This window comes from Aulonocara sp. 'chitande type north' Nkhata Bay, linkage group LG15 (assembly GCF_057382095.1).
Source record: "Aulonocara sp. 'chitande type north' Nkhata Bay isolate Kocher_YH1m ecotype deep benthic linkage group LG15, A_spYH_male_GT1.1, whole genome shotgun sequence".
NCBI lineage: Eukaryota > Metazoa > Chordata > Actinopteri > Cichliformes > Cichlidae > Aulonocara > Aulonocara sp. 'chitande type north' Nkhata Bay.
Genome location: NC_141358.1, coordinates 4,692,761 through 4,827,912, shown reverse-complemented (window position 1 = coordinate 4,827,912; position 135,152 = coordinate 4,692,761). Strand labels below are relative to the sequence as shown.

Here is a 135,152-nt window from a genome sequence, read left to right as displayed (position 1 = left end):
ACTATATATGAATATATTTATGTCTACATAAGGTTGGGAAAAATAAATATTTTAATCAAAGGAATATTCCTTTACTGGTTTTGAAAATGTATTTCCGATGTACATTTTGAAATGGGTGCAATACCACATGAAGTATAATGCTCAGATTTCTATTTTGTATTTATTTCTATTATAACCACTTTATTTGTAAATAAATAATGTGTATTTATCGTGAAAAAAACATCCCGTGGTCACTCCAGTGTTGCACGATCGGCTTCTGACAGAAATTACCTGCGAAAACGTAACACGTGACAAGAAGCTTATATTTCACTGATTGCAAACCAAGCACTGAACTATTTTGCTAAAAGTAATCGGAGACCAACAACAATGGAGGTTTTGAAGGCAAAGCGATAGGATCACTGGCGTAATGAATTGTAGCACGTTGTAGGGTCACAGACAATTTAAATGCCCACGGGAGGCTCATAAAAACAGAGCGTGTTTTTAATGCCTTACATGTCACTGCATGGATCCCTGGGAAGATTCTCTTAACGTCTATGTTTATTCTGCTCCCGACCAATATTATCAGATGGAGGGGGAAAAAAGTGAAACTGCAGCCCTTCTGTGGAAGGTCTGACAGGGCACGAGGTTTATTTACAGTGAGATTTGAGACTATGGCAGACAGACACACTAACAGACCTTCACCAAGAAAAAAAAGGAAAGATTCTGTTGGCACTTTAATTAACGAAGACAAACAAACACACACCTGCACCTGTTCACATACTGCACATGCTCAGACAGATTCTTCCCACTTCTGAGTTTGGCTGCCTTCCTTTGTCATCTCTGAGTCAGAAGGCTCTAATGTGTTTCAGCACTGAATCAAAGAAAATTAATGTTTCACAAAACAGCAGCAGCAGCAGCAGCAAAGGACACAAACACTGACCCGAAAAAGAGCGCAAGAGACATGGTCTCCTCACAAAGACAATGAGCGCGGCTGGCTCTTTATACTGCAACGTTAGTATAAAAGAAACAATGCTCCATCTAGATTAAAGCAAACGGACTAAAACTGCTCCATAAAGAATAGATGAGAATTTATAGTGTAGCCACAATAACAGATCAGATAATGAAAAAGTGAAAGAGTTTGACTGACTGCGTTTTCTGCTGTGTTTGCATTAGAAAGGGTTTGGAGGGATCACAAGGCAGCTCAAAATGCTCTAAATAGACTGTTTTTATGTGAGCGCACATTGGGACCGTGGAATGTTGGTTTTCAATCTCAGACACATGCTTACGCTCGCATGGAAAACCAACGCGGTTGTTTTTTCAATCATCTATTCAAGGGTTTCCTGGTGGGCTTTTTTCTCTTCAAAAACAAATGTGCGTCAAACAAAGATACGCTTGTTACTTATATAGGAGATGTAAATCAAAACATTTAAGAAGCAGGCGTGAGATTTTATTTAAGGGTTGTAAAAAACACAGAAATGTCACTTTCTTTTTCCCTTTTTTTTTTCCACGAGCCGCAGATCGTGTCCGTTCACCTATTCTTATCCTCTAAGGGTGTCCATCTGCTCGAGATGATGCAACCGTTTAATTGGATTATACCCTCCCAAACATGCACTCGTAACCGCACGCACACGCAAACACACCCGACAGCATTTCAGATTTAATCTTCTGCACGTGTTATTGGATTCTACCTTGCATCTCCACCCTTTCTGCTCCCATCTGATATCCATTTCTCCTCCGTGGATTCCACCACACCACAACCCTCCACATGAACCGCACGTACCTCTGCCAGCAGCAGCAGCACGACACTAATGGACCTTTAGAAGGAAGTCACTTAGCTAGCCCACTTATACACGATTGATAAATCTAAACACTGAAAACCTCCGAAAAGTTTCTTTCTTGAGCTCCAGGAGTAACGTCTAGGTAGGATGTGAAAAATATTTGCTTTTTGAAAAGAAAAAAAGTGTTAGATTTAGTGCCCTTATAGTTAGAGTTCATAAACCTTTCATTGGGTTGGGTGGAAATACTGCTCCCAGTGTGGGTGACACATGGGCAGCATGCCTGTAACTCCCCTACTGCACCCCATCCCAGCTGAACTAGAAGTATGAGCTGGCCACCTTCTGAGGCGGACGAGGGGGGGGGAGGATCTCATTTTAGAGTCATGTTAGTATCAGACAGCTCCTAAGGGACCACTTCTAAATGAGAGGTCAGGGGTCAAAGCAATAAAGGTCTATTATCTCCACCCTTACTGACTAACTTCCAGGCTCATCACGTCATCACAGGCCAGTGGCTTCAAGTGTGGTCAGCCACTGGTTGCAACCAAGTACGAGTTTGTGTTTCAGAATCCATTTTTGTATTTTATTGATGCACATTCAAGATCCATCCATTTGTTTGTGTGATCGTGCTGATAATGAGCTAAAATTTGGGTCTGTGTGTGACTGCGAATTTCATGATTAAGTTATAAAAAGCACAACTGTGAAATATGTGATTTTGGCAGAATTCTCTTCACCTGCTACACAGACCTCTGCAAAGTCACTCTCAGAGAACAGATTTTCCCTTTTCCTTCTCCATGAACATCTGGCAAATCAGTTTAAGGTGTCCTTTGCAGACTTTGTTTATGCACAAACACACAACAGAGCAGCCACACAACTGATGAGCATAAAACTGGGAGCTGGAACCTACTTGCATGGCAGGGATCATTCATTTTGTTTGGTGCTCAGCAAACCAAACCAAAACTATCTGCAACTCCAAACAACCAAAATTGTAAGGGCTATAAAATCAGTTTTCCAGATTTCTGTCTGGCCCAGAATTGGAAAGTATGCGGTGTGCCGTGTATCTTTGATGAAACAGAGGGCTCATGAGATCTCGACTGGCTCCGCGCCAAGGTGGGACGCAAAAATTTAGAGAAGTGAAGAGAGACAGCGGCCACTTCAGAGTCTTTTCTAAGTTTGGATCTTTTCTTCTTCATGTGCTGCGCACACTAATTTTAGAGGTGGTGCACATGGTGTTTTTTCTGTGTTCCGAGAACAGCCAGTGAAATGACGTCCAGCATAGCGAAGACTTTGGCATCTGTGCAGCAGCTCTGAACACATCAAACGGACGGCCGTCCACAGATTCAGGAGCAGAGCAAATATGGAAATGACTTTTCCAGAGCGACTGCACGGATGATGCTGCTTTTACATACATGCATTTTCTATATCCGCATGTAAATTAGAGATTATCTGCCAATATGAGCCACTACTTTTGCTTTAAATACGGGTCCTTCACGTTTTAAAAGTCATGCAATATGAATGAACCTCACTCAAAACTACTTGCTTGCTTGCTCCTAACCATGTGCTGCTACTACCATTACTGTAAGAGCTAATCATCCATGCAATTACAATGGAGCTGGCCTTGAGTGACATGCTGAAATCATTATCTTTGGCAAGGACTCAGTGGAGTAGACCATTACATCGCCCAATTCTCACAGCAGAATAATTTTATGCTAAGCTAAAGTAGAGTTAGAAGTCTGCACTGTATACTATTATGATACTCTGGAGAACATACTTACTGAAATAACAAAACCTTTTATCGTGCGATGATGGGCTTCAGCATCAGAAAAAAATGACCTCATAACATCAGAATTGCTTTTCTTTCAGCGAATATCATGCTCTCTATCTCTGCTTTTAACTGATATTTAAAACAGTGAGAAGCGGTCGCAGTTATTGATGACATTGTTCATTTTCCTGACATTTAGGGCTGTTCTTTTATAACACTGTAATCAAACAGGAATGGAGTTCAAGATGTGTACCTTGCACTTTGTGGGCACATCTCCACAGAGGATACAGGAAGAAGTTCCATATGGGAGACATATGAGCTAACAGGCTCAAGGATGGATTTGCCTCCAGACACTGATCTAAGGTCAGAGCTGTGCTTATTCCTCTGATGGTTACAGTTAGGTTTGGGCTAAAGGGTGAACCCGGCTGATCCTGGAACCTTGCCGAAGGGCGTTGCCTACACGCCGAGCTTGAAAGCGGCTGTGCGGCTACCGAGAGCAGCCTCCATCTTTGTAACAGGAAGTGAAGAGATCAAGCAAAGGGGAGATACATGACATCCCCCAGCATGTCCGTAAAATAAATGTCAATCTCAGATACAGTAAATCTCATCCATAACCACGCACACGACTTCAAACCAGTGAGGTTCACGTTCAGAGCTGGCAATTAATTTAAAACTCCGAACTTAACTGTCTTGTCCGAAAGCAGAAAAGTAGATCAAAGCCCATAACACACAGCGAATAATGACAAACATCTACAGCATTAAACAGAACATAACAGAAAGCACACTAAAAAGAAAAAAACCCAGCTGACAGTTTGGCCATCGTCTGCCTTTAAACACCAACCGTTTCTCTTTTGGAGCTATATAAGGTTGACATCTTTAGTACATGTCTTCACATTTCAGGACCACAAAATCCTAACAACACAAACCTCGGGGTTTTAGGGTTTCGATGCAGCACCTTGAGGACTTCTGGGCCTGGAACCCAGTCCACTGAGCAACAAGTTGACCCGCTGCAATAAGAGGAGACCTGTTAAGGAGCTCAGGGCCTCACTTGGTGGTCTTTGAAAACACGCTGGTGCTGAACTTTTTGTACTCAGAGCAGATTACCAGGAGGCTGCTTCCAGATGCAGTGCACCGGGGGAAACAGACTCTCCTTTGCTGGGTGGTATGGGACAAACCAATTCCCCCACACTTTTCTCATTAGAGTAATAAGCTTTGTATAAACCACTGTGCTGCTATTGTCAGGGACACACACACACACACCATTTCCTCCATCCACCCATCTGTCTGTCCATACGCTACATCTGACACTCATATCTTTGCTGGAATGATGCACGTTAGAAAATGCTCAGGGAGGCTCTTATGATTGTGAGCACTGTGCATGCGTGGTATATTAATTATATCAACCATAAAAACAGCATTCTTATTCAAAATAACACTCTGCTGGTCAGATGAACATCCTTAACACAGACCTGACAAATGCACTACCAGCACAGCGGTAGATAGGGAAAAAAATTATAGCATTTATTTTGAAAGTATCTTGATTAATGCGATTGTAGAGGGAGGGGAAGAGATGCCCGTTCATGTAAACAGCATGTCAGCAAGCTGTGGGCCCTGGACAGTTCAAGAGCGAGGTGTAACTCACAGTCCTTTGCCCTGCTCTCCCACAGCCTGTCACTGGCATGGCAAACTCTGCCTCACCAAGCTTCCTGTGACTCACTTCCTGTCCCAGCCCTGCACCTGCACTCCTCTGGGTGATGTCATGGCAGGTTTTCCTCTTGGAGTCGCGCTCTCCACATCTGGTGCAATGTGCGTATGTACGCATGTGTGTTTATGTGTGTACATCCATCAGCATGCCTGGCTCAGACATCAGTCAGAGGACCTGTGGTGAATGTGGCCCTTCATAGCTTTCCTGATGACCTCCTCCATGAGGCAAAAGCTTTTGGAAGAGAACGGCACATCAAACAGGCAGGGGAGGAAGAGAACAGTCGGAACATGGATTCAGTCCCAAAGCTGGATTATTGTGATATTTTTCCCATTTGCTTTCTCTCGCTCTCTCTTTTTTTTTTCTACGATACAAATATGTCATTTGGTTGCCTCCTTGCATCCTCCTTGTGTATTCACTACAGCCTTCTGTGAATACTTACTGAGCTCGAGTAGTTCTGTTTTCCAGTGAGGAGAAACAACCTCTAGATGTCCTCAATATCTGTAGGAATAATTACAGTAGGCTTTTCTACCATCGGTGACCACAGTGAAAATGATAGATTGAGGGGAACACACTACTTGGACAGGCCTATGAGTAAATGGAAATATTGTATGAGAATGAGTGAATACTTTTTTCCTTTTTCCTGGGCTGAAAGAAGGTTTTTTTTGCTCTTTTCTCCCTCAGATTGAATGTGTACGTATGTGAATGGGCAGGAAATGCCTTACAGCTCCCGTAAGCAGTGGAGAAACCCGTTTGAGGTCAAGGGTTGCAAGAGGAAGGCAGCAGGCATATATCAATATTCATTTCCTTTTCGGGTACATTCCCAGACCTCTTGCTAGTTTCACTCCTTTATAGAGTGTGTTCTGGATCATTAGTTCTTGCTAGCTGCCTGTTGACAACATTAGCTATTCTAATGTTCGTCTGTGGGAAACTGAGTGCCGTGTCCTCCCTTTTGGTGTGTTCATATGCATCACATCGCCTGGCTCTGATCCTGACAGATGGTACTGACCAGAAAGAAGCGAGTGTAAGAGAAAAGGAGGTCACCTCCATTTTTCTTTGGCGTCTGGTTATTTCCCCATGATGTTAAAAACATAAAGTGTACCATGAAAAGTGTTGAAGGAAGGAGTCTTGGTGACAATGCAGTTGTGATGCACTATCCACAGCCGTGACATGAGGGATCGATACCATTACCATGCTGAGTATACTGTAAGCATACTTAGAAACTTCTTTTCCTCATTAGAATGGGCAGCATTTAGAAGGCCAGAGTTTACCAACATTCAAGGGTTGACATTAGACTAAATCTCCATACTGTCACTGTGCAAACAGCGGGCGTTCTGTTGACTGGGATATAAAATAGTGCTGTTGGGTTTTGGGTTTCCAGAGCGGGATCAGGGCTGCAGTATATTGAGTCCATGTGGGGAGTGCGTTTTTAATCTGAGCCTTACCCGCAGTCCTTCCTGTTTCTAATTTGGCGCTGCAGCGGTTTTGTCCCGAGGCCAAGAGCCTCTCTTCCACAGAGTGTCTATTTCCTCTGAAGTGAATAGTAGCAGGTGTGCTGGCCTGAGATCCCTTGGAGAAGTCTGCTTATGAATGGCCCACATCTCGCTCTTTTTTTCGCTTGTCTTTGTTTTCTTTTTTCTTCCTTTCATTCTTATTTTTTCGTCTGTCCAGCATTCTTTCTCGCTTTTTCAAATACTTTCTTTCTTTGCTGTTATGTCTTCACCGCTCTGTAGACACTCTTTTGTCTCCATCTCTTTCTTTCATTTGTCCCTTTTGTTGTCTTTCCTTTCCTCGAGATCAAGGTGTATACCCCGATAAGTCATAAAGAGGCAGCTTATGCAAATGAAAACAACAAAAGACAAGAGCAAGAACGAGGGAAGCACAATCACATATCAAATCTTTCAAGACATCAGATATGATAGATCACATAAAAACCTCTCAAAACAAAAAAAAATTGGGATGCTGAAATAGACTTTGTCAAAAAAACACAAATCTTTACACACACAAACTTCTTTAATTTATAAGCACAATTTCTACTTTATAGTGTTTGTTATAGGAAGAGGAAAAAAGTGCATCTATGAGCAAAAGACGCTGAATCTTGCACAATCTGTGTATGAGCCAGCCTGATAGCGAAGAACTCATCCAATCTTTGAGCAGAGGAGACATGCTGTCATGCTGCTTCACAGAGGCACTGCGATTGGAATTAACCTCTTGTGACCTTCACTTCTCCTCCCTTCCCCAAAACACACGCTTTAATGACTTGGTCTTGAAGGGGTGCAGCCTTCGCTGTAAGGCAAATAAATCCTATCACGGCTAAGTCATATTCTTACTTATCTCTGATGAAAACAAGGCAAAAGAAACCATGTTGGTTGCCAATGATTTGTGACTTAACGCAAGAGTGAAATACAGCTGCAAAGCCATTAAGGAAATGAGAGTCTAACCAAAGGGCTGTTTAACTGGAACACATGAACTCTTAATGATGTTTGTGTTTATTCAATTTTGCTTCCACATCATTTGGCCAAGTAGAATTTGGTGTAAAGGTTATGATGAGAGGTTGCAGATTCTGTTCCCAGAGGTTCTGAGTGTGTAGGGCTTACTGGAAATATCTTATTTAATGACAGTAATAAATAAGCAAGTCTGTACTTTGCAGGCTATTGCTATTCTGCAGCCTTCTATTAATCCTTGCCACCATGTCCCGCATAATCAATCTATACAATTTCGATCTACTCATGACCCTCTCGTAACAATGGAAGTTCTCTAGCCTCTGTTCGGGCCCCTTTCCCCCTTCTGCTCTTCTGATTCTCTGCCAAAGTCAACCATAGGCATTTACGTTTCCAGCCGTGGCGCTTCCGGCATCTGCACACGCTTATGTTTACACAGGATGTTCAAACTTGATGCAGATTAAACAAATCCAATTTGGAGGCTAAGTTCAATCACCTCTTTTATTTCAACATTAACTAGATGAAGCTGGGGGCCAGATTACCACTGCCATTTCCAAGAGGATTGGGTAAGGGGGAATGAACTGTACACAAATAAGTCCAAAAAGTATTTTGAGAGTGCTTATATGCAGATGGATGTCATCCGCTAGTTCCCACAGGCTTGCATGTGGTTGGATTTGCTCAGTGTGCGTAGAGTAGTGTTTTCAACAAAAAATCTCCAGCTCTCCCTGGCAGAGTGTCGTGAGCCTTCTCAGGGCCCATGGGTAGTTCAGCATTTGTGTGGTTCCCACACTTATGGTGTAAATGGAGGCCTGGCTTTGTGCACACAGGCCCAGACCAAACACACGTAGAGCAATTCAGTGTTATGAACATTTAATTTTGCCAGGACATTTTTTTTTATCTAGCATCAGATAGTCGCTGATTGCTTAAATTCAGGAAACACAGTATAGGTCAGACGCCAATCGTGCCAAGTTCACTTTCTCATATTGTAGAGCAGACACTTTCAGAGCTTTGCTGCTGTTTGGGCCAAGCTACTGGTTCAGGACTGGGATGGGAAATTTGGCGGAATGGTCTCTGACCTTTTCACAAGTACAAAGGGACTTTCTTTGTGTCCAGAAGAGCAGTCATTTGTTCAACAGGATTTTTAATTGCTGCTCGCTTCAAAAAAAGTGCCGAGTTTGGCTGCTGTTTGTGTCCTCACCTGGCTCCTCTTACGCATTTCAGAGGGGTTCTGACCTTCCAAGACACCTGTTTGGCTAGCGTACGACTGCCCATCTGCTCCCAGCTTACGCAGCCACCCCACTTCTACGAAGCAACTCTATTCAGGATGGCTAGCTGTCCGCCTAATTGTATCACATTCTACATGCTTTGTCCTGGCATTCCCTTGCTAGCAAAAGGTTGCCAAAATCTCATCCGCCACATCAGAGGGCCCTATTAACCCCTGACCCCTGGTTGGTGTGTGTGGACAAGGTCGCTCCTCACACCCAACGCCGGGCCCATTAACACGTCGCCCCACAGTAGAAAAACTATTTTGACGGGCTGTAATTGGCGCTAAGTGATGGTGGACAAAGGCCCCCTCTGTGCTGCCCGCTGGACTGAACAGTACTGACCACTCTTGGAGCTTCACGCTTGACATTTCCTTTCTGAGTCCAATGTGAGAAGAGAGGACCCGGGGAAGCCCCTTCCTGCACCACCACCTCCTCCATTTCTCCACCCCTTCAGCCCTTTCCATATGCCACGGTGCTCCTTTGAAAACGTGAGATAATGAGGGTCTCAGGAGAGAACAGGCCAGAGCAGGATTGCCTGGTCTAGATCTGTGGACGCTGATTAATCCAATGGTAGGCCGTTCCTTTCAGAGTCACCCTAATTAGTTTATGTTAGCTGGAGAAGGTCAGGGGGGCGTGTTCGACTGAGGCCTTTTCTTTAAATGCCACAATAGTGTGATGATCTGTGGATGCAGGTGCAGCATTCGGCTGCTTTTATGTTGCTGAGCCGCTTTGGGTCTCGGTTGTACGGTTCAGTTGCAACCTGGCAAAGACAATGAGGTCTTTTACTTGTGAGTATATGACATTTTTGAAAACAACCCTCCAGCCATCTAGTTTTCCTTTCTCAGGCTTTCCAAGTTCATTAGTCATAAACTCAAATATTATAACGTTCTACAAATAGCACAGGGAAAACCCTCAGCATTGTATGTGGTATAGTGGTTGAAAAACTGAAAAGGCTGCAAGCCAGGACTTCCGAACAACTAAAGACTATGGAGAATAATTTACTGGTAGTCTTGGCCTGTGTGATTGTATTTCTAACCCAGAGCAGACCCAGTATATTTAAACCACTTTGAATTAGTTACTATGCGAATAAGAAGTTTCCTTGAAACTTATCACCATTTACGTTGACTGACTTCATATTTATGGCAAATGCAAATCCTTTTAATGATTGACTGTGATCCCAAATTCCCCCTAGCTGTGTACATCATGAGTCCTTAGTAACAGCCCAAGGCAACCCAGCCAGGCTTCTCTCACACAAAGCTCTATACTTAAGACAGGTCTAACTCCCTTCCCCATAGGCCATGCCATGCTCTCATCCCCGTATTTAACATTCTGACGTCAGAAAGAAGCAGAGGAGGCAGCAGAGGAGACTTTAATACTAAATCTCTCCCCCTGTCATTATCGGCCCCTGTGACCGCCTATCAGAGGCCCTTGAGTGATGTGGGAAAGCCTGTGCCCTGTCCTCCCAACTCCTGTAGGCCAGGCTGCCTGTTCTGTCCAAACCAAACTAAAAACTACAGGACAGGAACAGCTAGGGTTGACATCAATGAGGCGCCGAGCTCTTTATGCCCACTCTGTGGTCAGGAGGAGAGAAGCCTGGATATTAATCTCTTTTACTCACGTCTTTCCTCGCGTGTTTCCTTCCTCTTTCCCCTCCTCACCATGAAAGCTATATATCTGGGCTCTCAATCACATTACAGCTTAATCAAATAAAGGCAGGGAGTGTTTCTTTTGGTAGCTGCTGCAATTACAGTCGCAGCTGGAGGAAGCATCCTCTCCAACACCGATACTGTGTTTGGAAGGTAGAAAGAAATTAACGTTGTGTCCTCAGCCCAGCTCGGAGTGATGTATAGTGCCAGCCACTCTTTGCCTGTTTTGCTTTAACCTGTAAAACATTAGATGGACTGATAAGTAACTGCTTTAAACAGATGGTATTCCACATAAAATGACACAATAGAGATCCAAAAACATCAAGATTATGTCTAATAAGTAGTAACTAGTTAAATGCTGACTGTGAGAAACCTCATTATTATTGTGGCTTTTCAAACACCTGTGGTGAAGTGAAAAAGCCCAAACGTGCCAACTCAGTCAGTCAGTCCACCAGCCCATGTGATGTGGGCCTTTATGAGAGGACACCTGCAGCACCCAGCGTCCTCAGTCAGCTTTGTGAAAGCCTCGGAAATGGGTGGGGGACAGAGGGGAGAGCTAGAGGGCCAGACCCAGGTTTGTGCCCCGAAGGCCTTAACTATCACCCCAGTCCATGGGTTGCCTTTGGCCTTGCTAACTGTTCCATGAAATGGGCCCCAGGAACAGTGCAAACCTCCCAGAAACAGGCTGCTCACTGTTAGCCAACAGTGCTCTCTTTGTGTGAAAATTGTCAGAGCTGGCCCTTTTCTGCACCGGTCCTGCCTTTCTTTTGAGCCTCAGCTGTGAGCAAACAAAGCTGGCTTAAAGGTCTGCGTGGTGGTTAGCTAGGTAGCTGGCTAGCAGCATTAGTGTTTGTGTGAGTGAGAGCAATGTAGTTTCCCGTGTGAGCAGGTGGGCTTTCATTGACTAATTAGAGAAGATGACAATTACTCGCATTGTAACATGGTTACAAAATACACGCTTTCAAATCTAAGATTTTACACATGATGACATAATAAAAATGATTTAGTCATTCCCAGATCTGAAAATGAGGGAAACACAGCCTCAGATAAACAACAACACATGAGACAAAATGCAGAAGTAGTGTGTGTAAAACTAAGTACACCCCATGTGTAGGTAGTAAAACTACATTTAGCAACAATAACTTGATTTGTTTCCTGTATGATTATCATTTCATTCTGTCATATTTTAGAGGACTTTTGACCCACTCTTCTTTACGATGCACTTTTAGTTCTGTGGATTTTTTTTTTTTGCACATCTCTATCCCACCACAGCATTTCAGTCAGGTTAAAGTGTGAATTCAACCAATGAAGCACCTTGATTCTTTTCTTTTTTTAGCCATTCTGTTGCTTATTTGCGATCATTGTCCCATTGAAAGACCCAGTTTCAGCCAAAAGACACTCTTCCAGTCTTCCTGTGGTTTGTGCAAACCTAAGTTGGGCTGCTATGTTTTGTTTTTGTTTTTGAGAGAAGAGGCTTGTTCAGTCTTTTTCTAATTGTACTGTCATGAATTTTAACAATTAATATGTAGAGTCTAAGATGTAGCTCTTGGGTATTTTGCAGTTTCTCTGGCTACGTTCACACTGCAGGTCTTAATGCTCAATTCCGATTTTTTGATCAAATTTGATTTTTTTGTCTGCTCGTTCACACGCCAAATAAAATGTGACAGCAAACGCGCTCTAGTGTGGACCCTCAAACCGGCCCGCATGCGCAAAAGAAGACGTCACACACAACGCGTTCTGTTTAGACCCAGAGAAAACAGTATTGTTTGACTGATGGCCCTTAATATAAAGACTCGTTTCGGACTTTACGTTTCCCAATTTTGCTTTAAGTTATAAAGTTATTTTGTTATTTACATATGGCTTAATAATTATCCTTATTGCTGTTTAGAGAGGAGCGGTGCTTCAAAGGATAGTTGCAGATTTCTGTCAGAATCTGCAGATTATACAGTACAAATAAAATGTTCACGTTTCTCCAACGCTGTCTTCCCAACAGTTTCACTAACATCTACACTGGATGGACAGGAAGCGTTCACGATGTCTTCTCCGGCGCTGATAATTGGCGTCTGTCTTGTGTCAGTGACGTAAAAGATGGATTTAATGCGACACGACCGTTCAAACAGCAGTCGCTTTCTAAAACATCGGATATGTATCGGATTCAGCACCACAAACGAAAGTGACCCAGATCGGATTTGAAAATATCGGATTTGTGTCGTTCACACTGTCATACCATGATCGGATATGGGTCGCATAGGGTCAAAAAAGTCGGATTCGATGCGCTTTCGCCTGCAGTGTGAATGTAGCCTCTGAGTAGTGTACAATCTGACCTTGGGGTGAATCTGACAGCCACTCTTGGGAAGTCAACTGTCTTGAATGTTTTCCACTTGTGAATAATATTTCTCACTGTAGAATGACGTCAACTTCAACTTCGAATTGATTGTTTTGCAACATTACAGTGACTTTAAGGGTAAAACAAATGATTTTACACATGCATAAATCATCCAAGCAGAGTTGATTTATGCATGTTTATTTCAAATAATGTTGATTGTGTTGTCACGGCATAAAATGTTTTGAGGAAACAGAAGAAACATTTATTAAATGCTATCTGTTATGGGGTTTCATCTGCGGTTGAAATGGACCATCAAGTCACCACAGCTTTTGGTTCACATGAGTGAACTCCCTACAAGATTTCTTCATTTTCAAAGCTGTGTGTAACACAGAGAAGCTATACAGCACTACAAAAATGAGCAATAACTACAAGTGCCATGGCAATGATAAATGCTTCACCATATTTACTGAGGTGGATAAACTCTGCTACAGCAGCTTTTTCCTTTTTTCCTCCGCTTTTGGATGGAATGGAAAACCAGTAGCACTTGGTTTAACCGCATTTAACTTTGCATAATTGTTCCCAAGGTTGCTGTTTTTTATTTCTAGGCTTTCTGTGCCAATATAATTCAATCTCTGTGGCCAAGCCAAATATTTGCAGCATGGCTTATGCTTCTAAACTGAGCTGTAGTGGGCAAAAGTGGTTTTGCCTCGCCACCAGCACTGCACAGACAAGGCAATAAACAGATTCGCTGCTCATCAACAACAAATCTGCTTCTAATCACTGATTGTCAGTGTCATTCCGTCCTCTGTTTTACAATAAAATTTGCGCGATTAGATCAACACGCAGTCATCCAGAGCACTGAAGTTTTATTATGCTTCAATCCACACCTTGCTCGGCACTGAACCTCATGCTGGATGGCTTGATGCAGCTGTTTACTACTCCGCTGGAACAGATGACACAAACTAGAGGGAGTCAAAGTCATTTACAGTTAGTTAAATTCCCTGCTGAGAGGCCTTGTTAAATGTTTCTTCCACAGACTTTGCTGGGAAATATTTGCAATGGTTTCCATCCAGATCTGGGTCATTCGGTTCCACATTCACTGCACAGGTGAGCTGGAGCAGGTTTGTTTGGCATTGGTCACTGGCTGTCCTTTCCTTTCCACAGGGCTGGGAAAGCAGTACCACAAGCAGCTTGCAACAACAAGAGATGCTTTTGTCCAGGTTACCGCAGCGAAATGACACCGCTAAGCTACCTGCTGCCAATGTTGTCCAGGTCTCCCAGGACAGTCCCTGGGGGCTACCAGACCTGCTGCAGGCCAGACAAATAGATTCAGAAGGAGAGTGAGAGCCATCGGGAGAATAGGTAACACTGTCAGCCGGTTGTTCAGCTGCAGCATACAGATGAAAACAACCTCTTTCACATGGAGTGTATTTTGGCTTTCAGAGCTATAATCATAGATGATTAGCCTAAGAACTCAATTCCGAGCGGGGACTATTTCTTATTCCTGTCACACTGTCAGAAATTATATTTACCTACCACTTTTCCCAACTGTCTCAAGACATAAAGGGCAACTTCACTGATCAGTGGAAATCAGGCAGGGGTGTTATATTTATTTTAAATATTAAAAGGGTTCACTTCATTTCACAGTGTATGTACAGGTTCACACGTATGACTGCAAGACAGCAGGGATGCTGTGGTGTTCCAAATGGCACATTCAGGCCAGAAAAGAGAGAGCCTCAAATCACAATTTTTAAAAACAAATTAAACTAACAGTTTATAAGGGATCACTTAAAAGAACCCAAATGCAATACAGCTATGTGCTAACCTAATGCGACATATGCTTTAAATGTTGAATAAACTTGCAACAATCAAACAAAAGCCAATGAAACCTATTTTGGTGTCTTTTAAGCACAAGAGAGACGTCTCGAGAGGAAAACAATACCATCCGATCAGCAGCCGTATCCTGCAGTGGGAAATGGAAATGGATCTGTTGCGATTGAAAAAAAAAAAAACTGTTCAATGCGGCATCATTTCCTTCTATAAAAAACCACACAAAAAAACTTTTGTATGACATTAACATGGCAAATTAGTTCAAAAACCTGAAAAAGTAATAAGTAACTTATTAGACTGCGTTGTGTATACTTGATAGAAAGGCTAGGGATATGATATTAGGGCTACAAAGTCAAGTTCTCCTGGCAATCCCAGTACATCATCTTGTTGCCAGACCACATCAGCTGGTGGCTGAAGTGATGCCATTCTTCATCCATCTTCATTTGCTAATTCAGTTCATAAGTGGCTGGAGCCTATCCCAGCTGTCGTGGGGCAAAGGGCGAAGTACACCCTAGAGAGGTCGCCAGTCTATTGCAGAGCTAACACACAGAGACACACAACCAGTGACACTGAAATTCAAACCTATGCCAATTAACCTAAGTCATGCATGTCTTTGGAAGCTGGAGTACTTGGGGAGAACCCATGCAACCACAGGAGGACCCAAGACCTTCTTGCTGTCAGGTGAGAGTGCTAATCACTGCACAACCTTGGTTTCAATCTGCATTTTGTAAAATCAAATCTCCTGTCCATAATTGCTACTGTCTTGGCAAGCCGCACTGCAACCCATACGCACCTCAGAGTCCCCTTTTCATGCTGTGTCTGACTTAATCAATGATCAAAATCATCTCCTGTCACTAATAGCCAGTATATGTGTGTGCGCACACGTGCATGCATGTGTGTGTGTGTGTGTGTGTGCATGTGTGGTTTTGCATGAGGTTTGGCTTTTCATTTATGTACATGGAATAAAAGGGAGATCCCCGCACAAAGCCATACTGCCAAATATAAATTACTGCAGATGGAAACAACAGTTCCCCTTTGGCAATAATCCTTCACAGTACAGTGGTCCCTCGCTATAAGGCAGCTCACCCTTCGCGGCATCGTTGTTTCGCGGATTTTCTTCGTGCAAGCTCGTCAAATTTACATAAATCTTCGATCGCTAGCAGTGCTGTACTGTATGTTTGTACGTTTTCTCCCCAACTAACTCAACAATCACCGTCAAAGGCAACCCCGGATGCATTTGGCTTCATTCTATAATACTGAACTTATTTTTCTACGAAGGTTTAAACTTCGAGAGCGTTTAAACAAGAGAGAAAAGTGTGAAAATGTTCATGCCTGTCTGAGAAAAGTATATAAAGTGTGTAGTGATGCGTTTTACAGCCTTAAAACATTTGTAATAATTGTAAAAAATAAAGTTGGCTACTTCGTGGATTTCACCTGTCGCGGGTTATTTTTAGAACGTAACTACCACGATAAACGAGGGACCGCTGTAGCTGAATAATTTGGTTAATGCAAAATCACAATAATTCAAATGGGTCTTTAACTGCATATTTTATATAAACAATGACAGTTATTTTTTAGTTTTGCATGTTTTTTGTTTTTGTTTTATATGTTTTATCCTCTTAGTAATATTTTCATAATTCTTTTCATTTATATTTAATCAAAGAAATATTATTCTGAAATATCTAAACGAAGGCTTCACTGGTTTGCTGTTTGTTAAAGACTAAAGGACATGTTAAGGACTGATGTCACCCCACAACAGGTGCAGCCCTCTCTTTGGTCTTCTAATACTTATCTCCCTTCTACAGATCAGCATAGGTGGTCCCTCTTTTCTATAGGACCCCTATGTTTCTTTTACCACTCCCCTCAATTTATCCCCAGCTCTATTTCCCAGTCTCACTGAGGTGTCAGTGCCAGAAGAAATGGGATGCGTATTTCTGGGCGCAAGCTGCGAGTTTACCATAGCATATTTTTATCATGAAAAGCCAACACGGAATAGGACGGCCATGCACAGCTGCTGGTCTAATTTGCTCTAAGCATGTACAAATAGGACGGCCCACACAGACCATAAAAGTGGAGTGGAGGTTTTGCTCAACGCGGCACTTTTGTCTGACCAGAGGCAATGGGACGCCTTCCAAAGAACAAACAGATCACAAAAGAAAAGAGAAGCGAAAACACACAAAGGCACTCTCACATGAGAGTTAGGAATACAGTAGAAGAACTCAAGAAGATGGACTACTGCTGCTGAGCTATTTGAAGCAATGTTTGCTAAAGCGAATTCCCTTTTATGCTGAATAGATGAGGTTGTGTCCGCATTAAATTCTTAAGAGTGGCTTCTGATGAATATAACAATGGGATATAAAAATAGCTTTTTTTTAAATTAATCAAGTCAATGTTGATGAACATCAGAATGTAAACATATAAATCCCTTTTTTCTGCTAACAAACTCTCAGCGCTGCTTTTCACCTTCAGACCAATGCACCTCCTGTTCATTCTCCATACATTTTATTGCACCACAGAAACTTTTATTTTCTCTCGAGCCAATTGCTCTGGAAAGCCCCTGTAGATCCTACAAGTCTTGAACGTTGGTGAAAGTATATACTACATGCCTGCGCATGAATTCACACACATGTACAAGCACACACATACACACCAAACGGGCGTGCTTACATATGTCTGAACGGGGTTCCCCTTTAGACACCAGATAAATAACTAACTTCAAACAGTAAACTAGGTGCTAATGAACTGGATCCTGACAGGGTTTGCTTTCTGCAAGCAAGGACCCACCCCACAATGGATTCATTCACGGGATCTCAGCCATGGAAAGTGTTGGTAAAGTAATCCCACTAGAGTTTATGTGACCTTTTCTAACTCTCAGTACGTCTTTCTCCTGTCGTGCCTTTAAGGCTTGGCCAAAGAAAACACTGACCTGCATCAGCTGATACAGGCAGAGGCGACCCATATTTGCATCTTTCAAAATGGCACCCATTCACAACCGGTTGGCAAATGTGGTGAGGAAAGGAACACAACGCCCAGCTTCCTCTTACGCTGTACCTGTGAGATCAGTCATGGTCACTTCAAGGTCAGTGTCAGTGGTTGTTTCTTCTCTCTGGGTCTGCAGCACTGGACGTGGCTGAATGGCATCTGAATGCTTCAGTGCAGTCCTCAACATGCGTGACCTGCAAGAAAATATGTTATTTAATCTTCAAAAGCATATGGGCAATGTTTCCACCGTGTGTCTGTGTGAACTGACAGACCTAATAAAAAAATCACACCATTGCTTGTGGCTTTATTCAACGTATTTGAGCTATTTCTGCAGGAACAGCAACGTCAGCCACTTCAAACTTTCATGCGCACCTGCTGAAACCGACAAAGTATCGTTTTCAACAGCTAAGGACTATGAACTCATCGGGTTTAATATCTGAAAATGTCATCCATGTGTTTTAATTTTGCACAAGCGGGAGTATCTGTCCTAGGCGAGCGATCACTGTCTATCCACATGTCTGTGCTCATTCATATCTTTTATGCTTATGGGCAGCAAAGCGATGAAATACTGGCCCTGACAGGTAAAGCGATATGCTATGCGATGGAAGTTCTTTTACAGTAGCCCATTTTCAGAAAGGAGCTCGATATTTAAACATATGATATCCTGTTCCAAACCACAGTTCAGAGCAGCCTCTCTTCTAAATGTGAGGGTCACACTGCACTGACAACCTGTATTTATGGCTATCTGACCTGACACCATGAAGTTTTATTTCCATCAGATGTTTCCATGCAAGAAGAAGTGAACAGGGAAAAAAGGGAATATCAGTGTTGGCTATTGCGCGCGGAAAATTCTAGTTTAATTGAAAATCCATGAATTTGTATGTTTTAGCTTTACTTTCAAATTTCCCCCCTTTTTTTAAGTATTTAGAATTTTTATGGGATTGGCCTTAGCTTGGTAACATTTTTCAATTTTTACTGTAAGATCCTTTTACTAAAGCACCTTTAGCTCCACCTGTATAAACAAACAATTATTTTAAAAATAAAAGAGCTTTTCTGCAGGGCTTTCAGTGCAGTTTAAGGGTTACATAATCTATCAGAGGTGGCGTTGGAGCTACTTAGATGAATACAGGCACTTTTCATCAACTCATAGACTGTTTAGTCACTGTGTGTTACACTGTACATCAGTATATATATTCTCTATTGATGATCACACCTCGCCCGCTTCAACTCTCTTGACTGAATTCAAAATGATGCTGACATTTACAGAACAAATACCCCGCATGTTCTTCTTTGTTGAGTTTTTTTTCCCCACTTTGTTTTTACTTAAATAAATAACGGTATGAAATTTCATGAGAGCTATGGGAATCCATGGCTTAAAAATAAATCAGTTCACAAGAAGCAGACATGATTTTAACAGCTTAAAAAAAAAACTATAACACTCTGCAGGCCACAAGGATGTTTAGCCTTTGTTCCCCAGAGTCCTGCACTGTCAAGAGCCTCTCTTGTGCTGTTTCTCAGGGTTTCTGACCCCCTCAGCACCTAGTCCCACAGGACAAAACATGTGGTTTTGTTGGATTGGAGAAAATGGAGAGTTCAGCAGGATGCAGAGGCATAGGTGCAGGGGATATAACCTTTTAAAAACAACACCTTCGAACAGTGTTTGAATCAGTATTAAGCCATGAATGAGGCCTCCGCTGACACGTCAAAGAAGACGGTGAGGTAAGTCAGTTCCTTGTTGCATTCGTTACTCCCTCTCACCTATCCCACCTCCCCATCACATGCCTCAAAGAACACCCCTTCACCCTCCCCGAGCCCACCTCACCCCCAAAGCATAGGGCTCGACAGCATGAATGGAGCATTGTGATGCGTCTCCGTCACGGCAGTGAATGTTTTCACTTCCATTTGATCCGTCGGCGAGGCTGCTAATTGGGTAAGCGTGTTCCCAGGTCACCGGGAGGTTTCTCTTTCCATAAATACAGAGCACCGGCGAAGGCTTCTACAGATGTTGTTTCCCACCCGCTTCCAAGTAGGTTCAGACCAGCTTCAGGGAGTAGATGTAATTTATTGTGTCTAAAACCACAGTCCAAAAGCCTTCCTTCTCTTTCTCTTCATTGCTCTAAAGACTACATTTTATCATTCTCCCAGGCACCGTAGCATAGGTGATGTTTGTCCTTTCCTCCAGCTCGGACTGTGTGTACCAAGTTGCTCTTAGAACCACAGGTGTCATGATGACATGGGCACGGTGTCCAGCCTTGACAGGTCCAAATTATGTTATTTTCCATTTATCCTTAAACCAATGACACGGTTTATGAGGGTCAGGGTTTATTTGTTTGTTTTTGTCATGGAATTTACATTTCCTCTCTTACATAAGGCCTCAACACAACCTCGTGTGCCAGCACTAAACACTCACAGCAAAAACAGAGAGCTTTGACAAACTCACATGCATGTTTGCTACACCTAGTCTTTGGTGTGTGTGATAAAAAAAATTGAATAAAATGGCCAGGGGGCCAGAGAAAGTGTCCTTCAACCTGAGTGCCAAGGTTTTTGCCCGCATTGGCACTCATCCTGCTATGCTGAGTGGTCCATGAGTACTTTCCAGTTCCTAGGCTGTTCTTCTGCACTAGAGTCGGACACCAGACTCGGATGGGACAAGTAACAGTAGGCTCTCAGTTAATCTAAAAATATAATTTTTATTCTAAAAAAGCAAAACAAAACAAGTTTTTGTGAACCAAGAGATGGCTTGCACAATTAGAAAGCAACATTAGTCTCCTTTTGAGATATTACAAACAACTTTATTTGCATTATCTCAATTGATTTAACTCCATCTAATGTTGTGGTAACTTTAGTGGCCACTGTCAGGTCTTTCTTTCTGTCTCCAGAGCAAAAATAAAAAAAAAATCAATTAATAAAAATTTAAAAAAGAAAAGAAAAATACTGAAGTGACATAATTTTAACTACTTTAAATGCTCACTCAGAATTATATTTGTCCATTATATAACATGAATTCAAATGTTAAAAACGCTATTTAGTTTACTGTTTCATTTAGTCATTTAAATAAAGAAATGCCTCCAAGCCTTCTCTCTTCCAACACTGGTGTGGTCAAATGGCGCCACCATGTGGTAGCAGAGGTGTTATCAGGTTTTGAAGGGCCATCATTTCCTTCAACAAGACTGACAATGATTTCAAATTGCATTTGTCTCTCTGCAAATACGTGCAGTCATTAACAGTATTTCAACCAATGCATATGTGTAAAAAGAGATATAATTGATACAGTTCGGGAGTATAAAATTTCTGATAGAAAAAGCTGTTGCTAGGTGTGATTTTGCCAGTAGAAGGCTGACAAGATCTAATAGGTCAAAGTTCACAGTGTTGATGATGAGTTATTACGTCCTTTTCCATGAAGGAGATGCTCTTTCACTCAATTTAAAGACATTTATCTTAAAATATAACAGTTTGAATTTCATAAATCTGACTTATACGAAAGCAGCTGTATAGGAAAGTTAGCACATTCATCTTTCCTATGGTGGCGACATGAGGTTGATGTCCCTGCCCAGTTTTAGAATCCATTTCACTCTGAGGCGAAAGTATAGATAGAAACCAGGGGGTGGCAGGCTACACACATGGGCTCACTTCATGCCTAAATGACTAACAAAAAAACCACGAAACACACCTACATATTAAAAGCTACAAAGCTGGCTGTAATTCAGCGTGGCTGGGTGGTTGTCAGTAGAACACCATCTGTACAAATGGTAAAAAAAATGCTAACCATCTTTCTTACTGATGTGTTTCATTAGCTGGCAGTACGACTATGTGGAAAAGGCAAACTCAAATGATTCATCTTGATTCACTCATTGAGGAGGATGTGGGAATTATTGAAGGTGGGCTGATCACTTTGAGGTATATAACTGTTCGTGCTGTTTGAGGTCTGTAACTTTAAAAGCCATTTAAACAAAAATAATAATCCTGTTAGGATTACACCATCCGTTGAAAACATTACAACTTACAAATCGACCCTTACGCAAGGATGCATTTATAAATGCAACTTTAAATGTAAATACAATAAAGTAATAGTAAAAACAATAGAAAAAACGACAGTCTATCTCTCCATTAATCAGTGGTTAGCAATTTAAATGCAGTAAATGAAGACTAGGGGCAATGCTCACTTCTTCAAAGAAGAAACAGGTTACACTTTATGGATACACTTACCTGTACTTGCTCATTTAGACTGTCTTTCTACCTGTGGAACAACTGCAGAGTTACTTCACTTGTGCAGAAATTATCAAGGACAAAACTGGCAGGAGGAAGTCTCTTTTTGGATCTACAATATTATCTGTAAATTTAAGCTAATGTCAATTTTATCCCATGGTTATCTGAACAAAATGACAATGAACAACCCGTGCTAATGTAGTTGCTGCTAGCTAAAATACAAGACTGTAATATGGGTGCCATACCGAGGGCAACTGTGACGGCTACAATCACAGGCACCTTGTTTGCTTGAATGATGACACAGACATATTTCACTTTTAAAATGAAAATACATGCTTCTTTGTATAAAATGCTGACTTTTATATGTGTTAAAGCAATATTACCCTACATATTAGTTAAGCCACAGCTGCCCTAAATTAAAAGTATTGGTAATTACCAAAATTATTTTTTATGTTTCTGTAATGGTTAATTTACATGTATGTACACCTGTAACATCTTTTTTTAATTCTTTTTTTTACTATTGTTAAACCAATTATTGTTGTTATCCATGAATTTTTAAAAATTTCTGTTTAGAAAAAAACAGCAGAAAAAGGCAAATTATTGATTTTTGATTAAAACGCCAAGTTACAGTTATTTACTTGCATTTGTGAACAGAAAGAATTCATTTTATTTCTAGTACTTCATTTATTTTGGTCTCCTCAAAGAAGTTCCAATGTGCCGGCTGAAATTTGGGTATAAAAACATGAATTCAATCCAGTGAATTCCATGATTTCTAGTTTTAAATATGTTTTTGACAGATTTCTAAAATATATTTTTTCTTGTTTTCATGAGAGGTAGTCTAATAGACAAATAAACAAAAACAAACAAATATACACAGTATGCGTTTTTAAATAAATATATAAAATGCTCTTCACCTTTTTTGTGTTATTTTGCAAAGCTCTGTTCTGTCATTTGGTCGTATATTACATGAGTAATAATATTTGAGTAAAATAATATCTAATTATCACTGGAACAATGGCCAGGTCTCTTGGAAAAATAGAAAGAATATTTTTGCCTTGAATATACAACCTAAAATACCCAACATCTAAACAAATCTGAAAGTGCATAGGCCATTATTTTGAAGACTTCTTCAGTTTGAGACACAGTGGGTTAGCATGATGTATTTTTAGTGATACAATTTCCCGCATCTACTATCACAATTGCATCCAAAATGGGCAACTGTAACAATCTGACGTTTTTGTACGATAGTCTTCCTGGTCCTTATTAGTAAAAAGATATTAACAGTACCATGGTGAAAATTTTTGTTTCTCAGAAAGATGATTAGCATTTCAAGTAGTCTGTAAATTATGAAGGTACATTTTAAAACAACAACAAACAAACCTCTCTTAGTATAATGTCAAACCAAATTAAATTTAATAACCTCGTGTTGCAGTGTTGGTTCTACTGACATCTCTATTTGAGCCAACTAAGAGCTGCCGTTTTCTTGTTATTTCCACAATAACAAAGTGGTAACAAAGTGACAGTATTAGCTGAGCGGCTGAGTATGTTCACTGAAATATTTTTGTTAGCATTGATAAACTTGCTAGCTTTAGCTGGTCTGTACCTTTTAACCACTGAGACGGACAGTATGGTAGTTTATTCATTTTATTTCTCATATTTTGCTGAAAACAGTTAAACAGCCGTCCGTATACTGAGGCTGAGAACAAACTCACCTCTGTGGGATATTATGCTACGTGCACCTCGGCCACTTCCTCCTACGTTCCCACCTCCGTTCTCTACCTGTGTGAATGAACTGGGCGTGTTTTACTCCCAAAGGAGCCTCATTCTCGGGGTCAGTCCACTTCCCACGAAAATATCCAGGAATTGCTCACTGGCAGGAAACTTTAATTTAAGGTAAGAATGGGTTTCTTATTCTCGGTTGGGAAATTTGTATATACTTGATAGGGGGAGAGGTTACCATTATTTTACTACGGAATTTGATCTCTGACGAAGAAAAAAAAATCATAACACATGATTGCGATGACCCTGTTGGGATTTACCCGTAGGCCTATATAGGGCTCAGCGATAAATGCACCCCAAGACTCTTCTGGGAATCATGAATTCTTGGAAAGTTTCTGTTTATGAAAGTTTCTAAAGAAAGTTTGCTATCATTTTTCATAATTTTTGAATGATTTAAGGATTGTTTCGGAGCTTAGTGACTATTTACAGTGAATAAGGAATCGCTGAGGCCTTTTTTTACGTGGTGTGGGTGTCCTGTATGAGGAGTTCCAATATGAGATCTCATTGAATTGTATATTTTGCATGAATATATTTGCTTTTCTCTTATTAGAGCTTCTGCATTAAAACAAATTTGCTGTCTCCATCAGTTTTTTTGCAGCTAGTGTAATACTATGCCAGTGAATTCATCATACTCCGACACATCTCAACAAGCTTTCCCTCAGCAGGCATGCAAGCTCCAACTTTTTACTGCACCCTACAGCAGCGCATAGTGCAGGAAGGGAGCAGAACAAAGAAAGCAGAGTGTGTGTATATAAAAAAATCCACCATCACAACAACGCAGTATCAAAAAGTCACTGATATACAGTGTTGCGGTGAATAGTTCAGATTAGTTTGTGTCAGAGTTTTCATGTCTTTATTTCCCACATTTCAGAGCTCAGATGTGATATAAATGTAGGCTGGTGCAGTGTGTGGAGATTGTTGTTTTGTATGATCTCTCCTGCACCAGATTCGTGTCCCTGCTCGTAACACATTCCACAGCTGTGCTGCTCCTCCTCCTCCCCCTTTCCTTTCTTATCTGCCTTGTGTCTTTCATCCATCACTCTACCTTATTAACATCAACCAATCAATCCCCCAGATGTGTGCTGTTATACTAGGTTGTGTCGCGTTAGTTAGCGCATGCTGCGTGCTCTGCAGTCTGATCTGTTTTCTTCCGCCCGTCGGTGTGTTCGCTGGTGTCTTATTTATAAATGGTATTGAGTGAGGGGAGTAGATCGGGGGCTGCAGTATCATTGCAGAGACACTGCAGCAGAAGCAGAGTTCGAATCTACTCCATACGCGGCCACTCAGAGACAGAAACAGTAAGGGATGTGTGGTGGTGAAATCTTTGCCAAGTAAATCAGAATGTTGAGAAACACTCAATCCTCTGACTCAATCCCAGACATTTCCTTAATATCCGAACAAACGGGATCAGCAAAATAATCCACATATTTTAGAGTAATTCCCCTCACTAAGTGCTTAATTAGAGATAGTAGTTTCCTTCTAAGATCCCCTGTGCTGCCCCTGTGGTCGCGTTCACTAAACCTGTAAGCACCCCCACCTTTTTTTTTAATAATCTCTTCATTGTCTTTTTAGAACAGGACCATGGCTACACCTGCAAAATATGGAGAAACATCGTGGCAGCTATCTGTGCAGGTGGATCAAAAGGAAGGTGACGAGTCCATGAAATTTAAGATGAGGGTGATGGGAGACTTGCACATCGGTGGCCTCATGCTTAAGCTGGTGGAGAAAATCAGTAAGTGTGCTTAGCACGGATGTGTTTCTGCATAGTGGCTGGAAGGAATTTTAAAAGTGTGTAACTACAAAGGCTAACAAACAACCTCAACCTACATGTGGTGCTACAACAGCTCTGCTGGCCAAGCCGCACCCTTGTTTGAGCTGCATTCTTCTACACTACAGTGCCATTGTGTTGTCACAGTGCGCCAACTTGTGTAGCCCCAGGGGCCAAAGTTCAGCCAGTCTCTGATCTGATATCAATTTACGCTCCTCTATAAACACAGAGGAGCTAATGTGGCTAACTTAAAGGCAACTTTATGGAGGTGATTCAAAGAGCATGGGACATAATAAATGACTAAGCGGCTTGTCATCAACAGATGGACTTCAGCCCAGCACCATAAGATGATGTCAGGTAGACTCATTAAACCACACCACCTACACAACCGTGGGAGCGGAAAATATTTGTGACGCTAGCAGATGTAGTTGTTGGTGAAGTATGTTACCTATGGAGCCAGAACCTCCCCCTGAAGGCTCTTTAAACCCGACATGTAAATTAGTGCAATAACTTTATGTGTGAACTACCCCTTAAACCTGACATGTGTTAATAATATGCAGGTGATAAAATGTCTTACTTAATACGTCTGCCTTGCAGAGGCTCCTCAGGATTGGTCGGACCATGCTTTGTGGTGGGAACAGAGGAAATGCTGGCTGCTCAAGACCCACTGGACCTTGGACAAGTATGGGATCCAGGTAAGATGAATTCTTACACCCAAAGGAATGTGGAATATCCCTTAAAATATCCAATGGGAAGGTGTTCTCCAGTCAAATCTGGCTAAATAAATTACGTGTGTTCTTGCAGCTCTTAAAGGTTTTATATAACACGTTGGAAGCTATTAAATAAAATTATATCCTCCCACTTAGAGAAACTCTTATTGACCTATTCACTGTAGCCAAAACCATATAGGTACATAATAATGTTTGATATCTTATCCAGTCAAGTAATGTTTAAGCCCAAGTACAAACCCTGATTCCAGTAATGGTGTAAAAAATGTGGACAAAAACACCAAAGTATAAATTAGACAAAAACGCTTTAATATTTATTTTAAATCTCGATTAGTTCTACTGCAATGGCAGACATTTTTTACTACATGCACACCAACATGATATTGATAATACTGGGTTTCCAACACAAAGTAAATATACAGGATATACACTGGCTTGACACCTGAAGTGTCATGGCTACTGGACAGACTCACGCGCAGACAGTTCTTTCTTTGAGAACAAAAGGGGATTATTTATTTATTTTATTTATAATATATATATACACGTACTCCTCTTCAGCCGTACTCGCTCCGAAACTCCACACACGCTGCCACACCCGGGCAGGTCCCGTGATTTGGTCGAGAAGAGGGATATCTACACAGAGAATTCAATGTTAGTTCCACAGCAAAATACACACAAGGGATTAGTTTGATAATGCCGAGAGCACGAACTCAGGAGGTTCAACGTTCCAGCGGCGAGCTGTTCTGTGCCACTGCCTTAAATAGCAGCTGGGGAAATCAGCCAGATCAGCAGCAGGTGGACACAATCACACAGGTGGTGGGCCAAGAGCGAGAGCCCGTAACGAGCTCCACCCAGGCAGAAAGGAGGAGGAGAGACAGAAAACAAAAACAAAAAACAACAACACGTGTAGCCAGCGTGAGCCAGCCAGAGAGACACGGGGACCGTGACATGAATTCAATTCAATTCAATTTTATTTATATAGCGCCAGATCACAACAAAAGTCGCCTCAAGGCGCTTCATAGATACAGAGAAAAACCCAACAATCATATGACCCCCTATGAGCAGCACTTTGGAGACAGTGGGAAGGAAAAACTCCCTTTTAACAGGAAAAAACCTCCAGCAGAACCAGGCTCAGGGAGGGGCGGGGCCATCTGCTGCGACCGGTTGGGGTGAGAGAAGGAAGATGGGATAAAAGACATGCTGTGGAAGAGAGACAGAGGTTAATAACAGATATGATTCAATGCAGAGAGGTCTATTAACTCGTAGTGAGTGAGAAAGGTGACTGGAAAGGAAAAACTCAATGCATCATGGGAATCCCCCAGCAGCCTACGTCTATTGCAGCATAACTAAGGGAGGATTCAGGGTCACCTGGTCCAGCCCTAACTATATGCTTTAGCAAAAAGGAAAGTTTGAAGCCTAATCTTGAAAGTAGAGATAGTGTCTGTCTCCCGAATCCAAACTGGAAGCTGGTTCCACAGAAGAGGGGCCTGAAAACTGAAGGCTCTCCCTCCCATTCTACTCTTAAATACTCTAGGAACAACAAGTAGGCCTGCAGAGCGAGAGCGAAGTGCTCTAATAGGGTGATATGGTACTACAAGGTCATTAGGATAAGATGGGGCCTGATTATTTAAGACCTTGTATGTGAGGAGCAGGATTTTGAATTCAATTCTGGATTTAACAGGAAGCCAATGAAGGGAAGCCAAAACAGGAGAAATCTGCTCTCTCTTTCTAGTCCCTGTCAGGACTCTTGCTGCAGCATTTTGGATTAGCTGAAGGCTTTTCAGCGAGTTCTTTGGACATCCTGATAATAATGAATTACAGTAGTCCAGCCTGGAAGTAATAAATGCATGAACTAGTTTTTCAGCGTCACTCTGAGACAGGATATTTCTCATTTTAGAGATGTTGCTCAAATGGAAGAAAGCAGTCTTACATATTTGTTTAATATGTGCATTAAAGGACATGTCCTGGTCAAAAATGACTCCAAGGTTCCTCACAGCGTTACTGGAGGCCAAGGTAATGCCATCCAGAGTAAGAATCTGGTTAGATACCATATTTCTAAGATTTTCAGGGCCGAGTACAATAACCTCAGTTTGATCTGAATTAAGAAGCAGAAAGTTAGCGGCCATCCAGGTCTTTATGTCTTTAAGTCATTCCTGCAGTTTAACTAATTGTTGTGTGTTATCTGGCTTCATAGATAGATAAAGCTGGGTGTCATCTGCATAGCAGTGAAAATTTATGCTATGTCTTCTAATGATGCTGCCTAAGGGAAGCATGTATAGTGTAAACAGAAGTGTAAACATGAAGCTAATATAAATACAATTCATTTTGCTACACAGGCCGATGCTGAGCTGCGCTACACACCCCAGCATAAACCCCTGCTACTGCAGCTTCCCAATATGAAAACCATCCAAATGACCGTCAGCTTCTCCAATGTGGTCTTCAAGACGGTGACAGACATCTGCAGAATACTCAGTAAGCGTCTGTTTCTTCTGATTGCTCTCTCCTGCATTATTATAGCTCTAATTTTGAATGCCTCATTCACTGTTCTAAGTTCAAGGTTCAAGTTCCTTCCCATATTCTTCCTATCTGCTCCTGCTTTGCACCATTTCAGACATTAGAAGACCAGAAGAACTGTCACTGCTGAAGCCTCCGGATGATGCCTCCAAAAAGAAGAAGAAGAAAGATAAGGACTCAGAGCAGGAGGAGATTTGGGACATAGATTTACTCAGTGGCGGACCAAGTGGAACAGGTACTCTGAAAGAAAAAGATGTGCAATAGGAATAGATGGTCTTTCATGTGCCTTGAAAGACTCTGTAAGCCTATCTAAGGGAATTGGTGCTGTTTACAACGATATGTGCATTTGATTCATTACTTTCTGTGTGCTGCATTTTGCATGAAGTTCATTTAACCTAAAGAAAAATGGTATATAAACATACATATTTTCAAGGTATATGAATGGAGCATCCCCACTGTAGTTTTAAGTTTTGCATGGTATGTAGTGCATCTGTGATCTGACAGGGCACATTTCTCAACAGTGAGATCTGACAGAATTGTTCAATATGCTGCCGTGTTCTCCAGGAACACCCACTCTCGCACTCTTCCTCTGAGTCCAAGTTCATACTCTGCACCATCCTAAAAATCGCTCCGCCTTCAGTCTGTAGCTCAGTTTATTTTGTTTTTCTCTCACCTTTTTTTCGAAGTTATATTCTAACTTTGGCTTCTTGGAATTTGGATTTTAAATGCAGTACCTTTATATTTAGTATAAATATGAAGATATGTTGAATCTTAGCTAATCATTAGCCCTTTATTTCCCTCAAACTAGGCCCCATGTATAGTAAGACCATGAAAGCAACCTATGACCCTGAGAATGGGATGCCAATGTCTGCCACCAGCGTTTGGTTTGGAGAAAATCCTCTTGCAGAATCTCAGACAAACTTGCCACCTGCCGAGCTGGCCAAGATGTATCAGCCGTTGTCAGTGGTGGACAAAGCAGTCAACAATGCAGGGTAGAAACCGACCGGATTTCCTATCTCAAGCTGATTATTATACATTGAGAGATATTTCTTTCCCTAGATAAACATTTGATTTTGTTGTTGTTATAATAAACAGGTGGTTGGACTCATCCCGTTCACTTATGGAGCAAGACATTCAAGACTATGACAAGCTACTACTGCGCTTCAAGTACAATGTCTTCTTTGATATCAATCCTAAGGTAAGAGATCCAAGGTGAACACAAAAAAAGGAAAATGTTGACCTAAAACCGCATGTTTCTGTGTTTTAGTATGATGGCGTCAGGATAACCCAGCTATATGAGCAGGCCCGCTGGTCTATCCTGTTGGAAGAGATAGACTGCACTGAAGAGGAAATGCTGATGTTTGCATCTTTACAGGTGAGAAAAACTTGCCATTGCAGATAGCAAGCAAATGATTTTTTACAGTTGAAGTTGTTTAAATGTTGTGCAATCATTATTGTTTGCTTGCATATACTACGTGTGGAAGATTATTAAATGTAACCCTTGTTACCCTTCGCAAGAGGATGGTTTGGTTGATGAGTGTCAGGGTTAATGAGAAAACTGTTGTGTGGCCCAATAAAATAACTTTAATAACAAGAAGCACTTGGAGAGCACAAACCTCCAACTCAGCTCACTTTCTTTTTAGGGGAATAGTTTTATATTTAGTATATTTACATTTTGTTTCTTTGTTCTTTTTAAATGTACTTTTAGAGCTTTGCAGCCAAACCAAGAGCCAAACCAAGAGCAGGCTTTTGTTATTTGCTCTGCTGAAATCAATTTTAGTAAATTTGACAGTTTTTGGATATAATTATTTTTTATTTATGTGGATTTAGTAGGTGTGTAATATTAATTTCACTGTTTAAATGTTAAGTAATAAATATAATTTTTTACCTCCAAAAAACATTAAAAAAATGTTTGCATGTATTCAGCTTTTTATGTATTTAAATGGTTATAACCCGTTACTATAACAAAGTTATAATAAATAATGAGATATTTAGAATATATGTCATTCATACTCACAGGATCAGTAGGAAACATAGTTTTAAATAGCTCAGTATAGCACTATTATCACACTTTCTGATCACTTTATATGGCACTTTCTATATGCTGATAATAAGTTATAAGGCTTTTTGTCAATTTTCAATTAAGAGTTTTAATGGCTTGTTAACATGACCTCACACCACACACATACTAAGTTTTACCAGGATTCATTCAAAATGTTTGTTGTGTTGACAGACAGAATGCTATGCCAACTGTCCCAAAAACACAACTTTCTTGGCAGAAGTAATAATGAACTATATTTCAAATTTCAAGATGCTTCACATAACAAATTACTCCTTATTCATTTGACTGGCTGTTTTTGGATAAATGCTCAGATTTGGATCCTGAGGACTATAAAGCTATAGATTGTATGTCATTATACATTACACTTCTCATAAAACAAGGCATACTAGTGTAAACTTTCCTTTGGTAAAGCTTTGAAATGAAGATCATGGCATGCAATTCTTCAGGGCCACAGTAATGCAGCTTTTTTAGTCTTTGATACAGTTTATGTTTTTCTTAACGCTCATAGTACAGCAGAGTGATGTGGGTGCCTAAATCCATCTGAGGACATGTCAGGACATGAGGAAAATCCCAGTGGAAGAGGAGGAAAGGAGGGGGAGGCAGGGAAACGAGTCATACAATTAAAGACAGAGTAGCAGAAAAGCTAGTACGGTAATAATTAGAATGCCCCAACAGACACAATAGGAGGAAGCTGATTATTACCTGCAACATGATGAGTGTCCTGATTTCATCCCATCTTTGGTGACTTCAGCTATTATTTTGCAACGACTGGGACAGTGATTCAGAAATCACAGATTCAAAAGGAATGCTGCACTCACCTACACATTGGTGCAAAGGCTGGCACGCTGGGCTGTGCTCAAACCTCCCTCTGACTCATGCCAGCCTTGCATAACCTCCTAAGTCATGTCGGAGAACTTCATTACCACTTGTAGTTGTTAAGCCCAGTGCAGAATCTTAGCTTTTTGAGATTCCTAACCAGAAGTCTTTGTCCCAACAGTATCGCATTTGTAAACTGACCGTGTCCACTGAACCTCTGAACAACTCTAATGAACCAGAAATTGACGAAATAGAGGCAGCCCTATCCAACCTGGAGGTGACACTCGAGGCCGGACACACAGACAAAATTCTGGTAAACATATTTTTAAAAACCAAATGTTTTCACCTCTGTTGCAGTAGAATACCTGCTCTGAAGCTGAGGTTGATAGACAAGCCTTAGCTAATTGCATGCATGGGATAATTGACAGTTGTTTGTCTTGCCCCCAGGAAGACATTACAGACGTCCCAGAGCTGGCAAATTCCCTCCGACTGTTTAGGTAAACCCAACTTTAAATATATTACATTTATATTGCACAAAGATGCTAAATAATTATTGAAGTGTAATCATTCATCATCATAGTAATGTGTGTGCATGCTGCCCTTAAATAACCAAATTTAAGGTTTATAAGATCAACATTTGTTAGAGATCAAAGGCGTACTGGATAAACATAAAATATTCTGTTTTAAAATTCATTTTGTGTGTTTTTGTCTCTGATTCATGCTTCTGTTTTATAATGTCCCTGAGGATATCTGATAATTAATGAAAGGCTCTCAGAATTGCTGCTCTGAACGAGCAGCCTCCGTTATTAAAAAATAAGACTTTATGCACATTTTAAAACATTTATGCAGTTTTGCTTAAACAAATGTACTTTTTCAATGCTAAATCAGGCCAAAAAGACTGACGCTGCGCTCATACAAAGAGTACTGGTTTGTATTTAAGGACACCACCATCTCTTACTACAAGAACAAGGAGGCCTCCAGTGGAGAACCAATAGAGCAGTTTCACCTCCGAGGTCAGTAAAAAAGAATTATGTGAAAAAATTATTAATAAGTTTGAATTTAAATGGGCCCTATTATGCTTTTCTTTAGTTCATAACTTTATTTCACATTATCAAACATGGCGATTGTTTCAAATAAAGAGCTCTGCATATATATATAAGGATATATGTATGCAATCCTGTGTACCAAAAGTTCAGGACTCACACAACATACCTCCCTGTAGCTTCTCTCCTCCTGTCATCCCCCCAAAACCTCATCCTAATGGAGACTGTATCTACTCACAAACCACCAAAAGGAATCAGCAACAAATTATTTAAGCATAAAAAGACAAAGTAAAAGTGTTAAATGTGGATTATTTACCTTTAGATATCTCTCCTCTAAGTCCCTGTTAGTAGATAATGTAATGATAATAATCAACATGTTGATTTTTTCGGCCTTACAGAAACCTGGTTACAGCAGGATGAATATGGTAGTTTAAATGACAACACCGCCAAGTCATACTAATTGTCAGAATCCTTAAAGCACAGGCCAAGGAGGAGAACTGGCAGCAATCTGCCAATCCGGCTTGTTAATCAACAAAAGAACCAGTCAGTTTTAATTAATTTGAAAGCCTGACTCTTAGCTTTGTAAATCATAATTAGAAAACAAAAAATAACACACACAGAAAAACTGTTTTATTTGTCATAACTACAGTCCTCCTGGCCCTTATACAGTTTCTTTCTAAATTCTTTGAGTTTTTATCTGATTTTGTGCTCTGCTTTCATAAAATAACATAGTGGGGGATTTTAACATTTATGTAGCTGCTGAGAACAACACGATCTACGTGACATCATAAACACTGCATTTAATCTGTTATTAGAATCAATGGCTTCTGTCAAAATGTAGATAAGCCCACCCACCATTTTTATAACACTCTGGACTTTATTCTGGCATGTGGCATACAAAATTAACAGTTAACAGGATTCCCCAAAACCTTCTTTACTCTAGGGGCTTTATCTTACAATACAAAGCACCTTGGGGGGACTGTTTTTTTGTAATTTAGTGCTATATAAATAAATTTGAGATGAAATTTAATTGAAATTGCTGTTGGTAATGATTTCAGTAAGAGCAGGTGTTAGTTTATTATGGTCACAGAGGTACATAGCTAGCACATGGCTGTTCAAATCTTCTGTTTACAAGGAGCAGCCAGTCAGTAGAAGAAAAGGAGGGAATGAGAGGAGCTAAAACCAGTTGTGGATGAACTGAAGAGCTGCAAAGACCCAGTATAAGATGAGAAAGAATTATGTTAAAGTATGAATATGCAAAGCTACATTAATAGAGACAAGCACTAAAAATACATAGCTGGGGGAAAAAAAGGTTAGTCTCCCACTGAGAACCAAATGAGAATGATCATTTCCCCTCAAAGGCTAGAAAAACAGAGAACCAAAGTATTCTGATCATTTCATATATGATGTGAAATTCCATCCATCCATCCATCTTCATCCGCTTTGTCCGGGGCCGGGTCGCGGGGGCAGCAGCCTAAGCTGAAATTGAGATTTAAAATGTAATTCTTTAATATACATTTTTAAGCTGCCACAAAGACAGCAGTTATATTCTGTGACAATATTCTGTTAGAGATCTGCTGTATCTATCCATTCTTATATTACCATCTCCTCTTCTTGATTCCCAGGCTGTGAGGTGGTCCCTGATGTCAATGTAACTGAAAAGAAGTTCGGCATCAAGCTTCTGCTGCCAGTGGCTGATGGAATGAATGAGGTGTACATCCGATGTGACAATGTAAGCCCCACCTTATCATTCATATAAGTAAAGAGAATGTTTTCAAAGCAAAATCTTTACTTTTTGAGATTTTGTGCTTTTTTTCTGTCAATACCAGTAAGTCTTCTTTATTTTAAAACGAATGCCTTGTGTATATTTGTGTATATAAACATGAGAAATTTGAAGCAAACTTTACACCTTGTTATTCTATTCCTTCCCTTTGGACCAGGAAACCCAGTATGCTAAGTGGAAAGCTGCATGTGTCCTCGCTTCCAAAGGCAAGACAATGGCGTACAGCTCTTACAAAACAGAAGTGAAGCACATTCAATCTTTTCTGCAAATGAAGAACCTGGCGCCCCCTCCTGGTCAATCAGCTCCTGACGTCGAAGCGATGGATATGAACGCCGAGTGTTTTGTTTCGCCACGATACGCAAAGAAACACAAGACCAAACAGGTTTGTCTTAGGTTCGTCATATTTTACTTTGCCGACAGCTATCTTTTTTTTTAAGTATTATTATTTAATTTGCCTTTGATTTCTGCATCAAGCTGACCGCACGTATCCTCGAGGCACACCAAAACATAGCACAGCTGTCCCTGGTGGAGGCCAAGATGCGCTTCATCCAAGCATGGCAATCACTCCCAGAGTTTGGTATCAAATACTACATTGTCAGGTACGGTGAAAGGACTGATATAATAGACGTTCAATGTCATTTATGAATGATAATCCAAGAGATTTTCCTTTTGCTTATTTTTCAATCATTCAGATTCAAAGGGAGTAAGAAGGATGAAATTCTTGGGATTTCATATAACCGCATGATTCGTATTGACATGTCCACTGGGCTGCCTGTCACCACATGGAGATTCGCCAACATGAAGCAGTGGAATGTCAACTGGGAGATAAGACAGGTGAGGGATTGTTTTTTTTTCTTCCTTCATTCAGGACATTTCTGGTGTATTATCTACAGACAGCATTACTTTAAATCCTGAATCTCTTGTATGTAATTACAGGTGGCCATAGAATTTGATCAACATGTGTCAATAGCCTTCTCCTGTGTGAGCTGTGACTGCAAGGTAGTCCACGAGTTCATCGGTGGTTACATCTTCCTCTCCACGCGATCTAAAGACCAGAATGAAACACAGAATGAAGAACTGTTCCATAAACTTACCGGAGGCCAAGAATGAGCAAAGATGTATTAGTCTATGCTTTTTTTTAAAGAGCATTGATCACTTATTTACATTTATGTTACAGTGTGAAAATAGAGCACTCATCAGCTAGCTGCAGTGGTCCATAAACACTGACCACATCAGTGACAGAAGAAATGTGATACCAAATCACATGAGATAAAGTGATATATTTTTACCCAGAAAAGAATGCTATGATCATTTTTCATCATATATCTTGTTTTAATCAGTTACGCCAATGTTCCCCGCACTAGGAAAATAACGCTGTTGATGTAAATATGTCAAGACTATGTCAAAAGTCTGGATGAACTGATGTTTTCAAGAAGTACACATTTGTTTCCAGCTGCACAAATGTACTCATTTCAAAAAGTAAAAAGTAATTAAAGGATTTTTTTATTTTATTTTGCAACTTGTTTCACTTTTTTTTTTTTTTTTGGCTTACAGTTTTTATAATTGGTCCTTTTTTTCTGAGAGTTTAATGAACTCTGTTGGACTGATACTTATATATATATCATAGTCCCTTGCTGATTAGTCTGATCCTTTAAAGCACTACAAGTCTCATTAATCCAAATCGCTTGCACATTTTTGATTGCATGTTTCAGTCGCTCCCAGTAGGGCTCGCTACAGCGAATTATCCGCCTCCATCCCTCCCTTTCTTGCATTTCTTGCATCCTTTCTCTAAAACAAGGGTGGGCAATTCCAGTGTCCTGCAGGTTTTAGATCTCACCTTGGGTCAACACACCTGAATCACGTGATTGGTAAATGGCCTGTATTTGTATAGCGCTTTACTAGTCCATAAAGACCCCAAAGCGCTTTACACATCCAGTCATCCACCCATTCACACACACATTCACACACTGGTGATGGCAAGCTACATTGTAGCCACAGCCACCTTGGGGCGCACTGGCATAGGTGAGGCTGCCGGACACTGGCGCCACCGGGCCCTCTGACCACCACCAGTAGGCAACGGGTAAAGTGTCTTGCCCAAGGACACAACGACCGAGACCGGCAACCTTCCGATTACAAGGCGAACACCAAACTCTTGAGCCAAGATCGCCCCACATTAGTGATTAGTTCATTACCAGGCCTCTGGATAACTTCAGGACATGTTGAGGAGCTAATTTAACCATTTAAATCAGCCGTGTTGGTTCAAGGACACATCTAAAACCTGCAGGGACACTGGCCCTCGAGACCTGGAGTTGCCCACCCCTGCTCTAAAACCAACTCTCTGCTTGTCCTCCTTAACTACATCCATCATATCAGAAAGTCTTAGTCCCTACATTCAAAATCCCTACTCTCAGCTCCACAATCCTTCTTTCTCGCCACCTCCGAACATGCCTTCCCCTTCTTCTCCTCCTCGTCCGTCTGCAGCCAACAGTAGTACTAGCACAATGCTGGTCAACAATCACCCCAAATCTTCTCTTGCCTTCAAGCCAGGCCTTTACAGCCACTTCAATATGTTAACCTCAAAACATTTTGCCACAGTTTTAGAAGTACGTTTGGGATTATGTTTATTGGGAAAACCCATTTTTGATTTTTTTTTTTTTTTTTTTTTTTAAATCCTGTAGCCAAAACATATCACTGACTTGATGCTGCGTCCACTCTGCTTTACGGTTAAGGTAGTGTCTGTTTGTTTTAAATAAACACCTGAAGGAAGCATCTTAAGCCTTGCAGAGGAATAGATTTGCACAGATCTGGAAAAATCTTTCTACAAGTTTCTACATGCTATTATTAGAACAACAATCAAGTCCTCCACTAATGTGAACAACCACATGGTTGCGTTGGACTGGAAACTGAAATGGGCCTTTAAGTTTGTGGGACGGGGGATTCATGACTTCAGTAAATGTCAAATGTCAGCATATTATTAAAGCAAAAAATTACAATAGTTTTCAGTGTATTTCAGTGATATTTGATTTCTCCCGACTTTATACTGTAATGCTCTAAGCTGATAGTATACAAAAACAGACAGATATTTTGCCAGATTTAACTGGAATTGGCAACAGCTTTATGCAGCATATGTCATTCTGTGTAAACTCAATGTGCTTAACACAAAAGACAAAAATACCTATGTAGTTTTACAACGCATTAAGGCAGTGACAGCAAAATATAACATTTTTTTAAAAAGATGTTGAGTCTATTTTTAGTCACAGATGTAACTGATCTCCGGTTAGCAGGCAGCTTATTCCAAAAACAGCACCACCGCGATTGTCACAGATAATAAAAAGCATAGATATGACGAGAAGAAGACCTTATTTGCTATAAGTATCATAAAATTCGTCCATGTTGCACATAATGTTCTCTAAAGATTAACACGTTATATATACAGAATATAATTTTGCATTATTGTGTTCCAATGCTTCTTTAAGTCCCGCTATGAAGCCGTTTTCTCGGGAAAGATCACCTTTTCCCCTCCCCGTACCCATGATATCGATTATTCTGAACTCTAAAGTTAAACTTAGCGCACTTCTATTCACTCTATACCCTCCTATTGGCTAGCGAGCTCGTCGATGTCTAACCAGCCAATCACAGGCAAGTAAGTCGAAGCATGGCACCAGCAGCACTCTGCTTTCGTTTAGCCGTCCTGAGAAGCTAGAGAAGTGAAAGCTAACACGTGGAAATATTAATTTGGGATATTTTGCTATTTATGCAGGGTAGTGTAGTGCCTTTTTGAACTGTGCCTTGACAGCGAAGACCCCGAATCATTAGCTGAGAAAAACATTTATCGTTCAGCTGAGCTAGTTAGCTCGTTTATGAGCTTCGTTATGGCGGACAACGGAGACGATGATAATCAGTACAGAATTAAAGAGGGTGACTACGTTGTGTTGAAACGAGGGGAAATCTTCAAAGCTGTGCAGATTCAGCCGAGGAAGTAAGTTGACAGCTTTAAAGGAAGATAGAAGCATTTTAACCACCTTAAATACTTCACTGAATTTGTGCTGATCATAATATTTTTACGAGAAGCACAGACTGAGGATTAGCTCACATAAGATGCTTTTGTGTTCATTTGTTATTTTCAGATCAAAGCATGTGTGCAGTGAGATGTATTATGCAGATTATACTAACAAACTGCTCTTTCTGTCTCTCTTAGAAAGGTGATTTTTGAGAAGCAGTGGATCTTCCTCGATAATGCAGTGGGACAGCTGTACAGCACCACATTTGAAATTTTGTCTGGAGGAAATCTAAAGCCACATGAGCTCAAGGACACTGCAAGCCCCCTTGGTGTGTAACCTGCTGTTAAATCTTAAGTCTTTTTCATATTTTCAGATATACAACTGACTCTTTTATGCTACCAGTTGCATTTGGACTTGTGACGACCACCTTCTATACCCAAATAAATATGTCATAGACTTTCTACCGCCTATAACCTTTTACTTACAGTAGTGTCTTTGTGTGCTTGTTTGTGCCTCCCAGATGCAGTGGAGGCAGGTACAGACAACAGAAACATTGTTGACGATGGCAAATCACAGAAGCTGACCAGGGATGACATTGAGGCTCTTAAAGAGAAAGGTCTGAAGGGTCAGGTACATGTGAAACTTTACAATTTCACATTTAAATGTGTCAGAGTACTGCCTATAGTTGTTATCTTACAGAGTGATGGTAAAAAAATACTTTTTTTTTCATTGCAAATTGGATGGAAAACCAATGTTGACCAGTATCTCTAATTGATGACTTTAATTGAATATATGAAAAATACAGAAGGTAACTCGGTTAATACTGATAATAGTACTTTTGCACCAACAAGGGGATGCCTTAAGAGCTAGGCAGACCTGAAAAACTATCTAAAGCCAATGAACATTATGTGAAAGTCATGTCATAAAGAAATGGGAACAAATCCTGTAAAGTCATGACACGGGACCTGAGAGATTCATTTGGCCATTCAGCTGATCCTTTCACTGTTTACTGAAGCCTCATCAGAAATGATCTCAGTGGAACAGCAGCTATTTTTACAGAAGGAAATACTTCCTTAACGAAATCTCACAAGTCCACTTCTAATTTGTGAATGCCAAATTACAGAAGAACTGCACTGAGAATCCATGGCGATAAGTCTCATGGAACGATGAATCCTGATATTCCTAAATAAGAACAGAATAGATCAGGTGAGTGGTACAGCACGGAGTGTTTATGGCCATCTGTAAAACACAGTGGAGGCTCTGTCATGGTTTGGGACTGCATTTCAGCCAGTAGTGTTGAGGATCTTGGCAAAACTGATGGAATTAGGAACACAGAAAATTACTATCAGATATTGATCCACCATCTATTACCACCTGGAAAACATCTGATTTGCAGCAGCTTCATTTTGATAAGGATCCCAAACATAGTGCCAGTGAAGTAACCTGGATAGAAATGCAAAGAATGGAAGACTATCAGTCATGGCCTGCACCTCAACTTTGTTGGTGTGGGATCATCATGACAGACAAGGGGACAAAGGGCAGTCAAGGTCCAAAGAAAAGCTTTGAATGTCCTTCAAGAAGCCTGGAGAACTGTTCCTGAAGACTACTTAAAGACATTGCAAGAAAGCTGCCTAAGAGAGTTGAGGCTGGTCATTAGAATTGTCGATTTCTGATTTATATATATATAGTATTTTCATGTATGCTTGAAGATTTTTCAATAAAGTGCTGCACCTTTTCCCCCATTTTCCTAGCACAATGTAAAGAAATAGGGGGTGGCATAAGACTTTAGCACAGTACACATCTAAATGAGTTACTGCTTTAGAGACTTGTGTAAACAAGCAGTTAAACATATGACATATTTATTTAAAATAGATTTTAGTGGTTGCACATCTTAAATGGGAACCAACAGGCTTGGCGTTGAGTCCCGCATACATGATAGCAAAGTTGTAGGAAAATAAAGAGACAGAACACATTGTGTTTTTGTCTTTTCGTGGGAACATTGTGTTTTTAGGATTTAATTAAATTGCTGTATTCCAACATAAAGTGAGACGAGCGACTGTATGTGTGTTTGGTCATCACAGGACATCATTAAGAAGCTCGTAGATAACCACGCCACTTTCGGAGATAAGACTGAGTATTCCCAGGTTAAATACATCAAGAAGAAGAAGAAAAAGTGAGTCACTTATGATGATACAGCCACAGCCTGTTCTGGACTGTTATTTAACGAGCTGTGTTTTAATTAGTGTTATCGGTTGTTCCCGTCTTTTGCAGGTATGAAAATACGGTGATGATTCTAAAACCGTCCTGTCGCATCCTGGCTATGATGTACCACGGCCGCGAACCAGGGAAGATCTGGTGAGTCAGCACATGAATTATGAGTAAGTGTGTTTTCTTTAAATAGCTGTAAGATGTCTACATGAAACAAATATTTCCATGTGCCGCAGCCACCTGCGGTATGACACACTTGCCCAGATGCTAACTCTGGCGAACATCCACGCTGGCAGTAAGGTGTTGGTGTTTGAGACTTGTGCTGGGCTTGTACTGGGATCCATCATGGAAAGAATGGGAGGCAAGTTTCTTCTTCTCTGTGCAGTTATTAAGGTTTTTTTCTTGTTTGTTTTGTTCTTCTTGCACACATCTTTTCCTTGATCTTTTGAATAAATACTCTTTGCTTCCTCCTCATCCAGGCTACGGATCAGTGATCCAAATGTACCCAGGGGGTGGGCCAGTGCGGGCGGGAGTGGAGAATTTTGGCTTTCCTGCGCATTTTCACGACACGCTGCATGAGTTTCCCATCTGCCACGTCAACGCTCTCTTGGCAGGAACTCTGGACACCAGTGCCAAAGACCCCACTGCTGGTAAAACTCGCCTTTTTTTTTTTTTTTAACAGTCTTTTCAAGATAGTTACACCCCTTTAGTTTCAGATGTAGAAGTATAGCTTCTCTCTTCCGTTTGATCTTCATTTGTTCACGTGAGCATACAGAAAACGTTTAATTCAGTAGTTCAGAAAGTAAAACAATAACCTAAATCTAACTTGACCCGTAAAGTATGATTCAAGAGACTGAATCATACTTTATGGTGTTCAATGTTACGCTGACAAAGATTTATCATTTCAGAGAATACTCATGAAAAGCAGTTGAACTTGGCTGCAGAGAAGAAGCAAAACCAGCCTGAGGCAGAAGAGCAAGGCACTCCAGAGGAGGAGAGCATGGTGACCAACACTGGTGATGATGCTGGTCAGGACGTGGAGAAAACGGAGAAGGATAAACTCAAAGAAGCCAAGGTGTGTCCAGCGTTCATGCATTTTCCTTTTTCCCCCTCAATCCTCTTAGTTTTGTTGTCATCAGGAACAGGAGCTAGCCTGCTAGTCTCACGTCATAAAAGGAAGCAAACACAGATGCACCATTTAGAGTAAATACTCCCAATTCTTTATGCTGCTATGAAGTTGCTACTCTGACTTCATAGAAGTTGCACAGACAGTCAAATGTGGCTTCCATGTTTTCATGGCAAAGAAGATATGTATGGGTGTGCAGATTTAGCAGTAGTTATCATTAAGCTAGTGAGGTACTCGACATCTAAAGATGATTCATGTCCTAAAAAACAAAAATATACCAGCCTCCTGTCACTTTGGACTCAAAAAAGGAACATGAGTAAATAAGTGCCGGTAAGGTTTTTGAAGGTTGGTGAAGTTAAGTTAGATGACAGTTAGAGTTTCCATCCACAGCACAATATTATGGCACTGCATGCTTGGTTGCGTAAGTTGCATAATAAAAATTCTGTTGGCTGGACAGTATTCCTCTTTGGTGCAGTTAATCAGTACAGATGTGGACACTGTAATCATGCTCGTGTGCAGACTAAAGCAATCATACGGAGACCCTTTGGAGGAGGTGGTCTCAGTTCCAAACTAATTCCAGAGCAGTTTCTTTATGGTGACAACGTGATCCGACCCAACTCGCAAGGGCACACTGCAAGATTGAGTCGTTTCTGTAGCCATGTATGGATTGCATTCTCGGCTGTACTATTAATACATAACATAGATGTGTATTAATACATAAAAGTATGAGGGATGAATTTTCCATGTTATTGTCTCGTTCTCATGTGGTTTGTGGTGGCACCTTTGGTTCACTTGGAGGATTAGCTGAGTGAAAAGAAACTAAAACACACAAAAAAACTACATGTCTAAATACTCATCTACTAATTCAGACCATAACCAAAAAACAATGGATGTAAAAACACATGAAGTCTTAAAACTATTTAAAAAAACAAACGAACAAGGATGACAGTAGCATTTGTTGACAGGGCCAAAGTTAAAAGGCAGCATAAATAGTATTATTGGACGGGTAATATATCATCACTAAACAACTGGATACAGTCATCAATGATGCTGACACATCATTGATGACTCTCAACAGTACACATACTATCATATGGTTTCCTGACCTCAGGGTTTGTTTGTTTTCTACAGGCTCAGGTGAAAAAGCTGAGACTAGAGGAGAAGCAGAGGAAGCTGGCAGCTACCGCCGCCCTGCTGAAAGGAAGGAATGCCGACGGGTTGGTGTCTGATTTTATTCCTACATCGACATTTCTGTCTCTCATCCCGCTCTTTCTAACATCCACCTCTCTCCGCTCCGGCTCTGCCTTTTTAAAAATTACTCCATATTCAACCAGGTCATTTAAAAAAGAAAAAAAAAAAGAAGCAATTACAGTAGATCACAGGGATGAGAAATTTATGAATGATTATAGTGTCATTAACTATCTCCATAAAAGTCATTAGAAATTATTTGTTTCTTCTGAGCACACACATATTGACTATTGTACATTGCCCTTTACGGGGTAAGTAAATTGATTGCTCAGCAGCTTCCTCTCATATAAAGTGAAGAACGCCTTATAGTTGTTTTGTGACTGATGGATAAATTGTTATCAAGGTGACATCTGAGACTGGAATACAAGTGTTGAGCTTGTTTCCCTATTGATTCCCCTCTAAATCACTGCTGCTTTATGATAATCACATTGTCCTAAATCACCCTTTTTGACTCGCTGTCTCATTCAGCTTTCTGAAATATAGTACGAATGTCTATTACAGGAAGGTAATAAATCCTTGAGTCTTGCGTTAATGTCTTGCATGCAGCATTAGTTACTGAATTGCTGTATTGCCTACCTACGCATTTCCTGTACAGCTGACAGTGTATTTCATACTAGGCTTGTTTGCCTAATCATCTCTCTCTTCTTCACCTGCAGGCTGGTTATATCGAGCCGGTTTCACCCCTGTCCCGTCCTTTTGGGCCTGCTCAAATTCCTCTCACCCTCCAGGCCTTTTGTAGTTTATTCCCAGTATATAGAGGTAAGATCTTCCATGTCCCGTACGGAACAAAGCTAATAAGTGAGATCTCTCATTAGTTGCCACTGTAGTCAGGCTTGTATTGGTTAGACATCCAATGGGGGGGGCTGCCATACCACATGAATGCAATGGGCATTATCACCGCCAAGAGGTTGCTTGAACTTATTAACTTCCTTCATGCCCATGTTGCTAGAAAGAGCAATCTGTCATATTTTCTATGTTGATTTCCGCAGCCTCTCATAGAGTGCTTCAAGAAACTCAAGGAATGTGGCGGCACAGTCAACCTCAGACTCACAGACACCTGGCTGAGACATTACCAGGTAAATATTTGGACTCTGCACTGTGTGTGCTTTCTGTTTTTTTGCATTTGAAGCTATTCTATAATCAAAGTATAATGAAGGTGGCTCATAGTCAACAAGCAACAGGGAATAATTACTCAAATCAGCACAGCTAACTGCTTTATCACTGTTTAGGTTAACTAGACAATTACCTCTTTTCCATTAGCATCGGCTCTGCTCAACTCGACTCAACTGCTACTTTTTTTTGTTATTATTTTGATTTTTGTGAAGGAATTGCTCTCATGACTAATTAAGTGCTGCCGCTGACTGGATAGTCTGTGGCATACAGAGTTGACATTACACTTTCCCATTGACTCATACCGCTTGGACCCCCAACTGAGCAGGTACTAAAAAAGTAGATGGTAACAATAAAAACCGAGTTTAAAGAAGATTTGGGAGTGTGTCTGTGGGAACTGCTGCCCTCTCATCCAGAAGATTTGTGAGCTCAGATATTGATGTTCAACGTGAGGGCCTGACCCATAGTTTTCATACTAGATCACGTTAAAGGTGTTTAGTGAGCTTGAGTTCAGGCTTCTACGCAGGCCATTGAAGTTTTCCACACTAATCTCATCCAGCCGTACCTTTATGGACTTTGCTTTCTGCACTGGGGCACAATCATGCTGCAACAGAAAAGGGTCATTCCAGCTTTTCCTTTACTGGAACAAAGAGGGGCAGGCCAATCCAGGAAAACAACCCCATGGCATTATTATTATTCTACCACACTTTACAAATTTAACAAAACAGACAGGCAGGGAGCCCAAACCCACCCATCAGACCACCAGATAGCAAAGTGTGATTTGTCACTGTACAGAACACTGCTCCAGAGTCCAGTGTTGGCACCTTTATACCTCTCCGCTGGTATTGTGCTTGGTGATGTGAAGCTCATTTGCTCGGTTATGGAAATCCATGCCCTGGAGCTCCCAGCACACAGTTTTGTGCTGATGTTTATGTCAGAGGAGGTTTGGAACTCCAGGCTTTTTTAACACTGTCTGCCTAAGCAGTCTGTAATGTTACATGGACTTCCACTTTGTGGCTGAATTGCTTTGGTTTGTAAATATTTTCACACTTACAGCCGAACAAGAAATAAATTTCCCAAACTTTTTGCTGCGATAACATCCTGTTACAGTGTCGTGCTCAAATTGATGATAGCAGCGATGTATAAACGTTGAGACCTTTTGAAACACTGTGTAGATGGACCCGATCTTTCACAAATGTCTGTAAATGCAGACTGCATGGCTAGGTGCTTGATTTTTATACACATGTGGACATGGGACACCTTTATTCAAAGATGAAGAGGTGTGGCCCAATATATTTGCCCAAATTAATAATTGTGGATTATTATCTTTCGATTCATTGGTTGTTGTCCCACCAGGATCTATTGCTTAACCATAAGTATTCACAATGTGTAATGACACAATCCAGAAAAGAATCTAATTCTCCGCTTAGAAACTGCAAGCATTGAATTAATTAGAACACGGGGATGTTGCTGATTATCCCTGTTGAAGCTTCTTTTATTTCTAAACACTTTACTTTGGACTAACTTATAAAATCCTTCTACATTTGGGAGCATCACTACATTACATTAATTGCCACTGCTCTTGATAAATTATTAGACTCCCTACTTTTGTTTTTCTTTATTTTGCATTCCTTTTCATTCCTATTGCTTCTTACAGAATTGGATACTAAGCAGCAGCAACTAGATAAATGCATGTTTGCAGACTCTCAGGACCAAAGTGTTATTCACCCTCTAACCATTCTTGCAGAGTTAATGTCTCCTGACTGAGACTCTGTTTGGTCCCTAGGTGTTGCCTGACAGGACACATCCTCTGCTACTAATGAGCGGGGGCGGGGGCTACCTCCTCTCAGGGACGACCGTTGCCACGGACCACTCGAAACCTGCAGGCTCTAAGCAAGCTGAAGAACCAGCGCCAAAGAGACAGAAACTGGAAGACACGGAGGGATAAACAAATACAGAAGCATCAAATCTTTTTAAGGGCACATTCCCAGAGGCCTGTAGGGATTTTTTTTCCTCCTGTGCTGTTGAACTGATTTGACACCATCAGTAGTAAGGGGAGACCGAGTGTCTGGTTTGTATTCATCAGAACACTTTTTCCTGCCGGGTGTGCTCACATCAGTGGAGATGAGGAGTAAATTGTTAGCCAGTTTATAGTTTGTGTGTCGAGAGTAACAGCTTTGGTTGTTTTTGTCCTGAGACAAGTAAAAGTTTTTTTTTTTTTTTATGCTTTCCAGATTCTACGTTATAACTTGCTTTTATTTTATTTTGTTATTCTTGCAGAAATTGCCATTTGTTTTATGAAACAGTTGCTGATGCAGCTTTACTGCGGGCTACATTTCTACCTGCACATTAAAAAGAAGTACTAAAAGAACCAAATGTGTGACCACGTTTTTTCTTCAATAAATAAAGGAGAGATGTTGGTTTGGTCCCAGAATAACTGTTTATTGAGTGCAGTCAGAACAAACTCTGCAGAACACATTTAAGTAATTATGATCTCATATATGTATATATTGTTTTTACATTTCTCTGAATATAAACATCCAAGCCATTCCCATGCTGTTTGATTTGATAACATCAAAATATCACAAAAACGAAAACTCAGCTAAAATGCTTTGGCAAGGCTCCAGGGTTGTTGTTTTTTTTCTTCATTTTAACACTGCAAGCACACTAAACTGGGAGACATACAGTAAAATTGCAACTTTTTTTTTTTTTTTTTCAGTTATGCAGTGTTTTCATGCAACTTGGCTGCAATTTTCTGCAACTCCATATCCATCGCTGCCAGGTTCTGTAGCTCTTTCTCCTGAAAAACACAGATTAACACATTACCAACATTTCCTGCTGGAACAGCATCACATTTGGAATAGAAATCAGGACTGAATGATCATACATTTCCTTCTATTTCCCCCGCCACCCTGTGCCTGCTTCAAATAAAATATTGTAATTGGTCATTTAGGTTAACTAGTCCCTCGTCATGCTTGTAGTTGCATTGCTGAAGAACTAATAAATCATTATGCCATCGCCTCCCTAATTTGTTTTTCTGCTTCAAAGACAGGGAGGTCTCTGTAGGCTCTAGTTCTTTTTTTTTTTAATGGGTATATTATTACTTTGTTTGCTCTGAGAAGCTGCAGTCATGTGGTTCTTACTGTGATTACTGCAGCACTCATAAAACGCTGGTCCAGGGAGAGCAAAAAAAAAGAAAGAAGCGCTGTGAGGAAGTCAGCACGCAGATTCAAAGCAAGCCAGACGAGTCGCTGCTCATGAATGCACTGGTTAGATTCTCCTTTATGTTTTGAGGACATGCTCACAAGGGGCGGTTCTTGATGTGCATTTGCACAGATGCGTTGAGCTTTTTGAAGGATAAATCCCAGGATCACGGTGCAGGCTAGAGATGTCCCTAATGAGACGAGCTGCTTTTTCTCCTCGTGAAGCGGTGCGGTGGAGGTGTGTGATGCGCTCCGTGGTTTTACTAGGTCAGCTAAATGTGGTGCAAATAGTTTACAGAAACAGCTGCAGAGTGCAGTGTGGGTTTTTTTATCAGTTTGCGTTTTTTGGATGAACTGACTTTTTGTAATATTAAATTATCTGTTTGTTGTCTGAACCCTTCTGATCATCAGTATAAGTGACAGACGTGATTCCAAGACTAATTTTCAGTCTTCATCAGTGGCATAAAACACTTTTTTTTTGCACTTGTGAATGCAGCCTTTTATAGTTGTTGTTTTTTTTTTTTTTTGTACCTCCTGTGGTGTAAGTGCTCTCTGCTGTGAGCTCCTCATTGCCTCCTCTTGAGGAGAGTGGTTAGCCAGCTGGTTTATCTTATAGCTCAGCAACTTGGTCAGTTCATCCATCTGAACAGACAAAAAGGGGAAAAAAAACACATTATGTGTCTACAAAAATATACAGTGACTTCAGACTGGGTGAAGTAACATTCTGTTGAAAAATGTCAAAACTAAGCGCTCTTTGATGTAGCACACAGAGCAGTCATATGCATTTGATTATCTTCAGTCAAACGCTGTATTGTCACAACCTCATGCTTACCTTGTTTGAGGTTGCAGTGTGTTCTTCTGAATCCCTTTTAAACCAGGCTGGGTGGTAGAAGCCTCGGTAAATCCAGGGATTGCGCTTCTCAGCAAGATATCTGAAAAATGGTTAGATTTTTACCAACTTCTTCTTATTTATTCGTTTTTTATGGCAGCACATGTTTCATTTGTGAGATTTGGCTTTTATTCTCTGTTCTTACAGTAATCTGCAGTATTTTGTGCTCCAGATTGCAGGCAATGAACCTGCGACACTTAACAGTAGAAGTCGTTTGATGTGAAAAAAATATTTGAAGTACCTCAAAGCTGCGTCTCTGTCCTTTGCCGCCTCCGCGTCTTCTTCTGTGAGCTCCTCATCTCGTTTGTGTTTCTTTTGGTGGTACCTGCCGGGTCTCCAGTTTCTCTTCTCTTTTCCAGTATCAAAATCCCAGTATTCTTGGCTGCGTTCTTCATCCGGTTCATCCCTAACTTCATCTGACAGCTCTTCATCCCGTTTGTGTCTCCTCTGGTGGTACCTGCCGGGCCTCCAGTTCCTCCTCTCTCTTCCAGTGTCAAAATCCCAGTCTTCTTGGCTGCGTTCATCATCCGGTTCGTCCCTAGTTTCATCTGACAGCTCCTCATCTCGTTTGTGTCTCCTCTGGTGGTACCTGCCAGGCCTCCAGTTCCTCCTCTCTCTTCCAGTGTCAAAATCCCAGTCTTCTTGGCTGCGTTCATCATCCGGTTCGTCCCTAGCTTCATCTGACAGCTCCTCATCTCGTTTGTGTCTCCTCTGGTGGTACCTGCCAGGCCGCCATTCTCTCTTCTCCCTTCCAGTGTCAAAATCCCAGTCTTCCTGACTGCGTTCTTCTTCTGGCTCCTCTTTGGCTTCTTCTGACAGCTCTTCATCTCGTTTGTGTCTCCTCTGGTGGTACCTGCCAGGTCTCCAGTTCCTCTTATCTCTTCCGGCATCAAAATCCCAGTACTCCTGGCTACGTTCTCCATCTTCCTCGCCCTCTGATGGCTCATTGCTGCGTTTGTGGGGTGTTTTCTTGTGATGATAGCGATGTGTAGGTTTCCAAATGCGTTTGTATCTCTCCTCCTCATTCTCATCCCCGTGCCTTTTGTCTGCTTCCCAGCGCTCTTGGCTACGGTCCTCATCTACCTCGTTTTCTCCTAGAGGTTCCTCATCTCGTTTGTGTTTTCTTTGGTGGTATCTTCCAGGCCTCCAGTTCCTCTTCTCTCTGTCTTCATCTTCCTCTTCCTCATCGTCTGACCTCTTTTCATCTACTCCCCAACTCTCTTGGCTGCGCTCGCCATCCTCTTCTTCCTCTCCTCGTTTGTGCCTTCTTTGGTGGAATCTTCCAGGCCTCCAGCTGCTCCTCTTCTCCCGTTCTTCTTCCACATCGTTCTCATGTCTCTTGTCCTTCTCATCACCCAGACTCCAGGATTCTTGGCTGCGCTCATCTTCTGGGTTTTCTCTTTTTTCTTCCACAGACTTCAGGAGTTCCTCGATGTCTTTCACATCTGCTGCCTTTGCCACTGGCTCTGCGTGAACTTTGACTATCTCTTCATGAGTTACTGAGCCATCCCCACTCTTCTTGTCCAACGGGGCATGTATAATACCTGTGACAGAGCAAAAGAAATATTATAAACAATCCACAAAGAGCTACACAGGTGCAAGTTATGATGGATTTGTAGAGGAATTTTAACCTTTAGATCAAAAGAATAATGATCTGAGGAAATCAGCACTACTTTTTTTTAGAGAAGTCATGTGAAAACTATGATCATTTTTAATGTAATGCTGCCTGATTTTATACCTGCTCAAAGCTTTAAGCTTCTCACTTGCGCTCTGAGTGCTGTTTTACCCGTCTGAAGGTTAAAAAAATAAATAATAATAACAATCCTGGAATTATCCAACCGATCATTTGTGCCACAGACCTGCTTGGATGATGTCTTTGCATTGCTGATCGACCTGAGAGTCCGGTTTGGAGAGAGCTTTGGACAGAACTTCAACCAAACATCGTGTTACCTGGAAAAATCAAATGAGCTAAATAACAATATAGATCTTTGCACAGAAAATGCTTTGATTAAAAAGCAACGAATCGAAAAACATACCACATCCTCTCTCTGCTCTTCTTTACCAACTGGAAGCGCAAGATTTCCTGCATTGGAATAATTAAAAAAAATGTATCTGTGTTAAACATATAGGTTGATAAGCGAATAGTTTGCTTGTAGCGAATCTGAGGAATCGATGGCGTCTCTGTCCATGGTCCTGAAGAAACTTATTGCACAGCACTCAACAAAAAAGGGGTGAAAAAACAGAATAAAAAGAAAGGCATAACTCTTTCACCTACCTGTCAACAGAGCCGTAACCGCCAGCACGACTGGAACAAGTCTCATCGTGACGAGCTGACGGGTAAATCCGGGAAAACGTGACAAAGCTGGAGCTCTCGTCCCTCCGCGGCGGCAGGAGAGAGCTGCGCTGACTGTGCGCCTGCTGCTCTGAGTGTTGCAGCAGAGGAGCGCCTTAAATAAAGAGAGGAGTGGGCTGGAGGGGCGTGGGAGGAACAACCTTAGGCTCAGTTAATGTCATGACTCATTAGACCTGCAAAGAGAGCGACTTGATGGGAATTTCGACATTTTGTGGGAAGCCAAATTGTAATCCGGTTATTGTCGCGGTGCGTTCAGGTGACACGTTAGGTTAAAGAGGCGCTGGCATTAAGAGTTCATGCGGCGTGTTTGTCCTGCTGGTACGGCGGGTGGACACGACACGACCCCGAAGATGTTATGCAACGTGATACCTTACAAGACTACTTTGAAAGTGTCGTTTTCGATGTTCCCAGAGAAGTTTCTGTTTGCTGCTGGTGCTTGTGTCCTCCTTAGAAAAATAGTTATGTTTATTTCAGGTTATGCCTGGTGGCTAATTCCCTTAAAATATCAGTTGTCTCTGCGGTTTCCGGTTGTAGTTATATAATTCCTCCCTTATATTTGCCCAAACGGCTTGGGTGTGCGCGCTAAAGAAAGTCAGAACTGTACCCAAATTTCCCCAGTGATTCATCCACCTTTGAGCGAGCACCATCCACTTTCCCTTGGGAGCCAGTGGGCTTCAGCACTAGCAGAGGAAAACTAATGGAGATCTGCATCATTAGTTGTTGTGGTTAATCCTGCCTGGTGCGCATATAAGAAGAAATCAAAAGAAAAAAAGACTGTGTAGAGGTGTTTTTATTGTTACTGATATTGTTATTGTTGCCTTTTTTCATTGTGCAGTGATCTTTCTGGTGCAGTGTGGGCCTGATCAGGTGTGTAATCCCGCTGTCATAGAGAAACACGAACATTTACCCACTGCAATGTACAAAGTACAATTGTGGGTGTGTGTAAGTGTAGAGATTTTCTTTCCATTCCCAACTTTGTGGGAAACTAGGCTGTGCATAAACAGTGCCAGGATCTGTGAGTGCTGCTGTCTTTATGACAAACACTGGATTGGAATGAGCTGACACATGCAGCGACAGAGCTCAGCCGTAGTAAGCTGGCCTCAGCATGGCTAAGGACATTAAAACTGACAAGTCCTGGCATCTTCTTTTTGGCACTTTGCATCATTTTCACTTCCCTGTACAGCAGTTTGTTCTCTCTTTGTCTACAGTGCAATCAGACGCAGGAAAAAGAAGGGAAAAAACAACAACAAATCAAATTAAAAAGTGAACTGAGAATTTTGACAATATAGAATGCTTAAAACTTAAAGTGGTTCCATCTCGGATGTTTTTAGATAAGTATTTTTTACATACGATGAGAAGCACTGACCTTTAAATGCCACAAAATACATTCAAATTCAATCATGTCTTGGAAAGCATAAGTCCAGAAACTGCAACCGCTGCAAGCAAAATTGGAATATTGCTTACCACAAATCTGAACTCTTGTCTGTGCTTGTCATCCCTACATGACTGGTTATTGACATCTCTATTTGTTACTGCACAGAGCCTCCTTTGGGGTGACTGAATTAATTACTGTTCAGAACATAAAACTGTAATGCCAGATGGTGTATTGCACACACAAGCAATACACACTGATTCTGTGGCGTGAAATATAGGAGGACCATTTTCAAGTGTGTATGCTTTGTGTTCAGTGAACAGCAGTAGGGTAGAAGAGCTCTGCAGTTTCCTCTATTGTCTCTGGGGAGGAAGTTATGTCTGAGGCTCAATATTCCACAGTGAGCCATGCAGTCAGTAGATATCAAAAGCACTGAGCCACTGAATTATACAAGTCCTGTGGCCTGAACAATGTGTGTGTGTGTGTGTGTCCGTAAATGTGTGCTCATTCATTCACATGTGCTTCTGTATATGTGATTTTTGTGGCTTTGCCGCTTTTGCTCCAGGCCCGATTAATATTTCAGTGAGCCACGAAGATATACTGTAGGAGCTTACAGGGGATTTCAGAGGAGAAGCCAGAGTGCTCTGCTGGTCTCTCAGAGCACGACTCAGATTGGCTCGTCTGCAGCAACACCACCTCTTTCATCATCTCCATTTACATGAATGAACAAAAGGCAAAGTGGCTCATGATGAACACAATGCAGTGGGCCGCATGAAAGCCTCGACCGCGCTTTGATCTTTGGTGGGGACAAGCTTTGTGTTTGGCTCAAACCTACTGTGTGACTTTGATGATAGTCCAAGAACAATAGGGGAGTCTGTGTACAGTCACTTTTGGTCAAATACACGTGCGTTTGTTAATATTCTATGATCAATGCACCATTGTTTTCTGATATTTTGTTGTGAAGGAGTAGCTTCTTATTAGTATATAGGCACAGTCTGATGTACTAAAGACTAAAGGTTCTCACTAATTAGCACCCATCCATTTTTAACATCTATCACAGCACAATTGACCATAAATAGTTTCTCTTTGTTCCAAAAGGAATATATCTTGTCTGCTGCTGTATGAGGCCCCGAAGCATTTTAGAGGACTCTGGAAATTGTGTGTTTTGTTTTGTTTATTCAGTAATTACAGCATTGTGTGTGTGGGTGGGTGGGGATTATTAAGATTGACTGTTGTACTGACAGAAGATGGCGCTAAAAATGTTTTTAAAGCTTTAAGCACTTATTTCTTAAATCCAGCTTCACAGACAGTTTTACATCTACATCCAGGTGTAAATTAGCCTTTATACATGTAGCGTTTAATGTCACCTTTCATGCCTCTCTCAGGGTGAACTGTAAAAACTTTGGTAATGCCTGATGCAAAAAATATGCCACATCCATCAGCAAGAACTGGATTTGTAGTAGGTTCTGGTTCCAAATCTCAGGCAAGCCCCCAAATTATGTTAGAGCACCTAAATCAATTGTTTAAAAGAACTGTAAGCATTTTAAATGCAAGTTAATTTTTTTTTAAAGTCTCACAATACTAAACCTCTCTCCCAAATTCTTATTTATCAAAACACACTGCCAAAACAAACTACCTAAACCAAGAGTGAAAAAAGGCCTTGAATCAACCAGAAAAGTGGGTCATTGTGTTTTCTACCAAGCTAATATTAATCAACCAAACTGGTGAAACAAAAACTAAAAACAGTGTGTTTCTAACTCTAAGCTTAATCAATTAATCATGAAAGAAAACTGTATTCTTCTATATTTTATGGGGGTTGGTGAAAGATGGAGAGCCCCTCCACCTCCTTTGACTTTATATGTGGTATCGCTCAAATGCCATTTCTTCAGCTATAACATTGTTTGTGCTAATTATCCTCATCACAGTTTAGGATTCAGAGCAGGATCCACACTGTGATGGGAAAAAAAGTCTGGACCACTTGTGGCTCCTGGTGTTTCTGTTGCTAGATATTCAACAAACAAGACCAAGCAGACCATTGGGTAAAGACGATAGAAACGAATAAGCTGTAAAGAATGAAAATGAAGCTCCAAATGACCCATGAAGGTGTCATTACAGAACAGCTTGGTTGTTTATGCACTCATCAGGCTGTGCCATATCTCCCTTTATCCAGATCTGTAATGCTATTAGCACCTTCATTGTGGCATCAGGGTGCTTTCTCAATACAGCACTCAATGGGGTCCAAAAGGCTTTTGCAAGGATAAAATGGCCTATAAAGAGGATTTAGCTCTGATTAATTGTTTAATTCAGGATCTAGATTATCCTAATTAGCAGCCATGCAGGTGAAGGCTTAATTTTATAATATAATATGATAATACTTTACTGGATGTACCTCACTTATTGTTCAGCTTCAGCAACATTTTCATAACAGAATTCAGCTCCTTAATTAAATATCAGAGAGATAACCTGAGGCCAACGACAGAGAATGAATGGGGCTGAATGCCCCACTGAACCTGAAGGCACTCTTTCAGTGTTTGTCTGACTGTGAGCTGCAGACTTGTAGAACTGGGTACTGTGACTGAGCTCTTCTGACACCACCCATGAGTCATTTTTTATTAATGCAGATGGTTTTAGGATTTTTTTTAAATTTTATTTTAGTAAAGGTGAAGATTCTAACGAAGTCTTCAAGGAGAAAAGAATACCAAGTGCTACTTAAACGAGAATAAATATGAATAAAGTGAATATGGGATTTTCAGGGTTTTCAAGAATAAAGGTCACTGAGCCTTTACACTACACGGTGAGGACACTGTGTGTTTGCATTATAGCACTGTTATACATCCATATCATCATTTTGACTGCATAACCCACCTCCAGTGAAAACTCATTCATCCAAAATGCTTGTGCGTTTCCTGCTGAATAACATTAAGAGTACTTATTATGGTAGCACAGGACCGGCTCATTTTAATGTGGTTACATAGCTGTTTGCCAAAATGTGCTAATGAAGTATAGTTATTGAGGAGATAGCATCATCGCTACACTCAGCTAAGAGAGCAAAATATCTCAAACTGTACAAGGAAGGCTTGAGCAGACTGTCGAGTTGGTTGCAAGAGCTAATGAAAGTTTTTATGTGGACCCTGCTGCTGACAGCATGGCACTCAAGTCTGGCAGTAAAATAAAAAGAACTCTATTGAGAACTTATGGTGCTGCAATTGTAGCGGGGAAAAAGGCCAATAAACTAACCAAATCAAGCCAAGATCCATGCAAAGTCCAGTTCAACTAATGAGTTTAATATTCAATCCAGTCAGTTTATACTGAAAGAAAAGGATGGCATAAAAGAGTTTGACCTCTCTCTAGTTTTAATTACTGTGCAACAAGGTTGAATATTTGTCCTTGATTCTTGTTTTAATTTTATTTTAAATCATCTAGTGTTGTTTTTCGGCAGTCTCTAATAGAGACATGTACAGTGGGGCAAAAAAGTATTTAGTCAGCCACCGATTGTGCAAGTTCCCCCACTTAAAATGATGACAGAGGTCAGTAATTTGCACCAGAGGTACACTTCAACTGTGAGAGACAGAATGTGAAAAAAAATCCATGAATTCACATGGTAGGATTTGTAAAGAATTTATTCGTAAATCAGGGTGGAAAATAAGTATTTGGTCACCTCAAACAAGGAAAATCTCTGGCTCTCACAGACCTGTAACGTCTTCTGTAAGAAGCTTTTCTGTGCCCCACTCGTTACCTGTATGAATGGCACCTGTTTGAACTCATCATCTGTATAAAAGACACCTGTCCACAGCCTTAAACAGTCTGACTCCAAACTCCGCCATGGCCAAGACCAAAGAGCTTTCGAAGGACACCAGGAAAAGTATTGTAGACCTGCACCAGACTGGGAAGAGTGAATCTACAATAGGCAAGCAGCTTGGTGTGAAAAAATCAACTGTGGGAGCAATCATCAGAAAATGGAAGACATACAAGACCACTGATAATCTCCCTCGATCTGGGGCTCCACGCAAGATCTCATCCCGTGGGGTCAAAATGATCATGAGAACGGTGAGCAAAGATCCCAGAACCACACGGGGGGACCTGGTGAATGACCTGCAGAGAGCTGGGACCAAAGTAACAAAGGTCACCATCAGTAACACACTACAACGGCAGGGAATCAAATCCCGCAGTGCCAGACGTGTTCCGCTGCTGAAGCCAGTGCATGTCCAGGCCCGTCTGAAGTTTGCCAGAGAGCACATGGATGATACAGCAGAGGATTGGGAGAATGTCATGTGGTCAGATGAAACCAAAGTAGAACTTTTTGGTATAAACTCAACTCGTCGTGTTTGGAGGAAGAAGAATACTGAGTTGCATCCCAAGAACACCATACCTACTGTGAAGCATGGGGGTGGAAACATCATGCTATGGGGCTGTTTTTCTGCCAAGGGGACAGGACGACTGATCTGTGTTAAGGACAGAATGAATGGGGCCATGTATCGTGAGATTTTGAGCCAAAACCTCCTTCCATCAGTGAGAACTTTGAAGATGAAACGAGGCTGGGTCTTCCAACATGACAATAATCCAAAACACACTGCCCGGGCAACAAAGGAGTGGCTCCGTAAGAAGCATTTGAAAGTCCTGGAGTGGCCTAGCCAGTCTCCAGACCTCAACCCCATAGAAAATCTGTGGTGGGAGTTGAAAGTCCGTGTTGCTCGGCGACAGCCCCAAAACATCACTGCTCTCGAGAAGATCTGCATGGAGGAATGGGCCAAAATACCAGCTACTGTGTGTGCAAACCTGGTAAAGACCTATAGTAAACGTTTGACCTCTGTTATTGCCAACAAAGGTTATGTTACAAAGTATTGAGTTGTATTTTTGTTATTGACCAAATACTTATTTTCCACCCTAATTTACGAATAAATTCTTTACAAATCCTACCATGTGGATTCATGGATTTTTTTTTCACATTCTGTCTCTCACAGTTGAAGTGTACCTCTGGTGCAAATTACTGACCTCTGTCATCATTTTAGGTGGGGGAACTTGCACAATCGGTGGCTGACTAAATACTTTTTTGCCCCACTGTATTTGGCGAGAGTGTTGAAAAGTAAACAATCCCAGTATATGTTTTTGTTTGCTAAATTTTTCATTAATGTCAATGCTGATTAAGCATTCAGATGACTGCTATATTTCCTGAGGTCTTTCAGCTGATCGATTCAATTTTGAAATAACAAACAACAGTAGTAACAACCCCTCTGCCACTTCCCCAGAAACTGCATAATCTAGTTTTAGCTTCTGTGAAATTTGTCAAAAACACTTTTGCATCACTCTGCTCAGACAATTTATGTCCACTATTACTCGCCATATATATTTATTTACCCCTAAAACATAACAAATGTTGACTGCTACACATCTCAGCAGAATTACAACCTTTTGGACTGAACCTCTGCAGTGAATGAACATTTAATGTGGTCCTGCTGCATATGTTCTCCTCTCCTGGGTTTAAATAATGAGTATTGATTTTTTTTATGTTAATGTGGCTATCACATAAATCAAATCAATAACTGTGATGAAGAGACACAGACAAATGTTCCATCAAAATAGTGATTAAAGCGTAAGTCCAAGCTGACGCTGAGGCAGTGTAGCATCGATGCATGTGTTTGTATTTTATCAGACCACATTTTCTTCCTAAGAGAGATTTAAAAGAGCACTCAAGTTTTTCCATTATTTCCCCCTCGTTTTCTCTCGTCGCTGCTTTTTCTTGCTGGCTTGCTGTAGTTTCTGCCTTTGTTGTCTCATAATACCACGTCAATATGGCACATGAAAGAGCTCACAAGAGGGACGACAGCTTCACAGTCTAAGTCCGTTTGTTCTTCATAGGAGAAGCAAATAAAAGCTGAAAACACTTCTTTTTTTTCTTCTTTTTCTTCTTTTTTTTAAATAAAAGAAAATGGGAATGGTGTTAGCTTGGCAATACATGAAAAAATCACATTTTATAGCTTCACTAAAGTTCCTGCACAGGAATGCTTGTGTCTTTTTGACTTTGAGAGACTTTTTAAAATAAAAACACAAAATACAAACTAGCTTTTCCATGTCATTGATTTTTGTCCCTACTACTTGCAGCTGAGGAAAGGCAGATAAGACACAGTGTACTGTAGAACTACAATTTACACAATGGTTACACAGTGGTTTTGTTTTGTTTTGGACACAGTGTCCAGACTGGGGAGTATTATATTGCATTTTGCATGATTATGACTGTAACGCGGATTAAGCACCTGAGAACTGCTTACAAAATACCTACAGGGAAGGCTTTATCTCCTTAAGCTCACTGCAGAGGTTGTAAAACATGTCAATAACTAAGTTATGCAATCCTTTTCTGTGCAGTAAAGCAGTAACTTTTGAGTATAAAAACATGTTAGGGAAAAGCGATTCACTGCTTTAAAATCTCGACTGAAGTGATATTAAAATTGGCTGATTCTCCCCTAAAGCATCTTTACTGCTGTGACCTTCAACCCTTTACTTGAATTGACACTAATGTTTTGCATTCTTCACAGGAGTGACAACACTGAGTGGTCTGAGTCAGGACCGAGACAGCGGTGAATAAGAAATTGGATTATTTTATCTAAATTCTGCCTCAGGTTCAAAGGTTTAAAGCTTGTCAATAAGTGTAAAGCTTCAGTGTGTTATACTGGCCTCAGACAGAGCCTAGGGGTAACTTCTTGATTGCATTCACGGTGAGGCCTTTTGGTTTGAAAGGTAACCTTTGTGCTAGATTCAAATAGGAGATTGCATTACACCAATTGCATCACACCGGTGTGCTCTGCGGGACAATAAAACAATAAATAATACTTACTATCTGTCTATTTTATCTATGTGTGCAAATCAAAACAAAATCATCTTGCGATTATTATTTGCCATCTCTGACCTATTAACACTGAACACGCTTCATCTGGAGATCTGCTGCATATTTGATGTGGGAGCAAACAGCACATAATGTTTGTTGTGTAAGCTGATCACTAAATATTCAAAGCACACATGTGATAATGCCTCTTTGTTATTCTGTTTAGTTGCTGATGAATTTCTAGTAGTGTTCTCTTACAAAAATGCCCAACTGTGGAAAAGAGAGATTGTCTTTGCTTTAATTATTCGTGGCACAGATTCAACAAGGTGCTGGAAACATTCCTCAGAGATTTTGGTCCATGTTGACATGACAGCATCGCACAGTTTATGTAGATTTGTCAGCTGTTGTCGGATGATGAAAACATCCTGTTCCACTGCACCCCAGTGGTGCTCTATCGGATTGAGATCTGGTGACTGTGGGTCATTTGAATATACAGCGACCTAATTGTCATGTTCAGAAAAGCAGTTTGAGATGATCTGACCCTCATAAAATGGTGTGTTATCCTGCTAGAACCAACCATCAAAACACAGGCACACTGCGATCATAAAGGGATGGGCATGGTCAGCAATAACACTCAAATAGGCTGTGGATTTTAAACGATGCTCAGTTGGTACTAAGGAGCCCAAAAGTGTGCCAAGAAAATATTTCCCACACCATTTCCCCACAGGAGTCTGAACCACTGATACATTGATACAAGGCAGGATGGATCCATGCTTTCATGGTGTTTACACCAAATTCTGACCCTGCCATCCAAATGTCACAGCAGAAACTGAGATTCATCCAAACAGGCAACATTTTTCCAACCTTCTGGTGTCCCGTTTTGGCGAGCCTGTGCAAACTGGAGCCTCAGTCCCTTTCTTAGCTGACAGGAGTAGTACCCGACATGGTGTTCTGCTGATGTGTTGTAATTTAATAATAATAATAGTGGATTGGATTTATATAGCGCTTTACAATGCCACTATTCATTCACACACTGGTGGAGGCAAGCTACAGTTGTAGCCACAGCTGCCCTGGGGCAGGCTGACAGAAGTAAGGCTCCCATATCGCACCATCGGCCCCTCTGGCCAACACCAGTAGGCAGTAGGGTAAAGTGTGTTGCCCAAGGACACAACGACCAGGACAGAGAGCCCGGGGACCGAACCGGCGACCTTCCAGTTACAGATGCGCTTCCCAACCCCCTGAGCCACGGTTGTATTTGAGTTACTGTTGCCTTCTTATCAGCTCAAAGCAATCTGGTTATTCTCCTGTAATTCTGGCATCAAAGAGGCATTTTCACGCAGAGAACTAACACTTACTGGGTATTTTCTATATTTTACGGATCATTCTCTGTGCTGAAAATCCCAGTAGACCAGTAATTTCTAAAATACTCCAACCAGCCCATCAAAGTCAACCATGCCACGTACAAAGTCACATAAATCGCCTTTGTTCCCGATTACGATGCTCAGTTTAAACTTCAGTGTGTCCCTCTGACCATGTCTACATGCCCAGATGCATTGAGTTTATTGGATAGGTTAACCACAGACAAGGAGAATAGGTGAAGAGGGTTGCTCTCTTTTTCATCTTTTGAATAAGGAAAACTTACTTTAAAATTTCTCATGAAAGTGCATCACTTGCTGAGAAAGAGCCTTTCGGAAGGTATTATGAAAACAAGCTGACTTGTGACTGTACACTTACACCAATAATTCTGTGTTATGTATGCGTTTTATTGTTATTTATGTTATTTAATAAACAAAAACTGTAAATATGCTTGCGTATATAAAACCCCAATTATTTTTCACTACAAGGTCTGTGTTTAAAATGTTTTTTTAATCATTAAGTCTGCCTCATAGCAAGGCCACTCACACTGGTAGTTTGGTAATTTGTTGTATTTTTCCTTTTCTTTCCCTAAACTCACTTTTGAACAGAGTGATCCTGTCACTTGTTTACTCTGAAAAGGTCTGTGATTTCAAGCTGTACGATGTATGAGAAAGGCAGCCATTAATCTGATTATCTGATTTTATTCAGGTAGAAACGCAGCATGTTTGACGTATAACTCGCACGTCCTCGGTCAGTGTCTACCGGCCCGTCTGAGGAAGACATGAATGACTCACTGCTCACTATCACAGCTACAAAGATGCATGAGAATGATAGCAGGGGATTAAAACAATAAAGTGAACTTTATGATAGCTGTCATCTGCTTTAGCCGTCTTCCCTACTCACTATAAACGTGGACATTGAAAAATCATTTTCACCTGTTTCACATGTTTACTTTATAGTCTAAGTTGTTTAGATGTTGTCTAAAAGTATTTTTGGCAAGTTATGAAATTAAAAAGAAAAAAGATACAATGAAAATGAGCCTGATTATATACAATGCAGCCGTGGTGACATACACCGCTGCAGAGGGTTTCAAAGAGAACGCACATTCTTTATGTGCTCCCTCGGGCTCATTGAGAGTCTGTAGTTGCTGCATCAATAAATATGACATGAAGCATTTGTTGTGTGTGCCCTGAAGTCCACTAGCTGCATTTCCTTTGCTGTTTCTATGCCATGTGTTTACATTTCTGCATCCAGCCTTTTCCTTCCAGAACATGCCATCATGAGTCTGAGAGCAGATTTGCATGCATGAATGTGAACACGAGTCTCAGTCACATCACTGCTAACCGATGACTGAACGTAACGTAGATGCATCACTGCAGCTGTCACGTTTTAAACAGGGAAACGTCATTCAGCACAGGATGATGTGTGTCTGGTCATCATCTTGTTGCAAGTGTTTTGTTGTAACTACAGTGGGGGAAATAATTTACTCTTTACCGAAACACCCTAAATCCTTGGTATTTGAAACTTCAACTCAGTCCACAGATTTTCTAGGATGGAGGTCTGGAGCCTGGCTAAGCCACTCCAAGAGTCTAATGTGCTTCTTCTTTAGTCACTTCTTTGTTGCCTTTGTTACATGCTTTGGGTCACTGTGATGCTGGAAGACTAGTCCACAACCCGTCTTCAGTGTTCTGGATGAGAGAAGGAGGTTCTCATCCAAGATGTTGTGTTACATGGCTGCTCAATGCAGTGAAGGCGTCCTGTACCCACAGGAGAAAACAGCCTCCTGCTTTACTGTGGAGAGATGTCCTTTAGGTCATTCTCAGCATTTTTTTGTTTCCTGTTCTCATGCTGTCCTACCATGGAAGCACAGCATGAGTAGAGGTCTCTTTTTTTCCTCTTGTACTTTCCCATTGTAGTGTACATTTCAGTGTTTTTCTGTAACTCTACCGATCTCCGACTTGTACCCCCATGTGATGTCTGTGTTGTGTGTGTAAGGTCGGGGGGGGGTCCCATTTTACTGCAGGGCAACCTGCATGTGGCGAATAAAGTTTTGATTGATTGATTGATTGATTGATTGATTGATTGATTGATTGATTCTCTTCTTCCAAGCACAGCGGGTCAAGTCGATACTAAAGAGCTCGATTTTGGTTTCATCTGAACGCAGCACCGGCTCCCAAGCCTTCTCTGAATCATTCATAAAACAGGTGTACATTCGTGTCTTCTTGAGCACAAAGACCAGCAATATTTCAGTCCATTACAATGTAGTTAGTTAACAAAGGTTTTCTTGGTGACTCTGATCCAAACTGCCTTCACATCGTTAACAAGTTTTGGGCTGATCGTCCATCTCTCTCATGTTCATCCTCACCCCCATGAAGCAAGATCTTCAGACCAAGAGCAAGTGATGGTCATTTGATATTTCTTCCATGGCCAAATAATTGATAGCTCTTTGGTTTTGCACATTGTAGTGGAGAGGTTGGAATGGAAGAAACTGATTCTGTGTACGGAGATTAGGATTATCTGTAAATGACTGGATGACTGATTTTAATGGGCATACAACCAATGTGTGGCATCCAGAGTTCTAGCAAATTCTGCAAATCAATTCATAACTTTTTCTGTAATGTTTTTTCTCTGGATTTTTGGTTTATATTCTGTCTGCATCCATTAAAATGAAAGCACCATCACAAGCGAACAAACTTAAAAATTCAGCAGGGGATTAAATTTCCCCCACTGTAAATACTTGCAACAAAACACATTACAGAAAATACTTCAGTGTTTTAATGATCAAAGAGATCATATTTTACTTGCTCTATCCACACAAATGGACTGAAATGTTTTTCTAATCTCAGAATATAAAAAATTTATCTGTCTGGTAATGATACAAAATGATAAAGAGGCACTGCATATGAAAATGTTGCAGGGTGTTAATAATTTGCCGTATCGCAGCCAGTGACGTTAAAGCATGGTGTTCTGCAAAGAGTAATTTAGAATATAAATGACTTTCTAAGTGTGCTCGCGGAGCTCACATTGCGAGCACAGACACAGATATTAGAATTATCTCAAAGTGCAAAGAGCTTGCTTGTGGCGCTGCTAACTAAATATCTACACCCAGTAAAAGGATTTCTCTTGACTTTGGGGTGGATCTGGTTTTATTATCCCGTAGTTCTGTTTCTGCTAGTGTAATTGCTTCAGCTCAATCAGAATAGGTGAGACAACTGTGTGAACTCATGGATTACACTGACTTTAGCTTTGGAACGTAGGTGAGTCTGGGTTGCTATGATCTCATATCAAACACCTAAATGTTGCTGCTGTAGAGACAAAGCACAGCACTGCAATTGACCCTCTTTCTGTTACCTAACTGGACACTGGAGTCTGTTTTCATCTGATGACTGTGACATATATTGCCAAAATATATTGCCATACCTGGCTCAGCGCATTAATCAACACTCACATTCTCCTCACTGCTTTGTGGAAAAAGAAAGAGTGCTTGCTGGCATGAATCTTTTTATCTAACAATTTTGTAACCTGTAATAGTCTGTAATAGAAGTCTCACATGGAAACTATAAGCCATCAAATAGAATCTGTCAGTGTTATCTATGAGTTCAACATGAAATCAGCAAATCAAAGAAGAAAGAAAACAATTTTTTAAACATCAGACCCACTGAGACACTAAAGCCGCGCAGTCCTCGCCCAAATATCCTGTCTATGACATATTCATTTTTTTAAAGTTTCCCGTGAGTTTTCTTCGTCATGAGTTTAATCGGACAATCATTTACCTCGGTGTACTCTGATCTCAGCGTTAAACCCTCAGAAAGGTGATGGGAACAGTGTCATCTTGTTAATGTTGCTCTGGGAAACATTACATCGGGTGTGATTTGGCGCTATATAAATAAAATTGAATTGAATTGAATTGAACATTACTGTCAAACAAACACACCCACTTACAGCAATGATTAGGCCCCACCCTAAAACCTGCAAAGGATTGCTACCACCCACAAGTGGTTTTATTGTTAAGAAGATAAGATAAGATAAGACTTTATTGATCCCACAACGGGGAAATTTTTGCGTCACCTCAGCTCAGGTACAGATATCAGAAGGAAATACAAAATGATTGGTGAGTTCATGCACCCACTCATATTCACATTTGCCAGATTTATTTTATGCTCGTACTCACTGCTGAACCTCCCATTTACATTTATATTTATACATTTATTTTCTGATGTTCTTTTGTAGATTTCCTTGTGTATGACTTTAGAATATCCTTTACTTTAATTCATACTTTGTCTCTTAAAAGTTTCATGTGTGCTTTGGGATTTTTGGACCTTGCCTCTTACCTTTTCCCTTGTATATTTTGCTTAAGGCATGAGACCCCAAGCCTAGACTCAGTGTTTTCAATCTTTTTATCTGCCTCTGGTGTTATGTATTTGGACGCTTTCATCTCTGAATCATCACACCACCTCTCCACCAAGTTTCAAGATTTTTAGTTTATTAGTTTTCCGGCATTCTTGCTGACATACAGCAAGAATACAGCAGGACATACAGCTCTGCATGGCCACATTTCTCTCACATCTCTTTCTCCTTGCTGGGAAGTATATCCCCAATCATGCACCATCCTTAATCATACAACATTTTATCACTATTGCTGATATATACTCTCTGTCAACTTATCACAGCTTTTACTGGACTTTACAATTATTTAGAGTAAGTTAGGTTCCTGGAAGTCAACCTTTTTAATTTTTATGCTTTTTGCATTAAATCATCATATTTGAACACGAGCCATGAATGCAATTAAAGATTATCTATGTAAATAAAATCCATTCACTTAATTTTTTCCATTTATCCAATTCAGTGTCACAACATCCTCACTGTCATAGGGCAAGAGCTAAGGGACATCCTGGGCAAGTCGCAGGACCAACACAGAGAGACAGACAATTAACCAATTAACATAACATGCTTGGTATGTAAGCCAGAGTGCCAGGTGTCAAACCATGCAGACAAGGGGAGACCATGCAAATTCCACAATCGCCCAGTGGATTTGACCCGAGGACCTTTTTGCAGTGAGGAGATGGAAAACGAAAACACTGGCACTGCAGCATCTTCTATCCGAGGGTAAAGCACGGTGGAGGGAGCATAATAGTGTGTCTGTTTTCCTGCATCGAGCTGGGATAGGTTGTAATCATTGATAGAGCAAGAAATTCTGAATTCTTTGAAGATGAATGTGGTGCATAAAGAAAAACAGTGACCTTAAGCACACTGGCTGTTCTACCACAGATAGAATAAGAAGAATGAGGCTCAATGAATCAGTGTTTTATTCTTTTAGAAAATTCAATCCAAATTAGACGATTGGGCAAGTATTCCCATTAGCTGATGTCCAGGAGCGAAAAGGGGGGGTCACATCAGACCTTGAAAGCAAAAGTGCATAATTTTTAACTCACAGAAACTGGATAATATATGAACAAATGCAATAGTCAGTGTCATTTATTTACCTTGTTCTCCTAACTTACCTTTAGCGCTAGGAAGTCCACATGGTTAAAAAATAATTAACACGGGTGCCCGGAGCTGAACTTAGTCCTGGGATGACCATAACAGTACTAGCTATAAATGTGATACTCTGAAAGGCAGACACTGCCAGTAAGACACCTTTACAACGTCCTGTCCACCTTTGGCTCCTTAACAAGTAACAACTGCTTGTTAGTACCTTGTTGTACATACAGTTTGGTTCATCTCTTGTTAGAAAATCTACTTCATTTTGAAATTTCAATGGCTTCTGGGGTGGACAGCAGTGGACTCGACAATCTTGCGTTTGATGTGAGTACAATAACGTGTTTTTGTAAAAGATACCATTGTTTGCTTCTTTGAGCATTCTTTCTAAATAAGGTCAGCATCAATAGGCACCTGGAAACGTTCAGATTGCCTTTAACTGCAATAAGAGCTGCACTTAACTCTGTTCTAAGTGATCCAGTGGGAGTAAAGGGTGAGAAAGTTTTGAAAGTTTTGCAACCTACTAGTGCTTGCTGCAGTTTAGAGCACATATACACAATATGGTATTTTCTTTTAAACATACGAGTCCAATAAAGAAATAAAATGCTTTATGATGTCTGTGCATTCCATTGCATCTACTCTCTGCCTGAACGTGCACATAAAACCTCAAATTATTCAATGATTCAGTGTTAAATAATGAATATTTGCAAGTCACAAAAAGCAGCTGAAGGCAGGTCATTACACTAGTACAGTGCTTAAAAATTTTATTGGACCACCTGTCATAAAAACGAGAATTCACACATTCTAGCATCTGTCAAAAAACTTTGTTTGAAAACTAAAATAATTTAATTTTTTCATATATTTAGCATCCTAGTTAAAAATGATCATGTGATTTACTGTTTTATTGGGGTTTTTATTTATAAAAGTGTAAATTTCAAAATTCATGGATAGCTATAATTGTATTTTACAATCAAAACTATTATTTCAGTTATAGAGCTTGCACATGCTGGTGGATTAACCGTTACAGAAACAACAATTATAATAATAAATTTCTTAAAGCACTGTTTGTCCTCAGTAAAATTTTTGTTCCCTGTTTTTATATAAACTGGAAGTGAACTAGTCCCGAGATAATGATTTTTCATCTCCTTTTATTTTGGCATACTGATTCTTTTGTATTGATTTTTTGATTGATTTTTTTTCTATGATATTACAGATGGATGAGCGAGTTAATGATCACCTCAAAGGAAAGGCGTGTAAAACGTCTGAAACAGATGGAGACAGAAATAAACCGACCTATTGTGTGACTGATGTTCCACCTTGGTACCTGTGCATTTTCTTGGCTATTCAGGTGTGTTTAATCTTTGATGTGATTAGTGTATTGGTGTCTTTTTCATCCATTTATCAGTCATGTATAATCAGATCCAAAAGTTTTTGAACAATGACAAAGCCCTCTATTTTCAGAGGGTCAAAAGTAACTGGACACCCACTTAGCAAGCAGTTTAAGGGCTGAATTTAGATTTGGATTTCCCTCTCAAATGAGATCCAAAGACATGTTTCTGCAAATAAAAAATTCTATAATTGGGATGAAAATTCAAAATAAACCAGAGAAAGCAAAAACAGTAGGAATGGTCATAACAATCTTAAAAGGAATCAATGCACAGGTCAACTCAACAACATCAAAATTCCTGAAAGACCACAGGTGACAACTAAAGTGCACGATACCAGACTTTTTTCCATGGCTAAGAAAAAGAACTTTAAGAACACTCTCAAGGAGGTAGGTTTACCTCTGTGAGACTTCTTCATGAATGCAAATGCAAAAAGGTGCAGACAGATTAGACTTAAACATCTAACAGAGACTGAACAGTTCTGGGAAACATATGAAGAACGAGACGAACAGCTCATATCACATCATCTGTGAAGTATGGTGGAACTGATGTTAAGGCACGTGCATGAGTGGCTGCCAGTGGTGTTTATTGATGATGTGACTGCTCATAGAAACAGGAGGATGCATTGTAAAGTGTACAGGGCTGTACTCTCTGCTCAGATTCAAACAAATACTGCCAAACTGATTGGCGAGTACTTCACAGAGTAAACAAATAATGACATAAAAGGTAAAGAAATTCGATATTTTTTCTGTGGCACAGTGTCTCAGGGGAGGACATTTTTGCTTTTGATGATGTCCATGGGTTCTAGACTTCAGGCAGTCAGTAACTGCAAGTGATTTTCAAGTATTAAACACAATCCTTGTATTTCTTATTACATTAGGTTGTCCACTTACTTTTGAAAGTGTAGTGGTGGACAGAGATCCAACTGTAAACATCACAACAGCAGTTAAGGAGTCTAAAAGCAACCCCTTTTTGTTTGTGTACAAATACAGAAAATGACCCCATACCATAAGTGACACGGATGCCTTATAGGCCTTCTGCTCTCTCTGTTTCACTAATGTTGTTAACAGTGTAATCACTGCCATCGTTTTGTCATCATCATCACTGTTTGTCTCTTCTACAGCATTACCTGACAGCATTTGGTGGGATAATCTCCATCCCTCTCATCCTCTCAGAGGGCCTATGTCTGCAGCATGACAGCCTGACCCAGAGTCAGCTCATTAACAACATTTTCTTCGTCTCTGGCCTGTGCACGATTCTGCAGGTCATCTTCGGTGTCAGGTAATAGTGCTGCTGCTGGGTTATTGCTGCTTTGTATCCTTTAGGGATGGTCTGATATTGACTTAATAGTTAATACAACTCTGTCTGCACAAGATGTTGCTGCCGTGGATGAGCAAGACCATGTTCAAAAATTCAGTAAGATTCTAATATTTACATAGATACAGGGATGGGAATAACGTAATATGTGTAGTGTTGTGGATAGTTTTGTGTTGTGTGTCAGAACAATGAGGCGACTGCTGTCTCCAGGTAGAAACAGGAGTGATACACCTGCTGCTGTCAGACCTGCAGGTATCAGGCTGTGATGTTCTTCTTTATAGTGGACAGAAATATTTGGAGTAGCACAAATAATTTGTGTGGCATCTTATTGAAGAACAGCTGATTGTTCTGTAAATAGTTTGAAATGGTTATTTTAAAAAAGGTAAAAGGTAAATGGATGCAAATAACTTTGTTGTTTGCAAAACTTGTGCATATGATTTTAAAATTGACAATTTATATTTACATTTAAAGTTATGAAATATGATTCAATAAACATGTTTGTGGTTGTTACAGTAAAAAATAGAACTTTTTCTACTCTGATTTTATGTTTTTTGTCTGATTTTAGATCAATTATGTTAATACAGTCTGTCAAAATGAAAACCTGACTGTAAATTCAGACACGTGAGGTTGTGCTGAAAAGGATGATACCAAACAAGGCAAAGTAAATAGTTTTTAAAGGTAAAATGTGGAGGGAAAATCAAAAGTAGTTAAAAATGGCCAATTATATCCTGGACCCCAGAGGGTTAAACGTTTTTTTAAAGTAACGCAATAGTTACTTTTCAAGTAATCAATTACTTTTAGAATGTTGTAACTCAGTTACTTTTTTGAAGAAGTAACTACTAACTATAATTAATTACTTTTTCAAAGTAACTTGCCCAACACTGCATAGATACTTTGTTTCTTTTACTAAATTCCAATCACATTTTTATGACAGGAATTAATAAAAAAAAAATGTACTTATGACACAAATACATGTTAAGTTTGAAAGGTAGCTGAATTAGAAAGATTATTAAATAACAACAAAAAGAAAAAAACAGGCATCAATTGGTGCTTGTAGTAAATCTTAGCATCTTAGTAAATGTTAGCTTGCTATTATGATAAATATTATTAATTTTGTCTTTCTGGACATGCAACCATGTCAGCACTATAGGGCACAAAGCTATGGGCTGTTAGCAAGACGTACAGTGACTTTTTTGTGCAAAGTATTGCATAATTTAGGCTAAAAAAACAAACAAGCTTACTAAAAAGAAAATTGAATCTGCTAGCTTGTGCTTAACGACCTACTGTCTTCTTTTGTTAGCGTACCATGTGCTAACTATGGGTCTAACTGATTGTCTGTTTATCTGAAAGTTATTACTGTTTATGTCACACTTCTAGGCTTCCCATCCTACAGGGAGGTACATTTGCCTTGGTGACCCCAGCCATGGCCTTGTTGTCCATGCCAGACTGGGAATGCCCAGCTTGGACCAAGAATGCCAGCCTGGTCAATACCTCCTCACCTGTCTTCATAGAAGTGTGGCAGACCCGCATGAGAACAGTGAGCCAACGCAAATTCTGCGCATCCAAATCTTTGCTTAAAAGCACGCTAACAAAAACATAACAGCACTTCTGCAGAGCTCATGATTTATTCAGTGAACACATGTGGTTTGCACTCCAGGAAGTAACGAGTTGTACTCATTGTTTAAGTCTAACACTCAGCCAAAGAAAACACGGTGACATTGATACTGATGTTCTTGAACACTATGTTCCCGTCCACAGCTGCAGGGCTCTATTATGGTGGCCTCTCTCCTCCAGGTCTTGGTTGGTTTCTCTGGCCTCATCGGCTTCCTCATGCGCTTCATTGGCCCCTTAACCATTGCTCCAACCGTGTCACTCATAGGCCTGTCGCTGTACGACTCAGCTGGAGTGAAGGCAGGCAGCCACTGGGGCATTTCTGCTATGTATGTAACCACTCTGAAGCATCAGTATGGGGTTGAAGATTTTCATCCCACAAGGTCACAGTCTAGACTTACATCAGGATGTAAATTCTGCCTTGTCGTGGTTTAGCATACAGCCAAAAGCTAGTGATTTAAACATGGTGTCTACAGCGGTATCACCAGTATCTTCCCATATGGAAAAGAAATAGAAAAAACTTATAAAAGACTTGCAGCAGATGTGGCCTACTTCATATAGTGAATCATATAAGGCTTATATGATTTACTCATGAAAGTGGCCACTTTCATATATTGTTTTAGTAAGTTTTCAAAACATACAAGTTTCATTTATATAATTTTTCAAGGGATCTTATATCTGTTTTCACTCTTGTATGCTTTTCATACAAGTTTCACACAAGACAGAAACTTTATAAGATTTATATATATCTTTTCCATATGGGTTTCCAATGACACAATAAATATAAAGTCATAATTTTGAGTAAAATGCACTGAAATATTTTTTTAAAAATCAAAGATTTATTTAATAAAATACAAAAATCTTTAAGGAAAATGTGTTTGGTATCAAACAATCAAATAATTTAATTCAACTATATTCCATAAAATGTAACAACTTGTACTTGTGCAACTTGTAACAAAATGACATGGGAATTTTACATGCAATTAAATTAGTTAAATTCAGCAGTTTGTGTTGATGTTTTTTGAGTTTTTGTTTGCATTCATCACCTTTTGCTTATTCTTTTCTATGCACAGGACAACAGTGCTGATCATCCTTTTCTCTCAATACCTCCGCCGCATACCAATCCCTGTTCCTGCATACAACAAGATCAAGAAACTGCACGTCTCAAAGTTCTTTCTCTTTCAGATAATGCCAGTATGTTCTCTTAAAATTCGACTTCATATTTGATGTAGCAAAAACATACTGGCTCTAATACTAACTTTAGATGTTGATTAGATTCTCCTGGGCATTGCAGTCTCATGGTTAGTCTGCTACCTCCTCACCATCTATGATGTTCTGCCATCTGATCCAGATGAATACGGCTACCTGGCTCGCACAGATGTGAAGGGAAATGTCGTGAGTGAGGCTTCTTGGTTCACATTTACTTATCCTGGTGAGTCCACAGGGAATTAAAACAATGCCAAAAGACGTATTCAGCAGTGACAAGCCTAACTGTTGACCTACCTATTCAGGTAAATGGGGGTTGCCAACTGCTAGCCTGGCAGGTGTGGTTGGCATTATTGCTGGAATAATATGCTCCATGGCAGAGTCTGTGGGTGACTACCATGCATGTGCCAGGCTGTCAGGAGCACCGCCTCCCCCCAAGCACGCCATCAATCGTGGCATCGGTGTCGAGGGAGTCGGGTCACTGTTGGCAGGGGCGTTTGGCACGGGCAATGGCACTACTTCGTTTAGCGAGAATGTGGCAGCCCTCGGCATCACCAGAGTAAGATACTGTGAATATGAATTGCATAAAATGTTCCACTCCGGAGCTTAATTATCTTTCAACACAAGGATCAAGACTGCAAACCTAATTTATGAGTGAGGCTGTGGGTCCTGATTACCCGGGCAAAACATATGAACCGCATGATGTTTCATTTGGCAACAGGTGGGCAGTCGAACAGTGATTCTTCTGAGTGGATTCGTCATGATTTTGATGGGGATCCTGGGAAAAATTGGAGCAATCTTCACAACCATCCCTACACCTGTGATTGGAGGGATGTTCATGATCATGTTTGGAGTCATAGGAGCTGCTGGAATTTCTAATCTGCAGGTAAACAACCGTGCTAAATCCTTTTTTTTTTAATCATTTACATTTTTGCTACTATCTGTGTTTTGCTGACACATCTTACATGGCAGTCCACAGATATGAATTCTTCTCGGAATATCTTTATATTTGGTTTCTCCATGTTTTCTGCACTTGTTATTCCAAATTGGATCATGAAGAATCACACTTTTCTTGACACAGGTAAAATCACCATTGAAAATATCACTATAAATAGTTTTTAATGTTAAATAAAAAGCAAATCATCCAAAATCTTTTGTGATACTTTTTTGTCTCAGGTGTCAAGGAGGTGGATCAAGTGTTGCAAATATTGTTGACTACTCATATGTTTGTAGGAGGCTTCCTTGGCTTCTTCTTAGATAACACAATTCCTGGTAAGCTGTAATGGATGGCTTCTCTTGAATAATACAGACTTTTTATAACAAATGGCACAGATGTATTTAAGATACATATTTATACCAGCATATCATTGAAGTATACTAGTCGTATGGCCCTGCTTTTGTGCATGTTGCCTCCTCAGCATGCGTGTATGTGTGTATGGTCTCACTTGTAAAACAGAGGTATCTCAATGGGACTTCTTGGTAAATGCAGGTAATAAATACAGTTAAAGCTGCAATCAGTGCGTCTCAGTGCATGCTCAGGGGTGCTGCTGTCGAGCCATGCTACAGCTCAGGCGTGCTTTAGATGAGGAGTTTCATGTGGTTATGTGGATGTTTTAAGCCTGGGATGCTAATTGGTTGTTGCTTAAATTGGCTACTGAACCCACACCCCCACCCACCCACCACGCCCACTAGGTGGTGATGGAGAATAACCACTAATTATAAGACACACTGCTGTATATCATGCATGGAACCACCAATAAAAGTTTCATGTACGTGGGATGATGATTATCACCTACTGTTGATTTCCTGTTGCCATAAGTGTGACCTCAAGAGTCTCCAGACTCTGACTCTTATCAAGCATGTGAAGTCTGGGGCTGACCGGACAATGTGTACTTGAGATATACAGCAATTTCCTGTTTCATTGCCAAAAATCAGAATTCAACATGGCACCAATGTCACATCCTTTGATGAAAACTCAGTTTTCAAATTGTAGTACCACTAACTGCTTAACCTTATAGCCTAATGCCATTTGTATCATATTTGCTACATGAGTTTCTGAGACCTCTATCTCATAATTGCCATAATTTCAAAATGTTATGGACAAAACTCATGGCATTTCTTGTTGCCACAAGGGGGCACTATGACTACCATTAAATATTTCTATAAAAATATCTTCGTTTATATGGAAATATCAGAAAGAAGTCTGGGTCAGATTGAATAATCTATAAGTGAATGGCAGCAAATTAAAATTCCATGGCAAGTGTTCGAAATTCACCACAGTGCCACAGATACCGCCTTCAACAAAGACTCAAAAAGTTTGCAATATAACATTTCGCAGCTCTGTTGTTTAGACAAACCAAATATGAAATTGATACAATTACAACCCTAGGAGGAGTTTGAAAAAGTACAACGACTGAATAATACAAAAATCACCAAAATCAATTAAAAATGACAGACTTCCTGTGTGATGTTAATTCAAAATGGTAGAATTACTAATAAATAAAGCTAACCAAGAAATGCAAAAGACCGCAGTCCCTTTAAAAGGGAGTCAATCCTCATAGGCACTCATGTTAAATGGCCAACCTCACAGAAGAAATTAACAAATTTACCGACAGCTAATAGTATATACATTGGAGTGTGGCTCCCTGGTGTTCTCCCAGCCTGAGGAGGTCACAAATAATCTGCCCCCAGTGCTGGTCTGAAGCCTGGATAAATGGGGAGGTTGTATTAAGAAGGGCATAAAATCTGTACCAACTCAAACATGCAGATCAATATGTTGTGGCTTTGGGAAATAATGGAGTCAAACGTATCTTCTTCAAACACACTATATGCAGTATGTCACCCCGGCTTAAAGTCATGCACATCTAGGAGCAGTTAGCTGACATGTCAACAGTGACTAATCTTGTTTTACACTGTATATGTGTACATATAAAGAAAGGTGCGGCATATTCAACTAACAGCCTTCTTCATACCATTCAGGGACTAAACGTGAACGTGGCCTCTTAGCCTGGGAAAACGTGTATCTTCAAGACTCTAGCAGCAGTTTGGAAACTGATGAGGTGTATGATCTTCCGTTTGGCATAACTTCTCACCTCCAATCTCAATCTTGGGCTCGTTACATCCCTTTCTGCCCACACAAGGGTCACAGATCTCAGTCGGAGGACAACCATGTGTCACAGAGCCCGGAGAGTGAGTACAGCACACGGATCTGAACGACCTTAAGTTTGCTTCTTAGTTTGAATCAAACTGCTCGTTTCTTACCAAGACATGTCGCAGAAAAGACTCTGGTGTTTAGACCGTGCATCACTGACTGATGGATATCTTTTAAATTGAACCATGTACTGGTTAGCTGTAAATATCAGGTATATATGCATTTAAGGTAACGCTCTCTCTTTGCTTGATCTTGATTGCAAATAGAGATCTGTCCATCTTAAAAAAACAAAAACAAGAACAAGACAGTGGGATTATCTCTGTCAAACCTGCAGTCGCTTTATTTTTGATGTGCAAAGTAGATTTTGACAGTTTGAGCCTGTCTGCACCGAAAAGGAATAAAAATATCTAAGACTCGGATTCTGTCAACACCAATTAAAGGAGGACTTCAGAGCGATCAGAGTGTTACTGTGTGCCACCATTACTCCCAGATCTTCCAATAACTTGGTGCTGGTCACACAAACAGAAAACTGGAATAATGTGCTTTTCTTTCTTCTCTTTCGAAAGAAATTAAATTTAGCCCGTGGATAAATTTATTATCACACAGCACCATCTCCCCATTGATTCAGGCAGCTGCTTAAAAACCCACAGCAGCAGCCCCCTGAGCTGTTATTGTGTTTCCTTTAGCGAAAACAAACACAGATAACACATCTTCTCAATCTCCCTGCCTTCCATGCTGTCATATCTTTTTCCCTCTGTATTCATTTCCTTTGTCTAAGCAACTTTGACAGACAGGTGGGATATGGTGCAATGCTGCGATCTGTGGAGCCATCAGTGTTCCCCGGGGCCTATTTTGACCACAAGTCATTGGTTGGTTGCACACCCTAAGGTTATTTCAGGATGGCGTGCTAGAACGAGGCACTGAGCGTAATTTGCACTTTAGAAATCTCACATTTTCTTTGATTGGATGTACCTCGGTGGGAACATATTGCAGAATATTAAATTTTGCACAGTGTTCTGGAAAGTGGCGTTCCTCCTCACTAAGTCAAAGTTTTGTGTCAAATTGTAGCATGGATCTGCATATCAGTGGCATAAAAGATTATAACTTAGCAATTCCCACTCACTGACGGGACTTCAACCCTGAGGAATCGCCTTTATTTTCTTTTTCAATCATCAGCGTCCCGTGACATGCCCTGCTTTATGAGATCTATTGTAAGCTCTTGAAAGATCAGATTTCAAGTGCCAAGTTTATTTTTTTTCTGACACAACTATCACTGCAAATGGAGTTTCAGTGGAGCAGCGTGAGGCTCAAAGAGAATCCATGAGAAATAGAAAATGACTGTGCATTTATCGCTGGTAGATAGAGCCACACTGCGGGCAAAACACGATGCTGGTTCATTCATTCATTGAAACGTGGTAAATAATAAGCATCCAGTGAAGGTATGTGAAGTATATGTAAGCTGACCTCATTTATGGGCTGTAATTCATGGTAACTGCTATTTTTCTGTTTATAAGATTCAAGCCCAACATAATTATACATAATTATGTGTGTAAATGAAACATAATTATGCCCTGAAGGTCATCATCAGAGAGTATTAAATGCTCTGAATTGTCAAGAAAATAAGAGCAAAGACATTCATAAAATGTTGTGTTTCCATAACTGTTTTGTATTTATTTGTTTCATTTAAACTTAACATTTTTACATGTTTATGCGCACATTGGGAACAGTTTTACTCACTAAGAGGAAACACTCTCACCTGACAAAGTGTGATTTATTCCTATAATAAAGATCAGGTTAAGCCTTCGACTCTTGTCGTACGCTTTGGGAAACAGCCTGCTCATTTCCTGAGCTGGGTGTCGAGCATATCTTGTACATCAGCGCTCAGAAATACTGATTGTCTTCACACTGAAGAACGGTGAGGAAGGAGCCTCGTCTAAGGTCGAGTGAAGCAAATCTGTTTGTGACATGTAGTATTTTATTTCATACAGAAACTACATGTGTTGTTGTAGCAAAAGCTAACAGGGTTACTTGTAAGGCAGCCAGTTATACTGCTGTGTACTGTCAGGATTATGCCTGGAATAATGGGACTATAAATTTGATGTGTTTCCTCGTGCTCACTGGTGGAAGAAATTATGACACTGGTTTACCTTCAAATAAACTCTGATAGCTTTTAAATAATAAAATTTTAAACAACAAAGTTAAAATTGTATGTTCCTTCCTTTCACAGACACATTGATCATATTAATCTTCATAAACTAAAGTCTCAGAATTACAACCCCAATGCCACAAAACAAGTCGGGATGCTGTGTAAAGTGTCAATTTAAAACAAACAAACAAACTGAATGTGATTGTTTTCAGATCACACACAAACACATTTAATTCAGAGTAAAGCAGTAGAATAGAATAGAATAGAATAGAATAGAATAGAATAGAATACCTTTTAGTGTCACTATATACATGTATAATGAGATTCAGAGCAGCTCCTATCCAGTGCAGACATGTGGAAAAAGAAAAGGGGGGGATGAGGTGCATAGTTCTGAGGCATTATGAACAGTCTCAATTAAAATATCAAATATACAAATATTGGAAAAAATGAAAAATACAAATAAATAGGGTTTACAGTACACAGTTTTTGTTATGTTTATTTATAAGATTGTAAGTTCGAAGTTACATAAAATCACACCAGACAAAGGACATAAGATTAAAAAATAATAACATTCAAGCACAGAAGAAAAAGAAAAACAAACAAAAAAAAAAAAACAGGAAAGAAAAGAAAAAATACACCGGTTAGCCAGTACAAATCAAAAGTTCAAAAGAAACACCAGTGTCCAAAGAAGATGATTTTCTGTGTGAGGTTAGACAGGACAACAGAGAGTTCACCACGTCCAGAAGATGTGGGGAACAAGTCCAAGAAGGAATCAGGGTCCAGCAGAAGTGCAGTTTCACACAAACACAAAATGCAGTCAAATAGGTTAAAGTTTATTTTGAACCAAAGGAGCTTGCAAAGAAAAGCGTCTGGACTTCTTTAAGTTGCTTGAAGACGTTTCACCTCTCATCCGAGAAGCTTCTTCAGTTCTAAGGTCAAATGGTGGAGAGTCCCAGATATAAACCTAGTGGGAGTGACCCCCCACAGAGGGACAAAAGGACCCCCTGATGATCCTCTAATCGCCTGAGCCAAGGTGGGAAACTGGGCGTGGGTCCCAATCAGCCAGAGTTTCGGGTGTGTTCATTGTGAAACCTGGCCCCACCTTATCATGCGAATTCCTGAGGTCAGACGGCCCAGGATGTGAGTGGGCGTTAAGGCGTCTGGGAAGGGATCTCAAAACTGGATTATAGATGGCAGAGAGTTGGTGTCGTAAACCACCGCCTCTGTTCAAAGATGGTCGCTCACAGTGGACATAGATGGCTTCTTTCACTCCTCTTTCAAACCATCTGTCCTCTCTGTCCAAAATGTGAACATTGGCATCCTCGAAAGAGTGTCCTTTATCCTTAAGATGCAGATGGACTGCTGAGTCTTGTCCTGTGGGGGTGGCTCTTCTGTGTTGTGCCATGCGCTTGTGAAGTGGCTGTTTGGTCTCTCCAATGTAGAGGTCTGAGCATTCCTCGCTGCACTGTACAGCATACACCACATTGTTAAGTTTGTGTTTTGGCGTTTTGTCTTTCGGGTGAACCAGTTTCTGTCTGAGCGTGTTGCTGGGTCTGAAATACACTGGGATGTCATGCTTGGAGAAAACTCTCCTGAGTTTCTCTGATACACCGGCTACATAGGGGATGACAATGTTGTTGCGTCTGTCCTTCTTATCCTCCCTCGCTGGTGTCTGGTCTTCTTTTCTGTGCCTCTTTGCTGACTTTAAGAACGCCCATTTAGGATAGCCGCACGTTTTGAGTGCTTCCTTTACATGTGTGTGTTCCTTCTTTTTCCCTTCAGGCTTAGAGGGAACACGTTCTTCCCGGTGGTGTAGGGTCCTGATTACTCCAAGTTTGTGTTCCAAAGGGTGATGGGAGTCAAGGAGGATGTACTGGTCCGTGTGTGTGGGCTTCCGGTAAACTTCGATGTTGAGTTTGCCGTTCTCTTCAATGTGCACAGCGCAGTCCAGGAAAGGCAAACAGTTATCCTTTGTGTCTTCCCTGGTGAACTTGATGTTTTTATCCACAGCGTTAATGTGCGCAGTGAAGGATTCCACTTCTTGTGTCTTGATTTTGACCCAGGTGTCGTCTACATATCTGTACCAGTGGCTGGGTACTCTTCCTTTGAAAGAGCCAAGAGCCTTTCTTTCCACTTCCTCCATGTAAAGGTTGGCTACAATAGGTGACACGGGGGAGCCCATGGCACAGCCATGTTTTTGTCTGTAAAAGCCTTCGTTGTACTTGAAATATGTAGTGGTGAGGCAGAGGTCTAGCAGTGTGCAAATCTGATCGGGTGTGAAGTTGGTCCTGTCCTCCAAGGAGCTGTCTTCTTGTAGTCGTTTTCTGACAGTCTCCACGGCCTCCGTGGTGGGTATGCAAGTGAAGAGAGAGACTACATCAAAGGACACCGTGGTTTCATCTGGATCCAGGGTAAGTTTCTGGACCTTGTCGGTGAAGTCGGTGGAGTTCTTGATGTGGTGTGGGGTGTTCCCCACGAGAGGAGCAAGGATGGTAGCAAGGTGTTTAGCAATGTTATAAGTGGCTGAGTTTATGCTACTGACTATGGCACCAGCGAGGGAGGATAAGAAGGACAGACGCAACAACATTGTCATCCCCTATGTAGCCGGTGTATCAGAGAAACTCAGGAGAGTTTTCTCCAAGCATGACATCCCAGTGTATTTCAGACCCAGCAACACGCTCAGACAGAAACTGGTTCACCCGAAAGACAAAACGCCAAAACACAAACTTAACAATGTGGTGTATGCTGTACAGTGCAGCGAGGAATGCTCAGACCTCTACATTGGAGAGACCAAACAGCCACTTCACAAGCGCATGGCACAACACAGAAGAGCCACCTCCACAGGACAAGACTCAGCAGTCCATCTGCATCTTAAGGATAAAGGACACTCTTTCGAGGATGCCAATGTTCACATTTTGGACAGAGAGGACAGATGGTTTGAAAGAGGAGTGAAAGAAGCCATCTATGTCCACTGTGAGCGACCATCTTTTACGACACCAACTCTCTGCCATCTATAATCCAGTTTTGAGATCCCTTCCCAGACGCCTTAACGCCCACTCACATCCTGGGCCGTCTGACCTCAGGAATTCGCATGATAAGGTGGGGCCAGGTTTCACAGTGAACTCACCCGAAACTCTGGCTGATTGGGACCCACGCCCAGTTTCCCACCTTGGCTCAGGCGATTAGAGGATCATCAGGGGGTCCTTTTGTCCCTCTGTGGGGGGTCACTCCCACTAGGTTTATATCTGGGACTCTCCACCATTTGACCTTAGAACTGAAGAAGCTTCTCGGATGAGAGGTGAAACGTCTTCAAGCAACTTAAAGAAGTCCAGACGCTTTTCTTTGCAAGCTCCTTTGACTACGATGACCTGGATGACTGAGAACCTTCACAGACTTTATGTTGAACCCCATTAATATGATTGAGAAAAGGGCCCCAGATTTCGACAAACTTAAAATGAGTGTCAGCCAGACGATAACGAACCTCTTCAATATACAAACATGCAATCATCATGTAGCCAAAACCTAAACAATGGAGGAGATGGTGATTTCCGGGCTCTTTTAGCTCCAATCATGCCAAACATTAAGGCTTTCTGAAGAGGACTTCAGGACGGCTTTAATTTGATGTCATAAATACAGTTATATATATTAAATATCTCTGCCCAGAAACTCCCGAGTGTAGGGCAAGACCAGAAAAGGTGACCAAGGGTTCCTTCCATTGCTTTGCATCTGTCACACAAAGACAAAATAGATGGAAAAATGCTGCCTAGCTTTGTTTTAGAAAAATGCAAACGATGAAGGACCTTGAACTGTATAAGTTGTAGTCTGGCATTAACAGAGCGTTCTTTAATCTTCTTCAACCCATGGGCCCACAAAGCATCCAATATGTCTACTTCCAAGTCCTTAATCCAAGCATCCTTGATGTGGTTTGTAGGTGCAAGTGTAAAAAGTGTAGTAAACTGGCTTATTAGGTGTTTGGAAGTGGGATTTTTAATCAAATAATCATAAAAGTCACTATGAGCAGGGGCCTTATCCAGATGGGCGAAGGAGTGTTTAACAAAATTCCTCATTTGTAAGTATCTAAATAAATGAGCAGAGGGGAGCATAAATTTTGATTGCAACTGAGCAAATGAAGCAAAACAATTGTCGATGTAGAGGTCCTTAATAGTGTGAAGACCTAATTCTGACCGAAGCTTAAACACAGGGTCCATCGAGCCGGGTGAAAAAGAAAGGTTTTCAGTTATGGGAGCAAAAATGGATAGGTCTGGAAGGCACAAAGCACCCCTAACTTGCTTTAGGATCCTAAGAGAATGACCTAGGACAAGACAGTACACAGTTTAGCATTGTCTTGCTGAAATATGCAGAGCTTACCTAAAAGGACTTCATCTAGATCAGAGGTGGGGAACTGCAGGTGTAGGTGTCCGACAGGTTTTAGGTATTTTACAAAATAAATTAAAAACTCTGATTTTTTATGACCACAGAAAATTCTTCCACTTTGTCTCAGTCCATTTTAAATCATCTTTGAGCCAGTGAAGAGAGCAGCATTTCTGAATCATGTTCACATATAGCATGGCTTCTTCTTCACACAATAGAGCTTTAACCTGCGACTGTGCATGCCACGATGAACTGCGTTCCAAGACAGTGATTTCTGGAAGTGTTTCTGAGCCCATGCTTTGATATTAATGACAGAATTGTCTCTGTTTTTGATTCAAATTTTCACAACTTTATATTTAGGAACATTATTCTGAAATGATTTCTGCACTTTGTAGACAGTTTTCTGCAGACTGGTGAACCTCTGCCCATTTTTACTTGTGAGAAACTTTTTACTCCCAATCATGTTACTGACCTGTTACGAGTTAACCGAGTTACAAAATGTTCCCGAAGCGGATTCTTTGTAGTACCACTTACTTACCCATCCAAACCTTTTAAAAAATGAGCTAACATTTTTCATGACATAGTTTAAACATGTGACATGTTTCCTATGTTTGTTTGTTTTTTAAATTTGGGTTTTACCTTATTTTGAAACACAGAAATGAAGCAGAAATATTGCAAGATTATAAAATTAAAATCCACACTGATTTTTCTGTTGATTTGGCGTCCTTAATAATTCCTAGTGACTGAGCTCCAGTCTTTGGCCTGAAGACTTCTGTTAATGCCTGCTTACAAAACAAAACACATGTAAATGAATAAGCATACAGCACCAGGAAGTATATGGTGATTTGTAACAAGCAGACTGTTGAATGGTGAGAAATACCCTGAAATATTCATTATGCTGCAGTCACTTTATACTCATTATGATTTCTGCTTCCTTTACTCTTTCATCAGGTCTTCGTGAGCTGCACATTTCACTCTCCCTCTCAAACCTCTTTTTGATATAGATAGTTGAGCCATACAATCCCAGTTAGCCCCTCTAAAAGGTTCATGTTTATTTAGTGTCTGCTTTTAAACACAAATGGCTGAAGTATATAAACTGTTTTGTTTTTGTTGTACATAAGTGCTTTACATACACCTTTATCTCTGACTGAATGTCAGGATCTCACTTATAAGGACAATATGTTTTCTGATCTGATTGAGACTGCAGCGTTTTCTTACTGTTGCATGGTGTGTTACCTTAATTTGAACACGAGAGGGTGCTTCAGGCTAAATTTTGGCATTGATTATTAAGTCTCGTAGTTAATTGTTCGATGACATGACAAATACGTCTCATACATCCTAATTTGGAAACCAGATCTTCCTTCCTTATATTATAAAAACTTTGTTTGGATCTGGGTGCTGAAAATAACAATAGTGAAACATTTTCACAGTTGTACAAACCTACTTCGCATTTATCATTTAACCCTTGACCCGCTGCAGTAGTTACACCCTTTTCCACATACTCTACAGTAAAATAATAAAAAATGTTTTTGGCTCATCTGCATTGGATCGTATTTATAGTTATTTCAGTAATAGGCTATTAGTGTCTGACCATGTAAGACTTCTAATGTTCATCCAGTCTCAGTGAAGACAACCCTGCTTTAAAATGCATCAGTAGTGGATGGGCGTTTCAGAAATATAATTAACTGCTTTCTACGATTTGTTTTTATAAAAGTTTGCGTTTTAATTATAATGCCCATGCAGTGTTTAAAGTAAGGTTACACTCTCCAGTGCATAAGTCTGAGAGGGTAAGTGAGTTTAAAAGGCCACATCATCTGATCCCTCCCTGTCCCAGACTGCCCAAACAGTGAAAAATGATCATCTGCTCTTGACCCAAGGACGTCGAGAAATGCAAATATGCTATCACACATTTGCATTTCAGTTATGCAATTCACGCTTTCGTGGAAAAGGACTTGCCAAAGACACGACTATTTGTTTCTCTGTGTGTGTGTTTTGGAAATCATTGCCAACTTGTGGGACATCTGTTTTCTCAATAGTCAAGAAGGCGGATTCATGACGCAATTGTCCCAAACGTCTCCTCCTATTTAATATCGGAGCACTTCGTCCTCGTCTAAAAAACAACTCATATTTTCAAAGAAAATGCTCAGGTTTATCGATTTCAGCTGATGGTATGTTGATACTTCTCAACACTTTTTTTTCTATGCGTTGTCATTGTTGTACATATTTTAGTTTGCCGGTGCATTGCAGCAAACTTAAGAAAGTCAGTTGATGTGGCATTGTGGACTTCTCAGAAGCTCCTACGCTTAAGATTTTCTTCAGTGTATTTTTATAAGCTTATATTATTTCTGAGTACATTTGATTGTAAACAGTATTTTTTTTAAAAAAAAGAAAAAAAAAGACCTTGTGAGAAAAGCGATTTCATGTAAGACATTTATCAGAAATATATTTTACTGCAGTCGACGTGGGCGGGGGTCGAGGTTTTTCTGCCGGCATACCTCATATAATTGCCGTGTTTCTGAAAAGTACGCGAATGCGGCATAGTTGACGCGCCTCAGATCCGGTGCAGAGCGGTATGAACCGGCTTCCCCAAGTAGTCACCGGAAGCCAAATACAAGAAGAGAAAATGATAACAAAATAAAAGTGAATTTTTAATACAATGTCCAAATGTTGTCGATGCAAATGCTAATATTGAAAACATTGCGGATTAGTTTTGAATGTTATTTTCTCTACATTCTGTGTCCCAATACAATAGTCTTAAAGTTTCTTTTCATTTGTCACTGTTTTACAATACGGTGTCTTAAAAAAAATTCATTTTTTTCATTATAATAAATAAAGGTGAAAATGTTAATCCAGCGGTACACCAAACATGTAAAAAAATGAAAACACAATGATCATGGATCATAAATTTCGTTCTGGTTCTTTTAGCTATCTCACAACCTCAACACAGGTAAAGCCATCATATTGGACAATGAGATGGAAAAAGTACACAACAGGTTTTAGTAGCATATATTAATAAAAAACTTGTATCTTAATTTTGTGTAATCTAAAGAAATGGATATGTATATATCCAGGAGAACTTTACCAAAGTTCTTCTGGATATAATTTCGTTGACGTTCGGTCTGTAGTTTTACTTTTAAAAATATATCCCGGAAGTCGTATGTGACTTCTGGTCATTTGACGCACACGCTTCCGGATGTTTGCTAAATCAGCTAAACAATGGTGAAGCTTTCATGTCAGTCAGTTAATTCTTAGTAAATCAACACTTAGTTGTGTCTTTAGGGGTTTTGCAAGGTTTCTGTCAGAACAGGGTTATATTTTCAGTGAGTGTTTTGTTTTCTCTTGAGATAAAGCTTCCTGTCTATCTGGTGCTTGTTTCTCTGAACAGAGATGGGTGTTGTTGGATCGGCTGTTCAGATTGGCTTTCGCTTAGACCGGCAGCTGTCAGCGGGATAGGCGTAGTGTGTTTTCCGCGGGCTCTCCTTACGCGTGGGTGTCAGGAGCCGATACAGAGCTACCAAGACTTAGAAGGTTAGTCGCTTGTTTGTATTCTTCTACTTTTCGGATTTTTAACGATGTTTTTGTGACACAATTTCTGTTAACACATAAGCTAGATTAATGTGCATTTTACCTTGAGTTAACGCGCTAACTGTTGCTAATGAGATAAATTACATTACTATTACTTCTTAGATAATGTAATTTTGATAATGTCGCAAGTTTTTAGCAGACCGTGGCCTCACTTTGAACAGTCCTGTGCTCCGCATGTTTTCTAGCTTAAATTGCATGAGTTGTATCTGTAGTTTAGAATTGCACAAACTAATTCATGGTTATTATCTTACAGCTTGTTTGCGCCACCTATTTCTGTTTGTTCCCGTGTAAACAATGGAGACCTGTGAGGTGACTTTGGCAATCAGGGGAGAGGCATCCCCAGGTATATCTGATAAACTTGGTGTGACCTTTAACCTATTTTCTCCACGATACTTGTATCAGAAGGCTGATGACTTTGTTTCAGTTTGTAGCCATGCCCCATTCATTTTTTTCTTATAAGGTTTCATTGGGTTCATGGCTTGTTTGGATTTTCCATAGGTGAGGTATTTGCTGTTGTTGGTAGCTGTGAAGCCTTGGGAAGCTGGAGCCACCAAAAAGCTGTGACTCTTCATCCTGTTGGTGGTGATGAGTAAGTTAGACTTTTTTGTGTATATTGTAAATACTTATATACAGGTTGCTCCCCCCCCTTACAGTTTGTGGCCAAGTGTCATTTATAATTACCTTGTCAGAATAAAAAAGTAAGCTGTGTGGGTTTTTTCCCCGTAGATGCATGTGGACTACAACAGTCACTGTGCCTAAAGGTGTTGTTACCCAGTACCGCTATTTCAAAGGCTTCTTTCTAGAGTCCAAGGTGAGCTGCTTTTCATTATTTTATTGTCCCCCATGTGAAAGATTCATTCCCCCGTAGTCATAAAAGAGCCACTGAATAGACTAGACTAGCTATTGTTTGTTTTGAAACAAGTTTTGTGGGTCATTGTGGTGTGCGGGATTCTTTGAGCCTTAGTATTTTTTTCTATTGATGTCATTTTCAAATCCCTGAAGTTCTTCCATATAGCAAAAGTCATTGTAAACCTCAACAGTTTATACCAATTTGTGAGAATAAATATTAGAAAGCATATCAGTTGCCCTGGTTTAAGACGGTATCTACACAAACGCTGTGTGACTGCCTGTACCTCTGTGTTTACATTCTCAGAAACATCTGTCAGTGTTGGTCAGCCACAGACAAACTGCCCAGGTGGCCTCCTCTAATCTAGCAGTGGGCCTTCATTGCACCTCGAAGCCTCGTGTGTGAAAATAGGCATAGAAAACAAACTGAGAGAGCAGAGATCAAAATTCCTTGGAAGGAAAAAACACCCACTGTGCATGCTTTGCTACAGTTTTTGTTGACTTTGTTTAGCCTAAACATAGTGTGTTTTTATGCTTTTTCTAAAGCAGGTGGAGCGCTCTTTGTGTGAGGATGACTTAACCTGATTTCATAATGTGTTTGTACTGTGTTTTCGACAAGATGCTATGTAGATTACAGAGAAATCTCTGCAAGCTCACACTTGATGCCTTACTGGTTTAATTTAAGAACAGCTCCCATTTTATGAAGTATGTTGGGTTTGGTTTTTTTTTGTTTCTTTGTTTTTGTTTTGTCGCACTTCAACTCAAGTTATATTATTGTGTTTAAAAAGTCCTAACAGGCAAAAAAAAAAGAAGATTTTAAATAAATGACAAGATGTCTTTAACTAGGTGGTGAATCGACAGCCATTGAGTCTTCTAGGGAGGTTTTCCCTCTAAAAATGTATTGGTATATACATGTTGTTTCTGTTGTGACTATTACTTAGTTAAAAGAAGATAACATAAACAAAGAAATGTTTCCTCCTTTTTTCTTTTTTTTTTACACGTCACTAACAAATCCACTTTTCAGATTTCAATCCATGGTGGCTGACTGCCCTTTCTGGGGATCGGTGACTATGCTGGCTCTAATTCCTTTCTCACGGTCTGGTCCAAAGACAGCTTTGAGACCAGACTGAAAAGTAGGTTAATGTGTCTGATTTGAAAACCCTAACATTGTACCAAACATTGGAATTGCAGAGTGCAGGTGGTCCCTGTCAAGTGATAGTCAATATGTGGGAGACCCATCATCGCCCCCGCACGATGAGCCCCACAGGTATAGACCAACAGAAAACTGTTCAAGGTTTGGTTGGGTTGGGATTGATTAAGTGTGTCATACTCAACCCCCCTTTAAACCCCCCATTCTCTATTCTAACAGTTACCTGTAAACACCAGTGTAGAGTCTGTTCAGGCTTATCCTACTGAGGGTTTTGTTGTTTTGGATAACACTCACGCCTGAATTGCCATTTCCACCTGGCTGCAGTGTTTCCTCTTTAAACCTTGTCTGCCTGGAGCTTTTTGCCTTTTTGATGCTGTGCGTATGCTTTGGGGAGATATTTGGCGAAAAAGATGTACAATAATCCTGATCCAAGGAGGAGACACTGCAGTGCAGCCGATATTATGATCTGTTACTGTAAAGCTCTCTTTGTTAACAAGCTTGTGTTGTTAAAAAAAAAAAAACTCATTCAAAATGAGCTTGAAATGCTGCTTACACACCCCACTGATTTCCTTCTTTGACCGCACCTTATCACCTATTCTTATTTTTGTGTGCTATTTTAGTCCTTTAAAAAAGCATTTCCTGCTGCAGTAGGAATTTTTTAGAAGTACTGCGTTCTTTGATTTCTGTTGTTTATTCTAAGTGACAAGTTAAAATAAAATTTAAAATACTATGTTTATTCCAGATCAGTTTGGAAAATTCTCGAATGCTCTGGTTTGATTTGACTTCAACTTTTGTCTCCATGAGATCCCTTTGTCCCATTTTTAATTCTCTTCTCCTTTACTGCAGCAACACACCAGAATATTGATGATGGACAGTTTGGATTTCACAGTAAGTTGGAATTAAAAATGCCAAAAAAAAGCACACAATAACAAAGTGCAATAACTGCACTTTGTTGTGTGTCATAGATTTTTAATTACATTATAGTTCCTTTCTTCAAATATTATAGCCATCACCAGTTCTGTGGTCAGCATTCATGAGACACAGAGTGGGTGTGAAGTCTGATCACATGCTTTCCTGTCTGTGTCTTCTCTTTCTGCAGATGGGATAAACTGTGTTGACTCTGGGTGGCTGACATGTCAGACAGAAATTCGCTTACGTCTGCACCATTCCAAGAAGGCTCCAGTGTCCATCACTAAGAAAAAATTCAAGAAGTCTCGCTTCAGGTATTGATTACACAGAGGCTAAATTTAAAACCAGCTAGAGAAAGTATCAGGGCACAGATCGTTAATGTGCAGTCGTTACCTGATCGATCTTTCACCTGAGTTCAAGAAGTCCTGCATAAGTATCTATAAACGACAGCTGAAATTATAAGCTTTATCATTCGATGCAAAATGTCTTTACAGTATGTGTTTGAATGTGGTTTTATCTGAACTGTTGTACCTGTTTATGCAGGATCAAGTTGACATTAGAGGGCGTTGAGGAAGAGGAAGACGATGAGGAAGAAAACGAGCTCAGTCCTTCATCTTGGCACAAGATGACCACCACTCTGGAAATCAGTATGATTAGTGCCAATGGCTATAAGTCACGCCACTCGCAGCCTGAGTGTGGCTATGCTCTGGAGCCTTCCCAGTGGACTGAGTACAGTATTCACACCATGGACCCAGATAACCTTGAGCTCACATTTGAGTTCTTTGAGGTAATCCTCCTGGGATCACTGTCTCTAATAATTCTGTACATCTGGTAATTGATGGTGAAAGGAAGGGAAAGCAGCACAGCTGGTATTTATTTAGGTAAATTGAATTGTGTTGTAGTAATCTAGTGTTTTTGTTAACAGGAGGATCTGAGTGAGCATGTAGTCCAGGGGGACATCCATCCAGGACATGTGGGCGCTGCCTGCCTCCTCTCTTCTTCATTTTTGGAGAGTGGCAATGATATTGGAGTAGTCACTCTTCCCATAATGGGACGAAATTCCAGGCAGACCATTGGAAAAGTAAGAGGTAAGTTTTCCCTTTTTTTTCCCCCCCTCAAATATTTATTTATGACAAAATGAGATACAAAATCTACATAAATTTATGACCAGCTTGAGCTTCCTTTTACATGTTTGCCAGAACTTATGCATACTGTGAATGTACAAAGATGTTAACTTATTAATTCATTTTAGTGGATTACCTGGTAATCCGACCCATCCAGGGACTGCAGTGTGACATGAGCTCTTCATACACCAAGTACTGGAAAAAGAGAGGTACTTTGGATGTGGGTCACAGGGGAGCAGGCAGCACCCATGCAGCCAAGTGAGTGATGATCTTTAACTACTACCCAACTTAAAATTAAACATTTTCTGCTTTGTGTTTGTCTTCAGATAATATTCAGATTGTTTTCAAGATATGGTTCATCACACATTTTGACATGATGATATAACCAGTGACATCCATCATGGAATATTTTATGTGATCTTGTGGATATTTTGTGTTTAACAGGCACCACAGAATCAGAGAAAACACAATAGCCTCATTTAAAAGTGCTGCTAAGCATGTAAGTCACCAAGAAGATTATTGCATGAGTCAGTACTACTGCCCTGCTATTGCATCTACTAAATTAGTTTTCTTTCTGTATTCACAGGGCGTAGCCTTCGTAGAGTTCGATGTTCACCTCTCCAAGGATGCTGTTCCTATTGTATACCATGACCTGACTTGCTGCATATCCACTAAGAAGGTAAACTATGATTGTAATTGGCTCCTCAGAGCTAATGAGAGAAATTCATAGTAGCACTGCATGATCAGTTTCCCATGTCGTGCTAATATTTTGTCTCACACTCAACAGAAAAATGACAAGAACCTGGAACTCATTGAGGTGCCAGTCAAAGACCTGACATATGACCAGCTGCAGCTTTTGAAGGTAATAATGCTGTTCAAGTTAAATCTGTCTGTTATGATTGTGTCAGCTTAGGAATGTCATCAATCAGACAGCTTGACCTATAATTCCTGAGCTATACCTCTGCACAGAAAGGTAAAAGGTTTCCAAACCATACCTTTCCTAACAGTTATAACAGCTGTAGAATAAAAGAAAGTCTGCAAAACTTCTTACAGATGATGGATGGATGGATGCCTTTCCTCTGCTTCTGTTGTCAACACCAGAATAAAATCAAATGCTCAGTGGAGTAGATCATAGTGAAAAGCTCCTTTTTTTCCTGATGTGTATAGATATTCATAGTATCACATTTGAACCAACACTACATTTACCCACCTGTTTGCCTAAAACGGTAATGGGGGAAAGAGCGAGTTTATAAAAAAAAAAAAAAAAAAAATCCTATTGATTGCTTTATTGATCATACAAGAAACATCATGGTCCCCTGCACTGATGCAGAGGTCAGATTGTTACCTAACAATCATTTAGCAAGACTGCAGGAAAAAAAAATCTACCAGCTTGAATTTTGGTGGAATTGATTACATTTTACACTCTGATCAGTTTCTTTAAAACTATGAAACTTGGTGAAGGATGTTAATGCAAAAAGTTTTTGGGGCGGGGTTGTTTTTAATTAGTTTATGTATTTTTGGGGCTGAGTTCCTGCCCCAAGTGGAGGAGTTCAAGTATCTCGGGGTCTTGTTCGCGAGTGATGGGAGAAGGGAGCCAGAGATCGACGGACGGATTGGGGCTGCAGCTGCAGTAATGCGGACGCTGCACCGGTCCGTCGTGGTGAAGAGCTGAGTGTAAAAGCGAAGCTCTCAATTTACCGGTCGATCTACGTCCCTACCCTCACCTATGGCCACGAGCTGTGGGTAGTGACCGAAAGAACGAGATCGCGGATACAAGCGGCAGAAATGAGCTTCCTCCGAAGGGTGGCTGGCCTCTCCCTTAGAGATAGGGTGAGAAGTTCGGCCATCCGGGAGGGGCTCAGAGGAGAGCCGCTGCTGCTCCACATCGAAAGGAGCCAGCTGAGGTGGTTCGGGCATCTGACAAGGATGCCCCCTGGGCGCCTCCTGGGCAAGGTGTTCCAGGCATGTCTCACCAGGAGGAGGCCCCGGGGCAGACCCAGGACACGCTGGAGAGATTATATCTCTCGGCTGGCCTGGGAACGCCTTGGTATTCCCCCAGATAAGCTGGAGGAGGTGGCTGGGGAGAGGGAGGTCTGGGCCTCTTTACTTAGGCTGCTGCCCCCGCGACCCGGCCTCGGATAAAGCGGATGAAGATGGATGGATGTATTTTTGGCTTGTTTATTTGTTTTTGTTTTTTTTGTTTTTTCACAGCTGGCTCATGTCACTGCAATGAAAGTAAACGATCACAAAGGTGTGCATTTATTTATTTATTTATTTATTTATTTATTCATTCATTCATTCATTTATTCTTTCAATACTCACATGATCATGCTAAGACCTTGGTTCAAAGAGTAAAATGGCTTGGTTATGAAATGATATTGTCATGTTTATAGAGATTTTGTTTTGTTGCATGAGGTGTTTAAGATAAGTTATTTTATTTAAGCAATGATTTGTTGTTTTGTACACTGTAGATGACACTGTTTATCCAAGCTTGTTTTGTACACATCATCTTGTAAAGATTTGTTGAATGTTGGGGATAACTCGTACAATGTAGAGTAATCTGTTTTCGTTTGCTCAGATTTGCTGGATGATGAAGATGAAATTGATGAGCATCAGCCATTCCCCTCGCTCTCACAGGTAAATGACATAATTTGATTGAACCATCTTCATCTCTTCCTCTTAGTCTGATTTTTATGTCCCAGTGTAATAAAGAATTTTGCTCTGTACCTCTCTACAGATCTTCCAAGCTGTTCCTGAAAACGTCGGCTTCAATATCGAGCTCAAGTGGATCTGCCAGATGAAGGTTAATATTCAGAAGTAAAGTCAAAAGTTCAAGACTGTCATTGTCAAAGTAACCTGACGTTGTTGGTGATGCTTTGTATTGACAGGACGGGTCATGGGACGGAAACTTATCATCTTACTTCAACATGAACACCTTTTTGGACATTGTCCTGACAGATGTTCTGCAGAAAGGTGGAAAAAGACGCATCGTGTTCTCCTGTTTTGACCCGGACATCTGCACCATGTGAGTGCAAAAGGATTAAAAGGGGCACATGCTAACACTCATGAGATAAACTCTCTGGTATTCACAAATGGTAAACACTTATATGTGGATGGATAAAGTGTATATTCCAAAGAAGAAAAAAAAAAAAAAAATATATATATATATATATATATATATATAAACTACACGCCTTTGGAACAGAGGACAGCAGCTGGATAGCGTAGTGGTTAAACTACACGCCTTTGGAACAGAGATGATATATATATATATATATATATATATATATATATATATATATATATATATATATATATATATATATATATATATATATATATATATATATATATATATATAGAGAGAGAGAGATATTAAAAAAAGATTTTTTTATTTTTTTTTATTTACTTATTTTTTGAAATTCCTCAGACTGTGTTTTTACAAGAGTTGCTTTAAATAAGTTGTTGCTGAAAAATCTCTTTGTTAGGGCACCTTTAGGTAGTTCAGTCTCATAGTAAAGCATGGCTCTGGATGTTTAGCTGCTTGATTCTCCTATTCTCTTACTAGATTGAACTCATGAACAGATGTTGCCCTTCCAGCATTTAGTTATTAATAGGTGCTTTCCAGCAGTTTGTGATATCTGTTTTTGCTTGTCCTTCAGGGTGCGTCATAAGCAGAACAAGTACCCCATCCTCTTCCTCACTCAGGGAATTTCAGAGAAGTATCCTGAGATGATGGACATCCGGTGCCAGTCCACTAAAATTGCCATGAGCTTCGCCCAGAGTGAAAATATTCTGGTGAGATACAACCGTGTGCTTTACTACAATGATTAGTCTTCAGGTTTTTCAGTGTAATGTTCTTTTTATAAGTGCTACTGAATATGTTGTGTATAGTCAGTCATCTTGAATGTTTCAGTCCGAAGGGCTGAGAGTACTTTAGTGATTCATCCTCACCACTTTATGTAAGAAGGTATTTATTTATTTTTTAGGATGGACCGTATTTAATCTAATCTATATATGACTGTCGTTTTCCAGGGAATCAGCGCCCACACAGAAGAGCTGTTAAAGTACCTTAGCTACATTGGGGATGCCCAGTCTAAAGGCTTAGTGGTATTCAGCTGGGGGGATGACAACAATGATCACGAAACCAGAAGGAAGCTGAGAGAGCAGGGAATCGACGGGCTCATCTATGACAGGTAGGCTGAGTTAACCTTGCTTATCTGTGGCTGCCATGTTAATTTATTGTTGCATAGACTATTTCAAGGTTCAAGGTAAGGAGCAATATTGTTGTGTGAATTTCCAGGCCTGTGGGCTCCTCACTTTGTTGTCATTATGTTCTCTTGGAGCTTGTGATTATGTTACTTGTCAGACTTATAGGATTCACATCGTTAGGCTTGCTTTACATGTCAGCCGAGTCACAGTATTTCCTCGGTCCAATTGTCCTCTAATAGGAGACCAGTGAATTCCTTTCCGAGCATTTTGCTTTGTGTTTTATTAAGTTTCAGGAACATTATGTTACTGTTGTGTTGTTTCGGGGCTGACTCATTTGGCAGTGCTCTGCACATAAATGATTAACAGATATGTTATATATCTGTATGTTCACACAGATATACACACGTGACTTGTATTGCAGAGTCTGAGTTTGCATTTAGAGCTGTTTTGGTACATGCTGTGTATGTTATCTACACCTGCCACCTACTAATATCATTAACATTGTCACAGTCTAGGCAGTATAGCTTCAAGATGGCAGTGGCAGTACAATTTACATCTAGTACAATGTTTAATTGATACTAGTTGAAAGTGGAAGCTCCTTTTAATCATCACCTACAAAGGAACAAAATCATTATTTTATCCACTCTACAAATATGCTATCTGTGCTTTGGCACAGAGAATTGTAACTCACTAAATGAGCTACTAACTTCTACAGTAAAGAAACCAACACTGATAATATAGTAAAGTATACACAAAGTATCTGAAACACCTGCTTGTTAAATATCACTTTGTACTCCACACTCTATTGTGTTTCTGCTCTGGCTGAGACTGTAGGGTATTTCAGAGGCCTTTCAGGTTTATCAGGGATTATTGCATTCCAAGGTCCTTTTCTTATTACGGAGTACAATACTGAGCTGCTTTCCGGCTTCTTTTTCAGGTTTACAGAGTTATATAATTCAGTGCCGGGACACATTTTAATTATTTGGTACTGGCGTAGCTTTTGACACAAAAGCTTTGAGTATTCATTGACTAATTTGTGAGTGTAAAATGAATGCACACAATGTGCCAGTGCTGTTACATAAAGCTTGGCTGGAGCTGTAGGCAGGGTGACAGGGTTTTCTCTGGTCTTTCGCAAAGCTGCGTGGTCAGCAGAGCCTGTTTGTTATCAGTTTCAGTTCCGTGTCTGACTGTACAATGACAGTGACTCTACATTCCCGTTAGCACTTTCCCCCAGATTTCTGCAGACCCCTGCAGAAAAGACAACAGCCGCGCACACTCTAGTTTGTGTTTAACGCCTGTTTTAACCCATCACAAACCAGTTGACCTCTCCAGGTAGTTGTTGTTATAACTGTGCTTCTTTCTTACAGAATTTCTGAAAGCTTGGTTCCATATTTAGACTCAAGTTCTCCAGATTCCCGTAATGTCTCTCTGGTTTCTGGCTGTGTTTTTGTTTATTTTCCCTCTGAACACTCCTTGGCTTGTTTTTGCCCCTTTAAAAATAAAGCTTGAATGAATCTCACTCATTAAAAGCTGAAAGAACAAAAGGATGTTCTCGACAATGATGCAAGACGGTTGACTTATCATCTTTTCCTTCCATATTCCACTTAATGTTCAGGTAGCAGTGGTTAATGCTTTGCATTTTTCTAAAATGTAATTGTAATAATCAAAGTTGTTTTGATTGGTCAACTGCCATGTTCATCATTTCCTAGTTTCGTTAGCTGAAAGCGGCTTCACTTCCTTTTTAATAATGCCTGTATTGTTTGGGTATGCTTTGAAAGGCCTCCTTATTACATGCTTAATTTTAAACTGTACACGGTGATGTTGAACTTTGAAACAAAGAAGGCAGCAAGAGCAAATGGTTTGTTTGGTGCATGAGACGGCACCTCTGGAGGCGTTGGCTTGTGTATGAACTACTTTAACACCTAGTTTTAATCTTATTTGCGTAGTACTAAAATATGAATGTTGCTTAACACTAAGCCACCTATTAAAGCATGCATACTCACTGTGTAGTTTTAAATAGCTCACAAAGGTACTTTGTCGGGTATAATAGCATTATTCTTCACAAATATGTTCTTTTGTTTGTTTGTTTGTTTTGCTTTTGCACTTATGGGGCTTGTGGATGGTCTGCCTTTACTACAACTCTCTATGTACAAAAGGGCTGATTGCACTAAACTCTCTGTCTTTATTTTGTGAACCTATTTAACAGCATCTTTCATGAAAGGATGTTAGACTTGCATCGCTCAATATGTGATGTTTTCATTATTATTGGAGTCTCATATCTGACTTCCTTTGAGTGCACATATTTACACAGACATGTCGATAATGATTGTGTCCTACAAAAGGGATCATAGATGCTTTTGTTCGTACTTGACCTAATCTGCTTTGGTTCAGAAAGTGAGCCATCCAGTTTTTAATGCGTGTATTGCCCATTCACAACAACATCTACTTCATATTGGAAGGAATACCTTATAAGCCACTGGTATGTAACATACCCAGCAGGTTCAAAAACAAAAACTGAGGTCTTCAAAGATTAATGGGATCTAAAATGTTTGCAGAAAAAGGCAGCTTCTCACTCACAGAATGGTCACCAGTGCAATCATTTCCCTGACCCAAATGAATGCAACAAATCCTGCTGATTGTATTAATGTGGGTGCATGGAAATAATGAATGTGAATTTCTGTAAAATTATGACTCTTCTTGATGGTTTAGAGAAGAACAGAAGTATTTTCTGTTGCTTGGTGGAGATTATGTGAGGAATAGATCAACTAAAGGTTTGTTAGTACTTTTGTCTGTGGATTGTTCTGTGCCATTGATTGTGTTGGTGCCATCGTACCAGCATGCTCGTGTACTCGATACTGTCACTGATCTAACTGCTAGCATGTCTTTTCTTTTTCTTTTTTCCCCCCACAACTAGTATTGGTGAGGACTCAATAGAACAGCCAAACATCTTCCAGATAGAGGAACAACACTCCCTGCAGGAGGTTATTACAGAGACCCTAAAGAGCTCATCTTGTTCCTGCTACTCGATTCCCTGCTCCTTGGCACCATGCATTGCCTCAAAGGACCGTGGTGGAAACCTCGAGTCAGACTCTGGTCTCAGCTCCTCATAAACATCCCTAAAGATCTACCTTTCTCTGTACTGTTGCTACACAGACAAACTCAAGAGGACCATGGTAGAAATGGGTGACTCTAGAAAGTTTATATCACTAAAACCACTCAGACCACCTTCACTCCACTCCAGTCATTAGCAGGTTTTTGCAGGCTGTCGTTTAGCTTCAGTGAAGTTTTATTATTTACTTTCTGTTGAACACGTGTATGTTTAGCCAAAAAGTGAAAGCAGCCACAAATGCTTTTCATTTTTCTCTGTCAGACGCCGGCCTGTTTGTATAAGAGCAGTCTGCACAGAGGTTTTCATCATGCTGGAAACGAGGTTAAGCTGACAAATTGTTCATGAGTGGATATTTATGAAGCCAATGTTACATCTGTTCTATCGAATGCAAAATGCATGTGGTGTGGTTCAGGGGTATGTTTTTATGTGCGTGTACCCATGATTTATTGATCCTAAATATCAATAAGTAATTTTGAATTTTTTTTCACACAAATTAGTCAGTTGCTGGGTTTATTTTGCATACCACCTGTTCACTGCGCACAAAAATGTTCCAATTTGATGATGTTTAGAGGTTACCATACCACTCTGATCCTCTTTATGATGCCTTCAAACTCCTGATTATTGACTTGGTAATAAGTAGCCATTATTTTAACTTGGATACAGCACACTGGATGTACTGTTGTTTTTTTTTTTATTACTTTTTTCTCCTTTGTACTTGATTTGAGGTTAAATGGGAAACTGTATTTATTTGCAGGGCACATTTATACCACAGCCTTAAAGGGGGAAAATGCTTATGTTTGCCTTTTTATTTGAACATTACCAATACCTCAATCACTGATTAGAATAGACTTGAGTTGAGATGCATACACTTCCATACTGTGTATATATTATTGGAATTCACAACACCAATGATGGTTTTTGGGTGGCGGGCTCATTTCTGGTGGACATTACCCTTTTTAGAAGTGTGTAAATCTGTGTTATCGCACAATTTTTAACCACAAAGACTGATGATTGCTGCATGTATCGTCTGTCTATCTGAACAACTGAAAGAATGAAAAGTGTCTAAGATGTAATATAACTACCAGTTCAATATAAATAAATAAAAAAAACAGATGAATACGATGGTTTCTTTGACTTTTGTTTTTCCAAGAAACTTAATGTTTCACATTTTCATAATAGTCACAGTCTAACTAAGAATTTCCATTTGATCTTTTGATTTTAATGGATCTGCATTTTCATTGTACCAAAGCTGCACTGCAATATGACTGAGTCACTGTTACAAAGCTGTAATCTGTAGTTGAAGTGTTCAGCCAGGTGTAGCCAGTGTGTAATTACCCTTCACTGGTTTTCCCTTGAAAGTTTCTACTGTAGAAGGTGAGTCATAAAAGTCAAACCAGTGGCCTGAACTGTTCACTATCAAAATTAATCAGTAATTGTGTTTCGTAGCAGCTTCACTGTTGCCATATCTTATCTATCTATATCTTGACTGTACACATTGCTTTTAATGTATTTTCTTATTTAAGCCATATTGTTTTATTAGAAACTAGTTTACAATTATGATTCTAGTACGAGTACCTTTTAGAATATTGGTAAACCATGTAAACAATTGCAAAATGCATGAAATTTTTCTTGACGCAAAAACTAAGTTGACTCATGTAGTAATGTCTTTATTGCTTCTGATTTTTAGATTAGATTAGAGTTTTGATTACCAGGTTGCTTGTTACAGATGCAACCAGACTAGTAAAGCAAACATTAAATGCAGATAAGAGAGCTGTTCTTAGTGCAATACATTAAAAGGTCAAAGTAAACAGACTCTTATGAGGTCATGACAAATGCCATTTCCAGGGAGTTGCTCTTTATATGGAGTTAAGTTCAAGACATACTGATACGTTCACTGTTTGTCAATTTTCCACCAACGTCGCCTGGACTCTCCAGACCTCTGCGCAAAAAGACTCAACGAGGACCATAAATACTGAGGATACTTAGATTTTATATCAGTATGGCTGGTTTAACGCCTGTCACTGACTCTGATTTCATCCTGGTACAGCCTCACTGTTATACACAACACTCTCTGATTACCAAACAGGCTGGTGAGAAAACAGGTTCTATTCAAGCACCGCTGTCTGAGTGAGTGGTATTGGGTCACTTACTAGGAAGGCCATGTGACCACACAGAACCCCCTTGCATCATCTCCATCAGTGCTGTTACCATCAGGCTGGCATAATCGAGTCCCCTTGGCTAAGACAAAGGTCAACAGAGGATCGTTTATCCCTCAGCTGTAAATATTTTGAATAATTTTTTTTAATGATGTTATATCCTTGTATTATTACAGACTGATGTTTAACTCTGATGCCCTTTATCAGTGTTTGTGTTACTTGTTTCTATTTAGAGCGGTGTCACTGATGACTTTTCTCTCCGCTGCTTTGTGACAAACAATAAAGTTGTTTCTATTCTCTTGTGCTTTAAGGACACCACCCATGTCCTTAAAGTCCTTCCATATCATCGTTATGTTGCAAACGGTGCAGAATTGTAAACAACAGAGCTGCAGCGCACTCTGCTGGACAACCTATGCAATGACACCATAATCTTTCAGGACTAAAAAGGGACTGCTTTTTCATCATACCCGGAACAAAACACTTTGCAGATGATATGCTGTATGTCTGTGGTATGTCAGCATTTTTCTGGCTCTAGAAATAGAAATTCCCTTACATCAGATTAAAGCTTAAAGTGTTATTCTGTAATATAAAATATAAAGACAATTGTCTTTATATTTTATATTAGTTAAATTAGTTAAATAAGTGTACCCTGCCTCTCGCCCTATGACAGCTGGGATAGGCTCCAGCGCCCCCCGCGACCCTGAAAAGGATAAGCGGAAGCGAATGGATGGATGGATGGATAGTTAAATTAGTTAAATTATTAGTTAAATTGTTAATATGTTAACATATTAACAATTTAACTAATAATATATCTAATATACAAATTTTATACTTAATGAGAGTCAGACATATCCAGATAATATAGGGACAGCAAACAGTGCTTACCACACTGACTTCTGCTCTTGTAAGCCATTGAAATATGAGGGCACCAGCTGTTTTCCCACTCTTGCTTGACATACAAGTTGCTGCTGTATGCAGACTTTGATCCATATATATAGCCTACAACACTGTGCTTAAGCCTTGATAGAGCCTCGTTTCTTTATATTTTGCTAAGGAAACAGGAAATAGGGTCACCAATTTATGAAAATGTACAAATATCCTTGAAAATAGAGTACATAAGGCAAAGGAGTTTGCAGAGTTCCAACAAAGTTGAAAGTCTGTATTTGGTTTGACCACCTTTATTCTTCATCAGATCTCTTAGGGAAGCTTTCTGGTCATTTCTTTAAGTAGTCTGCAGGAATATTTCCCCAGGCTTCTTTGGATGATCTCTGTCAAAATGATCCCACGCTGCTTCAGTAATGTTAAGGTCCAGTATGTGTTTTTCTATCCAGATATTTTACTGCATTGGTAGTGTGTTTGGAATTTCATGCTGAAAACTGAAGCCCCGGCCAATCAAAGGCTGGTGTACTTTTCTCTGTTCATAATTCCTTCAATTTTCACAAGATCCCCAACACCACTGGCTGAAATGAACCATGACAAACCATGACAGAGCCTCCACCGTCATTTGCAGTTGGCTGTAGACACTCACTGTTGTTACATAATTGGTTACAATTAATATTTAAGTAATTACGTATTGTATAATGTAAATGACAAGCATTATCATTTGTAACCTACTGTTTGACCAGCTCTGAATGAGAGCCTTGTTGTACGACTTGGAAGGATTGAATACAGAAAAAGGACGATCACAATAGTGTCTTTCTCACACTTTTTAGAAATCTTAACAGTTTATAAATGTTAGAGCAGCTGAGCTAGGGGGCTATGTACGGTCACATGTTACGACAGTTTGTTTTTAAGCCCTTATTGAGAATTTACATTCACCAGGAGAATAGAGTCAAAGTCTAATTGTACCCAATGGCATTGTTTTGCTGAACCCATAAAATGAATTAGATTTTCCAAATGCACGTTTCCCTCTACAGTTTAATTTAGTTAAAAAAAGGACATAACTGCACACGCACAGTATAATGTAAGCAATTTGAAGTTTTGTCGAAATAACAACAGCAACAAAAAGTTGTTTGAGCTTCATTTAGCAAAATGAATAATTAGGAAAGTCAAAATGTTTATAGTATAATTAGTCAGTTGCACTGCTTTCGCGCCCTCTGCTGTACAGAAACACAAAGGACACTAATTGTTGTGTTTCTAAATTCAGACAAAAATATTTTATTTATTATTTAACTATATTTTTTTTATTAAATGCTGCAGAAAAAACGAATTAAGAAAAAATAAGCCGAATATTCAACATTTATTTTGTAATTTGGCACAAGATATTACGTAACACGGACATAAGAAAATTTGCTCATATCTGGCTGGGAGTTGTAGTTCTTTTTTGCCTCGGCTCTTGCTGAGTTTGGGGCGTAAAGCACTCCAACTCCCGTGATGCCACGGCACTCACCTAAGCCACTAGCTGTGCACGCCTACGCTAAATAAACCCGTCGACTGTAATCCTTACTGTACACACTTGAATCCTCTGCGGGTGTTCTCTGCTTAACTGTTAGCTTTTTTCCCTCCCCCAACTACAGACAAGAAATGGACAACTCTGGGAAAGAGAAGGAAGCTATTCAGCTTATGGCCGACGCTGACAAAAAAGTCAAGTCGTCTGGTTCTTTTTTGGGAGGGATGTTTGGAGGGTAAGACAGCACTGCACCAAAGAACAACAGCTAGCAAGCGTTTAGTGTCAGCGGCAAAGTTGGCACGGAGCCTGTTTCCATTCACACTTGCTTTCACTTAGCTAGCTGAGGTGTCCGTATGTGAACAGGCTAAATGTTATAGAAGTTTAGCTGATTGTTAACGTAGAGGAAGATGACATGCAGCGCAATCGTACCTGCGAGGCAGTTAGCTAACTTAGCTGTTTTTAGGTTTGTAAACAAGCCAGCAGATCACGACCTCCTGCTAGACTTAGCGCTGGCCTTGAGGCTACGCAGCAGACTGTTTTAGCAAGCTTAAAATATCTAATTTATTTACTATAGCTGTAAGTCTTTCCTTTGTTTAATACTGCCTGTTATGTCAGCTTACACATACAGTGTGCTGGTAAGTTCATTAATGTCATTGAACTGTTTATTTCTATTAAATCAGTTTAATGGCAAGTCCTGGATCATGTTTCTTAATTAAATACCCCCCAAAATAAAAAGGACTTAAAAAAATAGAAAACAACGTAATCAGAGTTAAATCACCAGCAGCAGCACATCATCTAATCCTGATGTAATCCGCAGAGGAGTGAATTTATTGCATTAACTACAGTTAATGGTTGCCTTCAGCTGTGACCAACACCCTCGTTAATCCCCATAACTATAGCAATGGCAGATGCTGTCATTAGATTCATGCTATACATAAACTATGGAGGACGCTTGGAGGAGGGGTGAAGTGTATTTTGATTAGGAAGCTCCTAACTCACACCCTCTGGTTTATCTGACCAGTTCTAACCAAATAAACGTTTCTCTTTTATATCTGTACCTGTATTCATGCGTCTTGCTTTCCCAATGGTCGTCATTACAGAAGCTCTATCCAAATCTTTTGCCACTGTCAGTGACCCCAGAAGAGATCAGCATTACCTTATTTAAATCTTGCAAACGTGTGTATATTCTATCCGGTAATGAATAAAAAATATTGTTTGTTTAGACTCTTAATGCAAAAAACCTTCGGCGATAGCCCCGTGTGACTCAGTGGTTTTTTTTTTTTTTCTCTAAACCTCTGCACAGATGAGCCCCAGATGTTACTACGCTGCAGTTCTTATCCAGGATAACCATTGCCAGGCTTCATATTGCTAATTCTGTTGCCGGCCAGGCAATGATGTAATCCTCTGCCATGATTGAATGGCCAGAGTATGATTACGACTACAGGGAGCTCCCAGGGGTCTGCTGGCTGTCAAAAGGAATTGAGCTCTATAGTGCCTGTGTAGAAGGTTTATTTAGGACAAGCCAAACATTGCATCTTAGTGGAAAATCTAACAATAGTGTGTCTTTACATATAGCTCAGCATGATCGTCCTTTTCATAAACAAAATGCAATGAACATTTGCACTAAATTCAAAACTGTGTTCTTGTTTTTCTCCTCATATGAATATATTTTTTTAGGGGACATCACAAAGTGGAAGAGGCATGTGAGATGTACTGCAGAGCAGCCAACATGTTCAAGATGGCCAAGAACTGGAGCGGTGCGATGAACTGATTATTGCCTATGACATCCACACCTTAAAATTTTCCACTCACTTTTGCTGCTCTCTTGAACAAGTTTTTATTTTATTTATTTTTTTGGCGCTGTAACTGCAAACTTTGTGAAAGTGCCACACTTAAGTTGGGTTCAAGTTATGCGCATAATTAAGAGTGTCAGCTAAATCCAAAGTGTGCAGTATGTGTGTGTGTGTGTGTGTGTAACAGTTTGGCATCTCCCTCGTCTCCAGGTGCTGGAAATGCATTTTGCAAGGCCGCACGTCTCCATATGCAGCTGCAGAACAAACACGACTGTGCCACCAGTTTCATCGATGCTGGAAATGCTTACAAGAAGTCTGACCCTAATGGTAAGACCAGGCTGCTAATCATATGTAATACTCTTTATATTCCAACTGTATAAATGAATGAAGTGTTGATTGTGGAGCCCAGAAAGCAGATTCTGTTAATCTGGATGCAGCGTTTTCAGTAATCACTCATCCCAATGGCTTTTTTAGTGGGTGATGAACTATTTCTCTCACTGAAAATGCTGCATTCACATGAGCAAAATCATCTTTTTCTTGAATGGATTATTGATCATGCATTAGACTGAGCTTTAGGCTACAAGGTTTCTATGGAAGCTTCGTTCCACAAAGAAATAAATAATTTCAGGTTACGTATCACAAACGTTTGAGTTATAAGTCAAATTTTTGAGAAAATAACTTAAATATTTAAGTTGGCGCTGTCATTAAGGAAGCTCTGAAGGTGCTACGTGAAAGCCACATGAATTACAAATGAATTTTTGTGTTGCTAGCTGAATCGCCTGGCATTGTTTTCTGCACAACTGCAATATGTTCATGTTTAATGTACACTGGTAGCTCAATGATGCTATCACTGTCCAATTTTGCGTGTGCATGTGTCTGTACCATCTGCCATCTGTTTCCAGGTAACAAGGAAAAGGTGTCATTCACTGAGCTTCTTGATTGGCAGAGCTAACTTGAAATTTAATCTTACTAACTCAAAGGTTTGAGAAAATAGCCTGCAATTTCTTCTGTCAGTAGTGGAAACAAAAGCTTCCATAGGTTTCACTGTCAGCCTGCTGTGACTTTGATGTTGGCATGTTAAGCAGCTTGTTCGCAGTGTTGTGTAAGGTTGTTTCTTTGAGCTGCATGGTATTTACCTGTGACTGATGTCACTCTCTTTGTTGATGTGGGGTACTGTCGTCAAATTCATACCATAGCTGCATCTCCTAAAAACCCCAGACAAGTTTGAATCCCGGTGACCTTGAGCTCGAGGTCAAGTTCAGAGATCAAATTTTCTGAAAATCTTGTGAATGTGATAACCCGAGAACAAGGTTACATAGGATTTTAAAACTGATACCACAGGTGTGTTTACCAGTATTTTTATATTTTACCTTTATAAGTAAGAGGTAAGAAATCTCTTTTATGAAAAGCGTGTTAGATAATTGTATGACTCACACCATTTCACCCCGCTGAAAGAACATCCCGTGTATACCGATGTGCAACACGATGCTGTGCAAGAGAAAGTGTGAGAAAACTTACATGATGTCTAACTGTTCCCTCCTCTTCCCTTAATGCTGCTAAAAGAGGCAATCAAGTGTTTAAATGCTGCCATCGATATATACACAGACATGGTAAGATTTTTATAGTGTCTGATTGTGACTTGTAATTTTATTTTTTCCAAGACTGTACTAGAAGTCCCATCACCTGGATAACCGAAGGCCCTCATACACATCTGTGCTGTAGCAGGCTACCTCTGCCAGTATCATCATATCCACTGCCCATGTTGTGTTTATTGAATGTTGTTCTCCAATTTGCCCTTTTCTTGTTGTTTTTCTTCATGTTCCTTTAAAGAGGGTGATTTTTAAATGTCTTGTAGATGGAGCCCCACAGGCTGCTACTTAACCTCCCCTCTCAGCACTCAGAGTGGAACCTTTCATTGACTTGAGAGGCATCTGTCTGGATAGATCCAGTGTGTAATGATTTTTTCCCCCCTTTCTTTGTCCTTCAGGGAAGATTTACCATCGCAGCCAAACACCACATCAGTATTGCAGAGATCTACGAGTCTGAACTAGTTGATATTGAAAAGGTAATGGTGTCATGTAATCAGATTATACTACCAACTACTGTTAAAACTAATTATGGTGCAAATTTTCTTCAAGGGACATTGAAAATATAAATATAAGGGCTTTTTGTTGCTTTGTCTTCTGTAAAGGCGATTGCACATTATGAACAAGCAGCAGACTACTACAAAGGAGAAGAATCGAACAGGTACTGTCCCCTTTATTAGTATAAAATATTGGATTTTGTCAGTCGTTTTTTCTTTTTGTTTTTTGTTTTTTCAGCTCTGAATTCAGAAATTAAAGCAAAAAGTAATTTCAGGTTTCAGATATATGTGTGCACCCTCATCGAAGCTGTAAAGGTCTACAATAGTCGGCCACAACATTAAACCACCAGCCCAATATTAAATAAGTAACCTCACAACTTCAGCACAGCTCTAACCCATCAGGGCATGGACACAGGCTTCTGGAGATGTTCTCTAGTGTCTGGTGCTGGGATGCTGACAGGTTGAGAGTTAAATCCTTCTTGGATTGATGTCCAGCTGGATTGAGAACTAGCTGAGTTTAGAACAGGGATTTCAAACTCATCTTACATCGTATGTACATTAACTGCACATTTAATCCTTGAAATATCTTAATGCAAGAAAAAGAAGTGCAATCTCTCTAATATGTCCCAGTTTTTCTTCACAATAAGGAAGTGTGTCTGTAGTAATTGAAAGAAATCAGTCAGCATGACTCTTTGAGCTTCAATTGTGAGAAATTAATGTATAAAATAATAGAAAAAGCTATATTTTATTTATTTGTGTTTTTCATTTCTTTCAACTTATAAAAAAAGGTAACGTTTTGTCTTTTAATTGCTTATCTGTTACTTTATTACTGTAGTATGAATGGGTATGGGGGAGGTCTTTATTATTAGGAAACACTGTAAAATTTATGAAAGTATGCCCTCCTTCACATTTTCCAAAGATGTCCAGTTTTTGAGTCTTTGCCAGACCAATTCTGGCTCGTGGGCTTCATGTGTCACACCGCTGGTTTAGAAGATGGGTCGGTTGTTTTATCGTGAGCCACTAAAGGGATGTTGGTTGCTGCAGAAGGTATTGCAGCATCGACTCTATATAAGAAAATGGACATAGCTGTGAGACTTCGACCATCGGTTATGGGTTTGTTACATTTTTGCCGCTGCTATGTTAGTTTTATGGACAAAAAGGGTGGTGTGCTAAGTTACCAGCTAGTCCCAGCAAGCTTTGTTAGCAAGCTCCATTTAAACATTGTGCAGGTGCAACACACAGACAGATATCTTCTGATAAGTGCAAAGCAACATACTAATAAAATAGAGAACTAGAGGAACTGCAGTTTTTTCTTCCCCTTTAGCTGACATTACCAGCTGGTGCAGTAAGATTGTTAAGATACTTGTTTTTTGCATGAACATTCAAGCAAAACAAGATCAAGTGTTATTCACCTCCATCGGTCTGTGATTGTAATGTTGTGGCTGACTGGCGTTAAGCATTGATCACTCACATAGCTGTTTACTGAAGTCTTTGTTCAATAGTCCAATCCATTACACAAGTAGAAAGAGGATAGCCATTAAAGCAGGAACAGTATTAGTTTAAAAATATCAGCAGCTGTTAAATAATCTCTAACCAATAACAAATCTTATCCAGGTGGGCTGAACTGCACAAAACTGTGGCATTGGACGCACTCGTTATTAATAAATCAGCATTCGAAACTAATTTAGCATAGCGCTTTTTGAAAACTGTGCAACACTGGTTTCAAACAGCCCTCATGGTTATACAGGTTGCATTAGATTCACTGTGTGCTGTTTACACACTGTCCTTAGTTCCGCCAACAAGTGTCTGCTGAAAGTGGGAGCTTACTGCGCTCAGTTGGAGCAGTACCAGAAGGCTATCGAGATCTACGAGCAGGTGTGTCTACAGTGCTCTGCTTTGTATTTGTGCATGAGGTTCCTAACTCAGTTTTGACATTTCTGATAAATGTTGAATGATATGGATTTATATCCAGGTTGGAGCCAACACGATGGACAACCCGCTGCTGAAATACAGCGCCAAGGAGTATTTCTTCAAAGCCGCTCTTTGTCATTTCATCGTTGACGAGCTCAACGCTAAGGTGAGTTTACGCCTTCGTGAGTGACTCTCAGGATCTGGGATGATGAATTCTGGAAGAATTTTAACTTTGCCTCTCCGTAGATCGCTGTTGAGAAGTATGAGGAGATGTTCCCGGCTTTTTCCGACTCCAGAGAATGCAAGTTGTTGAAGGTAGCTGGATAGCGGCTTACTTTCTTCCCTTAATCTATTCAGTTTCTATGAGTGACCTACATCTCTTTGTTTTAACAGAAACTCCTTGAGGCTCACGAGGAGCAGAACAGCGATGCTTTCACAGAGGCAGTAAGTCTTGTATACACTGAAAACTCTCTTCTTCTTCTTTTTTAATAAGGTGTTTGGAGAGTGTAGGCGTCCGCTTGTGACTGTTTCAACTTGTAGTTTAGTTAGATTTTCATTCAAGGAAGCTGAAGGCTGGAACTCGGCAATTCTCCATGGACTTTGTATGTGAATGTGTTGCAAAGTGTAGTGTATAGTGCAGCCCGGTAATCATAACAGCTAAACTCATAAAAGACAGTTTAAAATTAACTCAGAGTCACAGAGCGAAAAGCGTCCTCGTGCCAGAAGTTTGAATAAACCAAGTGTAAACCTTTGGGGCTGAAAAATTAAGCCAATCCTGAAATAGATACTTGAGGTTGGTTCCAAAAATGAGTCGGTCCCCACGGACTCCCATATTAAAACGCATGACTGTACTGGAGGAATAACCATAATTACAGCCTGGTATAAAAATTGTTTTGGTCCCTGGGTTAATTTTACCGCTTTTTACAACTGTATAGAGGAATCTTTTTTAACCTTCCCTGTAAATTAATATTAAGGCTTAATTATAAGGGCTTCAGGCTTCAACTCACTGAGCTGACTTTTCAACCATGCAGCTGTCTGACCAATGTACAGTTTGTTGTGCAGTTTATGTAAGTGATATCCTAGTAGTTAGTTACTAAGCACTACTTAGCATGTAGCTGTGTTTGTGTAGCACATCCATACATTCTGTGGTTATAGTTTGCTAACTTCTTCCTGTTTAAAGGGAGTTTTTCCTTCCCGCTGTCGCCAAGTGCTTGCTCAAGTGGGGTCATTTGGTTGTTGGGGGTTTCTCGGTTTTATTGTAGGGTCTTTACTAGAGATGGCACGAAACCACTTTTTAATGTCCGATACCGATAAATTTGGATATCTGCCGATACAGATATGAATCTGATATAGTGTATTTTAGAATCAATAAAACTGTTTTTTTTATATATTTTGCTGCATTTTGTATAAGTTCATACTCAAGTTTTAAAAAATAAAACACTAAAGCTATTCTATTATACCTTAATGCAAAAAATACACTGCACCCAAAATATTTCATAGTTCAGCAATACTGATCAGTCTAATAAACTTAAACCTGCACCATCCTCTCTAGTCTGGTATTTTAAAGAGTACTTGGCGGAAATATTAAACAACCTAACTAATGGGATTGCCAACAAAAAAATATGGGGAACCACCCCCCACCCTCCGCCTCATGATGCTTAATCGATGTAATCAACTTTAATTTGATATATGTGTAAAACAAATGCACAGAAATCAATTATTTTTCTACAATAATTAAAAAGATTCAACATTTTTCTTCAACAGAATTTTCCCTGTTAATGCCCTACCTGCCCCCCTGGCAAAACTTTGCTAGACCCGCCCCTGCACAGTTACCAGCCGTCAGCTACGTAGAAAAGGATCCTGGTGTAGAAAGTAATATTAAATACATTCTAACAACAGCTTATCAAGCTTAAACGTGCTGCTGTTGTTTATCCGCTGGTTTCCTTTTTCTGGAGCAAAGTGGGCGATAAACAAACAAGAGAGACGGACTCGCGACAGAAAAGCCGATCGCCTGATCATTGATCAGTTTCATGATTGAAGTAGCAACAGGAGAGGGAGGGGGGGGGAGAAGAAGAGGCAGTCGCTCCATATATCGGTTGTTAAGCTTAACGTGGGAATGCTTTAAAACATTTAGAGATGAACTTACACACTTGCTTTACTTCTCTGGGATAGTTTGTAGTTGTACAAATATGGTCAGGCAAGGCTTCAAAACAGGCATCCACAAACCAATAGGTAGGCATCATGGTTATTTTTGGAGTACAGCCTTTTACATAAAGGACCATCTAAAAAGGATCTTGTTTGTGAAAATGCACCACTTTTGATAGAGTGCTGGTGATGCAAAGCAGGTCATTCTAGTTGGAATCCTAATTTGAAGCAGGAAACACTTATTGTGTGTGCCCTTGTCTGCCTGATGCAGGTAAAGGAGTTTGACTCAATCTCACGTCTGGACCAGTGGCACACAACCCTCCTGCTGCGCATCAAAAAGACCATCCAGGGCGATGAAGGGGATCTGAAATGAAAGACACCTCGGGGTAGAAACGCAGCACGGAGGGAAAGTTTATCACGCATGCTTTCAAACACACAAACCAACACACACCCTTACACTCCCCTCACTGTGTATATAGGAGTGTCCACTGATGATTTTTCAATATTTCACTGCTCACTTGCTGTTCTTTCAGAGCACTGTCTTTGTTTCAGCGTGTCTGAATCTGGTCAGAATGTAAATCCTCTCGCCCTCACCTCTGTCTAGAGGATTGCTGCATACATTTTTCTCTTGAAATCTGTCCTGGGGGATTTCAGAGCAGTGTATTCTGTTTTGAAGTTAGTACTGATAAGAAATATTGCATGTTTTGTACAGTTATTGTTTACTAGTCAGATGCAGCTTCTTTCTTTCTTTTTTAAATCTAGTTTATTGTATATTTAAACAGATTATGTAATGTTTCTCATGCTTTGTATGAATCTAAAGAATGTACCATTATCTTAGCTTGTGTTGTTGAGATGGAAACAGAAAGATCTTAAAGCAAAATTCATTTATTACATCCACAAACTCTTATTTAGCTTCCATTTTATCACCACAGGGAGGGTAATGATATGCACTAAGTGTAGACTGTTATACATTTATAGGTAATTTTATTACTGCTGTTTATGATTTGTCAACTTAATGATACTTTGAATGTTTGAAGCTGCGATTTAGAGTTTGTACTGTTGAATGAAAAGCACTGACACAGATCTCCTTACTTCTTATACCCAGGGCTGTAATCCTGTGCTGATGAGCATCATTAGTCACTCATTATGTGCTGTAAACGTATCATAGAAGGTTTACTACTGCACTGTAAACCTTGCAAATGGCCAGTCGCTAAGCATGTCATTGTGTATAGTTCAGTGTTGTGTACTTTCACTATTGTTAGCCAGACCAAAGTGTTTACTAAAGGGTCAGTTGCCCCGTGTACCCAGCTTCTTCCAGGTGGGATAACAGTGGGCTGTGGATTTGATCAGTATGCTTGTGCAAATGGAAATTAATAAAGGCATTATATCCCATACTGTTGTTGCCTTTGGTGTTACCTCAAGCAGGTTAGCTTATCTTGAATGATATTTGTACTCTGGCCTCATCTGTCATGTGTGTGTCATCATGACAAAGTTTTACATGTAAATGATAGCATTTTGTTTTCTATTTAAAAAAAAAAAAAAGCTTAAACTGTAGTTTTTCTTATTCAAGGTTTTCTGTTAAATAGTTTTTTACCCCTCTGTTGTAAAAGGCTGATGTCGTCAGGCAGGCAAGTGGACACCGAACTTTGTGAATGCGATAACTCGAGATCAAGGCAACGTAGGATTTTCAAAATAACACCAAAAGTGTATCTAATAAAATCTCAGACCGGTTTTATTCTCAGTGACCTCAGGGTCAGAGGTTAAGTTTTCTGAAAATTTTGTGAATGCGATAACAAGAAGGTGACATATTTTTGAAATTGATGCCTTAGCTGTGCGTACTAGGAGGCTGAGGGACAATTTCAAACAGAGACAAGTGCCAGGATTTTGAAGGACTTAAGCAATTTTGTTCACAGTTAGATTAAATGATCAAAAGTTCGTTGCTGCTGTTTCACAGCTGCAGTATTTTATATGCAGAGCGTTTCTCTGTAATTAATACAAAAGTGTTGTAAAATATTCTAAACCATGCTTTTGAACATGTGTAATTGATTACAATCTTCACTTCATTTGTATTCACTGGGGTTTGTGTCAGATTAAACTTTAGCTTCACCTCTTTAACAGTGTGATATTGAAATGCCAAACAAAAAGTGCTAACGCTATTCCTGAAACACCAGAACTCAGATAATTATAATAGTGAAAAACTCAAAGAATACACATAAGGTAGCATGATTTGATTTGAGACAGCTAAAAACTCCCCAAAGCCAGTAAAATAAGCTATTTACATTCACCCCCTACACACATCTTATTTTGAGGTCTCAGTTTAGTCCTTTCTTGTTCTTCACTTTGGATACTGGCTGTTTTCTCCCACAATCATTCTCACCAATAACCACAGTCTGAATGTTGGGGTCCGGAGGTTCAGTATCTGAAGCGGCTTTAGAGTCTGAAACTGGAGCCAAAATAGTTTGCGAAGCTGCAGCTTCCAGTACAGATGATGTCGAAACTCCTGGGATCTGTGAGACTGATGCTAAAAACCCCTCAGAAACTGGAACTGAGAGAGTGGATACAGACAGAGAAGTAGAGGGCGCTTCAGAGGACAAGGGGACAGAGTGAGCCATGGACACTGGTAAAGGGAAGGGAACAGGGATGGCTGACCCATCTAAAGAAATGACACTGGTCCCTGTATTGTCAGTGGCTACGATGGGCTGGATCTGAGTCCCTGGTGTGACATCCGTGTGGATAACGGTGATCCCGCCGATAGTGCTGTGGCTGACCAGAGCGATGGCTCCGTGACTGGTCAGCCACTCAGCAGGAACACTGACTGGCTCAGATGGAATCACAATGGAGTCGGTGTGGGTTTTACCACCAGCATCAGGAGCATCGCCAGCATCAGGAGCATCGCCAGCAGCAATTGTAGCACTTTTCCTGGGCGTGCTCTTATGCTCTCCTGGTCCTGCTTCTTCTGTCTTTATCTTAGTAGGAGATCTGGGCTTCTTTTCCTCCACATTTCCCTCCAGCACCACCAGGTATGTCTTCCACGGAGCATCTGAGTCATGAATCTGAAGGTCAAAGAATCCGATGTTATTTCTGCAGCAGTCAGTGCAGGCTTCTTTCTTTTTTCTGTTTTTTAAGATCTACAATCACTATACAAAAAAATCCAAAAATCATCAGCTTATGTGTCTTTTTTTCTAAATACGGGAACTTCAGCTCCTGCCACAATACAAGTTAAACAAACTCTGTACCCGTGTAGGTGAAACTACTTTTTCTAAGAAGTATTGCTCACCGTAGTGTGCCTGCGTAGGGTGGACTTGTCTGTAAATGTGCGTTTGCAGAGGCCGCACATGTAGGGCTTCTCTCCTGTGTGAATACGCTGATGCCTCTGCAGTGCGTTGAGCTGAGTGAACTGTTTGTCACAGTCTTTACAGCTGTACGGACGCTCGCCTGACAACCACCAAAGAAACAAGAAAATATCAAAAAATATTGAGGAAGAGATTAATGAAAAATCACCTATAAATTCAATGTAATATAACTATTAAATGAAAAACGACATCTACATTTCACCTGTATGTATTTTTAAATGCTGGTGGAGAGAGTTCCTCTGAGCGAAGCCTCTACCGCAAGTTTCACACTTATATGGTCTGGAGCCTGTGTGGATGTTTGAGTGGTGTCTCAGGTATTCTTTAGATGCAAAGCTTTTCCCACAGGCTTCGCACATGAATGGCTTCTCTCCTAACACGAGAGAACAAAAAGTTATGGTCTTGTATGTGTAGATAGTTTTGTTTTTAGTGTGCTCACACTTCAGGACTTTTTCTTTAAGAAATACTGTTTGTGGAGATAGACCAAAAAAATAATCTCCAATGAGCTTTAAGGGAGAAACTATAGGCGCAGAGGATAAAAACTGTAACACATCCCAACGAAGCATCCTCGGGTGATTAGCTGTTTCAAGATATTTTAATGAGGGTATTTTTTAAAAACTTAACACTTCATGAATCAGAAAACAGCCATTAATGCTAATGCCAGGTGCTGCTAATCAAATGTACTTAATTCGCTGATCATCCGCAAGCGTGAGCACGTCTATAAAAGCAGATGTTTTGGTAGTTTGCTGGTCTGGATGTGCAAACAAACTGAACTCAAACTCAAATCGTGCAATGCTCAGATGCAATGCAAAAAACCCAGGATGTTAAATTTTAAAGTTTATTGGGCACTACGGGGGGGAAAAAAAAGAACAGGACAGCACAACTTAGGTTTGGAAAGTTGGATCTTACCAAACCACGAGACTTTTGGGACAATTTCCTTTGGACAGACCAGGTGACAAATTGAGATATTTGGCCATAATGCACAGTGGCACATTTGGCAAAAAACAAACAAACAATACTGACTTTCCAGCCCGATGGTGGAGGAGTGATGTTTTGCAATCACAGGACCTTGACAACTTGCAGTCATTCAGTTGACCTCCTCTGTATGCCAAAGTATTCTAGAGTCAAATGTGAGGCCATCTGTCTGACAGATAACAGCTGGCTGAAAATGGGTCATGCAGGACAGGATAACGATGCCAGACACAGCAGCAAATCTCCAACAGAATGACTTTAAATTAAAAGAATCAAGTTGCTGCAATGGCCCCAAGTCCAGACCTCAACCTGACGCAAATGCTGTGGTAGGAGTGTACAAGAGCTGTGCATAAATAAATGCCAGCAAATTTCAATGAACTGAAACAACACTGCAAAGAAGAGAGGGCCAAATGAAAGACAGATAAAGCCACGCAGAGCTCAATTCCTTCAAGGTATTGCCGCTAAAGATGGCTTACAAGCTACTCAATCATGGGGTGTATTTAGTTTTTAACATACTGCATAAAGTCATGTGAAAACTTTCTTTTTCTTTTCTTCCCACAGGTCTGTAATGCCAAAAATGACCAAAGCACAGAAATGTAAAGAAATGACAAGATGAAACATGCTCTTGATGACAATGCTCAAATCTGATTAGTTATTAATGTTCAATTATGGTTTTACCTGTGTGCGATCTCTTATGGTAGGCCAGCATGTGCTTCTGAGTGAACCGTGCATCACACTCATCACATGCAAATGGCTTCTCTCCTGTGTGAGTCCTACACATGTGTAAACACACAGGTTTAAACCTCATCATCTGCTTACACATACACTACATAAACATGTAGGATGCACCAAACACACAGAACTGCCATTAAAAAAACAGTCCAGTTGTTCTTTGACGGTAAAGTAACATAGGAGGCTCTCGTGCCTGATCTCCAATTGATGGCAGCACCTTCAGCCTGATATTCCAGCTGTTTCTGGTGAAAGTAGTCTATATATAAAGATGCCTGGTCTGAGCTATTAATTTAGCATACTGTTCTCCAGGAAGGCTGAAGGTGATGCATTTCATGACTAAGTAGCGGGATGCTAATATCAAAGGATTCACTATAAAGAGAATAACTCAAATGACCCCCTTAATACTCTACCAAGATTAAAAGCTTTCGGTCAATTTCTTGCTTTTGCAGGCCCACCCCTACCCCGAGGCTTTATTTAACCACCTCCGTACCTGCGGTGCATCTTGAGGGCAGAGTTCTGGGTAAATCTGGCCCTGCAGTCAGTACACTCATAGGGTTTTGTGCCTGTGTGTGTCCTCTCGTGCAACAACAGGGCAGTTTTGGAGCTGAGTGATTTCCCGCAGTCAGGACAGATGTGTCGCAGATTGCGTTCATGCACCTAAGCAGCCGCGACAGAAACTCCACATAAAAAAATGTGACTCTCACAGAAATTGGATTATTACAAATTTAATACTTTTTATCATTAAAATAACATTAATATGGCTGTTAGAAATTCTACCGGTCCTCACCTGTCTTTGATGGCGGACGACATCCTTCTTTCGCTTAAAGGTCTTGTTGCAGGATTCGCAGACAAAGAGCCTCTCGTTACTGTGAACGTGCTTTTCGTGGATCTTCAGATTGCTGCGGTTTGCAAAGGTCTGCGAGCAGGTCTCACAGCGATAAACCACATCTGCTTTCACGCCATGGTACGTACTCACCAAGACACCAACAAGTTGCAGCATTATTTAAAAATATATACCATGTACATTATGATATAATGCACATACTGTACTGTACGTTGCAGTGCATAATTCCAGCTATATTAGAGCTAAAGCATTATTATCATGTTACCTGATATGCTTTAAGTAGCTCTTCTCATAGTGGAAAGTCCGCTGGCACTTGTTGCACTGGAACTGGGCCTTGGATGATTGTTTTAAAGTCTGCTTGGATTGTTCCTCCTCATCCTCCTCCTCCTCTCCGGGTGGTAAAAACAACGGGTCTTCAGAATCCTTACTCTGCGCATCGTCCTCACATTCCCAGTCATCCCCATCAGAGGCAGGGTCTCCCAGTGAACACTCGTCTTCTTTGGCTTTTTCTTTCTCTGGCTCAGCTTTATCTTCAGTCCTGCTCCCATCCTCCTCTCCATCTTTATCAATAGTTTGATTTTTGATGTTTAAAGGCACTATTTTAGTACAAACGCCTCTCTGTTGCACCTTACTGCCAGACGGTTTCACCTGTAGCTTTCTTCCCCGCCTTTTTTCATCCCTCACTGTTTTCTTTGCCTTGAATCTTTTTGAAGTGACTTCTGTCACCAGCCTATGTGGAGACAGCTGCCGCTTAACCAGCAAGCTTCTACGATGCCTCTTCCCGTTTGCCTTTTCTTCCTTTTGAGCACCATGCACATCATCTGGAGCCACAACTTTTGAGCTTTTCTTTGTGGGCTTTTGTATCATTTCTGCGCTTATGGCTTCGCCGCAAACCTTCAGCAGATCATCACAGTCCAAAAACTCTGCCGCTGCTTGAACACTACCTATCTTGTCTCTGGCAACTTCAACTTTACCGGTGTACACAAATTCCAGAAATGCAGAGAAATCCTCCGAGTGCATATTTGAGAGAGACAGTTTATCACGAGATGCGTCCGGAGACAGCAGAATTTTCTTGAAGTAGCCACTGGATGCAGCAAGCATCACCTGGTGGGCATGAAACTCCTCCACATCTCCCTCATAGTCCACCTGCACGGTGACGTCACTCAGCTGACCTTGCAGCCTCAGGTCATGCAGAGAAGCCAGAATGTGCTCATGATGCGAGCCTGAGGTAAGCTGGACCGCTTTGCTCCCCATCGTTCACTCGGGCACCTGAGAAAAACATGAGCTGTAATTGGCTGGGTTTGTTACTCAGCACTGACATTTGTGTATGTGCTATGAAAAGACTATACCGGCTTAAATCTACATTAGCTTGAGCCATCGTTAGAAGAGGCTAACTTTACAGCAGTTAAAGTGACATTTAGTCTATTAGGAAATGAGATGAACACAATAATAGGGAATTGGCAGTTAATAATTAACTAGAGGGCAGTAAATGCTCAGCGAGTTCCTTAAAATGACCCCGATGTCAGAAAAACTTACATATAATTACTTAAAGTGGTTTAAATGTAACACGTTTGTGGTTTTGTCTCGATACCACTCACTGACAGCAAATGCTAACAGCAGCGTCACATGCACTGTGGCAAACAAGCTAGGTTAGCTACAAAAAAAGTAGCACTTCGTATGTAACTAATGTGTGTTTCTTTGGTAACACAACATCGTAGCACGACACGCTGCACGCAGTGTAGCAGCCAGCAATATACACAGCGAAACGAAGCAAGTTTTCTTACCGTAAACTCGGTAAAATGGCAGCCCTTCAGAAATGCTCTACTCGGCGGAGAGCACTTCCTGGAACAAGTCACTCACGAAAACGGCACTTGTCTCTTTACTTTGCCGACATCCGGTGCCGTTTAGACTGATTTGGGATCAGTCTTTATTTTGCAGTCGCGTTTAAAATCGTAATTTGCTGAGTACAGCTGCTGTTTCTGGGTCGTTTTGTGTCGGGTTATTGACTATAAGCGCAGGACCTTATCTAAAACTAGACGGTGTTCGAACGTTTGTTCACCCGTGACTACTGTTGTGCTAATTTAGCTAGATAGCACTTTATATCGGTTTACCTTTGCGCCAAAATACTGTCCATTTGCTTAATCAATAGGATACTGCAGTCTTCATGCTACTGCAACTGCCTTTATTTTGTGTGAAATAAACTGCTTACAGAACAATGACAGCCAAGTCCCCGTGTTACCGTAACTCTTAATCGCTATAGAAGATAATGCTTATGAAAACATTACTCCTAGCACCCACATGGTGGCAGCATGGCACAGTAGGACAGCAACGCGCTATACACCGCTTGTGTTGGGTTAAAAAACACTTTGTGTTTATGCATTATGTACAGTCTGCAGTCTTTTAGGGCTGGACAGTTTTCAGGAGTGCCTGTAATTTATAATGTAGCTCGCTTTCTGGTCGCTAGTATCACGTGGCAGCCTTCTTTGATGTCAAATAATTTCCCTGTATAATATCATGGACTGTATATAGTGTAATAGTTTAGTGCTGCAGAGGGAATACCAGTACCGAGGTAAAACAGGCCAGCATGCTGAAGGACTTAAGCTAATTCATTTACAGTCAGACCAAACATATATCATCTGCAGGGTTGCAAAATGCTGCCATTCCAAAGGTGTATGGAAACCTACTTGAGGATTCACTGGGGTGCTGTTCTGCAGCTGCCAAGGTTTTTTTTTCCTTCCAGAGGAAATCCATTACATTTGTCTTAATGAATTCTGCAAGCTAGCAATCTCTCTGTTCCGGTGACTCATGCTGCTCTCTGTGTGCAGCGCTGTGGAGGCTTTAGCTCTGACCTGGAACACTGTGTTCACCTGGTCCTGGTTGCTTTCCTACTATATATACTATATTCTACAGATCGCCGTTTTCATACAACAGGTCCTTACAATACACAAAACATCTGCATTTGTGATAATCTGCAACTGCAGGCTGATGGGAATTAAAGGTATTTGCATAGATATTAATATTGTGTAAAGTATTAGCATGGGCGGGGGGGGGGGGGGGGGGAGAGTTTAATGAGAAACTGATTACTTTGTGGAAAATAATGAGAAGACATATATGCATTTTACACTTTGAGCTTGCGAGCACATTTGTTGTTTAAGGCTTATCTAAATGAAGGTTTCAGTCAGCCTAGAAGACCTATATAAATGTTTTCTGTTTATAGAAGCCGCTTTACAAAAATGATAAAAGAATAGCTTAAGCAATCGTGGTGGTTATGTCTAAGTCGCACTATCATTGTTCCTGTGTAGCACAGTAAAGAGTTAAGCAGATTCTGGTTTGTGGTATAGTCAAGGGTAAATATGAAGGGCACTTCAGTATTTGTGGTTTATGATGTGACAGGAGGCTTTGTCAGAATGAAGACTGGGTAGAAAAATAGATGAACTGTTTCTACATGTCATCAGTGGTTGACATCTGTAATCAAGAGGATGAACACATGCTGCATCGCTGAAATAACAAAAGGTCAAACAGTCATTGCAAAAACAAGACTATCTGATCTACTTTCAGCTGATACTGGTTGACTTTTTACTCCAGTGCAGTTTGTGTTATTCAGTCAAGGTGTCAGATGTTGCTAGACTATGGCATGCCTAGTAGCCAGGGGTTCTTCCAGTAACGAATTAAATTCCCACATTAGGTTGCCAGAGAAGAAGGTGACGTGCAAAAGCCTGCTGAAAGGTGATGGGCTCAGCAAACAAAACACTGCGCCGACTTTTGGGCTGTGTTTGTTCTGCTATGGGCAGACTCCTCCACACGACTGAAAATACCAGTGCTGACATTCCACAGCGCACAAACAACACGACAAAATGTGCACTGTGTGAGTGAAAAAGCAAAAGTGAGAGCCAAGGCAGATTTAATTTGAGGCTACAGAGTGCGCACACACTGTAAAAAAAAAGAAAAGAAAAAACACAACAGTAGAATTCAGGGAGTTGGATTGTGATGGTTATGTTTGGGCTAGGCTTGTGTGCTGGACTGTACAAACACTTTAATTTGGATGCTGTGAAGGGTAAGCCAGTTTGTGTCCTTGCAGGACCTCTGCAGATCTTTAGTGGGGTTTGTTGACTCAGAATCCCAGCGCATGAATTGAACCAGTGATGGTAAACAGCCGAACATTACATGGAAGTGCGGACAGTGGTGGTCCAAGAATAACCGCAGAATTCTTTTTGTGCTTGCCCATATTTACCACAAAGCTGATGCCAGACCAACACAAACCGGTCCAACTCAGTATTCTGTGGTGTCTTTCCCTTCCCCTCCAGTCAGTGAACTCTGCAAACTAAAAACATACTTCTTTAATTAAGATACCAATGCTTTTTTGTCAATGGCTTGTTCCTACTTTGTGCACTTTCTTGATTTTATGAAAATTTGCAGAGCTGTTTCACTTGTTTTAGTAAATGAGCGCAACTCTTCCACCGGCAGTTATGTAAGTAAGAATCTGGTCAGGATTCAAATACTGTACATGTTTGTGCAGTCGTGTCAAGGCCAAGGTTGCTTTGCCAGGATACACACAGCAGTCCAGGCCTGTCTATGGTACTCTCGTCTAACACTTCAACCCAACACCCTTCTCCTTTTTCCCTTTTCTTTTCCTTTTTTTGACTGGCTGGACGCCAGACCACATTTAGCTAGTCCAGAATATCACTGGAACCTCTAAAACCACAATGTATCATCAAGACATATGAGACCAATGATTCACAAAAATTGCAGAAGACTGTCCATGCCATAATGAGGAAATGTGATACTTTTTGTTTTTGTTTTTTTGGTCATGAGTGCTGAGACTTAAGGTTTATGTAGAAGGCCAGATAGGCTCATACGATAGCAAAAAAATGCTCATTCCTTAGTCATACTCGTACCGTGGCTCCAGGCATGGCATTGTCTATAGTATGAGGATCTCAAATGTGTTTGATGGCTTTCAGTAAAATTGGCACAGATATCCATTGTGCCCAGCCGATGAATCCACTCTTAATACCATCCAAACTTAGGTAGGTTTAATAGTAGATTTTTAGCCAATAGGAGATTAATATACTGCCAGACTGTTAGTGCTAGCTACCTATACACATTACAGGGGATTTATAATTCTGTGTTAATCTGCATAATAACCCTTTTGAAACCCTATGCTGTAACATGCATAGCCTGACTGCAGTAACTACATCACCATCACTGCGCAGACAGTGGCTTCAGTCATTTGCTACATTGTATTACAATTAAATATTGCACGTGTTCTGGGGTTTATTGTTATTTATTTATTACGTGTTAAGGTATTTAAGTCTATTTAGCATTTGTTGCCAGATGCTTGACAAGTTAACATCAGCCAGCAAAATAACAGTAATCCTTTTGCAATTGTCTGATAAGCGCAGTACTTCTTCAGTTTGTGACAAAAGTTACCTGTCAAAATTTACAAACTAATCAAGTAAGTATGCTCTTGTACATAGTGTACTACATGAAAAAAAATTAAACCCTGCTCATCATTTAGGGGCACATTACCATGCCAGCGTTTAGCCATATCCAATCCCTCAATAAGCAACAACCGTAGCTGTGGGCTGTTGTAGGTTCGTTCCAAGATCCTCAATGCGGTGTACTGTAACAAACAACGTTAAGTTTCTGAAATACAGCGCAAAAGGAATCGTGCCTGTCCTCTCCCATTCAAATAGGCTCCATTTCACCAAACAGAGATGTTTTTCTTCTTGCGCCTGCCTGGTTTGGAAAATACTTTCCTTTCATTGATGAAAAGATATACAGCATTCAGAGATGAAATTACTTTCCAAATGGCCTCTGACTCACCATCTCTATTCCCAGTACTCTCTCAGCTCCCCCCTCCTCACCCACTCTCCACCTTACTTGTCCTTGTGAATGTTCTATCTATTGTAACTGTATACAGCACTTAGCACTTCAGACGGCAGACAAACCAGCTCAAGGACAACTGCCCACTCTTACGATGTTCATAAATAGACTATTTGCCCAGGCTTACCAATCACGTTACCCACAGAGCCTGTGTGGGTGCTTGTGGACATTGTGTAGCTTGTACCGAAATAGACCTCCGCTGCTGCGTGAGGGTGCAATCAGGCCTTCAGCTTGCAGTGTGAGAGACCAGTTTGCACAGAAAAAAGCTTTGTTGTGTCGTTGAAAATTAACAATAATGACTCACACAGTCTATCCCTTTTATAATGTGCGATTTTATTATCCGTTTGCGATCTGCGGCACCTCAAAACAGGTGCTATCACCTCCGCAGAATTTTTTCCAGAATGCAACACTCCCCGACTGTGTGGGCCACAACCGTCAGCACATTCCTGGAGAGCTGGATCCCCAGAAGCAACAATTCCTCCTTCCTCTCTTCCCTCCCTTCCTTCCTGCCGCCCTGGTGTCTTCTACTTTGCTTCCATGGATTGCATCACTCGTCTGCCTCCTGGCCTCCTCTGCTCAGACCCTTTAATCACATATGGCACGCACACAAGTAAATGTGTGCGTGGCACAGACACACACACACAAATGTGAACACACAAACTGTGGGCAGAAGGAACCCTCGTCAGTCCTCATACTGGTTTTGAGGCTTCAGTTGGAATTTTATGGTTGGTTTGAGCAGAGGATTCTGGAGGTTTTCCAGCTGCCGTGCAAAGTCTCCTCTCCCCGCTTTCGCTCCCTCCATCTCTTTGTTCCTTTCCTTCAGCTTTCCTCTCTTTTTCTTTTCCTCCCCTCTTTCCTCTCCCCACCCTCCCAGCTTTACCCACTCGCCCTCAAGGTCAGAAATATCCTGTGGTTTCGGTTTGATCCCCTTGGATATGCTTTTGCTCTCTCCCTCTCTCTGCCTTTTCCTTCTTTTTTGTCTTGCTTGTGCGCACTCTCACACATGCACACACGCACACTTACTGTAAGCATACTGCATTACTCTAAGCATTCCCATACAGGAAACACATGTTGGGATAAGCACTGGCAGTTCTGTGTGCCTTGCAACACACACAGTCCATCTCATCAGGGGTCAGCAGGCTATCCGGCATGTAACATTCAGGAAGGAAACAATGTCGTAGTCTCCTATTGCTCCGGGCTGAAGTATTTGCCACCGAAGACCTTATCCATATTAAATCTGTTGATTCATTGACAGTGAAATAATGAGCAATCCTCAACTTCCTCACATGAAGCCACGGTCAGTGTACTGCTCCAGCCCCAGCCAGGTTAACCCTGCTCTTCTGGGTTCACCTATTCTCTGAGTTGTGCAACATGGCAAAAGTCCAGCACTTGTGAAATAACAAGGGCCTTGGCTGACTGAAAGAACGGCAGTTCAAACAGTCATCGTATCCGCCAGTTAATGGAGGAAAACAGTCTTGCCCAATTAACCTGATCCCAAGTCTCTCGTGTGTACGCCTCAGTCGTAGTTCCACAAATGTTCAGCTAACGGTTTTCTACCAGAAAAGGATGAGATCATGTCCATAAATCCTTCCTCTTCTTTGTTAAAGTTATTTTTTAAATTCAAAAACAGTCCTCCAACTTTGAAGTTAAATGCTGAACCCAGCCGCCAACAGTTTTCAGTTAAGAGTGACGTAGATCACCTACATTTTTATGGAACTTGTATTCATCCAATGATTTTCAAAGTCAACATGACATATAGTTAAAAGATAGTGGAAAATTAAAACAATTGTGTACTTTGTGCAAAATGATAGCAGCCCTTGCAGATCCAGTTTGTTGAAGTAATCTGAAGACGATTCACGTCAGACTTCCTAAATCACTGTTAAATAGGGTTAAAAAGCAGTGAGGGTGATAGTTTTTCAGTCCACAGGCTATGATTGTCCATGTGGGAACTTTGTTATTTTTTACTTGGCTTTCCTTTGTTTTCTCTTCTATTTCTGCTTTTGTATTTAGGCACTACAGGTTAGCATAGGGCAGCAAAACCTGCTTGGTTATGTTGTAGATAAAGATTTCAAAACTTGAATCCTGCACACTGAAAATGTTCTCAACACAAGGACACCTTGTGTTCTCCAGCTAAAGGGACAGTTTGTGAGGCCTTGGGAAACGGATATTGTTTTGGACTCCTTCAGCATCTTTTCATGTCTTCTACATTCTGACTCATCATGACCACTTTGCGCATACTTGTGCCTCCTTGCGTGCTGGACGATCTGTGTCTGTCCCTGAGCTGAGTCTACTACAGTACTTGCCGGGACAGGAGCTTTGAAAGGCATTGTTGTTTCAGACTGATGCTTTAACAGTGAAGAGGGGAGACTCTCCCAGTAAAATAAACCACAAATACTTTTCGGGAAACGCTGCACCCTGCTGCTCAGTTTCAGCTTGTTGACACAACTGCTCGGGGCAGATTGTTTTTCAAATATGCAACCGGTCGTCAAATATACAGTGTCAAATTAATTTCAGGGTAACCTCCGAAAGATCTCTGTTCACAATATTAAATTTGTCCATTTTCTTTGGGTGGCTTCCCAGAAGCAGGCGAGACCACAGACACGAAAACCTATGTGAGATGACGCCCAACCATACGGCCAAACTGTCCAATCTATAGTGTGCATGCAGACGTACACTACTGTGGCAAGGCTGATTTAAAAATCATTTCCTTTGTAGCTTGTTAGTTCCTCATAACCTCTTGTTATAAGTATACTGTTACCACATGCTCTTTGTTGTTTTCTACATGAATCAGGCTTTAGTGAGAGGATGGTTTCATTAAAGTGAAACAGTATCTTATACTGAATATTTACTGAAAAATTCCCAAACACCCAGGCTGTTAAAGTGAGATTTCGAATGCTGACCTATTCCCTTTTGACTCTTTGCGGATCACCACGAAATCCCAATAATCCCAAGGAACACAGCTTTGCTTTAAGAGCCACCATTTTCTTTCAGTATGAACCCTTTTATCCCTCCACATCCTTTTGAAAATGTCCAAAAATGGAGAGGAGAGAGGAAAAAGAGGCACGAGGGGGGGAGGGAAGGGATCTGACAGGCTGTTCCAGCAACGAGACCCATGACTGACACATTTACTGTGGAACAGGACAAGTATATGAATGTGTGAGCGAGACAGAGAAAGACACACATGCACAGAAACTGAAATGTTAGCAGATAGTATCTCTTTTTGTCAGCTGAGTGTGGTCACAAGACCAAAGCTCCACTTCACTAATTTCATTCCCTCCTGGCTGGGTAGGAATTCTGCAGAGACATCTCAGCAGGACCTTTTTTCTGTTTCCTTTAAATCCTCACTACAGACACAGATTTGTCACTTTTTTTTCCAAAATAAGATCTCATTTGATCTCCTGCCATCTAAATGGCCTTCCGTCTGAGGCAACTGTCACTGTTTATCCACATTATGAAGATAACGGGGCCATCTTCTGTGGTTTGGGGGTGTCAGATGAGTTGAGTGTGGAGGAGCTTGTCAGAGGAGAGGAGAATGATTCATTGTGTTGCTCTATAATTGAGTGATCCAGCATTCATCGTGGGCATGATGGTGAGATCATCCCTCACTATTAGACGTGCAGGATTCGGTGCAGAACTGCAGGACAGCAGCTTTGAGAACAGAAAGGACTGTTCTGCTGGTTCTGCCTGTCTTTCCTCCAAAGTGCAAACTGTTAATGCTCTTCTCTGTTGCGTTAGGCCTTCATTTATTTCACTACAGTGCAAAAGCCATTAGAAGCAATTTAAGCATACCAGTGAAATGTTTCCCATCTTGAATCCATGTTGCATTCAGGGACATGCAGACATTTAGGATTAGCCTTTTTGGAAATATTCGTCTGGCATCTCGGTTTGGTTTGTAACCAAAATAGAAGTCTCCACACCTTGACTGTGCACATCAGCTGTCCAAAAATGAACCCCTTTGAAAGAGATTTGAAATCATACACATTACATATCTAAAGAGGTACTTGCAAAGTTTAGGGAATTTTATGAGGGAAAGTATGAATCCAGCTGCAAAGACGCTGTATTTCCAACCAAACAGACCCTTGTTTCCGATGCAGGTTCAATCTTATTAATTTGTAGTATTAACTCACATTAAGACTACACATTAATTGTAATAATTTAATAAGGAAGGGTTAGGAACCCTTTCTAACCCTAACACCTAACCTTTAGGATTAGGATTAGGGGTTAGGGTTAGGAAGTGTTAAACCACAACAGTCTTTGCGATCTCACCAGTCTCATTTGTTAGAGTGGACAGGACTGAAGAAAATATGGAGGTGTTTTTCCAATATGATTAGGATGAGATATTTTATTGTTATTTTCCAGAATAGCTGAAGTGGGGTAAACTTTAATGTTCTATGCTTCAAGGAAAAAGGACGTGCTTTTTATTCCATTTATTGACAAATTCAGCACTAAATTAGCCAAGTTCACCCATACAAATGAAGCAGTTGTGTCGCTAATCTCATCTGCACTTTACTTATGCAAACAGCTACAACAGAAGACTTCAACATAGTTTAATTACAATGCAACATATGCATAGTTATTCCTTTTTTGTCTTTTTGACAAGTAATAGCGCACATTCTAAACAAAAACATAGTTTTTGTTTAGAAATTTGACCGTGGGGTTATTTTGGTTCCATTTTGATCAAATATGAACCCGGTATAAAGCTATCCTGTGTGACAGTGAGGGTGCAGGCAAACCATTTTTAGCAAAGCGAGTGCAGAGAGGTGTTGGCAAGGTCCTTTGTGAGAGATAGAAAGTAAGAGAGGGTGCTTGACCTCCCTTAAGAAGCCATCTGTATAGTGTGCTCACAGCACAGTTCAGTACAGGCTGTCCTGAATGTTAACAGCGCAGCACTGGTACTTTCTGAGATTCATAGATTAGCTGCCCACACTTAGATAATAACTGCTTTTACTGCTTGTTGATATTTTGTGGATCATGTGAGATTTGCCTTCATCTCTGTCCTTTGCCTCGTTTTGCAAAAAAATGTCTTTCGCCGAGATGATAAAGTTGGAGACTGTTGACGTAACCAACAGTTACACTTCATTAGTTGATACGGTGCTATCATGCCACTGTGCATACAAGTGTGTGTGTGTTTGTGTGTTTGTAGAGCAGTGGCAGGAGGAGTGTGTGGAGGTCACCTTGACTTTGCCACTGCAGAGCATATCAGTAAGTTAGAGAAGGCAATCTTTTTCACATTTGTCTAGCGAGTCTCACATCGAAGCACAAAGAAGCAATTTACCTTCTCAGCACTGCACAAAGTAAATACACGAGCTGCAGTCATAACCTCGCCTCCTCCTTCTCCCGCCTTCGCCCCGCTCGGCGTGCACGAGTGATAAAACGCACAGGGAGGAAACAGAGACTGCTAGGTACACAGGTAAATGGACAAAATGATCCAGTTTGCCTCATTAGAGAAAAAACATTATGTTCCCGGGTACACTAGCGCACCAAGGTTGTCATGGAAACCAAGCAGCTTTGTCACAGAGTGTTTCCGTGGGGTTCTTGTCTGTCTGTCTGTCTCTCCACATTTGCTCTTCATCAGGGACACTCAGATCACTGATATTCTACACCACAAGGCTATGACTCATACACATCATCTTTGCATCTGGAACAAAAAGGGGTGGGGGAAAAACAATACACACACACACACACACACACACTAGATAGGCCAGGCAACACATACGTACTTACACTCCTACATCCACTGCAAATCTGTGTTAATTATATGCATATATTATATGCATACTTGCACAGAATAATCTTCCGTTTTTCACCAACTACAGAACGTGCATGACACTTTTAAGGTGCCTTTTTCAGACCATGACAGATGTGCACCGCACTGAGTAGTCCTCCTTTCTGAGTGGTTATGTTGGCGCCTGCCTTTGTGATCTGACTGGTTCACCTCATTATATATCAGGTAGATTATGGGCTTTAATCGGCCTTTAGTCTGTCCGATCAGCTGATGTGCTCAGTGCGTTTCCTGCTTATCTAGGCCACCAGATGTCAAAATCGGGGGCCTTATGGAAAACCAGAGCAGCATCCCGAGTACCAGGAGAGAGAGAGAGAGAGAAGAGATGACTGATGTGGAAGGGAATGCCAAACTTTGTAACGGGAACCAAATCTGCAGAGGGAGTTTTGAGAGATACATGTGTTTGCCAGAGATTTTTCAGGTGCACCAGGTGATTTTCATTTGAGTTGAAGATAGCAAGGCCAGTGCAAGACACACACACACAAGTACACATGCACACCCTGGGGTGCAAGGTAGAACAAAGTGATGAGTGACCCACCGTCTCATCGCTCTCCTGCCATTGCCTACAGCTGTTTCATCAAAGTCTCACTTCTGGCAGCCCCTCATGTGCCTGCCTGACACGCTTACTTGCACACGCATAGACACACATGCACTTGTCTTGTAGCCATTTATCTCTCCTGCCAGCTTGATCTGGCTGCTTATCTCTTCAATCTTTTCCTAACTTGGATGGACACACATATACACACACACCATCCACCCCCTCTTCATCTCTATTCCCCCACCGTCCCGCCATCCTTTTTTTCCTCTCTCTTCCCTACTTTACACTGGCATTAGCTACATATGGCTTAACACATTATACATTTCACATATGGATCTGTGGACGGAGGATAAAAACATGTCTAAAACATTTGATGTGGATTCTGTGTCATGGTGAAAGTCTTTTATCATTACAATCCCTCTACTGCAGCTTGCTCCGCTCATTACTCCGCCTCCTCGGTTACAGAGTGTGTGTTTTCAGTAGTAACGATTCTCAGAGACTTCACATGCGAGCAGCACAGAGTCAAATCTCTTCAGATTCTGATTTATTAGCTCCAAACAGAGTTAACAGTACAATGAAAAGTGCTGGACCAGAAAGGTAGCACAGCTCAGTAATAAAAGCACTCATCGAATAAAAAACAATTTAGCTTTTTTTAAAAAGCTAAATATTAAATGTAGGTAGGATGCAATATAAATGTGCACATGTATGAAACGGGATTTTATGTATGAAAGCATATGCAGCAGTTGCGTGAGGAGTGCAATAAACAATGCAGTAAGAGTCAGTATCTGCAATGGATATGCGAATTGAGCAGCCTGACAGCCTGGTGCTAAAAATTGTCCTTAAGTATAGTGACACGAGTGAGCCACATGCATCAGACAGCAGCAAGGACAGCCGTGTACGTGCTGGGAGTCTGGTGCCGATCTTTAACATGGAAACTGTGACGAGACAGTTGCCCTCATTCAGAAATAGCTGTTCCAAAAATTCGGATGACTAGTTTAAGATATGGATTCATTATGAAACATCAGCTCGATATTCAAGAGAAGACCTACTGTCCAGATAAGGCAGCGCAGTGTTTTAGTATTTCTACCAGCACTAAGTAGCTGGGCAGCCCTTGAGACCTGTCATAAAGCCCAAACAAACAGCTCCAAAAAGAAGACAGATCACTGTGATCTAAAAGGCTCTATCAGGCTTGACTGTTCTCAGCCTTCCCCACAAGAGTGAAGCCTCACCAAATACAGAGGTCAACTCTTTAAAAATCCATTACAGTGATGTGCTGTGCATGCAGTCTATAGCAGTCTACCCACTCTACAGCGCTTTGTGCAGAGTGGATCAGAGTGGTTCAACAGGTACTTTGATGGTGCACCTTCACTCGCGTGCCCGCTGAGGTGTCCTGACCACAGTGTTTGTGTGACGTGACCGGGAGCACGGAGCTGCTGATCCTTTCAACATTAGTGTCAAAGATGTGTGTGGGAAGGTGTTTTTTTGCAGATGTTAAGTGAGAGATTGTCTTGCCTCACATGACATATAAAAATGTCTAATTGACCCTTGTTGACAGCCTCAGGCGCACATCAGCAATAGTTTATCTATTTCTAAGCATAAATAGATACAGATACAATAGATACAATAGTGTGTGTGTGTGTGTGTGTGTGTGTGTGTGTGTGTGTGTGTGTGTGTGTGTGTGTGTGTGTGTGTGTGTGTGTGTGATTTTTTTTGGTGTTGGTCTGTTGAATATTCGAGCATAATAGCTTAACTATCATGCTTCGGCACCTGTCACCTCGTTGTGTGTTTCCAGCATGCATCTTCTCTCCATCTTCTTGTTAAAAGGGAGTTTTTCCTTCCCACTTGCGCCAAGTGCTTGTTCATCGGAGGTTGTCTGACTGTTGGGATTTTCTCTGTACCGTTTTAGGATCTAGAAGTGACTGTTGTTGTGATTTGACATTATATAAATTTAAATTAAATTGAATCAGGCTTTTAGTCACTGTGTCTTCTTAACTGTTAATAATTCGAAGTCATTTAACATATAATAAGATGCTGGAAAAAAAACTGACCTTGTCGGGAAGAGTTGGATTACTGGCATGCATGTTGGGATTTTTCTATCCTGTCCAAAACCATCTGTATTCATCTTCCATTGCATTAAATGAGCTAATGAGGTGTAAAACTGGCTGTTAAAGTCACATGGCATTTCAAAGTGGGGTGCTTGATTCCGCACCAAAACAGCATGTAACATGTAAAGGCAGCTATTTTGCAGCCAGCTGCAAATCAAATATCAGTTAACAAGAAAGTCAGGGAGGCTTGTTGGAATCTCACCGGAGTCTTGAGCTCAACGGTGCATAGCTGATGAGTTTCCTGCATAACTGCTTCCAACCAGTCAGCCAGCCGCTCCCTGGCAAGCCATCCTGTGTATGACTCATCACATGGAGCATGTGATCATTCTTTCAATGCACACGCACACACATATACAGTCACATTTATCTGCCAGGAGTTTCCCTCACCAGCAGTGCAGTACATGCAGAAAGACATCCCTGACAGAATACAGAAAAGGGAAGCTCTTTGTGTTTATGTTTTTCAGGCAGTGCGTGCATGTGCGTGCACATCTGTGTTTGAGCATATTTGTGTTAATGACAGGATGCGTGGATGTGTGAATGGGATTGTGTTGATTTTCCAACAGGCCAGCGTTTGATGAGGGATGAGTCATCCGGATGGAGACCCCGAGGAAGACTGGCAGGTTGATGATTCATCCAGAAAAAAAATGCTCACAAAATAAAAGATGTGTGTGTTCTTAGTAGCATATGTAAGTATAAACACGGGCATACACAAAGATATGTTTCGTTGCACTTGTGTGTGTATTTTCTTGCATACTGTATGTGCGTGTGTCCTGTGGCTCGACAGCTTGCTTCGGGCTGTTTTTGTTTATCTTCTTGCAGAGAGCCGGTATATGCATTTATCAGAGAGATGCCACAGGGAGTCGCTGACTCCATTAATCCAATGCGCAGGAGAGAATTCCTCATTCCGCACCACGCGCCCTCAAACTCACAATCTTATCAGCTCGCTGAGGCAATATGAATGGCACAATTCAACATGGATGCAAGCATCTGCGGTCATATGCAGATGCGATTTAAATGATCTCATTATTTTCAAGTCAGAACGCTTCGAATCGAGAGAGCGCCGGCGCGAACGCAGGGAGAACTTCATCAAAGATATCGAGTGAATTGATATTCTGGTGGCTCCAAATCTGCATCATTTTTATTATTTAAACGTCTCCTGGCAAGAAGAATCCTAGATTTTCTGACAGAACTACATTGTTAAGAGATTCATTTTGATCATTTTTTGTTTTTGTGAAGCTGCTTCTAATAAAAAAGACAGTTCCCAGTATAATTAGAGAGATTTTTTGATTATGAAGTATCTTGCCAAATACTGACGACTTCATGCTTTAATTGAAGTTATTCACTGTAATTTAGGGGCAAGCGTTCGGCTTTATCATGCATGTATTGCGTACATCGCAGCATTCACAGGAGGAGTTCACAGAAGCTGTAATGAGCGATCATCGTCGTGAATGCGGCTGCGGTCAAAGCAGTCAGAGTCTATCTCTTTACATTAGGATGATTGATCAGCTGGCGGGATGCTAAGCTGATGATGAGGCAGTTATCTGAGAGAGGCAACAGCAAGATCATTAATCTTCCACCGCGATGATGATGATGATGTGTGTATGTGTGTGCCAGGACGGCCGTGTGGTGAATCCAGTACTGTTTGTTCACAGCGGTATTGATGATCCCCCCCCCTCCAAAAAAGAACGGTGTCTCTTTCTCCCTCTAGGTTTCTCATGTACCCTCGCACATGCTCAGACACACACAAACAGACACGCCGATTTTCTCTCCCAAGGGTCACCTTGAGCTGCACAAATTGGCTTCGGTTGGTTGAGGTTTCAACACAGGCAAATTAGTTAGTCGCTGCATCTCTTTGAAAGTCTGAACTAGACTGTGATGATTTCCCCGTGTTTCCCTCTTTCTTCAAGCTTCCTTTGGCCTGTTTTTGCAACAGTCTTTCTTTGTTATTCCCTCTTTTTCTGGCCAGTTCTCATGTTCACGCACTTCCCATTCATCGCATCAGCGTCACTTTTTCATTCCCTTTGTCTCCATTTTTCCCTTCATTCACTCACTCCACTTCCACTGCTGATGAATGGAGTGGGAACTGCCCCAGTAGCATCCCCAAAAGCGGCTGCTGTGGTATTTCTTGACTTGTTCATTCAGGGTGTTGGGAAATGCAGCTCCGCTTTCAAACTTGCCCTGCTTTTTATTATGTGAATGTGTCCCTCCGCTTTTACTTATCATTGCGGCGGCTGAGCTTGTTTGCCTGGCTGACGTGCGGGAACTCGGGAGAGTGCTTTTATCTGGGAAGAATGATACTGCAGTGTCACCAAAGTAGCTGAGACTATTCATTTCCTGCAAGCACTGTCAGTGAAAACAAGTACTCATTTTGAAACTGACACAAGCATGCATCCATCAGAAAAAAAACACAAAACAAAAACCTATCAGACATGGAAAGAAAAAGCGAATCAATAAAATGATCCTCCATGAATGACAATGAGTTTTAATTACATGCTGAAAAATTAGCATGTAAACGCAGCGTGGATGTTGACTTTGGCATTTTGATTCGGAGCTGATGTGCTTCCCAGTGCTGCAGTTTGTGCTCTGCGTGACTTCTCGATTTCTGGTGAATTCTACTGATTGTAGAAGAGCTCATCCTCTATTCTCTATACTTACAGATTTTAATGTTCAGTTTTGTTCAGTTTATTTATAGTTATTCTGTTTAGATTAATCCCAAATGTAATCCCCCAAAAAAACTTCAGATAAAACATACCAAGGAGGAAGAAGACCATGAACTAGCTACACAAAGGGCCGTCAGATTCAAGCTTCTCTCCTGAATTAGTCCTGGAAAACTAGACTAATAGAAACCAAAACCTAAACAGTAGTGCTGGTGAAAGCAACCGAGGGTTTAAGGTGGTGCTGATGGAGACAAGGTAGGAGGAGTAAAGGACCAAGACTGTTGCCAACCACCATGGTCCGCCTTTTCCAGGCGTCATTTGATTTTCTTAGTGTCAATTGGTGCACCAAGCCTTAAGACACCAGTTGACACTAAGAATAAATCAGAGGAGGGAGAGAGCAGGTTAATGAGGGCGACAATAAAAAACACAACACAACAAATGACTGAACCAACACCCTGAGGTGGCACGTAATAGATAGGGATGGGTATCGTTTAGGTTTTATCCGATACCGGTGCCAAATTGGTACTTTTGAAACGGTGCCGGTGCTTAAACGGTGCTCAAACCGGTGCTTAAAGAATGGAGAACACAAAATTGGTCCAAAAACCTCTCATGTTCAGCTGTTTTTTGTAAAAAGATAACAGCCTTTTCTGCAGCTATGGGGCATATATGGTATGATTCTTGGCTGGAAGCAGTGCTTAAACAATGGAAAAAACACAAACTTTGTCCAAAAACCTCTCATGTTCAGCTGTTTCCCTCTTTTTCTTTGGTCATTTTAGCCTTTTTGGCCAGGGTGAAGGGAGTATCTGCCATCAAACAAGAAGACAGCAGCATGTAGCTATGATGATGTTTGCTAGTTCACCTTACATGCATTAATGTAATAACGTGGTTAGCCTACTCAACGTAAATTACACACGAACAACATTTAGCTACTCACGCAGAGAAGAACGGCTGCTGCTGCATCATCATCCTCATCATTTCTGCTACACTGGCAGGGCTAGGGGCCAGGACTCTCCTCTTTGGGTTTTTGGGTATGTTGCTAACTCCGGGTCAGATAACAGGCACCACACCCGCAGTAGATGCGCTCGGTGTGAGGTCTCGCAGCAAGCTATCAAATACGGCGCATTTCTCGGCTTTTAAAAAAAACGCTATGCGTCGCCAGGTGTTTCATCGGATTTGAGGTGTTACCTCCTTTGACAGTATCACAGTATCAGCTTAAAGCACTTGTTGCTGCTGAGTTTGCATCTTTTGCTGTGAAGTACAACCAGACTTTTGACCGCTTCGCCTTGGGCATTTTTAATCTGTAGCTCTGCTCTAAAAGAACGCACGTACCTGGACCCGCCTACTATCCTCGGAAACGTAAAATGATTGGCTAGAAGTGTATCACAGCTCAGGAAAAAAAAGCACCGAAATAAAGCACCGAAATGTGCGCTGCTTTTCGGTCTGGTTACTACCGTTTATGTCAGAACCGGTGCCATCATGGCACCGGACACCGGTACCCATCCCTAGTAATAGATATATATAGTGAGCCACCTATACGCATGCATTTGTTAAAAATATACATTATAAATGTTGGTGTTTAAAACCCAGAAAAGGAATCAGTGACTTTGAAATGTGTTTTTTCATTTATTTTGAATAAATGTGAACTTGATAGCCCATAACTGTGATGGGTTTCTAAACAGAGTGATAATTAAGAAATAGTCAAAAAACACGAAACATTGTTGAACTACACTGATACATACAAGCATTTTATGCAAGCTAAAAGTAAGAATAAATAGCTGAATGTGTTTTGTTGAATGTTCTGAACTTTTCAGTGTTTGCACAATGGACAAACACTAAAATACTGCACAGTAGATAGCTGAAACATCAAGCTTTTAGCATTTAATATGTGGCTCAACTTGACTAAACACTGACGCTAGCTAAACTGAACTGAATTGCAAAGTGGTGCACGTCATTTAAAAAAAATTATTGCAAAACATTCAAAATAATGTTGCTAAATAACATTCGATTATAATAACTGTGGAGTATTAGTGGAGGTGCTGAAGTAGTGGTGCTGTAGATCAGCTGACAGCGCTCTAGGTGGGAGGCTGATGAAAAAGAGTGGAAATCACCATTCTGTGATATATCCTTTTTTTACATCTCTAGGTATGCAGTCAGTTTCAGAACATACTAGATAGCACGAGCAACAGACTGAAACAGTGCTCCCTTTGATCAAGACCAAGTGAGTCCTCATCTTTTGTCTTGCCACTGACGGCGTTGGCATGGAAACACCACCAGAGTGGGGAACACTGTGGTCGATCAGCAAATGGGTCACATGGAGAGGAAAACAAGCACAACCCCACACACGTACACACAGAGACTCATAGATGTGCGGCAACCCCCTTTACATCAAGTGTAGTGTTACAAAGTAAAGAAACCCCTGACCTATTTCGCCACAACGCTCCTCTTTCTTTTGCACAACATGCTTATGTTGCAACATGCAATACAGTTAAAGTATAAACCGTGACACATATGGTTTTTTGGCCTTTTGCAGAGTGTTGGGTGAAAGTTTCCTTTATGTGGATGCCAGTTTGAAAAATGGAAAGGCCCATTGAAGACGAATGCAAAGAAAGGTGTATTGAGCGGCGCCTGTAAAATGACTCTCTGTGACAGCACCAACTACCTGCCGGTGACGCTGGGTGAAGCAGGAAGAGGTTTTAGATTGCAGCGGCCTTTCTGCAGCTTTGTCCTGAGTGAGGAGATCCCTTCACGGTGATACTCACTACAGAGAAAAAAACAGAGAAGAGTAGAGGTGAAGGGGGATCATTGTTTGAAATTCATTCATATTTCTAGATGTCCTTCTGACCGATTCACAGCCCACGACAGTGTGTACTTGGCTTCATTTATGGCTCACAAACCAGTCGGAGATTTAGTGTTACTGTCTTGGTCCACAGCCACAACTTGGTGACCTTGTAAAAGTATCTGCAGGGCAACGTGATGCAATAAAAGATCATGTTTACTGCAGCAAAATCTGCAGAGGCCAAAAAAAGAAGTTTGCAACAGAAATAACGTCTACATCTGGCATCCTTTTGCAATTTGTAGCAAATAGTGACGCAAAGAGATGCAGTGCAAAGAATGTATATATATATATATACATACACACACACACACACACATATTTCAGTATGTCTGACTGGGCTTGCTCTCCTACGTGGTTCAGGGCTGGCATTCAGTTACATCATTCTTCAGAGAACGGAAGCTCAGATTACAGGAAAGGCAAACACAGGCCTCTGGGGTCTGTGTGTGTGTGTGTGTGCAGTCGCTATCCCTGTATGCTCTTCTTATATAACCAATCAGAATGCCCGACATGTTTCTCTTGATGGATGTGATTTCGTTTGGGTTCAGATTTCATCATTTAATTCGACACACAGTTTCGGGGCTGTTTGTATAGCTGAGATTTGGGTGATGTGTTTGTCTCTGAGCACTTTCATATGCATCTTGTTCACATATTCCCTCTTACTGAGGTAGAATACACTTAGTTATTTAACTGAAACACGATATCGCTTTCAAAACACATTTCGGTGATATTTATTCTGTAATAACTCCACATTTAATATAAATTCACAGAGGTTTTGCATTTTGGAGCCTGAAAAAATGATCAAAGCTGAAGAGGTCATTCGAGGTCCTTGAACTGGATTTCACAAGAAAAAGCTTTAACAGCAAAAACAGAGGCCTTACTTGCAGACAGCATATTTATCCTGCGTTTCTCCCTCAGTAGGTAGATAATATGGAGGGTTTTAAGTTGTTAATCACAAAAAACGGCTGCATAATTACCACAGACACATACAATAGCTGTGAGCGTCATCATCATGCAGGTTGAGCATGTGGTAAAGCAGAAGTCAGGGCACAGTGTTGCACATGGTTCACCAAGCATCTCCTCTCTTATCTCTAGCAACAACGGGTGAGTTAAATTAGTGCTGTATAATTAACAAGACAAAATGGGCCTGCAGATGTTCCAGAGTCAATTGAACATCAATAACTCCAGCTGAGGCCAGTTGCTCTCCTTCATCCCTCTTTTCTGTCTCTTTCCAGGCAGTGGACTTGAGATGAATTTCACAGTCTCTTTGAAGGTGCTTTTCAGCCCTGTGG

At 40.6% G+C, this 135,152-nt stretch overlaps 8 protein-coding genes across 14 annotated transcripts in view; 6 read left to right on the top strand and 2 right to left on the bottom strand.

Moving 5' to 3' along the window:
* The window catches only part of bmp2b (bone morphogenetic protein 2b), a 5,927-nt gene extending 5,723 nt beyond the window's left edge, over nucleotides 1-204 (top strand). For both annotated transcript variants that reach the window (XM_086264127.1, XM_086264126.1), the window contains exon 4: nucleotides 1-204. This exon is cut by the window's left edge and continues 1,047 nt beyond it. The gene's annotated coding sequence lies outside the window, so the exon portion shown is untranslated.
* Nucleotides 205-23,657: 23,453 nt separating this feature from the next.
* On the top strand, nucleotides 23,658-35,923 carry fermt1 (FERM domain containing kindlin 1). The gene is made up of 16 exons (XM_086264305.1): nucleotides 23,658-23,804; nucleotides 25,263-25,422; nucleotides 26,056-26,153; nucleotides 28,523-28,658; nucleotides 28,798-28,935; nucleotides 29,509-29,692; nucleotides 29,796-29,898; nucleotides 29,968-30,075; nucleotides 31,760-31,891; nucleotides 32,026-32,075; nucleotides 32,467-32,591; nucleotides 34,247-34,353; nucleotides 34,562-34,786; nucleotides 34,879-35,003; nucleotides 35,097-35,238; nucleotides 35,341-35,923. The coding sequence occupies exons 2-16, from the start codon at nucleotides 25,272-25,274 to the stop codon at nucleotides 35,512-35,514; spliced, it is 1,998 nt and encodes a 665-aa protein (XP_086120431.1). The 5' UTR covers nucleotides 23,658-23,804; nucleotides 25,263-25,271; the 3' UTR covers nucleotides 35,515-35,923.
* Nucleotides 35,924-38,050: 2,127 nt separating this feature from the next.
* On the top strand, nucleotides 38,051-46,828 carry trmt6 (tRNA methyltransferase 6 non-catalytic subunit). Its single transcript, XM_086263792.1, has 12 exons — nucleotides 38,051-38,383; nucleotides 38,603-38,733; nucleotides 38,926-39,035; nucleotides 40,487-40,578; nucleotides 40,677-40,760; nucleotides 40,850-40,974; nucleotides 41,093-41,263; nucleotides 41,522-41,688; nucleotides 42,871-42,956; nucleotides 43,644-43,746; nucleotides 43,977-44,063; nucleotides 45,884-46,828. The coding sequence occupies exons 1-12, from the start codon at nucleotides 38,265-38,267 to the stop codon at nucleotides 46,043-46,045; spliced, it is 1,437 nt and encodes a 478-aa protein (XP_086119918.1). The 5' UTR covers nucleotides 38,051-38,264; the 3' UTR covers nucleotides 46,046-46,828.
* Nucleotides 46,351-50,787, bottom strand: chgb (chromogranin B). Its single transcript, XM_086263791.1, has 7 exons — nucleotides 50,465-50,787; nucleotides 50,226-50,272; nucleotides 50,049-50,139; nucleotides 48,431-49,733; nucleotides 48,133-48,232; nucleotides 47,832-47,942; nucleotides 46,351-46,897 (listed from the first exon to the last, which is right to left on the bottom strand). The coding sequence occupies exons 1-7, from the start codon at nucleotides 50,508-50,510 to the stop codon at nucleotides 46,817-46,819; spliced, it is 1,779 nt and encodes a 592-aa protein (XP_086119917.1). The 5' UTR covers nucleotides 50,511-50,787; the 3' UTR covers nucleotides 46,351-46,816.
* A 14,948-nt stretch (nucleotides 50,788-65,735) lies between these two features.
* Nucleotides 65,736-76,396, top strand: LOC147312305 (solute carrier family 23 member 1-like). The gene is made up of 12 exons (XM_086263650.1): nucleotides 65,736-65,892; nucleotides 66,779-66,913; nucleotides 68,074-68,231; nucleotides 69,645-69,804; nucleotides 70,026-70,207; nucleotides 70,952-71,072; nucleotides 71,154-71,310; nucleotides 71,390-71,643; nucleotides 71,806-71,970; nucleotides 72,057-72,165; nucleotides 72,261-72,356; nucleotides 74,064-76,396. The coding sequence occupies exons 1-12, from the start codon at nucleotides 65,845-65,847 to the stop codon at nucleotides 74,294-74,296; spliced, it is 1,818 nt and encodes a 605-aa protein (XP_086119776.1). The 5' UTR covers nucleotides 65,736-65,844; the 3' UTR covers nucleotides 74,297-76,396.
* Nucleotides 76,397-82,751: 6,355 nt separating this feature from the next.
* gpcpd1 (glycerophosphocholine phosphodiesterase 1) lies at nucleotides 82,752-96,796 on the top strand. Of its 5 annotated transcripts, none has more exons than XM_086263660.1 (21): nucleotides 82,752-82,920; nucleotides 84,138-84,280; nucleotides 84,591-84,680; nucleotides 84,836-84,926; nucleotides 85,064-85,148; nucleotides 86,375-86,450; nucleotides 87,180-87,221; nucleotides 87,433-87,556; nucleotides 87,786-88,029; nucleotides 88,168-88,330; nucleotides 88,495-88,624; nucleotides 88,811-88,865; nucleotides 88,953-89,045; nucleotides 89,154-89,228; nucleotides 90,578-90,617; nucleotides 90,945-91,003; nucleotides 91,104-91,169; nucleotides 91,255-91,391; nucleotides 92,029-92,164; nucleotides 92,402-92,562; nucleotides 95,493-96,796. In XM_086263660.1, exons 3-21 carry the CDS (start codon nucleotides 84,632-84,634, stop codon nucleotides 95,686-95,688), a joined length of 2,022 nt encoding a protein of 673 aa, XP_086119786.1. In that variant the 5' UTR covers nucleotides 82,752-82,920; nucleotides 84,138-84,280; nucleotides 84,591-84,631; the 3' UTR covers nucleotides 95,689-96,796. The 5 variants fall into 5 exon arrangements, with proteins under 5 accessions (XP_086119786.1, XP_086119785.1, XP_086119782.1 ...); XM_086263659.1 differs by lacking the exon at nucleotides 82,752-82,920 and adding an exon at nucleotides 83,916-83,984; XM_086263661.1 differs by lacking the exon at nucleotides 82,752-82,920 and adding an exon at nucleotides 83,936-83,971.
* Nucleotides 96,797-100,247: 3,451 nt separating this feature from the next.
* napbb (N-ethylmaleimide-sensitive factor attachment protein, beta b) lies at nucleotides 100,248-109,556 on the top strand. Its single transcript, XM_086263615.1, has 11 exons — nucleotides 100,248-100,467; nucleotides 101,910-101,989; nucleotides 102,236-102,352; nucleotides 103,589-103,635; nucleotides 104,013-104,090; nucleotides 104,217-104,272; nucleotides 105,899-105,983; nucleotides 106,081-106,185; nucleotides 106,266-106,334; nucleotides 106,413-106,463; nucleotides 108,436-109,556. Exons 1-11 carry the CDS (start codon nucleotides 100,367-100,369, stop codon nucleotides 108,535-108,537), a joined length of 891 nt encoding a protein of 296 aa, XP_086119741.1. The 5' UTR covers nucleotides 100,248-100,366; the 3' UTR covers nucleotides 108,538-109,556.
* gzf1 (GDNF-inducible zinc finger protein 1) lies at nucleotides 108,902-116,286 on the bottom strand. 2 transcript variants are annotated; one of them, XM_086263613.1, is made up of 8 exons: nucleotides 115,847-116,286; nucleotides 114,328-115,331; nucleotides 114,006-114,189; nucleotides 113,709-113,875; nucleotides 113,165-113,259; nucleotides 111,720-111,887; nucleotides 111,442-111,599; nucleotides 108,902-111,217 (listed from the first exon to the last, which is right to left on the bottom strand). In XM_086263613.1, exons 2-8 carry the CDS (start codon nucleotides 115,314-115,316, stop codon nucleotides 110,477-110,479), a joined length of 2,502 nt encoding a protein of 833 aa, XP_086119739.1. In that variant the 5' UTR covers nucleotides 115,317-115,331; nucleotides 115,847-116,286; the 3' UTR covers nucleotides 108,902-110,476. The 2 variants fall into 2 exon arrangements, with proteins under 2 accessions (XP_086119739.1, XP_086119740.1); XM_086263614.1 differs by lacking the exon at nucleotides 115,847-116,286 and adding an exon at nucleotides 115,599-115,788.
* Nucleotides 116,287-135,152: the final 18,866 nt, after the last annotated feature.

Coding starts and splice junctions, on each gene's coding strand:
- chgb (XM_086263791.1), bottom strand. CDS start 50,510: ATGAGACTTGTTCCAGTCGTGCTGGCGGTTACGGCTCTGTTGACAG. Junction 50,273..50,464: donor GGTTACGGCTCTGTTGACAG/GTAGGTGAAAGA, acceptor ATTCCAATGCAG/GAAATCTTGCGCTTCCAGTT. Junction 48,233..48,430: donor GACAGAGACGCAGCTTTGAG/GTACTTCAAATA, acceptor ACCATTTTTCAG/ATATCTTGCTGAGAAGCGCA.
- gzf1 (XM_086263613.1), bottom strand. CDS start 115,316: ATGGGGAGCAAAGCGGTCCAGCTTACCTCAGGCTCGCATCATGAGCAC. Junction 114,190..114,327: donor AGCTACTTAAAGCATATCAG/GTAACATGATAA, acceptor TGTCTTGGTGAG/TACGTACCATGGCGTGAAAG. Junction 111,218..111,441: donor CCCTACGCAGGCACACTACG/GTGAGCAATACT, acceptor TTTGACCTTCAG/ATTCATGACTCAGATGCTCC.
- fermt1 (XM_086264305.1), top strand. CDS start 25,272: ATGGCTACACCTGCAAAATATGGAGAAACATCGTGGCAGCTATCTGTG. Junction 34,787..34,878: donor AGAAACACAAGACCAAACAG/GTTTGTCTTAGG, acceptor TTCTGCATCAAG/CTGACCGCACGTATCCTCGA. Junction 35,239..35,340: donor TCAACTGGGAGATAAGACAG/GTGAGGGATTGT, acceptor ATGTAATTACAG/GTGGCCATAGAATTTGATCA.
- LOC147312305 (XM_086263650.1), top strand. CDS start 65,845: ATGGCTTCTGGGGTGGACAGCAGTGGACTCGACAATCTTGCGTTTGAT. Junction 70,208..70,951: donor CACTGGGGCATTTCTGCTAT/GTATGTAACCAC, acceptor TTCTATGCACAG/GACAACAGTGCTGATCATCC. Junction 71,311..71,389: donor GTTCACATTTACTTATCCTG/GTGAGTCCACAG, acceptor CTACCTATTCAG/GTAAATGGGGGTTGCCAACT.
- trmt6 (XM_086263792.1), top strand. CDS start 38,265: ATGAGCTTCGTTATGGCGGACAACGGAGACGATGATAATCAGTACAGA. Junction 38,384..38,602: donor GTGCAGATTCAGCCGAGGAA/GTAAGTTGACAG, acceptor TGTCTCTCTTAG/AAAGGTGATTTTTGAGAAGC. Junction 42,957..43,643: donor AAAGGAAGGAATGCCGACGG/GTTGGTGTCTGA, acceptor CTTCACCTGCAG/GCTGGTTATATCGAGCCGGT.
- napbb (XM_086263615.1), top strand. CDS start 100,367: ATGGACAACTCTGGGAAAGAGAAGGAAGCTATTCAGCTTATGGCCGAC. Junction 101,990..102,235: donor GATGGCCAAGAACTGGAGCG/GTGCGATGAACT, acceptor CCTCGTCTCCAG/GTGCTGGAAATGCATTTTGC. Junction 103,636..104,012: donor TCGATATATACACAGACATG/GTAAGATTTTTA, acceptor TTTGTCCTTCAG/GGAAGATTTACCATCGCAGC.
- gpcpd1 (XM_086263660.1), top strand. CDS start 84,632: ATGGAGACCTGTGAGGTGACTTTGGCAATCAGGGGAGAGGCATCCCCA. Junction 90,618..90,944: donor GAAAGTAAACGATCACAAAG/GTGTGCATTTAT, acceptor TCGTTTGCTCAG/ATTTGCTGGATGATGAAGAT. Junction 91,392..92,028: donor GACCCGGACATCTGCACCAT/GTGAGTGCAAAA, acceptor CTTGTCCTTCAG/GGTGCGTCATAAGCAGAACA.